General features: G+C 37.0%; 3 protein-coding genes, 1 long non-coding RNA gene, 3 other non-coding genes and 1 pseudogene across 9 annotated transcripts in view; 4 read left to right on the top strand and 4 right to left on the bottom strand.

The window, feature by feature from the left end:
• Positions 1-1,801, top strand: part of LOC114247512 (uncharacterized) — a 2,212-nt gene extending 411 nt beyond the window's left edge. Inside the window, exon 1 of the mRNA XM_028180496.2 lies at positions 1-1,801. This exon is cut by the window's left edge and continues 411 nt beyond it. Within this exon, the coding sequence (XP_028036297.1) occupies positions 1-815 (815 nt within the window). The 3' untranslated portion in view covers positions 816-1,801.
• Positions 1,802-39,929: 38,128 nt separating this feature from the next.
• On the top strand, positions 39,930-40,166 carry LOC149502057 (RNase MRP). Its single transcript, XR_016323918.1, has one exon.
• Positions 40,167-40,545: 379 nt separating this feature from the next.
• Positions 40,546-40,618, bottom strand: TRNAT-UGU (transfer RNA threonine (anticodon UGU)). The gene has a single exon. It is a non-coding gene; the product is annotated as a tRNA-Thr (tRNA).
• Positions 40,619-46,954: 6,336 nt separating this feature from the next.
• LOC149502055 (uncharacterized) lies at positions 46,955-116,978 on the top strand. 3 transcript variants are annotated; one of them, XR_016323798.1, is made up of 3 exons: positions 46,955-48,209; positions 113,582-113,705; positions 116,386-116,956. XR_016323798.1 is itself a non-coding variant. In XM_089731041.1 (2 exons), the coding sequence occupies exons 1-2, from the start codon at positions 47,916-47,918 to the stop codon at positions 113,591-113,593; spliced, it is 306 nt and encodes a 101-aa protein (XP_089587167.1). In that variant the 5' UTR covers positions 46,955-47,915; the 3' UTR covers positions 113,594-113,800. The 3 variants fall into 3 exon arrangements, 1 of the variants encoding a protein (XP_089587167.1); XR_016323799.1 differs by lacking the exon at positions 46,955-48,209 and adding an exon at positions 61,019-62,246 and having other exon boundaries at positions 116,386-116,978; XM_089731041.1 differs by lacking the exon at positions 116,386-116,956 and having other exon boundaries at positions 113,582-113,800.
• On the bottom strand, positions 90,855-96,389 carry LOC149502056 (uncharacterized; annotated as a pseudogene).
• A 4,894-nt stretch (positions 116,979-121,872) lies between the features above and the next one.
• On the bottom strand, positions 121,873-128,200 carry LOC149502054 (uncharacterized). Its single transcript, XR_016323801.1, has 3 exons — positions 127,968-128,200; positions 126,153-126,305; positions 121,873-124,032 (listed from the first exon to the last, which is right to left on the bottom strand). It is a non-coding gene; the product is annotated as an uncharacterized LOC149502054 (long non-coding RNA).
• Positions 128,201-128,683: 483 nt separating this feature from the next.
• emc (Basic helix-loop-helix domain-containing extra-macrochaetae) lies at positions 128,684-134,000 on the top strand. The gene is made up of 2 exons (XM_028180500.2): positions 128,684-129,168; positions 132,872-134,000. Exons 1-2 carry the CDS (start codon positions 128,782-128,784, stop codon positions 132,911-132,913), a joined length of 429 nt encoding a protein of 142 aa, XP_028036301.1. The 5' UTR covers positions 128,684-128,781; the 3' UTR covers positions 132,914-134,000.
• Positions 134,001-134,911: 911 nt separating this feature from the next.
• TRNAR-ACG (transfer RNA arginine (anticodon ACG)) lies at positions 134,912-134,984 on the bottom strand. The gene has a single exon. It is a non-coding gene; the product is annotated as a tRNA-Arg (tRNA).
• Between the last annotated feature and the right edge of the window lie 9,195 nt (positions 134,985-144,179).

Below are 144,179 nucleotides of genomic sequence, written 5' to 3'. Positions count from 1 at the left end.
CACTTTGCATGATCAAGAAAGCGTTGGCCTCTGGTGAACTGAAACCTAAAGAGCCAGTTGTGGAAGTGACATCGGGAAATCAAGGATGTGGACTCGCCGTCGTGTGTGCTGTATTGGGTCATCCGCTAACGCTTGCCATGTCAAAAGGAAACAGTGCTCAAAGGGCCATACATATGGAGGCTCTCGGGGCCAAATGCGTAAGAGTTCCACAAGTGGAAGGCACGTACGGAAACGTGACTTTGAACGATGTAAAAGCAGTGGAGGAAGTAGGCCTAAGAATTGTAAAGGAAACCGGCGCATATTATGTGAATCAGTTCAACAACGACGCCAACTCCGAGTCTCACTACCAAACCACAGGACCTGAGATATGGAGACAGACTGGACATCGTGTTGACGCATTTGTTGCTACTGTCGGTACCGCGGGCACTTTTACTGGAACTACAAGGTATTTAAAGGAAAAGAATCCAGATTTGAAGGCGTACGTTGTTGAACCTGAAGGCGCTCAACCAATAAGAGGACTGCCAGTCATAAAGCCCCTTCATCTCCTACAAGGGTCAGGTTACGGATGCGTTCCGAATTTATTCAAGCGTGAGTACATGGATGGCACCCTGAGCGTATCTGATGAGGAAGCGATGGAGTATAAAAAGCTGATTGGCGAGAAAGAAGGTTTATACGTGGGCTATACAAGTGCTGCTAACGTAGCAGCGGCCGTCAAGTTGCTGAAGTCTGGACAGTTGCCTGAGGATTCGTGGGTAGTCACCATGCTCAATGACACCGGCTTGAAATATACTCCAGTGCCTGAAGAGTTTACGTAAATTCTTTATAAAAATACTTATACTTCTATATGTGCTCCGTGTTTATCAGTTTGTACATTTTTAGTTAGTTTTAAACCAATAGTGATCTGGTAATTTTATACACTAATAAAATAATGCATTCATATCTGATATATAATTTGTATGAAAATGTTCCAAAGAATCGCTGTCCGAAACAACCCAGACGTTATAAAAAATGTTTACTATGAAAACAACAAAAAAAACTGTAATCTCACAATTTCATATATCATATTAATTAATTATTTAGATTAAGTAATTTAATTTAATTAATTTTATGCATATAATATTAAATTAATGTAACAATATAATAATTTACGATAAGGTTCTCTTTTTGTGACTAGATTTTTTTTGAAATTAATTAAAATACAATGCAAATTACGTTTACCTTAAATCACGATCCAAAACGATTCGTTCTATGACAATTTTTAAGTTACGAAACATCCAAGAGAATTTAAAATTAAAATCGTGACTCAAAAACGAAATGATTATAGAATTCATATCCAATTAAAATTGCCTCATCCACTAATTAACTATTTAATATAATCATATTACATTACGACAATGACAACGAATTATGGTTATTGGTCATTAGTAGGCTGACTGCGGTGCGGACGACCGTAGGTGGCGGTTCAATTAATTAAAATAATTGTTATTTTTATTACAACCTTCTTACAAGATGACGTTCAGCTATAATTAATAATACAATAATTAATACGACATTTCAATACGAGTGAAATTATGTGACCACCAACGAAATCATTTATCTCGAGCGGCAGAAAGATAAAACGATGATAATGAATCCTGTACGTTGATCAGATAGACTAATTAAATTAAATTATAAATTGGATAATATAATCAATTATGTCAGTTATGCTTTGATAAATTGTAATACGGAACTAGCTATGTTAAATCTCCAAATTGTAACTCTTTATTCTGTTTGATAAAATAAAAATTGTATTCGAAATTTCTATTACTGTTGTTGTTGAGTAAAACGAACCCACGGACCTGTAGGTGTTGTGTGGCTACGGGAAACTAAGCGCAACGTCAATAATACTACTTACTACTACTACTCTTAAAAACTATCGGCATGTCGACTGCATTAGAATTCCTGCTTTCTAACCCCTCAAATTAGATTGCATTGCATCGCAACAAAAATAGAAGGCTAGTAGTGCCGTGTAGGCTGATAACAAAGTACCATAACGAAGAGAGTAAAAAAAGGTAAAAAAATAATATGTCCACAACACTCATCTTTTTCTTTTCCTATTCTTACTAGAATAGGAAAAGAAAACTTAGAGGGGTTATTGTCGATTCACCGAGCTAGTAAGTGAGCTCACGGGGATCAAGCCGGGAGTGTTGCTAACACTGGGCCTAACAAGAACAGTGCTTCGCAGAATCTACCACTGGATCGGAAATGCGACTCACTGAGAAGATCCGGCGAGAAATTCAGTGAGCTAAACTCATCTTGCTAACGATTCGTCGGTGACAGAAAACTGTACGTTGGTTTTGATCCAACATGATATCTTTTGGATGCGAGTTGCCGGCGTTGTTGGTTATCCAAGATTCGTAGGCGATGGCTTTACTCAGTTCAACTAGGACATGCCTTAATTCTTTTGATTGTTTTTTTGCTTATCAAGCTCTAGTACGGAATAGAGAATGCACTTACTCCTTAACGGACGTAATAGAATATGTTTTATTTAACCAAAATCGGCTCTACTCAAAACCTACTTGTTTTTATTAGCATAGCTCACACATTGCTCACTGTCCCCACACTGTAAAGTGAACCACTTATCACATAAAGACATCTATGGGCTCAGATGGTTATCAAATCTAGCAAATCCCACCAACTCTGCGAATCTCTATTTCTGGTATTAATCTGTGGATAATTGCTCAACATAAGATTGTAGGATGGAGATCCCTTCCTCATACGAACTCATAAAACACGCTACCGCCATTTTACGCGAGCGATCTCGAGCGAGGCGATCTCAGTAATCTAATATACAATTTAGAGAACAGTGTTACTCATTCTTCGGTGAAACCAATATTCGCCTTTTATAAAGCCCATAGTAGGGGATGGAGTGGTGCTATTCTAGATCGCCGGTATGTTCTTGATATGACCTAACCACACCTTATTTATGGACAGCTAATAAGAACCTCTCGAAGTGGCCAGGGTCATAATATATTCAGACCAGAGACTATTATCACGTAAAATCCTCTGACCGGCCGACAGACACCTTTTATTACGTTTGTCGGCAACTAACGTTTTCAGACCTTGTAATTTGGAGTCATTGATTTCACAATGGCCCATTAAATCCGTGTCCATGCAGAATTAGCAAAAAAATGTTGTATGTTGTCTTTGCAGCTGTTTCCAATTATAAAAAAATCAATGCTCGTTAAATGGGTGTTTCGAAATTTAAAACATCATCCACCAAAAGCAGTCAGCAATATCTAAAATATATTGATTTGATCGACATAGTCTAGCCTTCTTCACCGTTGTATAGGTATGCATCGAGCCACAGACGGATTGTGGGTAATCTGTAAATATCTCGGTGTCTCTTTATCTTTTATTTATTTATTTTTTATTGCATTGATGGGTGGACGAGCTCACAGCCCGCCTGGTATTAAGTGGTTACCGGAGCCCATAGACATCTACAAATTAAATGCCGCCACCAACCTTGAGATATGAGTTCTAAGGTCTTAGTATAGTTACAACGGCCCTACCCTTCAAACCGAAACGCATTACTGCTTCACGGTAGAAATAGACAGGGTGGTTGGTGGTACCTACCCGTGCGGACTCATAAGAGGTCCTCCTACCACCAGTGAAGATTTTATTATTATCTGTTGTATTTTAGAAAATTAGAAAATATTAATAATCACTTTACTGTATCCGGATATACTGAGTTAATAATAATATATTGCTACATTGTAATGTATTTGTGTTGATCCGGTGACTAGCGAGTGATTAGCTAATAGTAGATCATGTACTTTAACTGTTATACAATTTCCTTGTGTTTTTCGTCCCATTTCAACTTTAAGTAAACCAAAGTCTGCAGTAAGCTATATAGGTACATTTAATATTATATTATCTTTGAAGGAACACAATCCTTAGTGATCAATGTTGTTTAAGCTTTTGGTAAATGGCTCCAATTTGTATTGTTTCGACACGGCGTGAACCAGCTCTAAGCTTTTGGTGAATTATTATGTCCGAATCGTAAAAATTATAAATTGTTTTTTTTTTATTTGTACGCAAGGAATCCCTTCAACATGTATTTCTATTAGTAGATATATTACTGTCCTGCTGAAGTGGAATCTTCTATTATAAAAAAAGTAGATACTTATATTTGTTTTAAATTATCAGGTTAATTATCAATTTGTTTGTGTCTTCTACATTCGATTTAAGAAATTAATAGTAATAGGAACAATATCGACCGGGTATCCGTAAACGGATTCCCCAGCGTTAAAAAAAAAAGGAAGAATATCGCTTTTAAAACTTTTATTTTTCCTTACAGAAATAATCAACGACGAAAATAATACGTTTGTTTGTTTGTTACAATAAAATCTGATAAGAAATAGTTTGAACTGTAGATAAAGTATTTTTCCGCGGATTTTATTTGCCGAGATCACTTGGCTCTCTGCAAATGTTTGCGATCGTGCCTCAAGCGATTCTCTGGAGTTTAACATCATCTTTCGCAGTGTGTATTCCCCAAACAATTACGTAGCTAATGCATCCAGAATTAAATTTCAGTTTATTGACTTAATGAATTGAATTGTGTATTTTTTTGCCAGGCAATTTTGATACTTTATGTACCTCAAGTATCACTAGGAATGATAATAAAACACTGGTTTGGTTTCGTTGATAATAACTGTCTTTTATTTTAGGAAAAAAGACAAATCCCTTAAGCACAATAATCGTAATCTGATTTTGATATCAATTTCTTGCAAAAGTAATACGAAAATCTGTAATTGATATATTGGTTTATGTTTATGAAGATGTTGGTCTTTAACAATAACGATATAACTTGCATTGGTAACATGGATTAATGTAAAAATAAATTGCTTCCATTATCGCGTTATATAGTTTGTGAATTTATAATCTTGACTCTATGGAATAAGAAAACAAATTTGAGATGTTTCTTTTATAATTCAATTGTGGGTTGCATGTTTATAATAAATAATAAGCCAATTTCCGCCAGATGACCTATTAAGCGAAGTGCTAGTGTCATACGTTCGTGTAACCACTGTAATCGATACACTTAACAAAACCACTGAAGAAAGATCTCCTACTTTCTGGAATAGGCTCGTGTCTCGACATAGAGGCCTAGATAGGCCTGGAGGGCCTGGAATAGGCTGGAGGTTTCGAACAAACTCCAAATTATAAAAAAAAACCAACAAAAATAGATATAAAAAATAAATAAAAATTGGTCAATGCTTATATTGTGCTTCCTATTTAAACAAAAATACATCTCAGTGTTGCTCAATAAAAATCGAATCGCATTGAAATTAAAACATCTCATCATCAGAATGAAAAATCTGAACCGGTAGCCTTCGTAGTGCCTTAATCGATAAATAAAAGACCTAACTTTTGAATAAAATAAACTTAAAACGGGACGGGGGACACATCAAAGGAAAAACAAAATTGTTATTTTTGTTTAATTCCAAGCATTTTCATATTTATCTACGTTTTAAACCTTCTCTGGACTTCCACAAATAATTCAAGGCCAAAATTAGTCAAATCGGTTCAGCCGTTCTCGAGTTTTAGCGAAACTAACGAACAGCAATTCATTTTTATATATATAGATTATATATGTATATACTCATAATATTACTAAACTTAAGTTGGATTTCCAATGACTGCTAATTTCTCGGTTGTCTAGAAATATGTAGGTCTTATTTTCAAAGAACATCAATGGTTGCCGACTTTACAACCATACGCCGAAATTTAGGATTTATTATCGGAACTTAATCGAGTATTTATTATGCTTTATTGCTTCGTGAAATAATAGATGGTATAAAATAATAAACGATGTTGATTGTTATTGATGAATAACTTCTAATGTCTACGCAGAAAAAGTACGGAAAAATAAACTACATTATTCCTTTGTTATAATTATAGATTAATACGCATAGGTTATTGTATTATCTTTGTTCGATTTTGGGGTTTACATTTTGAAATCTCCCGCCAACTTGCCCGGTACTCGCGCAATCAAAACTGAGCGCGACACTAGCGCTACGTGTTGCCGCAGTTTGTGCAACATTTGAAAAAGGAGTCGTGAAATCTTTGAGCAGTTGGCGGTAAGTCCGTAATTCTTTAAATCTTTAAAATATCATAAAACTGAGCTATCGTACATTTATGATCATTCGACCGGATTTTACCTGTTACGAAATCAAATACCAGTGATTCAGTATAACAAAGACATAATTATTGTAAAAACAATTCCTACAAAAACTTTTATTCGTAAGTAGGTAGTTGTGTGTTTTTGTGAAAAACATAACTTCTGTGTTTTGTGTTTTACAATAAAGAAATTTATACAGTGATTCATAATATACATCGGCGTTCAGGTATTTAGTATTATTTTCGTTACAATATTAAACTTTATTTCAAATTTGTTGCGAACTTTATACTACTTAAACATTTATCTGACGCCTTGCCGCCATTACTTGCACGAAATTAAATTTCAATAAAATAACCATAAAATATTTTTATTGATAATTCTTATTGTTTGTTAAATCTTAGAATCTTTAATTTTGTCGTATTAAATAGATGTAACTGTAGTTTTTTCTTCGAATATTAATTAATTAATTATTAATATTGTTTTGTGTTACAATTTTACTGGGTAGAACTTTCTTTTAATATTTGTTGTTTGATTATTCGTATTTTATAATATTCTACTAATTCTTAAATTGTGTTTTAAACAAATTAATTTGTAAATTCATAAGTACCTACCTAAATAAAATTGTAAGATGACGAAAGCAACATCTGGAAAAAAAGTAATAATTTCCGATGACGATGTCGATCAGTTGTTGCAACCACATCAGACAACCAAGGAGATGGCATTTATGCGTTTACAATCGTTGTACGAGATGTCACGAGTAGTTATAAGTAATACTGATATGCAGCCACAATTTCGCGCCCGTTTTAGAGATATTGTCGCTTTGAGAACTGCATATGAAAGTGCTATGAGTGAAATGATTTGTGTCCAAAAACGTTATAATGCGTCGTATGTACCGTCATACGACCAAATCAAAGCATTTGATGAGATGTATTACTCTGTTTGTGATATCGCAGATAGTCTAAATTTATCAGGTAGTGATAATACTAGATGTGATTTCGGTTCCGGTAAAACTGTAAAACCTCGATTACCGAAATTAGAAATTTTCCACTTTGACGGAAAGTTAGAAAATTGGCCCACATTTAGAGACACTTTTACTAGTTTAGTACATTCTAATACTGATATAGTTGATATTGAAAAATTTTATTACTTATTGTCGGCTGTGAGTGGCCCAGCACTCACTATCGTAAAATCAATGCCGATAACAGCAACAAATTATTCCATTATATGGAATTCTCTAGTTACACGTTTTGAAAACAAGAGGGCGCTAGCGACTTCATATTTAGATAAAGTCTTTAGTTTCAAACCATTACAATATGAGTCAGTAGACGGCCTAAATGCCTTTTTACAAGCGTGTCAAGATAGCGTCAAAGCATTAAAATCATTAGACATACCAGATTTATCAAGTTTTGTTTTGTTTTATGTATCTTTGCGTAATCTGGATTCAACTACTAGGCGCGCATTTGAAAACAAAAATGTACCGGGTGATCTTCCGACATTTGAGGGTCTTATCGCTTTCGTGGAAAACCAGGTCCGTATCCTGGAGATGTCGGAAAGTAAATCGGTCTCAAACCAAAGCATAGACAATGCAAAACCTATATACGCAAAGGGTTACCAGAATACCAGTCGTTTTGATAAAAAGCTTAATAATTCAAATGCCAAGGTAGGTGCGCCTAGAACATCTTTGGCCTCAGCCGCAACTGCGGCTACTAAGAATCTTCAGAACAAACAAAACTCGAATGAAACTTTAAATAAAATTAAAAAATGTTATTATTGCGGGAAACCTCATTCAATATATCGGTGCTTCGAATATATTGATCTCACTCCTGAACAACGGCTTCAAAAAATAAAACAGTTGAAGCTATGTGAAAATTGTTTGCGTGATGATCATATATTAAAGAATTGTCCATCTAGGGTACGTTGTACAGTTTGCAAAAATATGCACCATCACACACTTCACATTGATGCTGGCGCTGGTGCCAATTCGGTAAATAATGCCAGCTCGGTGGCTCTTACCGTTTCTACAACTTCGACAGTCTTGCTCGGAACCGCAGTTATACACGTCGCAGATTGTTGGGGCATTTATCAACCCGTACGTGCTATAATTGACAGTGGTGCCATGACGGGCTACATAACTCAAGACTGTGCATTAAGGTTAGGACTAGGGCGGAGAAAGTGTGATTTCGATTCCATTGGTCTAGGTGCCAAGCCTATTGCGGATCTGGGGCTAACTACCTGTACTGTAAAACCGCGTCAGTGCGATAGCCCCATATTAACTACCGATGTAGTCATAGTTGCAAAAATAGCCGAAAATATACCGACTATGTCTATCTCAGATGATGTGATCCGTAAATTTCAAAATCTTTCACTTGCTGATCCAACTTTTGGTACATCGGGTCCCATCGACATGTTATTGGCCGGTGATCTATTTCCTCAAATTTATGATGGAGAAAAGATCATGCCGCAAGATAAGAACATGCCGGTGGCATTGCATTCAGTTTTCGGCTACGTCATTGCAGGTCAAGTATCGATTTCGGGTCATAGAACTGTAGACACGGAAAATCATAATATCAAAAGCAATAATACAAAATCATTTGTTGCCCTTTCTATTAACGTGGAGCATGAAACGCAGTCTTTCTCGGAGACAGAAAGGATTTGCTTCAATGAACCACAACATCCAGATAATATATCAGTAGGGACATTGTCTGATCGCGATCATAGCCGTGATAAGAAAAGTAGATGTTTTGTAAACTACCCTTTGCAACCTGTTTATAAACTTTGTGTTTCATATGGAGCAGACGAACATAAATACATTAATATAGAAAAGAAGTTGGAACGCCATCCGAATTTAAAATTTATTCGTGAGTACGAAAGTCTTTGTGGATGCAAGAGCCACGTAGGCGCGGTACAAAACGTGGATTCGATATTTATCATCCCGCATCTTTGTATTTTGTGGCTTTCTAATACAACAAACAAATTTGGAGGCGTGTTTAACGCATCATGTGCAACAATACATGAGTGGCTTAACGGCCTCCATTGGCTTAATGACTTCCAGTCAGAGGGTCCAGTTAAACCTATAACTCTAAGCCTAAAACGAAAAACTCTAAGTACTGTACTTGTCTCAACAGAAGTCATAGAAGCATATTCACTGTTGGACCTCACTAACAGATACTCTAGTTTTAGTAAGCTTGTGAGTATAATCGCGCGGTCTTCCTTGTTCATCCACAGCAATAGAGTCTTTCAATCAGAGCGTAGATCGCTGTTTGTGGATGAAAGCAGAAAGGCTCACGACACTATAATTAAAATCGTACAAAGTCATTTATTCGTGGACGACATTATGGCCTTACAAAAAGGTCAGAGATGTTCTCAGAGTTTGCGGAAACTAATTACCTTCATGGATTCAAACTGTTTCCTCAGGGTGGGGGGTAAATTGTCTAATTCTAGTCTTTCACCTGATAGGAAACATTCTTTACTATTATTCAAAAATTCAATTTTTACAAACATTTTAATAGATTATTGTCATAAATTTTATTTATATGTTGGTCCTCGCACTTTGCAAGAAATTACAACAAGTCAATGTCTCATGATTATTTCAGATAATGCCAATTTTGTGTCGGCTACGAAATATTCAGCAGATGTTACGCGTTTTTTCGAGTCTTACTTAGAAAGCTTATCAAGAGAACTTGTAGCGCGTAATATTCGTCGGAGCCATAACCCTCCTAGTGGTGGTCGCTTCGGTGGTTTCTATGAGTCTGCAATAAAATCGGCTAAATTATATTTGAAACGGATTGTAGGAGACAAATCATTTCCATTCAAAGAGCTCCGAACGCCTTTTGCTTGGGTTGAAGCAGTTTTCAATTGTAGACCGCTATGTCCACTGTTTGATGATCCAGAGGAGTTCCCAGTGCTGACGCCGGCACATGTTGTGATCGGGCGGGAATTGTTCGCTGTACTGGTATTCGATATCAGTGAGCATCGTTTTTTGCCTCGCGAGCGGTGGAAAATTTTACAACTCTTTTCACAACTTTTTTGGAAATGGGGGGGCCAAGAATACCTCCACACATTTCAACAGCGACAAAAGTGGTTCAACAACTGTCGAATTTTAGTTCTCATTAAATCACACGCACCACCACCACCTTTACAGTGGGATCTAGCGCGAGTCACTGTATTTAAGCCAGGCGTGGATGGTGTCGTGCGAGTGGTTAAAATTCGTATAAAAAATAACGAAACGGCGCGTCTTTTCGTTAAGCTTTGTCCGCCCCCAATAGCGACGGACATAGAGTTAGTATTATAACATAAACATTAGCTCATAATAAGATTACATAAAGGTAGGCCTTTGTGTGATCTCTCTTTTAGTTATAAGTCAAGTTTATTGTTTAAATACTTAGATTTAATTACTTAAAATAATTTTAATAAATACAGTCCACTGTGAAACTGAATCAACAAAACATTGTTATTGATTGGTATCGTAATGGGAAATCCGGGCGGATTTCGGTGGGGGGAATGTTCGATTTTGGGGTTTACATTTTGAAATCTCCCGCCAACTTGCCCGGTACTCGCGCAATCAAAACTGAGCGCGACACTAGCGCTACGTGTTGCCGCAGTTTGTGCAACATTTGAAAAAGGAGTCGTGAAATCTTTGAGCAGTTGGCGGTAAGTCCGTAATTCTTTAAATCTTTAAAATATCATAAAACTGAGCTATCGTACAATCTTTGTAACTTAACTTAATAGTAACTACGAAACCGCATAGCGCACACCAAACTCTAAAAAAATTTTTTAAAAACTAAACTAAAAACCTAAATAAATTCATCTTTAATTAAATAGCAAGTTGCACCAAAAACAAAACAAAATTTTCAAAATTTCTGCCCGACGTATCCGTTGCCCATGGACATCAGAAATGCCAAAGATAATGCCGCTACCTTCACAGCGATCTCTTAGTTTAAAATAAATTACGGAAACCATAGAAAATATGTCTTGCGTTATTTATTACGACTAAAAATAGTAACGTAAATGTAAGCATGCGGGTATTAAAATCAAGGTAATTTATTGCACATAATGCTTTTCCGCCATGGCGAAAGCAATTAGTTAACATATTTTACATTTAATTAAATATTTTAGTAAAATAAGACTAATTTTCATTGAGGCCAGTAGTAAAAAAATATCTTTTTCTACAGATAGAGGATCAGTGAGATTTGCAATAGAATAAAAATCGTAAGTTTGCCATTGGAAAGTGGGCGGGAGTGGGCATTCATGGAATGAATTTGATCTGTGTCAATATTGATGTGATTTTTTTTTTAAGTGATTTTATGACCTGGTAACTAAGACCTTTAAGTCATGACTTATTTTAGTTTATATTCTTATTTTTATGAAAAATGATAATATGGAGTGAAATGAAATGAAAATGATTAATTTGAGACGTTAATCAACTGGGATGAAATTAAATGAAATGAGATGATATGGAATGAAATATAATCTTAGTAAAATGGTGGTCATTTACTAAGATTTTTTCAGTGGACTTTTTGGAGGATCCCGAGAAGTTGCGTCCAGCGGCTTTGTTTCATTTTCCCACATTTGTGCACTTTCACAGATATTAAACAGTTAATAAACCACCGTTATTACACATTTAAACCTGAAGAAACACTAAATAGACAAAATAAAACAAATCACACAACTTCACTCCTCGCGTTCCCGCCAAAAAAGTATATTGATGTGAAGGCGCTGTGGAACCACAGAGTATACACAGGTGGCGTTATATAAATTTATCTGCGTAATCTACGTACATACAAGATAATAAACTATGACGGAAACTCTCGCTAAGTAGTTTAATCACTTTAACAACTAATTGTTAGGCTTTCAAATAATGCTCCACTCTTTCCACTTATAAACATTATTGTTGCTTAGTTAAAAAAAAAAAAAATGCCTACAGATGCCAAAATATAGGGTCAGCAGAAATTATAAAAAAATAGATAACTACAATAGGAACAATTTAAACAAAGGTTTTTGTATCGGTAGTGATTTTGATCGTAGTTTTAAAAAGTCGAAAATTTTCTGCCCTGACCGAAGTGATGGTATTTTGGTTGGAGAATTTTCTCGTGTCGGTAGTCCGAAGTGATCTCAAGTCAAGACACGACCTACAGGAGTTCAGAAAGAACTAACTGCTCTCTATTTAATTATCCATTTGCAGTTTATGTTTTTTAAATAAGTTTTTACTTTTCAAGCAAATGCAAATAAGTTTTTTTTTTCTGATTTACCTGTACAACTAGTTTCATAATTAAGCTTATCCTGTAGGTAGGTCGAGCAAGTTTGAGTCGAGAAAATCATTTTCCTAAAAGAGGCAGGTGTCCGTTGCGGATTTTCTGCGTTAAACGCGCACACCTGCCTTATTTACAGCCGCAGTCAACGACTGATTTTAAAACCGTTTTTGCGTCATTACTACTCGCAATACTTCCTCTATTACAAAAAGCAATTAAAGGCTCAACATTAAGCCGTTCTGCTTTTATACGTGAAATGTAAAGCTATTTAAAATTTTGCGACTTTACGCACTGTAATTTTCAAACGACTACAAGAAAATATTTTCAAATATGTCCGTCCATATGTTTTTCTAATAATTGGAATTTCTTATTATATTATATTATGAATAATACTGGTTTGAAATTGGAAATCAAAAATTATGTAAATTAATAGACAATAAAAAAATAAAAATTACAAAACATACTGTTTTGTATGGAATTTTAAATTGCGATTAACACAGCGTTGACCCAGACAAATTTAACTCGGTCAAAATTATCAAACAAATTACTAACATGAACGAAACTCGCTTTAAGCTTAGTGTACGAGTTTTGAGTCCCTGTGAATAATTACCGTGTTGTGGGCAGAAAGATTTTGAATATGAATGTAGGTATTTAATCAAATCGTTGTGATTGTAGAGATGCGGCAGGTGGGTACCGAGTATTCCGGCGCGTTTCCTATTACTGTAGGGTTGGTAGCGAAAAAAATATGTTAGTTTTTATTTAGTTCTACTATTATTTTATGAATCTCGAAAAAAATGTTAAGTTAATTCGTCAATATTATTTTATTTAAACAACTATAGTAATACGTTTTGTGAAGTGTTCATGGTTGACTTGAGTATTGATGTCAATACTAAAAGCTGTGCTTAAAAGCCTAACGTCTGTTATGATAAAAATGTAATGATTATGATAAAAACGTAATTCTACCGGAGGCGTTTTACGATATTTTTAGAATAATTTGGTTAATGGAGGCGTATTTATCTCAATTAACAAATTTAAAAGTTTTCGTTAAGAAACAAGGTTAGCTGTTAACTTTTGGATTAACATTATTTAAATGATATATTGTGTTTGAAGTATTCGCATACATCGATCATACTATCTTACATTATATTTTGAAATAAAAATGTTGGTCGGAACATTGAGAGATTTGGATGACTACTATTTTTGAAATGAAACTTCTTTAGGCGCGCTGAGAGTAGAATTTAACTCGCTACAGATTCGTTACAAATAGAGAGAAAAGATACAATTTAGTAAGAGCGAAAGTGAGAAAATAGGTACAGCGTCTCGCGAAGCGCTCGACCCTGAAGAGGGAAAGGACAAAATGAGCTAGGTCGTTTCTCTTATAGACAGCGTTACCTATTAAGATAAGAGATCAAGATAAATTTGATTTAAGGATAAAAAAAGAAGTTTCACTTGTTTCACGTGCACCATGTTGAACGCGTAACATTTATTTCTTATTTTTTACTAGGTCGACTTGAAGGCCTATTATTGGAGGTTATAGACATCACGTAAATACCACCAAAGGCCTCAAGATACTTTTCTACTACCAGAAATAGGCAGGTCCGTGGCGCCTACCGTCCGAGCTTACAATACCACCAACCAATAATTACACAAATGTAAAAACTAATTCTTGTGTAGTTTAATTACATATATATATTATTTTTGAAAATCGTATTGTGCCAACCCTACCCGAGAGCCGAGTTAGATAGTTCATTCTGTAATTATTAGACGGTGGCAGGTGCAGCTCAGTACGTACTTGCTTTATCTATTTACATGTAGATAACGGATGTACTCACCAATGGAATTTGTTTTACCTCAAATAATGGAACCTGCATGTGCTTAGACCGATTAAAGCCGTCTACGGTGATTTAGATTATCGTTAGGTCGTTACTTAGTAGATCTCTAAATCAATGCTACTCAAACCTGTTGCGGGGTCAACTGTGCTTTGTTACGATATCAGTACGACGGTCACTATCCCTTAGAATGTCACATAAAGACGTTGAAATTATTACGATTGATCACTTACGAAACATGTTTCATGGATGTGTGTACTAATGAAACAGTCGTAGTTGATCTGGATTGAACTTAAGTGATCCCCGTTAATTGCTACAGCTATTTTTAAATTAACATCACAAAAATCTTACAAACTTAATCTCTCTGAAAAATTTTAAATACTTCATCGATATTTTGAGACATTTCTCCGGATCCATTAACGGTGCTTTTAGGTACCTCAAGCACCGATCACCGTCGTCGCCGAACTCGTCGCTTGCGACGAAGGGCTCGACGCGTAAATTGACCCATAGACACAGCCCACTGAGTTGATAGCCGGATCTTCGCAGTGGGTCGCTTTTCTGATCCGGTGGTAAATTCTGCGAAGCACTGCTCTTGCTAAAGCCAGTGCTAGCAACACTTCCGGTTAAACACGTTAGGGTGAAGCTGAAATAGCCTCTCAAGGTTATCAGCATAGGTAGGTAGGTAGGTTTTTCACTGGAGATAGGACCTCTTATGAGTCCCCACGGGTAGGTAACACCACCCCGCCTATTTCTGCCGTGAAGCAGTAATGCGTTTCGGCTTGAAGGGTGGGGCAGCCTTTGTAACTATACTGAGACCTTAGAACTACACACACCACACATCTAAGCAATAAAAAAAAAAAAAAAAAAGTTGGGTGGACGAGCTCACAGCCCACCTGGTGTTAAGTGGTTACTGGAGCCCATAGACATTTACAACGTAAATGCGCCACCCACCTTGAGATATAAGTTCTAAGGTCTCAGTATAGTTACAACGGCTGCCCCACCCTTCAAACCGAAACGCATTACTGCTTCACGGCAGAAATAGGCGGGGTGGTGGTACCTACTCGTGCGGACTGAGCAATAATAAATAAAAAAAGGTAGGTAGGTGACTACTAGTTCGGTGAATCTAGAATAACCCCTAGAGGTTACTAGAATAGATAGGAAAATAAAAGATACATTTAAATTTCGATACGCGTACGGGGTCATTGCTGGTGACGATTCCGATTACATCGAAACGAACCATAATCAATTACTAAAACAGTGACGTAATCATGTTTGATTATAATCCAAATTAAAATCGATTCATCAATTCTGCGAGAAGACCTTGAACCGGTCACGTAACATTCCCGTTCGTGTTTACATTCACAAAATGTTCCCATTCGTATGTATCCGTCAGATATTGATTCATTTTATGGATAACAGTCTACGCCTTATAAATCTAACACGTTCCGTATTTATCTATAATAATGCATAAATATACTGTAGATAATAATATACATAAATTAGATGCACATATAAAGTGGATATCAATCAATGTCCGCCTAAAACAGTAGCGGATGCCCTGGTACTGAATACTCTTGTAGTTGCTGTTGGGAACATGTCTGTCGTTTATTTATGCTAACTAAAGTTGACTACATAAAATTTATTTTGACAGTTGATCGTTACATAAGATAAATAAATTAATAAACGTTGAATATAAATTTAAAAAAATTAATATATTCTATTCGCTTATTTTAAATAAGTGTGTATTCGCGATTTTTTGTAACTGCAAACGCGAACTATGTATATGTAATTTGAGGAGAGTTCCACAAAGACCTATTGTTATCCAGAATTGAACGGACACATTGAACATAGTGCTTAGACCTTGGAATACAGAGACATAAATGCATACGGTTACAAAATATCAATAATGTTTTTGTTTGCATTAAAATTAACTATCACTGCTAACACTAAGCTCAGTGGATACTATAGAGCTATCGACGTGACACACCTCCAGAAATGAGATCGATGTTTTAATTACAATTGAAGACATTCTGACATTTTTACAGGTGGTAAGACCTCTTGTAAGTCCGCACGGGTAGATACCACCCTGCCTATTTCTGCCGTGAAGCAGTAATGCGTTTCGGTTTGAAGGGCAGTCGTTGTAACTATACTGAGACCCTATCAATAATGTTTTTGTTTGCATTAAAATTAACTATCACTGCTAACACTAAGCTCAGTGGATACTATAGAGCTATCGACGTGACACACCTCCAGAAATGAGATCGATGTTTTAATTACAATTGAAGACATTCTGACATTTTTACAGGTGGTAAGACCTCTTGTAAGTCCGCACGGGTAGATACCACCCTGCCTATTTCTGCCGTGAAGCAGTAATGCGTTTCGGTTTGAAGGGCAGTCGTTGTAACTATACTGAGACCCTTAGAACTTATATCTCAAGGTGGGTGGCGCATTTACGTTGTAGATGTCTATGGGCTCCAGTAACCACTTAACACCAGGTGGGCTATGAGTTCGTCCAACCATCTAACCAAAAAAAAAAAAAAAAAAAAGGAAAAATGTACGTTGAAGCAATAACGTGTAATACAAATGAAATTAATAGGTAATTATTATAAACTAGCTGACCCGGCAGACTTCGTAGTGCCTCAATCGATAAATAAAAGACACATCAAGGGGATGATACATCTAAGGAAAAACAAAATTGTTTGTTTTTATATAATTCCAAGTATTTTCATATTTTTTCACTTTTAAAACCTTCTCTGGACTTCCACGAATAATTCAAGACCAAAATTTCCTGACTGACTATCGCGAAACCATACCAGTATGGTAGTCAAATCACCGTAGTCAAGGTCAACAAACACTACCAACTAGGTGATCTTACAATCTATCAATAACCTTCAGTATTTAATAAATATGTACATTTCGCATTTACATTATTATGTTTTTATTGCAAATATCTCCTATTGAATTACATTCAACTATGAGAACAATTTTAATGTATAGAAAAAAAAAACAGACACACAAGCTGTTGTGCCGCAATCAGTCTTCAAATAAATAAAAAATTAAAAGATGTGGTGTCGTGGGACACCAGGTAAGAACGAAGTTCCTTCGGCTAATGTAGAATCGACACAATTTGCAAACAAAGAAATGGTGCTCAATTTTATGTAGGTTTTCTTGGTTTTTCTCTTAAATTTTGCTGATTAGTTTTTATTTAAGTACGGGAAAGTATTTAGGAAATTCAGTATTTTAGGAAATTGTAATAGGAAATAATAATTTACGTAAAATAAAAAAAATAGTAGTTCAAATTATCAATTAAAACAAAATATATCTCTTTAGTTTTGGTTGACAACATAAAATTACATAGAAATAGTAATAATTACTAAATAGAGAGAGAAGGGATTAGAGAACGAAAAGAAAGAAGGAGAAAGAGAAAGGTATTATACACTACTCGCTTGTGTATGCGACTGTCGCGCCTGCGCACGTCTCATTTAACGGTTTTATTCCACGCACTTTTTTCCACGGATTTGTTCTTACGGTTTTACTATCACATTTTTTTCAGTTCGGTCGCGCAGCAAAATCCCTATCCCCTCCAAGCCTGCCGTAAGGAACTTCGTTCCAAAAGTACCCTAAAATATACGCTAAAAAGGTTGATAAATAAGTTCGGATTTCCAATACGTATTTTTTTGCTTTTACATTCAAAGTAGCGTAAAAGACCTCAGCTGTCATACACTATCTCTGATAAACTAATTTAGGTTTGTTACTTTCAAACTCTTCCTTATTTCTCCATAATTAATCAGCCCACCTGTAAAATGACTTAAAATAACGGGATACACTTTACGCACCCACTTTATCACTGCAAGGGAATGTCGGTATCTTTCAAAAGATTTCCTTTCCGACAACAAAAAAAACATCGTCCGGAGCCGTTCCTTTGCCTTTGTGATCCAATATAAAACATACCACAGCCTCAACTCATCTTAAGCTTCTTAAACAATACATTAAGGATTTATATTGTAACACATTTGTAACACATACTGGCGCACAAGTTGAAGTATCTATGAGTTTTCTAGCGCGCCTACCACCTGTCCCGGTGATTTTTAATCTTGTTACCTTACCTTATATGCACACGTCTAGAATTACACCATTACACCTCGCCACAGTACACAATATAAACAGACATGACATCTAGATCCTTTCTAGAACGAAGTGGAACATAGAGCGATACAATAGATATAACTTAAATTTTATTATCATTGAAGATTAACCATTCTAAACGTTACTGAATTAAGTCACGGTTAAAGTTGATATAGACATTATTACTTTACTAACTTATAGTGACAGACCAAAAAAAATAGCAGACTTGTAACATGTTTTTTTTTCTACTTAAGCTGATGGCCTTGAGAGGACATTTCAGCGTAGCCCTAACAAGTAGGTGAGCTCGCGGGGCTCAAATCTGACGACATTGCTAACACTGACCCTAGCAAGAGCAGTGCTTCGCAGAATCTACCACAGAATCGGAAACGCGAACCACTGAGAATTAAGAGGGTTAATTTACTCGCCGAGCCCTTCGTCACAAGCGACGGGTTCGACGAGAACGATGACCGGTGTGCATCATGTAAAACTGACAACGGTTGTCAATTGTGCATTTATGAAGCGACTTAAATACTAGTACATACTACGCTAAGTATCAAAGGAGATTGTCCATTTCTGGTTTCGTGTTGTGCTACGATCAAATATATTATTATATTAAAAATTAAGTTTTTATTTTTAACAATTTCCCCAAAAATTTTAAGTTATAACTTCGCCGGATAAAGAAGATTAAAACAATTAGTAATTTAAAAACTTCTATCTAGTAGTAGTTCAATTTTCCCAATGGAAAGGCAAAGATATTAATTCATACAGCCTAATCTTTTAAAAAAATGATAATTTGGAGTGAAATGAAATGAAGTTGATTAATTTAAGACATTAATCAGTTGGCATGAAATTAAATTAGTTAATTCAATTGGCAAAATATTTATATCTTTTATATTTTTTTATAAATTTTTTTATAAAAGATTATGTATGGTATGATACCTTTGCCTTTCCAGTTGGAAAAATACAACTACTACTGCTACTGACATTTGACAAGTACCTACCTAACAATAATATTTTGATTTACTGACGCGGTATTTCATGTTTCCGATTGAGTTAAATCGTGTGTTTCGATCATATTATTCGTTACCTATTTTGTTAGGCAGAAGTTCAGGCATATTGGGGGCAGAATTAATTTATTTATCATACGTACTTATTAATCAATCGTGATGAAAACGTTGCTAATACTATTAATGCATGGTTATTACTACAGCTATCTCGTTGGCAATCGAACTGTAGGTTATTGTGTCTATGTTAGACTGGGCTGGGTTAGGTACAATGATACATCTGCATAATATGAGAAATAAATTATTTTATGTCTATTTTTGTTTTATTTTGAATTTCCGCAATAGTTCCGCAACCTTTACTTCACGAATGGACGTAGTGGCCCTAGCCACACAATACTATGCTAGCTAAATAAGTTTATACTATATACATGTTTTCATTAATAAAATACTTTATACGTATGTTTTTAAGTATTTAGGAATTCAGCATAATCAAAAAATATCCACTGCTGTCTTGTACAAAAAATAACTTAATTCTAAAAACTTCATTGGTCTTTTACTAGCAAATCCGGCGAACTAGAATTTTTTTTTTTTTCATAATTGAATAAACATATTAAACCCTACAAAATGAGGTAAGTTACATGAGAGCACAAACTGAAACAAAATTCCATACTACAATGGGCATTCTCCTTTACATTTAAACTTTTACAAGAACTGAATTTATTTTTTTACCTACGTTTGAAATCTTGTATTTCCCTGTATCTCCACAACTTCACAACACAATGCCTTCGAACGCAATTTAGTGTGAAAGCTCTGAATCCTCATCGAATAACCCAATATTATGTATGATGATTTGTATATGTGTTAAATGCAGCATAAAAACGGGTAATTTTTTATATTTTTTATTGCATAGACGGGTGGATGAGTTCACAGCCCACCTGGTGTGAAGTGGTTACCGGAGTCCATAGACATCTACAACGTAAATGCGCCACCCATCTTGAGATATAAGTTCTAAGATCTCAGTACAGTTCCAACGGCTGCCCCAGCTTTCAAGTCGAAACGCATTACTGCTTCACGGTAGAAATAGGCGGGTTGGTGGTACCTACCCGTGCGGACTCACAGGAGTTCCTACCGCCAGTAATAAAATAATAAAGAAAACTAATTTTTATCATGTCACTTCTATTTATTTAAGCATCTGCGCGCGGTCATAGTCCTGCGGTTAATAGACGTGATTTGAGCACTCTAACGCCGCGGGCACTAAGCACTGTACAAGTACATACATAGAGAACACGTTCGTCCTGTCACCTGCCCCCGCATTCCTCGTCGTGATTATACGCACCTGTGCCGGGTAGATGAACTGAAGGATGTTCTGTTTACTCTATACCCGTAAACGACATAAGGAAATGAGTTGTGAGGCTTTTGATTAAACTTAGGTGTATTGAATCACTCTTGCCTCGACCTCGGATAGTGTGGTGCTCGTTAGATTGGATCCATTTAAACGTGTTCTACTAATGACTAGCGTGTCGATCAAAATAAAAATGTACATATTATCATTTTAGATACCGTGATGCTATTTAATTTCGAACTGCTTTATTTTACAGCTGTCATTATCACTATCAAAGAGAAAAATTGTTTTTTTTATTTTTTAAAATCTTATCTCGAAGATTTTGTACTACATATTTGTTCAATGACGTCATTAGTTTCTATCGTTTCATAACTTATCTTCTACTGGATATGTCGGCGTTGTTAAGGCAAGATCTAACAGATAGCCATTCTTCACAGGCGCTAGATAGAATCTATGAAATATTTGTTCGCAACAGCTGCGTCGCGTGCTTGGCGTGGTTTCACCGTCAGCATTCATCAGCATTTTCACTTTGAGCAAACAGAAAACTACGTGTGCTACGCGAAATATACTTATCATAATTTCGTCTAAATAAATACAATAAAATGTCAGACAGAGCGTCATTTGAGAATCAATATTTAGTTTTATTGAAGACATGAGTATATCAGGAGAAGTGTGAAAGTAACCCCAGTGATTGATAAATTAAAGAGCGGGCGGTTAGCGCGGTATGTACATGTGATGCGTAGAGAGGAGATGCATATGACTAGGAGATATATGGAAATGGTAGTGCAAGGTAAAGGGGGAAGAGGTCGACTGAAGAAAACATGGATGGAGTGTGTGAATGACGATATGTGAGAAAGAGGAGTGAGCGTTGAGATGTCGGCTGATAGAGGATAATGGAATAGGAAAATTCGTTGTGCCGATCCTACTTGGTGGGATAAGGTGGAAACAAAGAAGAAGATATTTTGCGGGCCTACTGGAAGAGATTTCAGCTTGAAATAAGTAGTGCCCTTGTACTCTGTATCCTTATTGACGTGTCTTTTCTAACAGCTGTGTGTACAAAATACATTAAATAAATAAATAAATAAATATATTTTCATAGAAATAAATTAATTTTAATTTCCCATTTTTTTGTATTATAGTAAATTTTCTCTGTTTGTGTGATGTTATGTTTTTTTATGAAGGCATCGAATAGGTGAACTAGCTCAGGGTTCATTCGGTGTGAATTAGTTACTAAGGCTTATAGACATTACAGTGTGACTGCCTTGAAATAAAAGTCGGTAGACCTAATTGTAGTACTTAGCAGCTGTTCCGGAATTCAAGCCAGAACGTACGACTACTTCGGAACAGAAATAGACTGGATGTTACGGTAGCCACCAGGAATTAGTAAGGCTTATGAAACTTTTTCTGATTTTTATGATTCGCTTTAAAGATAAAAAAAGATGTGTGCTATCGTGGGACACCGGATAGGAAAGAAGTTCCTTATTATAAAAATATTAATTTTAAGTTCTATTCGAGGTATAAAGAAAATAAAACTGGAGGTTTCGTAACAACCGACGGTCATTCAGTAACGTGCGAACTTATTGTGGTACATTTCATTCACGGTTGTTTGCATAAGAGTTAGTGTATTGCGCAACTGAACGCTCTGAGATCGTGGTCAATGAATGATAAAAAAATATGTACGTTATTTTTTGTACGTTATTACAAAGTTAAGTCGTACACTGTGTGCATTACTAATATTTTGTACGTTATTACAAAGTTAAGTCGTACACTGTGTGCATTACTAATATTTTGTACGTTATTACAAAGTTAAGTCGTACACTGTGTGCATTACTAATAAAAATCTTACGTTACGGACGTTTTTTCCCGGTTAGGGTACCCCTACGCATCGTCCCATAAGGAACTTCGTTCCAAAAGAAACTGTAGTAAATATGGCGTTTTACTGTCTTTTAAAGTATAATATATTGTCTTTCTGTATTTGTTTGTTCATGTTCTGTAAGCAACTCGCGCGTCTTGTACCTATCCAGATGAGTCGAAGTTTAAACAGGTGTTGTTTCCATTTCAAAGAATATTTTATCATTGAGATCACGTGATATTCTTTTTGCATTTGTAGGTAGAGCCATACGGTCTGACATACGGTGAGTGGTCACTTATAAGCGTTAGTAATACCATAGGTATATGTAAGCGCCTGCGAAGACTCTCCTAACTTCAAATAAAGAAGGACATGTCATAGCTCAGGAAACACCATGGTAGGAACTTAATTCCAAATTCGTTCCAACAGACTTTACTGGTGGTAGGACCTCTTGTAAGTCCGTACGGGTAGGTACCACCGCCCTGCCTATTTCTGCCGTGAAGCAGTAATGCGTTTCGGTTTGAAGGGTGGGGCAGCCGTTGTAATGTACTGAGACCTTAGAAGCTATATCTCAAGGTGGGTGGCGCATTTACGTTGTAGATGTCCATGGGCTCTAGTAACCACTTAACACTAGGTGGGCTGTGAGCTCGTCCACTCAACTAAGCAATAAAAAATAAAAAAAAGATGTGTAAACACGAAACCAGGTCTCTTTCCAGTAGAATTTTTGTAACAATTTGATCGCGTCTTTTAACTTCAACTTTCATTCACGGTAAACAGCGGCTTGGTTCTGCCCCTGGCATTACTGAGGTCCATGGGCGACGGTAACCACTCACCATCAGGTGGCAATAAAAAATAAATAAATAAAGACTTGGATTAGCCGTGTTACAAATAAAAACAACTCCTTAAATTTATCTCACGTAATAGATACGAGCAGCGAACGGATATTGTTTGTTATGACAAACAATAAGTGTTCTTTATTTAATTGATTGATGTCACTTCTGTCGTAAACGTGCATGCACTGCAGATAATGTGCTATGAGCGCATTCACGTTCCAACATCCCATTGAATAACAAACTAAATATTTTTATCACAAAAGTACCACTTCGTTTGAAGAAAGTCTTTATTTGTCGACAAGAAAGAAAGCTTTCTGCGTTCTTTCATTCCTTTAGTATCATAATATGGTTTTGGGTGTAATGTGTTCATTTGGCGACAGCACAATTTTTTTTTTTTATTCTTGTTTCCCCTTCAGGCAGACGAGCATACGGCCCACCTGATGGTGAGTGGTTACCATCGCTGATGGACGTCAGCAATGCTAGGGGCAGAGCCAATCCGCTGCCTACCGTTTAATACTTTCCACAAGCCTCGTTTGAAGAAGGACATGTCATAGCGCTCGGGAAACATTAAATTGTTAAATTGTCTAATGAAAAAGTAGGTATTTTGATTATGTGCTTAAACAGAGAGTATTGGAACAGTACCCTAAAATGAAGAACACAGAGCTCTGAATACAGATTTAACAAAAAAATACAGGTTCGAAAGTTTATATTTGTTTATATTACCTTATAGCGCAATGTAACACAATTTTCACAAAAACTGAAACGTGGGGTCAACGAACTCAGTGACACGGGGATGTCAGCTGCGTTCGCATTAGCGTAGTAGCATTAGCGTTATTCGGTGTAGGCCTGGTGGTTGATCCGGTTTCACTTCACTTCCGGTATACAATGTAGAGTTAGTAAATTATACATAAAAGTGAACTATGGACGCTGCCACAGACGTAGATATTATCTATCAATGTACTATGATTAAAATTGATAACAACAACAGGAGAGCTTTTACGAAAAACATAAAACAGTTCAATGACAGAGACTAGAGTTGGAGCTATGATATTGAAAACGCTTTTCAGAAGAATTATTAAAACACGAAAGCGGTGAAAAAGCTACGGTGCACATCGGGAGTTAAAAGACCAAATATAGTACAAGATACAAGCTACAAGACATCAGAGGATTCATCAAAGTTATCCATTGTAGAGAAGATCATCAACTAAGTTTCAGATATGACGATTAGGCTTCCAGTTATTAGAGGGAGGGTGTGTGCGATATAGAAACTGCGAAGAGAAAACTGCGAACTTTACTGGTGGTAGGACCTCTTGTGAGTCTGCACGGGTAGGTACTTCAGTGACCACTTAACACCAGATGGGTTGTGAGCTCGTCCACCCATCTAAGCAATAAAATAAAAAAAACTTTGAGGTTTCAGGTTGTAACGTCTATGAGTCTCGATAGCCGCTCCACACCAGACTCTGAGATTGTTTACTCATCTAAGATAATTTTCACTAACTATGGAAAATGGTTCTGTCTTTATAAGATTAAAATCACGATTGCTTCGCGACTGAAAGGGAGTAAACACCACGATGGTACAAAATACCTATATCACAAAACATTACTACCATATAAAACGCTGTGAATTATCAGACGTCATATTACATTTTCACATAAAATATAGCCAACCAAATATTTAACAGTAATAACAACATTCCTTAAACATTCTCTATAATATCACCAGTATGGCTGATGGTAATAAATATTAATCCGCCTCCACTATGTTCTATTGAACACTGACTGTCCCAATGAAGTTATCGATTGATATGGAGTGACAGCTTCATTTGAATTCTTATCCTTTACGTCAGCTAACTGCATATGCAAAGGTTCAGAAATACTCGTGTCTGCAGACTTCGAAGGCTTTAATTAAGGCCTATGTGGAAACCAAGTCACATCATTATTCAAAACATTAACTGACTGGGCCGGTCCCACTAAAGCGCTTATTGTGCTTAATAGAGCTTAATGGTGTCCGAGATACCGCGCCGAGATAAATAAATGTACAATAATTTGGTATTTAGCTACTAAGTTACGCTTATTTGTAAATAGTTTAGTTATATTGATCGGATTAGCTTTTATGAGCACTTAAATTATTTGAGTTTTACATTTTATATACCTACCGTCAGTTGATGGTTTTTTTTTAATGCTCTTTTGACGTGATTGTATTTTTATAGAAAAGTCTTTACGCATTTGATATAATTTTTTCCAATTAAAAATAAAAAGCTTTTAAAATGTACGCATTATCGATTGAATGTTCGTTTTTTAAATTTGAATACTGCAACCTGTCCTATTAGGAAGGTTGATGACTTCAATCTAGTCTAGCTTAGATTTTTTTAAAACAGAGCAAGATAATTTAAACTATTTACTGAAATATGTATAAATAAGAATATATAGTTATGTATAAACGTTGTCCATATAATATAATAACATAGTTGCAGTGTCAAAAAGAACTGCTCAAAGTGTATTTGCCACACTCGATTTTTATATAGGTATGTAGTTGATTCTATTTGTGCATTCGCGTTTAAAGCTTACTAAAAAAAAAAAACACAACACGATATGTCTTCTTTATCTTCTGACTCTAAGTCGTGTTGACTTTATGTCACCACCGATTCGGAATACAGTTTAACTAAAAATATTCAAATCGTGGCTGGTTCTTTTCTAAATAAATGAAAATTCCTAAGAAAAAATTATAAATTGGTTGCATATATACGATGTCAATCAGATCAAATCGATGCGAAGGGCGGAGCTTGCCTGTGTTCAGCCTCGTGAAAAGTGTTCCATATATCGATGTTGCGACACCTCATTAAAGCGACGATCTCTTTAGCGATGCTGACGTGTCATTAGAACACCATTTATATGTAAATGTAGATTTTGTAATTCGTAATCAAATCAGAATTGTATATTTCGTCTTTTAATTTTGTCGTCAATTTTTTTTTTGGTGATGAATGAAAAAATTAAATTCATTGCAAAATGAAAAATTTTGCTATGCAAGAAGTTTTTTTTTATCACGAATTTTAAATTTTCCTCCGTATGATCAACATTGATTTATATACTAATTATTATTAAAATGAGTGCATAGGTAATTAAAATAATGAATAAATGACAAATCATTTTATCGCAAATACGTATAGGTTAACTCCTTTCCCAATTCAAACTACATATATGACTATTCTAGCGAAAACTATTATTCTAAACTAGTCGAAAATAATAAAACTCGAATATTTAACCGCAACATTAAACCGTAAAACTAGTAATAATAAGGATTAATTTTAGTTTAAAACGTAATAGCACGTTTAATTTGGACTAGGACTCATAAAATCCGAAGTAAATACTAGTATTACCCCTAATTAATTTTAGATTGCAAACATACTTGACTACAACCAACTATCCGATCGGCAGTCGTAAGTATTCTGAAGATTATACATGACAAACTAGTCGTTTATATACTAAAACAAACCAAATCTATATATTAATACGTGAAGCAAAAACTTTGTTCATTCCGATAGAGGCACCCGTCACGTGCGGACGTGCTCATCGACCACTCGATCGCTCGGTCTTTGTTCGCCCGGCTTTTGTTAGCCCGGCCATTGTTCGCGCGGCCTGTGTTCGTGGTACATCTGCCGACTAAGTGCTCTTCCTGGAAGTTTTTATTTGTTTTGTTTCCTTTTGTTTTTTCTGTGTTCGTGGTACATCTGCCGACAAACTGTTTTCCTGGAAGTGTTTAATTGTTCTGTTTCTTTTTGTTATTTCCGTTTTGTTGTGTTTTTTCTTTGTCCTGTAGTAATCGTGCCGCATCGCCACCTGTGTTCAATAGAACCGCTCAGGTCCGAGAAGTTGGGGCCTCGCCGCAAGGCGAGTGTTTTCAAGACCCGGGGCCGCCCCACCTGGGCACTCAGCGATCATGGACGCTGTATTCGCGGAATTTCTCCGACTTCGCCACCCACAGCTCGCCTCAGAGTTTCTGGCCTTCAAGGCCGATCACACCGCGAGCCCTCTCGTGGACTCCGCCGAGCTCGCTGCTCCTGCGTCGCCTGTACCTGCGTGCAAAGCTTCTGCATCGAGCACCGCAGCCTCCGTCGTGCCTGCCGTTCCCGCGTCGCCTATACTGGCGAGTAAAACTGCTGCGTCGTCCGCCGTGGCCACCGTTCCAGCAGCGCGATCATACGCAGCCTCCGTCGTTCCCTCCAAAACACCTGCTCGTAGGTCACCTGCGCCCGCCTCCTCGTCCTCCGACTCTGACTCGGAGATGGAGGTCGACCTCGCTCCCGCCTCATCGACGGATGGATTCACCCTGGTACAAAAGGGTAAGAAGCGTGCCGCGCAGTCTCGAGCTCCCGCGGCCGCTAAAATTAGCAAAGCCGCGAACGCGTCGCGCCCCCGCCCTCAGACTCCCGTTGCGCCTCCAGCCCGTGCCACTCCGTCGCCGCGTCCGGTGGCACAAAATAAAACCCAGACCCCTCCCCCGGTAATCCTCCAAGAGAAGGCAGCTTGGGATCGAGTTTCCCTGGCCCTTAAGGCCAAAAATATCAACTTCACGAATGCCCGTAACCTCGCGAACGGCATTCAAATTAAGGTTCGAACACCCGACGACCATAGGGCCCTCTCTTCTTACCTACGTAAGGAGCGTATAAGTTTCCACACGTATACGCTCCAGGAGGAGCGCGAACTCCGTGCCGTCATACGTGGCATCCCTAAAGAGTTGGATGCCGAGCTAGTCAAGGCCGACCTTCTCAAACAAGGCCTACCGGTTAACTCCGTACACCGCATGCACACAGGTCGCGGAAGGGAGCCATATAACATGGTTCTCGTCGCCCTCCAGCCTACCCCCGAGGGTAAGCAAATATTCAACATCCGAACGGTCTGTAGCCTTTCCGGAATCGCCGTCGAAACTCCACACAAGAAAGGCACACCTAGCCAGTGCCATAACTGCCAATTATACGGGTATTCTTCCCGTAACTGTCACGCGCGCCCCCGATGCGTCAAGTGTTTAGGAGATCACGCCACGGCCCTCTGCACTCGCGATCAAAAAACCACAACGGAACCGCCTAGCTGCGTCCTGTGTCGTACACAGGGTCACCCCGCAAATTACCGCGGATGCCCCCGAGCCCCGAAAATAAATCGCCGCGTCGCCCGCCAAAACCGCCTCCGAGCTTCCGGCCCAGACATCAAAGCCTCGGCACCCTCTGTGTCGCAGGCTAAGCCAGCATTCGTTCCGGCGCCGGTGCCCAGTGTCTCGGCTTGGGCGAAACCGCTGCCGTACACGAACACGGTTACAACTCCCTCCTCCGCGATTCGTCCCGCCCCCGCAACTCGTCCCTCTCCCGCGACTTGCCCTCCGACCGCGTCCGACAATCTCGCTTTAGCGATCGACTTCTTTCAGTCGATCAACTTTGAGCGCGTTAACGCTTTGGGCGACGCCATTCGCGCTGCCTCCACTGCACAACACTTTATCGCCGTTGTGCAAGAATACGCCGACGTATACGCGTCATTAAATACGTACGTCCTCCCCTCACTCCGCCGGTAATCAATGGCGTATATAAGTAGAATAAAGCCCCTATCCGTAACGATAGGATTTTTTAACGCTTACGGTCTCGCAAATCAACGTGATCACGTTTCTGACTTTTTGCGTGACCATCAAATTGATATCTTTTTAGTGCAGGAGACCCTACTTAAGCCCGCGCGCCGTGACCCTAAAATCGCGAACTATAACATGGTCAGGAACGACAGGCTCTCTGCTCGTGGTGGTGGTACCGTCATTTACTATAGAAGAGCCCTGCATTGCGTCCCGCTCGATCCTCCCGCGCTCGCTAATATCGAAGCATCAGTGTGCCGAATCTCACTGACGGGACACGCGCCGATCGTTATCGCGTCCGTTTATCTTCCACCGGATAAGATCGTTCTAAGCAGTGATATCGAGGCGCTGCTCGGCATGGGGAGCTCTGTCATTCTGGCGGGCGACCTAAATTGTAAACACATCAGGTGGAACTCACACACCACAACCCCGAATGGCAGGCGGCTTGACGCGTTAGTCGATGTACTCGCCTTCGATATCGTCGCTCCGCTAACACCGACTCACTACCCGCTAAATATCGCGCATCGCCCGGATATACTCGACATAGCGTTATTAAAAAACGTAACTCTAAGCTTACACTCGATCGAAGTAGTTTCAGAGTTAGATTCAGACCACCGTCCCGTCGTTATGAAGCTCGGTCGCGCTCCCGACTCCGTTTCCGTCACGAGGACTGTGGTGGATTGGCACACGCTGGGCATCAGCCTGGCTGAATCTGATCCACCATCGCTCCCGTTTAACCCGGACTCTACCCCGTCTCCTTAGGATACCGCTGAAGCCAAAGACATCTTAACGTCACACATCACCTCAACATTAGATAGATCATCGAAACAAGTTGTAGCGGAGGACTTCCTTCACCGCTTCAAATTGTCCGATGATATTAGGGAACTCCTTAGAGCTAAGAACGCCTCGATACGCGCCTACGACAGGTATCCTACCGCGGAAAATCGTATTCGAATGTGTGCCCTACAACGCGACGTAAAGTCTCGCATCGCCGAAGTCCGAGATGCCAGATGGTCTGATTTCTTAGAAGCACTCGCGCCCTCTCAAAGGTTATACTACCGCTTAGCTCGTACTCTCAAATCGGATACGGTAGTAACTATGCCCCCCCCCCCCTCGTAGGCCCCTCAGGCCGACTCGCGGCGTTCGATGATGACGAAAAAGCAGAGCTGCTGGCCGATACATTGCAAACCCAGTGCACGCCCAGCACTCAATCCGTGGACCTTGTTCATGTAGAATTAGTAGACAGTGAGGTAGAACGCAGAGCCTCCTTGCCACCCTCGGATGCGTTACCACCCGTCACCCCGATGGAAGTTAAAGACTTGATCAAAGACCTACGTCCTCGCAACGCTCCCGGTTCCGACGGTATATCCAACCGCGTTATTAAACTTCTACCCGTCCAACTCACCGTGTTGTTGGCATCTATTTTCAATGCCGCTATGGCGAACAGTATCTTTCCCGCGGTGTGGAAAGAAGCGGACGTTATCGGCATACATAAACCCGGTAAGCCATAAAATCATCCGACCGCTACCGCCCGATTAGCCTCCTCATGTCTCTAGGCAAACTGTATGAGCGTCTGCTCTACAAACGCCTCAGAGACTTCGTCTCATACAAGGGCATTCTCATCGATGAACAATTCGGATTCCGTACAAATCACTCATGCGTTCAACAGGTGCACCGCCTCACGGAGCACATTCTTGTGGGGCTTAATCGACCAAAACCGTTATACACGGGAGCTCTCTTCTTCGACGTCGCAAAAGCGTTCGACAAAGTCTGGCACAACGGTTTGATTTTCAAACTATTCAACATGGGTGTGCCGGATAGTCTCGTGCTCATCATACGGGACTTCTTGTCGAACCGCTCTTTTCGATATCGAGTCGAGGGAACCCGCTCCTCCCCACGACCTCTCACAGCTGGAGTCCCGCAAGGCTCTGTCCTTTCACCCCTCCTATTTAGCTTATTCGTTAACGATATTCCCCGGTCGCCGCCGACCCATTTAGCTTTATTCGCCGACGACACGACTGTTTACTATTCCAGTAGAAACAAGTCCCTAATCGCGAAGAAGCTTCAGAGCGCAGCCCTAGCCCTAGGACAGTGGTTCCGAAAATGGCCCATAGACATCAACCCAGCGAAAAGTACTGCGGTGCTATTTCAGAGGAGAAGCTCCACACGGATTTCCTCCCGTATTAGGAGGAGGAATCTCACACCCCCGATTACTCTCTTTAGTCAATCCATACCCTGGGCCAGGAAGGTCAAGTACCTGGGCGTTACCCTGGATGCATCGATGACATTCCGCCCGCATATAAAATCAGTCCGTGACCGTGCCGCGTTTATTCTCGGTAGACTCTACCCCATGATCTGTAAGCGGAGTAAAATGTCCCTTCGGAACAAGGTGACACTTTACAAAACTTGCATAAGGCCCGTCATGACTTACGCGAGTGTGGTGTTTGCTCACGCGGCCCGCACACACATAGACACCCTTCAATCTCTACAATCCCGCTTTTGCAGGTTAGCCGTCGGAGCTCCGTGGTTCGTGAGGAACGTTGACCTACACGACGACCTGGGCCTCGAATCTATACAGAAATACATGAAGTCAGTGTCGGAACGGTACTTCGATAAGGATATGCGTCATGATAATCGCCTTATCGTAGCCGCCGCTGACTACTCCCCGAATCCTGATCATGCAGGAGCCAGTCACCGTCGACGCCCTAGACACGTCCTTACGGATCCATCAGATCCAATAACCTTTGCACTAGACGCCTTCAGCTCTAGGAGCAGGCTTAGGGACCTCGGTAACCGTACTCGTCGAACTCGACAAAGAGTTCGCCGTGCAACCTAACCCATGAATCAGCTCGCTGAGTTTCTCGCCGGATCTTCTCAGCGGGTCGCGATTCCGATCCGGTAGTAGATTCATTCGCGAAGCAGCTACTCTTGAGTTGTTAGGTCTTCTTCGGAGGCGCTCGGGCAGCTGTTAGCAAATCCCACCCCTCCTGGCTGATCCTTTGCTCGCCCACCTGTCCTGGTGAAACTGGAAAGGCCTCCGGGCCACCAGTAATCCTTCAATCATAAAAAAAAAACTTTGTATCCCTTTTTACGAAAATTGCGCGGACGGAGGAGTATGAAATTATCCACACTTATAGAGAATATAGAGAAGAAGTGCACAATGCTAATATTATTTTTAAATAATGCATAAACGATACATTAAATCGATAAAGAAAACATTACACACACTACATACCATGTATTTGACGCACACACGCATGATGCATACTATATTTATTGTCAAGCTTTCGTTCTTGACGTCTGTTGTCAAATTGAGAATAGATTAAATATTATTTGTCTTTGTTAATATTGTTTATAGTGTAGTCTTGGCGAAATTTGTGATCATAGAAGTATAAAATACAATCTTAATAGTGTACAAACTTACAATTCCAATTAATTATAGTCGAATTTCGACTACTACGGGACCTCTAGTACGTACAAAAACCAAATACATTTTACACGAAAGACTAACAAAGCATTGTTAACATTTTATGTGGCAGTGAAAATGAAGTAACAATGTCATCTTATTTACACCGCGACCACAAACACACAACAAAGGAATCGAAATAATTTAGAATCACGATAAAATCCGTTATTAGACATTACACATCTGACTAGCTCAGACGCTTTACCTTATCTTAATTAAATTATTGTATAGGTATTTTTTTAAATATACGTTTCATTCATCGCTGGCCATTTTTGGTAGGTACGAAAACAGATTTTTTCGCTCGATTATTTAAAAAAATATAGATTATATTTTTCTGACGAAAATACCAGTGGTGGCTTGTTTTTATACAAACACTTGTTTATAAAATCAATAGTAAATCAAAGTAATCATTAAAATCATAATGATCTGAACTTTCCACACAAATTGTAGTTTCGAATCGATGTGTTTGCCAAGAACGGGGTAATCTTGTTCCTTGATAGAATATTATGACGCATATTATACCACATGACATAGAAAGTTATTGGATATTATTACATTTTTTTACGAAGAAATAAGATGGAACTCTGGTGTACTTTTTAAATAAATACTAGATGATGACCGAGCATTACTCGGTTTTTTTTTATAACGCCATCTTGTTGTGTCTTTAAAGCGGTTAGTTGCCCTCAATTAAGAAAAATAGTATTATTATTCGCCAACAGATGTCGGGAAGAGTTGATTATTGAAAACACGAATAAAACAACAATTTCTGAAAATAAATCGTAGCTAGATCGATTTATCACTCCCGAAATCCCCTGTAGGTATACTAAATTTTATGAAAACCGTTGGAGCCATTTCCGAGATTCAGATTATATAAGTATATATTAATATACAAGAATGGCTCGTTTAAAGGTATAAGGTTATTCTCGTTTCTTTTTTCATTTTGCTTTTGTGCTTAATTAAGTAATAATATTTTAAGTTTATCTAGTATCTATCCAGTATATCTATAATAATACCTAATATAATCAGTAAGAATTTCCTGAGCGAAAGCCCTTTATGATACTTAAAGGATTAGGATTTGAAATAAATAAATTTAATGAATAATTAATTGGCTCGAGGGAAGTCCTTTTACGTAATTTTCTTCAGGATATTTTTAATACCGAATCATATGTACAAAATTAACAAACATGAATCACACTTTATTTACTTGTTGACAAAAATCATAATAAAATATGACAATGTCTTTGGTAGTTACGAAAATAATATACTAACAAAGGATCACAATTAAAAGCTACAAAGGGATTAATCGTCTTTGTTATGCATGCATGTAAATATGTAATTAACTTATCACACAAGTTATTAAAGAAGAATTTTTTTACGATAACTTAACATCTTTTAATGTGTATGCAAATTGTTGATATGTCATATTCAATGTAAAAAACAATAAAAAATGTAAAATATACGATAAAGGAATAGTTATTTAAATAAAGTTTAAATAAAAATTTTACAGATACTTTATTCGACTACTTTCTAATTAGCTACAGAACGTATCGTCGTGTAATGATGAAAAAAAATTAATACGAGAGGTCAGACAAAGGGTCAACATCGTTTTGAAGCTCGCATACACTTAATTGAAGCGTATTTGTATTTTAACTTCAGACATTGACCTCCAGAAAATTGTTTTTTTTTTTTTTTTTTTTATTGCCTTTGTAGGCAGACGGGCATACGGCCCACCTGATGGTGAGTGGTTACCGTCGCCCATGGACTTCAGCAATGCCAGGGGCAGAGCCAAGCCGCTGCTTACCAAACTGTATATTAAACTGTATATTACTGTACTGTATATTAAAAACGCGTTGTAGCTTTGAAAATAGCCTAGTAATTTTTTTTTTCAATTTGGTATGTACGTATTAAGACCGTAAGAAAGTTGGAATCGAACAAGTTTTTTTTTCTTCTGAATAATGTAATGAATTAGCATTTTTTCGAGTCGTGGTTCATACGATCGTGCGGTGTAAAGTATTTAATGTATTGGAAATTAATTACATATCAATAGAGAAAACGCAATAAAACTACATATACCATTTTGCTTAGAGGATGCAAATTTATGGCGTTGGCTTATAGTTTGACCACTATTTTCCAATCATCCCCCCTAGTAACAGTAACTACACGTTATTTGACTGAGGAAGTGCTCTTAGATCGGTATAGGTGATTCACATGTTTCTGTCCCTAAATAATCTCTGATGTGTAAAAATTATTCCATACAGATGATGAATTGAACTTCAGTAGTCGTTTAAAATCTCTATAAAATAAATTAAATGCTCTGAGGAATTATCTGCGAAGCACTGCTCTTGCTATTGCCAGTGTTAGCAAAACTCCCGGTTAGAGCCCCGTGAGCTCACCTACACGTAAAGGAGAAGCTGAAATAGCCCTCAAGTCTATCAGCAAAGGAAGGAAGAATATATTCTTTGTGATCATCACGTCGTCTCGTTTTCACCATCGCACCCGCCAGCATTACTGTAGCATGGTCCATTTATACAATCTAGAACCACTGCGTTCACCCACAGTGCGTTTCCAGAGATATTTTTGCCGCGTACCATCTGGTTTTGGAATGAACTTCCCTACTCGGTTCTTCCTGAGCTCCGACATGTCTTTCTTCAAACCACTTACCATCATGTGGGCCGTTTGCTGGTGTGCCTGTAACGGCAATTAGCGACAAAAATGTCAACTGGTAGATCAAGAAATTAATTTGCATTGGTAGTTTTTGTTACAAAATACACGAAATAGGGAAATATACAAAAAACTTTTTCTAATACTATGTATAGAGATCGCTCATATTATCACATAGCCCACTGAATTTCTCGCTAGGTCCTCTCAGTGAGTCGCGTTTACGCTCCGGCGGTAGATTCTGCGAAGCATTGCTCTTGTTAGGGCCAGTGTTAGCAGCGTCCTCAGGTTAAAGTCCCGAGAGCTCACTTACTCGTCCGGTTACGCTGGCATAGCCCCCTAGGCTAGCTTAGATAGGAAAAAATATCACATAGAGGTAAGAAGCAAAGCGGAACCGTTTGCAATAACAGTAACAGAGTCTGTGAATGGTGCCATAAATATTTTCAACGAAACCGTAACTATCATCCGTATTGTATTTGGAAATTTTATCGTTATATTTCACCATATGAAAGTATTATTAATCTGACCAAGCCCGCTTGCTCGATGATACTCCTTTTGTCATGCATTACCTATAGAAATATTGACCATACATAACGCCTCCCCGGTCACCATCCTCGCCGAACCCGTCGCTTGCGACGAAGGGCTCGACGAGCGAATTAACCCATAGCCACAGCGCACTGAGTTTCGCGCCGGATCTTCTCAGTGGGTAGCGTTTCCGATTCTGATTCTGCGAAGCATTGCTCTTGCTAGGGCCAGTGTTAGCAAGCCCCGTGAGCTCACCTACACGTCATGGAGAAGCTGAAATAGCCTCTCAAGGCTATCAGCGTAGACAAGAAAAAAAAAGAGATGTATGCAACCATTTTTGCGAAATATTCTATTTTAAATTAATGTTGCGAAAATTTAAGTTACCCAACAAAATAGGAATACGCATAATATTTAAAGAACAATGGCAGCTTTCTATACAACGTTTTACCTGATATCTATTTGAGGCGTCTTGAAACAAAAAAATACTAAAACGATAGGAATAACATAGCTTAAGCTTAATCAGAAATATTTTTGGTATTAGAAAGTCACAAAAAAAAGATATCAACGTGTTTACTTTATAATTTGAGTTTATCTATCAATATATAGATGTCTCTGATTTATGTAGGCACGGACTATAACAAATTGAAAAAATAGGTAAATGATATGTTTATTTAACATTTTTAGTTTCATTATCATAGATGAACCAAGGATACACCTCTAATAGTACTCGAGTAGGTACCCTTAGCAATTGCAGAGCTACCGAGGTACATATACATATTATATAGTTTGTTCTTTCTTCTTTGTAAATGTGTAAAAATGTGTGTCAGAGATAGGTACTTTTAACATTTTGAACGAATTAGTCACATATTTGCGACAAACGAAGGCTTGCAAAGCTAATTTACTATAGTAGAATTATTTTTTCCGTGCAGTTTGGGTCATAAAAAATCGGAGCGGTGAAGCGAGTATTTCGCTCTCTCTTCCACTCACTAGCCTTATGGACGGGCATAGTCATGCGCATTATGTCAGTTGTCATACTGATAAAATCATTGTCATCTGAAGTGCTGCCATTACTATTTATTACATATTTAGTTATTTAATTAAGTACTAATTGTAACAAAGGATAATTAATGTTATTATTTTAATTTTAAATACTTTATGAATAGTATTCATTATCAAAAAATATTGCTTTTTTGTGTCAATAGTATAAATGCCATCCTTTACAAATGTATTAAACCGGAAGTACACAAAAATCGAATTAAAAGCTTATTAAATTAACATTTTTTCGTGGCTTTGCCACATAAATCTAACATCGTATAAAAAACGAGCAAATAAAATGATGAAGTTTCGTTTATGTCTTAATCTAAGACGCCTTTTAAAACATTCAGGTAAAAAATTGCCATTGTTCTTTTCGTAGTTTGTGTGATTTCAATTAAAACAATTATTTTACAAGATCTCCCTTGTAGCGAATGTTTCACTCCGCGGCATTCTCAAGGTTGGTGTGTACAAAAAATTAACTAAAACGAAGTTCGGCAATGGCAATTTTGGCAGGAACATAATAATGTCAGCTACTAATTTTTTAAAAGCTTTAAAAAAATATTTGTCTTCCAACACAAAGACTTTCAGTTGATGCCCTGAGTTCGTGATGTAGCCATGACATAGAATAAACAAAACAATAGGTTAACTCTTATTTTAAGAAATCGATTTCGTAGTCCATAGCTTGTAGTTTCTCTCTCGTTCATGCGGTTATTTGGTTTTATTTCAATAGTGCTATTCATAATATAGAATCTAATCATTATCTATATTTAAATATTTATACACCATCTATTTAAATCAATTTTAATGAAATGACAATAATAATACTTTCCAATAATTTTATTTGTTCCTTTGCGAACTAACATTGTATTACTGTTTTAGTATAATACTGTGGCGCGACCCGTAGCCCGTCGGCCAGCAATGGAATGCAGCTAGCTGCCATTAATTGTACAATGATTTATATCGACTAGTCCTTTTATTGAACTACTTACTAATAATCTAATTTAATCTAAATGTTTGTCTATAATTCAATTGCTATCATTATTTGATGACAAATTTATTTTATGTTAATTTTTTTTGGTTGAAGTTATACTTCTTTAGGCGCATTATGAAAAATTGATGAGAGTGAAATTTTACGACGCGCGCGCACCGTCACGGTGCGCGCGCATCGTAAAATTAACAGAAATGAAGTTGCCCACTAAATCGCTCATTACAATATAACCGACGTAACTTGGCAAGTCTGAATATAGCCGCAGGTGAACTTTCGCGCATGTACACTCGTAAAAAAAAGTGTTATTATTCATTCATTTTTTAGTAATATAATGACAAAATTATTATTTAATATAATTCATACTAAATATTATTAAATTATTAACGTTAAATATTTATTATTAATTATTTAATATTTAAAAAAAGAAAAGAAATAAATTTAATAAAAATAAGGTATAACTTCTTACGCGTGTACATAAGTACACGCACCCTTTTTACGGATTCACGTATTTTTATGGATAACAACGTTGGCTGATATGCCAATTTTAATTATTGACACTTAAACAGTACAGTAAAACTAAAGTTAGGTACCTACGCCTGCAATGAAAGTTATAGCAAAATCGGGTTCCGATAATATTCGATGAACAATGTTTTACAAAAATACATACCTCAGACTAACATGACGGACAATAGGTACTAAAAGTTAAAACGAATGAAAATTTTAATTAAAATGCAGACTAACTTCTAATTATTCTCGAAAGTACATGAGTTAATACAGTACATAGAAGACATTCTCCGAAGATTTCCATCATAATACCTACGAGTAAAATTATCGTAAACGTCCGACGGTCAAAGCAAGTAAATTAATAAAATGAATGCCATATCCGAGAGCGGTAGCCATGGCGACGACGAGGCGGTCGCGCACCTGCGTAAAACAACTTAACAATCACAAACTAAAACCAGCCTTATACCATTTGCACAAAGCGCATTTTGATATAACGAAGACTATTTTCTCATTAAGAATCACGGATGTAACAAACAAACTACACAAAAGAAAAGTGTGTGCGTTTAACAACAATCTTGAATTTTACGGTCAACGAATTATTGTGAAGATCTATCTGTTTGTTGAAGAGTTTCTTCTATCTACTGGAAATACATACTTCGTAAAAATTAGGGGCCCTGCACCCGATTTTTCGTTGTGTAAACGGGAACCTAAATTACAACAATTCAGTAGGTATGTTTATACGACAATTAATTGCGATATCTATAAATTGAGTCTTAGTAGCTACATATTTTATTCAATTCAATTATAAATTTATTGGAACGAAGTTCCTTATGGCAGGCTTGGAGGGGATAGGGATTTTGCTGCGCGACCGAACTGAAAAAAATGTGATAAAACCGTAAGAAAAAATCCGTGGAAAAAAGTGCGTGGAATAAAACTGTTAAATGAGACGTGCGCAGGCGCGACAGTCGCATACACAAGCGAGTAATGTATAATACCTTTCTCTTTATCCCTCTTTCTTTTCGTTCTCTCATCCCTTCTCTCTCTATTTTGTAATTATTTCTATTTCTATGTAATTTTATGTTGTCAAACAAAAATAAAGAGACATATTTTGTTATTTTAATTGATAATTTTTTGAATTACAGAAATTATTTTTATTTTACGTAATTTATTATTTCCTAAAATACTGAATTTCCTAAATACTTTCCTGTACTTAAAAAAAACTAATCAGCAAATTTTAAGAGAAAAATCAAGAAAACCTACATAAAATTGAGCACAATTTTTTTTTTGCAAATTGTGTCGATTCTACATTAGCCGAAGGAACTTCGTTCCTACCTGGTGTCCCACGACACCACATCTTCAATTTTTATTTTAGTTAATTGTGAACAAAATTATGTAACATGTTTTTAAAAGTACTTCTGACCAAGTTCTTATCCGTAAAATTCCGCTAAGGGCAAAAAATATTCAAGCGGTTATTTTATGTGCTGCAGTCATTTTAGTTCAAAAGCGTAAAGCTAGATGGCGCTAGCTCGTAGTAACTAGAGATAAAACTTCTATCGTTTTCTTCACTACTAAAAATAAAATAAAAAATAAAAAAGTATTATTATTAGTATCAATATCTAATATAATTTGTTGAAAAAGGTGTAAGAATAAATAAAGTTTTATAAAGTAATTATTTGCTAAATAGAAGCTGAATCGCACTATCGATTTTTTTCTAAATCTTAGTATATAAAAGATGTAGTCTTTCGTTTGATGGGGTTCCAACCAGTTCAACTTTCGGGGTCACAAACGAGTTCTTGTAACTCATACTCACCCTGTGGAAAGTCCCCGGAGACGAGGCGGAAAGCGCCACATCGTTATGATGGTAGCAGCGATGGTGACGCAGGGGAGGACAATTCCCGTACGTTGTCATCGCCTAGCATTGCTCAGAGCAAAGTCAATGTTGAAGGGCTTCGGTTCAAACGAAATGGGGCTTACTCGGTTTCGGAAACCTACCTTTTTAATGTAATTGAGACATTCTACCGATTGTAATTTTAAATCATTGTACTGATAATAGAAGGCTTTGTAAAGCCAATTTAGCAGGTAACGTATTCAAGATATTAAATACATGTTTATTTTTTTCTCGCTTTATTCTTCCGCAAGTACCCACTTACCATCAAATCGGCTGTGTTTGTCTGTACATGACAACAATAATAGTTATGACATAGTATCGAAACTCAATTTTACTATATTTTTTTATTTAGTTAAATCAATACGTAATTTAAAAAAAAACTTTCTTCTTAATTAGGTACCGAATTTGTGAAGGATTTTTCTTTTTAGCAGCTTAAATGAAAATGACATATTTGAAAAACAAAAAGGTACCTGTACAAATTGCCCCCAGAGAGATTTGAACTCTCGACCCCTGGTTTACAAGACCAGTGCTCTAACCCCTGAGCTATGGAGGCGTCGACAGTCAAAACGAAATTTTGTATTTGTTAGAAACATAAAGTTTTCTTCACAGAATAAACTCATAATATTTTATACAAGTACATACTCAAACTGTTTACCTGAAAAGCAATAGTTACGTGTGGTACATATCTTTTTATATCACTCGTACTATATGAACAGGAAAATGCAAGATGATTAGATATTCATTCATTTTTATTTCTTTCCAATAAGCTCCTGATTTCAACAACGGATTCTACTGTAATGCTCCCAAAGAATAAGTGACCATCGTACAGCGTTTTGCCGATCAATTACCTTTATTACAATTACCCTTTATGTAAAATCATAATAAAGTAAATCCACTTGTTAGAACTACACATCCACCATCCAGGTGCAGTGACAGAAGAGTTTCCCAAAGTGCTAACAACAACTGAACGACTCACAATCGGGTGAACAATCATTATCATTTATCATTTCCATACATGTTGATTTATTATGTGTATGTAAGTATATTATGTATGTATTGTATATACGTATGTATTGTATGTAAGTGTGTATATTGGTATATAAGTCAGTTAGTTATATATTTCATATTAATGTAAACGGTATATATCTGTTTATTATATGTATATATTTTCTATAATAATGCATTGTCTATAGTACACCGCAACATACCTGCTATATTTTTATATTTTCCAGAATTTCTGTAAATTAAACGGTTGTCTGGAAGAGGTCGCTTGTAGCGATAAGACCGCCTATTGTACAAATGTATCTGCTTTTTGACTGTTTTTTGAATGTAAATTGTGTGTTGGTGTGCAGTAAAGTGTATTCTCTCTCTCTCTCTCTCTCTCTCTCTCTAAGCCCTCAAACACAGCCCACTGAGTTTCTCGTCGTATATTCTCAGTGGGTCGCGTTTTTGGTCCGGTGGTAGATTCTACGAAGCACTGCTCTTCCTAAGGCTAGTGGCTAGACAAATTCGCCAGGCTGAGCCCCATGAACTCGCCTACACGTTAAAAGAAGTTAGCACCCCCTCGAGGTCATCATGTAGGCAAAAAAAAAAAAAAAAACACAATCGAATGAATGTCTTCGACAAACACAGGGGAGAAACATACAAAGAAACATATTTTTATTGCTTAGATGGGTGGACGAATTCACAGCCCACCTGGTGTTAAGTGATTACTGGAGCCCATGGACATCTACAACGTAAATGCCGCCACCCACCTTGAGATGTGAGGTCTAAGGTCTCAGTATAGTTACAGCGGCTGCCCCACCCTTCAAGCCGAAACGCATTACTGCTTCATGGCTGAAATAGGCGGGGTGGTGTATCCTAGCCGTGCGGACTCACAAGAGATCCTACCACCAGTATTTACAGTGATATGCAATAATCACATTAATTAATATATTTAATATTTGTACGTATATTTCAGTTATTATTATCATTCAAGTTTGCGCAATCAAGTTTCAATGAGAATAAACAGCTTAAACCCTAAAAAAGAACGTAGGTATGTCCCGAATGAGGAAAATTCAAAAGACCTGTTTTGACTTAGCGTATACATAAGCAAGCTAGGTATGTTTTGATGTTTGAAGGCGGTGAAAAACGGATACATTGTTTGTTTTAACTTTTTTCATTATAACAATATGGTTATAAATATTAAGTTTATATTCATATTAGTCAAGACGTTAAAGCGAAGCTATTGGCCGAAGTGATACGTGAAATAATAAAAAAAAAAGTGTGTGTGTCCGCTCCGACGCACGACTGGAGTTTACTGGATATAAAAAATTAAACGAAACAATACGAGAAATAGTTCTATATTACGACAACACGATACACAACAGATTATTAACAAATTAACGAGACACAAAACAAACGACTAACAAATATATGAAAATACAATAATGAGAGAAACGCGCGATCAGTACGAGGCTTTGTGGCGGACTGCCGGCGCAGCAGCCCGGCGTCACCTGCGATAACGCGGCCGCGCGTTGGCTCCTGATTGGCGCGCGCACGCATCACGCAATCAGGAGCCAATCAGGCGCATAACGCATTTCGTGTGACATGCTAGTACGATTTTGATTGGCGCGCGCACGCATCACGCAATCAGGAGCCAATCAGGCGCATAACGCATTTCGTGTGACATGCTAGTACGATTTTGATTGGCGCGCGCACGCATCACGCAATCAGGAGCCAATCAGGCGCATAACGCATTTCGTGTGACATGCTAGTACGATTTTGGTCCCCATAATTTTCATACCCCGGGCCTATATATGTAAATCGATTCTAAAGGAGTAAACTCCAAAAAAATCAGACTCATTAATGTGGCACATCCAGGCCACTGCTTACTGGAGATTATGTTGTTAATCATCAGTGTTGGTAATCAGTTTTATCTAAGGCCTTTATTGGCTAGTCATGAATAACGCCGATTCGGAATGTAATTTTACGATTAAGAATAGTCACCAATAAACAGGGCTAGCTAGATTCAAAATGTGTATGTGTGTGTATGTAACATAGAATTTTTTTTAAACGCTTTAAACCGGTACATATGATATACTATACTATTTTGTAACTAGAAAAAGTAGGTTTGATATTACAGAGCATTGACCAAAGATCTCACTCAGCTCAGTGTCGTTGTATACTATACTATATTGTAACTAGAAAAAGTAGGTTTGATATTACAGAGCATTGACCAAAGATCTCACTCAGCTCAGTGTCGTTGTATACTATACTATATTGTAACTAGAAAAAGTAGGTTTGATATTACAGAGCATTGACCAAAGATCTCACTCAGCTCAGTGTCGTTGTATACTATACTATATTGTAACTAGAAAAAGTAGGTTGATATTATAGAGCATTGACCAAAGATCTCAGCTCAGTGTCGTTGTGTGCAGCACGATTTCAAACCCACGCGGTTTTATCATTAGTAGGTACCATAGCAATGCACTTACCACAATAGTCTTGGGTCTACTAATAGAAAACAAGGCAAATGTACTTCAGTTCATCGATAAGCTGAAAAAACGATAAAATCGATAAATAATAAATAAATAAATAATAATAATAAAAATTCAAAAAATATATAATAAAATCGATCGATTAATTAAAGGATCTGCTATTCTTGCCTAATATAATGTGAGTTTGCAGTACAAAACTACTTTAGCACTCACATATATTAACTAATCAATCTAATCCATAGATAGTCTTATAAAAGATACATCGAAAATACGTTTCGCATAAATATATTATTATGTAAATCCAATACACCATAAAAAATGAAGTTCATTCATTCTGTGGCAACACTCGCATAGAAAATTATTCGTTTTCGTAACAATTTGAATGGACAGATGCCTTACTACGTTTATACAAACCGTTCACGTAAAGTCATTGAATGAGATGCGTGGGCGATGCCTACAGATGCGCACCTTGAATAGTCAAATAGCGTTTTGAAATACATCGACGTTGACATCGACGCATCGAATTTGAATATCTTTAACAATTTTATGGAACGATCTATTTTAGAATGTTTCTCTTACAGAAAACACCGTCGAAGTTAAATACTCGATTAAGAATGCTCGACCGGATATCTTGTAATGAAGAATTTAGATAGAGGCATTCTATTATGAAGAGTTCTTCGCCCACGTTCTGTTAGGTGAGATACAGGAACCATAAACACTACGACGTGCTGAGCTCGTAACCACATATACGCGGAGAGCTTACAATACCCTGTTGTTTAGGATGATGTTGTCACTGCCGCGCTTTTGTAGTGCATCCACAATGTTTGCGACGTCTCACACCGATGACTTCTTTGCAATAATGCGGAAGAGAAGTGCATCATTATTGCGTCAAGTCAGAGAGAGTGGCAACAGTCTTCTGAACATCATATCGAGCAAGATCAAGGGACTATGCTGATTAATAGCTTTTGCAGCACGCACTTGGAATGAAAAAAAAATGTAATTACCTAGTCAGGTCATAAGTATTGTCACACAGTAAAAACTTTTCTTTTAGAATGCTGGCCACAAAAAAGTTTATTGAATTCGAATTTCGAATTGTTCATGAAAATAAAAATGTATACTTTTAGAATTTTACTCATTTTTAAATATGGAGTGGACGCTTAAAGAAGACCGTGTTGCAGTTATTGCGTTGCATCGTTGCGGTTACGCGCCAATTCAAATTTTTAACATACTGAAAAATTTTAATATAACCAAAAGATTCGTTTATCGTACCATCAAACGATACAATGAAGACTCTAGTGTAGATGACAGGTCAAGAAGTGGTCGCCCTCGGTCTGTTAGGACTCCAGCAGTGATAAAAGCTGCGAAGGCGCGAATTCAAAGAAATCCCAAACGTAAGCAGAAACTGTTGGCCCTTCAGATGGGGTTAAGCAGAACCACGGTGAAAAGGGTGTTAAATGAAGACTTAGGGCTTCGGGCATATCGAAGAAAAACAGGACATCGTTTGAATGCTCGTCTAATGGACCTGAGACTGAAGAGATGCCGCGCTTTGTTGAAGCGGTACGCGTGAAAAAAATATCGGGAAATTCTTTTTTCGGATGAAAAAATTTTTAACGTAGAAGAGAGCTACAACAAACAAAATGATAAGGTGTACGCACACAGTAGTGAAGAAGCGAGCAACCGTATTCCGCGTGTCCAACGAGGTCATTTTCCATCCTCGCTCATTGTATGGTTGGGAGTTTCTTATTGGAGCTTAACAGAGGTACATTTTTGTGAGAAAGGTGTAAAAACGAATGCAGTTGTATATCAAAATACAGTCCTGACGAACCTTATGGAACCTGTTTCTCATACCATGTTCAATAACAGGCACTGGGTATTCCAACAAGATTAAGCGCCAGCTCATAGAGCGAAGAGCACACAAGACTGGCTGGCGGCGCGTGAAATCGACTTCATCCGGCACGAAGACTGGCCCTCCTCCAGTCCAGATTTGAATCCGTTAGATTACAAGATATGGCAACACTTGGAGGAAAAGGTGTGCTCAAAGCCTCATCCCAATTTGGAGTCACTCAAGACATCCTTGATTAAGGCAGCTGCCGATATTGACATGGACCTCGTTCGTGCTGCGATAGACGACTGGCCGCGCAGATTGAAGGCCTGAATTCAAAATCACGGAGGTAATTTTGAATAAACTTTAGTGTCATAAGAATCATGTTTTGTTAAGTTCATTTTGGTATATGAATGGTTACATAATGAATAAACTTGTTTCAATTATTTTACATTAAACATGTGACAGAATTTATGACCTGACTAGGTATGTCTATTGTATGTCTGATAGTTATGACACATAGCTATCAGTTACTAACATAGATTATAAGTAATGGTTTGTCCACACAATTCCACAAAATGTTATAGTTTAAAAAAAAAAAAAAAAAACTGAAACCCGATTGAAAATATGTTGAAAATATGTTAAATGGTTGTTATACACACTTATGGGCAACATCACCTAAGCTAAGAAATTCAGATAGAAAATAGAGAGGACTACGAATTAGCTAAGTATGAAAATCGATGACGACACTCCTACTCTATTTGGTTGATTTCAAACTGCCGGAGTCGCTGTCCTGTTTTTCTTATTAAAGGCTTTGTCAAACAGAACGCGTAATTAGCGCGCGTCAGAGCGCTACGCTATGACGCCGAGATGTGTTGTACTACTACGGTATCATACCGTCACACAGAGCGCCAGCGCTATAAGCGTTATAACGTTATAAGCGTACAACACATCTCGGTGTCATAGCGCGGCGTCAGTTTAGCGCTCTGACGCGCGCTAGTTACGCGTTCTGTTTGAAGAAGGCTTAAGAGCTCAACTATTTTTGTCCTTAACCGAACGTATGAAACGTCTTAAGAAGACTTAATTCCAAAGACCATCATGGTATTACGCAACTACGGTAAGACTCGCATAGTAAAATACAGTAGTGTCGTCGTCAGTACCTATATTTTTTTAATTGGAATATTTGACTCGTGCGCCGAGAATTACTTGACGCCGGGGTAAAGTAAAAGAGATGTTGTCCGCCGGATCCAAACATGGCATTTTGTTGATTTAACTGAAAGTCCTTTGGTTTTTTCCGTTTTATTTTCGTATTATACCTTATTAGGAATTAACGTAGTAATCAATAATTTTGATGAATTTGGCGTGTAAACTAATGGAAAGAGGAGCAAGCTTGAATGTTTCTAGTAGTTTTAACAATTTTAATCGTTTGAAGATACACTTACGTATAGCCATTTGTTTTTTCGTAATTTCCGAAATCTTGCAATCTCTGTTCAAATCAATGTTCAATCTAATCATGTTAAGTGGCAAGCGTATATTAGAAAAAAATATTAAATATTTTTTTCCTTATCTAATCGCTGATAGCCTAAGGGCCTGGCCACAGCTACTGGCGGTGCGTTTTGCGGTGCGTTGCGAGGCGCGGCGAGCGGCGCTATTTGCGGGGGTATGCCACAGCTAGACTAGTTGCGACGGCGGCGGCGTCAGACGTGCACGTATTTAGAAATCCCTATCAAATTTACCTTTCAAAAGTGGCACGATATTACCTTGAAATAAGTGCGTTCTTAGCTGAAGATATTATTCAATCAAGAATATGAGCGCACCCAGTTAGAAAAAGAGAGAACTTGGCGAATTTCACCCTATTTACTAGGTATTATATTAGGAATATAAGAACTATCCCGATAAATAGATTATTAATAGATTCAACCTTCACAGAGATTACCAGGTTCAAATCTCAATTTACCATACGTGTTAATTGCTGATAAAGCCTATCCTCTTAAAAATTATTTGATGCGCCCATATCCACCGGGTGGTTTAAATGCGGAACAAATAATTTTCGACAAAACATTATCCCGGGCAAGTGTCACAATTCAGTACGCGTTTGGTATTCTAACTAATAAATTTCGTATTTTTACGAAAAGTGTAAAGGCAAACAAAAAGCACGCGACATTGATTATAAAGGTTTCGTGCCTTAAAAGAAAGTGATGGAGACAGAGATGCAGATTTTCAGCAGTTTGTTTCCCAGTTTGGAGACTCCAATATTCACAATAGTGTACGCAGATCAAGACGGAATAATCGAGCAACGGTTCAAGCATCTAGAATACGAAATCAATTCAAATTTCAAATTTTATTTCAATAATCCTATCCAAGAGTATCTAGGAAACCATTAGTACCAGAAAATTGTTGTTTTATTTCGTCCAACATTTTTTTTATAACATGCCTATATTTATGATGTGGATGTTTTGACATCCATATTTCTGGTCTACTCAGTATTTCACTAATGAATTGTTCCACATCCATTATATTTTATTAGCTCAACGCGCGGTAAAAACAAAATGATTTGTTTCGGTCGCGCGTTGCCTCAATGCGTCCACCGACACCGCCGCGCGCGCCGCTCTGAACTGTGGCCGCCTCCATATTGTCTAGTACATTTGTTTCACTCGCACATGGCGCAGCTCGTCGCCGCCAGATGTCACGCGCCTCTCACCGCGCCTCGCAACGCACCGCAAAACGCACCGCCAGTAGCTGTGGCATACTTCATAGGTTGTCTACCATTTGTTTTCGCCGCTCCCGCTTGCCGCGCCTCACGACGCACCGCAATTCGCACCGCTCTCGGCTGTGGCCAAGGGGTAAGGGACTAATACAATTACTCACGGACCGAATTACTTATTACTCATAAATATCAGATATGGGAATGAACTTTTCCAATCAAACCAATTAACCAAACCAACCACCTGACAAACGCTACAATATAAAAAAAAATTGACAAAGAACCTTTCATGTCTGGCCAGATTATGTAGAATTAGTACTGACCAAATATGGCGACTTGGCGCCCTATGTAGAGCACCTCTGAAGTGCGATCATTTTGCATAGGGTCCACACCAACCACGGTCATGAAAGCTTTGGCTCTTGTATTCTTGTTATTGTGAGCTCTACACGCAGGCGTGGTTCCGTTGTATAAGCACCATAAATTCTATCATTCATATGAATCAATAATTAATTTTAATCATTTAAATTTCGTAATAAAACAAAACAATAATATTAATTTTGTGTAATTGTCCACCGAATCCTAAGGGGGGTTACCAGAATAATTGATATGATTTCTGAAAATATGATTGAAAAGGTTTTTGTTTTTGCTTATATGGGTGGAGGAACTCACAGCCCACCTGGGTGTTAAGTGGTTACTGGTGCCCATAGACATCTACAACGTAAATGCGCCACCCATTTTGAGATATAAGTTCTATGGTCTCAGTATAGTTACAACGGCTGCCCCACCCTTCACACCACATTACAAATTACGAAACACATTACTGCTTCACGGCAGAAATAGGCGGGGTGGTGTATCCCAGCCGTGCGGACTCACAAGAGGTCCTACCACCAGTAGCTAGATGCATAGATTCTTCGGGCTTCATACTGTAGTTTCAAAAATTATGTCCATCTAAATCTCTCTCTCAGTATATCTTGGTCAATTTCGTAAATAAAATTAAGCAATTTATTTCATCTTACAATTGAATAGGCTATGTCAAAAACGAACACACGAACACTGCATCAAAGCTCCAACCGCTCAGAAGCTTTCTTCATAACGATTTTACACGTTCAATAAATACTAAAGGCTTTACCGCTGATTGCACAATTATAATATAATGAAAAGAGCCATTGATATAACGCGTGTAATCGAAAATTGGCAGTAAAAACTGGACACATCGCAACTTTAATATTAATTGCGTTTCCGTCGACCACTGAGGTCAACGCTACTACAGAAGTTGTTTTCAATTCGTCACAAACTAAATTTATTCTTTCGTGTTTAATTGAAAAAAAAAAAAAAAGAACTCATTTTACATTCGTATTCGTTGTGGTTATGTTCGTATAGATCTAATAACAAGCTATGTGATTGATGGAACCAGTACATTAACGTTTAAAATGTTCTTTGATCAGCACGAAGTCGTAATAATTCGAATGTAACATACAATATTTGAATATATTTTTTTTATTTTCTTTTTATTGCTTAGATGGGTGGACGAGCTCACAGCCCACCTGGTGCTAAGTGGTTACTGGAGCTATAGGCATCTACAACGTAAATGCACCAATCACCTTGAAATATAAGTTCTAAGGTCTCAGTATAGTTACCCACCCTTCAAACCGAAACGCATTACTGCTTCACGGTAGAAATAAGCGGGGTGGTGGTACCTGCTCGTGCGGACTCACAAGAGGTCCTACCACCAGTAAACCAGTATTTTGATTGAAAAGAATATTATAATTACTATGACAAAATTTGTTGGATGATTATAAAATTGTTATTTACTTTAAGAACGCGCGAGGTTATATTGAAAACAATTGACCCTGTGGCCGATTAGAGATGGCATTTACGACCACGATAAAATATATAAACAAATGAACGAATAAAAGAAGCCATGTGTACAAAAGAAAATGAACGAACTATCTTTTCTTTAGGCGCATACTAGCACGATTGTCTTGTGAAGTCAATAGTTTAAGAAAAAGAGCTCAAATGAAGTTTAAAAAGCAACATTTAATAACATAATAAAAAAATGTACATATGTAATCTTTCCGCAGTAAAATTTCAGTAACTAAACGTAAGGCAGTCCTATTTTTAAATGAAACAAAAGTTTGAAGACGATCCTGAAATCCAGAGTTATTCTTCTCTAGCAGATAGTTTTGATGATGAGACGAGGTGTTAGTTACTAAACCACATAAGTTCTTGAACCAAGAAGACAGAAATATGTACTTGGATCAGGTTTTTCATTAATAGGCAGCTGCTATCTGTTGTGTATGAAGATTATTTTATTTTATTGCTAAAATGGGTGGACGAGCTCATGGCCTATTTGATGTTAAGTGGTCACCGGAACCCGTAGACAGCAACGTAAATGCCCACTTACTTACAACGGTTGCCTCAACTTTCAAACCGAAAGGCATTACTGCCCACGGCAAATGTAACCAAAATGGTGTTACCTACCTATGCAGGTCCACAAGAGGCCAAGCCGCCAGCAATATTCTAAATCAACTAGTAATGAATCCGTACCACAGGAAGAAGACGCTAATTTTTTTACATAAAATGTACTTCTATCCAAAAACATCACATATAGCAGTCAGGACTATTTCGCTAGTGACATAACATTTTTATACCACACTAGCTGTATCCGTCCGCTTCGCTGGGCATTTAAAATTAACATTATTATTTCTCACCCCCACAAACATTCTCATCATTAACGCCCCCGCAACTGCTGTTGGGAGTCCAACACTCATCCAAATATTAGCCTGTTCATTAAGTACATGTATTTTCTACATGGATACCAAGTCATCAAGGATGCATGGTTCAGTAGTTATAACGGAACATCCGTAAAAACCACTATAGATTTATATATTAGTACAGATTAGTACATTCAGTATATCACACTGAGTAAGTCCAACAGACGGTTACATTCACCGGCCGCCGATCAAGTTCGGAAATTGGCCATCATTACGAATCTCGTTTATGGTCACAGCGCCTGCGGCTCCTACGCTGATACCGCAAGTGCACTGCTCAATAATTTAATGGGTACCTATTCTGAAGTTCACGTTGTTTTATTATTATGTAATTTTTTATGTGTGGTCAAATTTCTTCGGTACTAGCTTCGTTGATTCGAGGATTATTCATTTTTGCATATCACCGACATTATAATATTTTTGATAAGATATATTCTAGTATTATCTGATTTTTTTCCATAGGTATATCGTATCATATTTTTCCTCGTGTGCGACGAAGAGTTCGATGTGCAATCTAGTCAATAGACATAATCCACTGAGTCTCTCGCCGGAACTTCTCAGTTGTTCGCGATTTCGATCCGGTGGTAGATTCAGTGAAACACTGATGTTGTTAGAGCTAATATTAGCAAGTCCTCTCAGGTTGAGCCTCATGAGCTCACCTATCAAGCCGTGCGCAGTTAGAATAGCCTCATAGGCTACCAGCTATAGGGTAGTGAAAAACAAAGCATATCTTTTTTGTTTAGCTACAAATAAACATTAATAAAAAGTCAGACTAGCAGATTTTTTTCACTAATAAGAGTGGTTTATTTTATTGCTTGCTGTTGGGAATCTTCATTTAAATATGATTTTGTTAAGAAACTATAAGCTTAAGGTAATGAAGCTTAAGAATATTTTCTACAAAAAATAGCCGGATTAGAGTAAGCTTAAATGAAAATATCATTAAGATTAAGCACATGTATCTCGTAAATTATTTGATAATGTATTTAAACGCCAGGTGCCAATTTAGGAGGTAAGTCGAACATATTTTTTGGGTCATTATCGAACGCTACAGAAATAGGCCCGCTTCAACCGGTAATGCGCTCTTATTTTTTTATTTCTTGCCTTCTTTACTCTGAGATAGTAATTTAATTGGTGCCAGCGTGGGTGAACCCTACCATCGTGTAACTGTATACTCGTACTAACAGATAACTTACTCGAATATGCAAATTATGCTGGTTTTCATTATAACAACAAAATCCTTGTTACTATAGAGTTTCGGAATCAGCAGAGCTTCGCAAAATAAGTGAACAACGATTCCACACTACAGCAGTGTGGTTATGCGACTATGCCCGTAGTTTCATCCAGAAAAAATCATAGCTGCATAAAGTTATTTATAATTTACTTTGAAACGACGGTGCTGAAATACGGAAATGAAATAATGAAATTAAGTCGCCAAAATGAATAAATTTACTTAGACGCGTACATGTATGGCACTGGTAAAACACACATGCATTCCGATTAACAGGTTATCGTAATTGCGAAGTAATTAGTTGATCTGGCATCTAGATCAGTGAATAACAGTTTTTTAATGACAAGACAAGTTTCAAATTACGCAAAGGCTCTGTTTTCTGCTTTACAGATACATCCACAGATTATATAACATCGATGTTAGTATAGATACGAAGACTACAATAGTAACCGATATTGTATAAAACTGCTTCTTCCGTTATCTAGCGAGACTGTTTGATTTGTCTACGGAACATCAAATTGCACTTCAAAAGCAGTGCATATCGGATTACACATCTGACGAGCGAATTTGGACTTCATATCGAATTAAATAAATTTACAAATCGCAATCATACAATTCATATTTCAAGGACGACGGCATTACGGTATCTGTAGATGCAACTTAACACCAGACAGGCCGTTAACTTGTCAACCCGTCTAAAGCGATCGGAAAAAAACCTTAAATTCACGGAACGTGTCATTCTTCAATAGGAATAAACGCGATATCCCAGACGTAGCCGAGCGACCTAGGGACATGATAATTATATGGAAACACCACAATAATAATACGGCGCTGTAATAAGACTTGTTACTGATTGACGCCTTGTCAGGCCTTCAGGCGCTACGGAACTTATAATCAATTATTGTGCTCGAAATAAAATTTGAAGCACGGAGCCTCGTTAAAAGAAACAAGCGTCTAAATTATTCCAAACGTGATACTCATTCGACGTTTCGAACATCATTACAAACTAGTATGTCTAATTCCGATGATTAATTAATATAGAAGCGGTTACCTATATATTAATACGTGAAGCAAAAACTTTGTAGTCCTTTTTACGAAAATTGCGCGGTCGGAAGAGTATGAAACTTTCCACACTTATAGAGAGTATAGAGAAGGAGTGCACAATGTTAATATTTTTTTAAATTATGCATAAAAAATACATTAATTCTATGAATAAAAACATTACACACACTACCATGTATTTGACATACACACGCATGAATACTATTTGTTTATTGTCAAACTTTTCTTATTGCTTATAGTTTGTGGTCAAATTGAGAATAGTTTTAAATATATCATTGTTTGTCTGTAATAATATTTGTCTAAGGTGTAGTCTTGGCAAAATCTATGATTATAGAAGTATAATAAATAGTCTTTGACAATAGACACATAATGGTGTACAAAATTATAATTTCAATTAATTATAGTCGAATTTCGACTACTGCGGGACCACTAGTTATTATTAATTTTGTATTGCTTTTAATTCATTAGTCAAATTTCGTGTTGGTTTATCTTAAATTCGAATTGCTAAATGTGACAACAGATATCTCGTGTACAGTAACACATTGCAAGGCGGTCACGACTAGAACGGAAATACATTGTGACCCGGCGGCTGCTATGACAAAATTGGTACTCATTAGTAGGACACTGCTTATAATACAACTGTCATGTTTTAATCAACAGAGATTGTTCAATGAGAGAAGAGTTTCGCGCACGATGTGAGATTACTATCGATCATACAATTAGATATTATGTTATGGAAATACAATTCGTAATATCAGATATTTCTGTCATCGGACGATGTGGAATACTTTTAATCTGGAAACATGTTGAATTGTAACACTGTTTCTTCGAATTCACATCAGAAACTTTTACGTACTGTATATAAAAGTATTTAGTAATGATTCCAAAATATTGTTTATATCCAACCATAGTTCACAGAAAAATTCATGAATTAGTAATGGATGTGTATTTGTTCATTATGAAAATCAGAAACGGTTGTAAAATGATTTACTACAACATCTGAACCTTAACAAAAGCTTCCTACTTCTGTAATTAAATTACATATATGATTGGTGCGGGCTCACTTGCAGCCACAGGAAATAAATCATTATTTAATAAAGAAGAAACGATTACCCATTTTAAAGCGGAGATCAGTAAATTGAAGTTGTTCCTTGAAGTGTCAAGTGGAGGATTATTATCTTTGCCCATTTTAGGCTTGTTTGATAGAAGTGTCATAGTTTTGACACTTCTAATTATGACAATCTATCTAATTTATGTAGAACATCAAATAAGTGGATTGAGATTCTTGATAAACGTATTAGATAGATATAATAGATACTCTCAAATATATTTTTTTTTATCATGTAGTATTTATAAAACACTGATGCGCTGGTCCGATCAGATTAAGACGACTTTGGAATACAGCATCAATATTGCTATCCACTGCGCGGAGGACAGGAGTGAATGGAGGAACATAGTCCTAACAAATGTGCTCAGTAAAGGTCACGACCCTCAGAACTGAGGAATACGACGCACGGAGGAGGAGGATGTATAAAACACAATAAGATAGAACTTAACAATTTAAAATTTATGTCCTGCTATGTGTCAATTTTTCCTTTTACAGTTTTAGATCTCTTTCAGTTTATATCTTTGTGTGCGTTTTATTCATAAAGTACGTTTCCTAGTTCGAAGTTTCCAATAATAGACAATATGGAATGCAAATATACGTAGACACTTTCTTAAATCATGTGTATCCAAACAAGGACTGCAGGAAACTAGTCTCACGAAATAGTTGAACTATATCTCAGCGTTTCGACAACGCGTAAGACGCCTGTAGGGCTGCTCGCAGTCACATTTTGGAGTTCATAAAAATCATGAAATTTGATTGTTTTTCATAGTATTCCAATGGCTTGGCTAGCATTACACAAATAAAAGATATGGGGATTTCGTAACGCTTAATATCGATAGAAAAATAATTTTAACATGTAAGAATGGTATTTCAAGTAAAACTTAAATTACTGTAAAGTTAATTTATCTTTACTTTTTTACTATAGAAATATACTACGAGTCATTATCAATCAAAAAGAGAGTTACACTATCTAGATAATGTCTTCTTTGATCAGTCTAATTAGTTGAAAGCGATAAAATCCGGTATAAATTTATATCTACAAATATTAAAATTTGTGAGTTCACAACTGTACTTCAGAAAAACATTCTCATCGAATTTCATATTTTTTGTTAGCCCTAACAATGAGTAACATTGTCGGCGAATATACCTTAACTGACAGTATCGATTGATCGGTAATTAATTAAGTTAGCAGTTTGTCGACTTCGAATCTCGAATCATATTTACGTGCAAGTTGAAATTCAGTACTCTAAAATAACTCAAAACCATAAAATACATCCACTTGTGTTAATAATATCTTCCAGATTAAGGGAAGAAGCAGCGTACATTGAACATCATTGTTAGTTTTTTTTTTATTGCTTAGATGGGTGGACGAGCTTACAGCCCACCTGGTGTTAAGTGGTTACTGGAGCCCACAGACATCTACGAGGTAAATGCGCCACCCACCTTGACATATCAGTTCTAAGGTCTCAGTATAGTTACAACGGCTGCCCCGCCCTTCAAACCGAAACGCCTTACTGCTTCACGACAGAAATAGGCAGGGTGGTGGTACCTACCCGCGTAGACTCACAAGAGGTCCTACCACCACCATTTTTAATTCAGTCAGAAAAATACTTACAGCAATTATGTATCGAATATATTTTAAATTTTAATTACATATAGCGTTGAAACACCGAACAATGTAATAAATAAATTTAACAAACAATTTAGAAGTTTGATTAAAGTAGCTGTTAGTAAGACTACGGTGGCAATCGTTTAGCGTCGTATTTACAGGAATTGTCACAATTCTCGTGTCGATCGATAATAATAAATGACACGGCACCGGCGGCGTACCACGTGGACTGTTGCAATATCGAGAAAGTGCTTAAATTTAAATTAAATTCTGTGGTCACTAACATTATTTAGAATAATGCTAACATTGTTAACATTATACTCATTTCAGACAATTGAAAATTTCGGCGATAGAATTGCAGCAATAAATGATGGTAAAAATAGTCAATTTTTTTTCTGTTAACAGATATTAATTGGATAAAGACGATATGAATAACATTTTCTATGGACTTCATAAAGCAGGTTTATAAAGCTCCGATAACTCATTATGAATAAGACTTTTTTTCCCAACCTATTCGCTGGTAGCCTTTTTTTTACCTATTCTAGTAACTTTGAGGGGTTATTCTTGATTCACCGAGCTTGTATGTGAGCTCACGGGGCTCAAACCGGGAGTGTTGCTAACACTGGCCCTAGCAAAAGGAGTGCTTCGCTGAATCTACCACCGGATCGGAAACGCGACTCACTGAGAAGATTCGGCGAGAAACTCAGTGGGCTGTCTATGGGTTGATTTACTCGTCGAGCCCTTTCGTCGCAAGCGACGGGTTCGGCGAGGACGGTGACCGGGTGCTAGCCTAAGAAGCTGTTTCAACTACGCGCGGACGTGTGAATAAGATAAACACTATTGTGTACACTGTCTTATCTTTAAACAAAGAAGAATGGCGATTTTATAAATACTAGCTTGACTGAAAATTAAATATTCTTCTTAACTATCGGTATCAAGTTTTAGGTAGTGAGGCGGTCAGTCCGTCTCTCCATTGGAGCAGACAGTTGAGCGCGACGTGTGCGCCATGCCGTAAGGACCACGGTTCGGTTACTTGCCGACTGACGCCGTATCGACTTACATCGGTTTACTTGTATGAAATATTGCGCACAAGATGTAAACGTAACAATACTATGCGATGCTATGTTCGTATTTGCGATGCAAAGCGTTTTTTTTTAGTTAAGGTAGGCCAGTTCGTGTTCAATTGAGGCTGTCAGCGCAAAAGTGGCCTAAGTTTACCATAGTTAGTATAGAGATAATGAGGTTCGAAGCTACCTTTACAATAGTTCGTAGGTAAACAAATACGGGCTAACGTTTACGAAGTCATCTGTTATCTATGGATGAAACTAGGAATAGGCCGTTTTGCATCAAAATTTATTATGTTTTAAATAAATTGCAATACATAAGCACGAATATGAATTGTCGGTTAGGCTACTTTTGCGCTGACGGCCTCAATTTAAGGTCGGTGTTAGTATCATTGATAGATACGCCCTGTTCGAACATCAAATAGCAGCTTTTTGCTGAATTAGTATAGAAGTATATACACATGGAAGTACTTACGACAAGTTTTTTTTGTTTTTTTTTGCACCTCCGACGTCCATTTGCTTAACTGATTCCGAAATTGCACGACCAATTTTAATAGTAATTTTACTGCTTTCACTGATGTTATAATGTGTAAGTTGGACTCCTTTTATTTTAGGAAAATGATTAGGGATCCCAGAAAAAATTATAAAGAGTACACGAATTAAGTACGGAAAAATAATCAGAAATCAGAGATCAGATCTAGCCATAAAAAAGTGCGGTGTGGCTTATTAGTAGATCTATCCAATTTTTGAGCATTATCAATTAGTGTTTTCTCTAATCAATCGTCAGCCATTATAAGTAGCGCGTATCTTGTTTAAGCATAGCTTAGTTCACGTAGAGCATTGTAGTCGTTAGCGTTCGACATCCGACGTATATCACGATCGAGCCTCGGTAATTTTACGAGACGTCGCAAAACGCTAACATGCTTCGAGGGCCTTTGTTCTGGTCCTTATCGCCGCTCACATCTCATGCGATGGGTATTTGTTTACCAAGTATGCTTATAGCAAAACCTTTTTGGTGCAAATATAAGATGCTTATTGCTGGCTGGTAGTAAATTTAATATAAAAGGCTTCGTACGGACTCGAAATACGAAGAAAAATAAAAAACTTTGGATCATTTTTGAATTAGGTACCAAGTAACAAAGGGTAACAAGCTAAATTTTTTAACCACTATCGAGAATATTATACATTGCTCGAACATGGAGCCAAATAAAACAAAATATGTACAATGATGGAAAAATATGTACAAATAAAACAAAATATGTACAATGATGTCACTTTGGAAAAAGGCTCATGTCCTACCCTTGCCTAAAATTGCAAAACCTGCTTCTTTGTCCCATTACCGTCCCATCTCTATTCTTCCGATCTTTTCCAAAGTCCTCGAGAGCATTGTTCAGAAACAACTGTCTTTTTACCTCTCTTCGAATAACCTACTGAGTCCGTATCAATCTGGATTCCGTCCAGGTCACAGCACTGTCACCGCGTTGGTGAAAATCACCGATTATATTCGCTTGGCCATGGAGCGGAAATCAATTACTATTTTGGTTTTACTGGACTTTAGCAATGCTTTTAATTCAGTTGACATTCTTCTCGGTATCCTATCCTCTCTTAATGTCTCGTCTTCGGTAATTCAGTGGTTTAATTCTTACCTCCGTGGACGCTCGCAGTCGGTTCGCTATGAAGAGTCTTTCTCTGAGTGGTGTGACCTCACTGCGGGTGTTCCACAGGGTGGCGTACTTTCTCCTCTCCTCTTCTCTGTGTTTATAAACACAATTTCTCAATCTTTATCTTCACACTTCCATCTCTATGCAGACGACTTGCAGCTATATCGTCATACGAGGGTTGCTGACGTTGGGGCTGCCATTTCGGCAATCAACGTGGATCTCTCTGCGATTTACAACTGGGCCAAGTCCTTTGGTCTTTTGGTGAATCCTTCGAAATCGCAAGCTCTCATTGTTGGTGGTAGGTATATGTGCGGCCTTCTCGATTACAGCTCGTTAGCGCCCATCCTCTACGACAACGTTCCGATAGCGTATTCGAAATGTGTCAAAAATCTAGGTTTATACATCGACAGTCACCTCTCGTGGATTAATCACGTTTTCGAAGTAAGCAGAAAAACAGTTTACTCCTTTCAGTCTCTGAAACGCCTTCAAAAATTCTTGCCTCTTCGCACTAAAATTTATCTTGCCCAAACGCTTTTAATTCCTCTTCTCGATTATGCTGATATCTGTTTTCTAGATGCTTCTGAATTGCTTTTAGATAAACTCGAACGTCTGCAGAATTTGTGCATCCGCTTCATTTTTGGTCTCCGGAAGTATGACCATGTCTCTGATTTCCGGGCTGAGCTAGGGTGGCTGCCGATTAGGCGACGTCGAGATTGCCACATTCTCTCTTTTCTCTATTCTATTCTTCACAATCCTGATGCCCCTATCTATCTCCGTGAACGCTTTGAATATCTGATTCCTGACGGCAAAGTTAGTCGACAAGCTACTTCTCTTCTTTTAAAAACTCCCATACACAGCTCTAGTCGCTATAGTGGCTCTTTCACAATACAAGCAGTGCGATTATGGAATTCTCTCCCTCAACCTATTCGTGCTAGTTCCTCTCTAGAAGTTTTTAAGAGTCAAATGAAGAAACATTTCCTGTCACTTTAATCGTATTTAAGTTATTGTTTTATGTATTTTTATTTATATGTATTTTTCATTTAATATTAGATTATTTTTTTTAATGCTTAGTTTAAAAATCATGCTTTAATAGCTCTTATATTGTACACTATTCCCCTCTTATACATCGTATTTCTCTCTGATAATGGTTTGCTGGAAGAAAACTCATGAATGAGTTAAGCTCGCCTTTGTACATGGTATTTAGACATTCTTTAAATCCGTTTTTATTGTATTTTCTTTTTGTGTACAATAAGTATAAATAAAAAATAAAATAAATAAATAAATAAATGATGTGTATAAATAAAATTGTAACATATTCGTAGAACAACCAAGCAGGTATAATACCTACCTTTTATACATATATAATTGAAGTCCGATTCTAGACGCCTTACTACTGCATGCATAATGACGTGTGTAGTTTGTAATGTCCCGAACGAGTTCACGGCCCGACTAGAGTTAAGGTGCTTATAGACATCAACAACCTAAAAGCCGCCACTTACCTTGAGACCTGAGTTCTAAGTCCCAGTTTTATATGTAGTACAACGTCTGCCCCACTATTCAAAGTGAAACGCATTACTGCTTCACGGCAGATATAGATAGAGCGGTGGTACCTACCCGTGCGGACTCACAACACGTCCAACCACCTTTTTCGTATTTGGAGAGCTATAATTTTATTTATTAACACTTGCCTTGAATAACTTATGCAAATTATTCCTCTCGTGTTCACGTGTGTGTATTGCGACACTATTTAAATTGGTTTACATTATACGCATCAGCGAGTTTCCGGTCCGGTGTTCACGCACCCCCTACGCTGATGTCGTGGGACTGATTTTATGGTAATATCCGAGCGATCAGGGTGCCCATTGATTTAAATGTTATTAATGCAATCACTGTTCACACTGTTTTGTTTTTTATTTACGTATCCGTCGAGACAAAGTTGTTTTTATTTAGATACGTACTTTAAAATAGATTTGTAATTTAAATTTGTTTAAATTTGTAATTTTTAACGGCCTTCTGGTGTAGTGGTAAGTGACATGGTCACTACACAAGGGGGTCGCGGGTTCGAATCCCGCCAAGGGAAGATATTTGTATGGTAAAATATAAATGTCTTTTCCAGGGTTATGGATGTATATTAAATATATGTATGTGTATAATAAAAAAAAATCTTACATTTATTTCCGTTACCTGGTACCTGTAACACAAGTTCTTTACGAACTTATCACGGGACCAGTTAACGTGGCGTGTTTGTTAGTAAATATTTATTTATTTATATTTATTTATTTAATTTGTTCTTTTTTCTTTGTCGTATCACTCTTGTAAGAGCAGCCGTGGTCCTCATTCGGTATCATTGTACTACATATTGTTTATTATTGATACAAATACATATTAGTATGTAAGTCCGACGATGTCACTGAAGTTGTTATTTCGGAGTCCGTGAGTTCTACTCTTTTAATTTTTATTGTCCCTCTTTTAATTCTTGGCAACAATTGGAGCAGCAAAGAGTCTTAAAAGTTCATTAACAGTTTCAATTATTAAATGCTGATAAAGTATTCAACTCAACTCATTCATCAAATATAGACTTTTTGGCGGGAACGCGAGGAGTGAAGTTGTGTGATTTGTTTTATTTTGTCTATTTAGTGTTTCTTCGGGTTTAAATGTGTAATAATGGTGGTTTATTAACAGTTTAATATCTGTAAAAGTGCACAAATGTGAGAAAATGAAACAAAGCCGCTGGACGTAACTTCTCGGGATCCTCCAAAAAGTCCACTCAAAAAATCTTAGTAAATGACCACCATTTTACTGAGATTATATTTCAACCCATTTCATTTCATTTAATTTCATCCCAGTTGATTAATGTCTCAAATTAATCATCTTCATATCATTTCACTCCATAATATCATTTTTCATAAAATATGAATATAAATTAAAATAAGACATGACTTAAAGGTCTCAGTTACCAGGTTATAAAATCCCTTAAAAAAATCAACAAATATAAATAAAGTGATTTTCATTACACTACCCATGCTGTTAACAAGCCTCGATAAATATGTTATTTGCTGCATAGCATAATAAATTATTCTGGAGACGAATTAAGTTAATATCGAGGAAAACTAGTTTGTAAGGACACGTACACACACTCATTTATTTCAGTAATTGTAATTCAGTGTAAACAACACAGAAACGGGACGGCCATCGCTGACAGCGTCGTAAGGCCTTATTAACATAGTAATGAGTTCAGCTGAGAACCGCTTTAACAAGCCAGAAGGACAACATATAGATGACAATTTATCAGAGCCCGCTATAATGAACCCGCGGTGCATTAACGGCACTTTTAATGGACAAACTGGTCCCGGCAGTCTCGCGAAGGCGTGAGAATGGCAACTCTCGAGGTATTCTCATGGTCGTGACGTCATCTTGCACCTGCACGCATGAGTCGAAAGGACAATGTCGCTCAGAGGCCTCTCATTGCAGTTTCAAGTTCGGACAGGTCGCAGTCAGTCAACGGCGTTAAAGGCTGCCGTTTAAGGTTGCATCGCGGTGACAATATTCCTTTTTAGAATGGACGTTCCTTCCTATTGTACCATAATTGTAATTGTTTCCTTGTTGAAAAACATCGAATGCAATCTTTAAAATGCTTCTTTTCAATTGATTGTGTATGATACTGAAATGCCAGGTAAGCAAGCTTTATCGCTTCGTTGTTATGAAATTAAGTGGCTTAATAACTAAAATGCGTGTATATAGTTTTATGTCCATAATGTAGTTCAACTTTATGTGTTAAGTCGCAACCACAATGGTGGCACTCTGCCCTCGGCTCGGCTTCGATCCGGTACAGGTACTCACCGAGGTAACCATGCCCAGTGAGCATCTACCTGAGCTGGAAAGTGAGGCGTACTCTGTCACGATTCACGCAATCCACAAGGGCCGGGTGATTCGCCTCGACGGTTCTACGACCAGCCGAAGGATCGGCCAGCCGCCTGGATTGTGACTCCAGCACGGCCCACCGAGATTGGGCCCTCCGGGCTCTGACCACATTGGGACTTGCCACGCCCGGGAATCACCGACTACTACGTGGTCAATGCGTTCTTTTGCCATCTAAGGAAAACTTATTTTAACGTAAAAACGACTTTATGCAAATCATCAGTTTCAATAAACCTGGTGAACGATATTCAAACTGTTATGTATGTGAAATTGGCCAGTTTGTCATTTCTGGTTACCGGAACCGTGATCTCACCGGAACCCTAGGTTCTTGCGTGTGTTTCTAAATAAATAACATTTCTAAACCGTAATCTCGTACTGAACAAGTTGTGTGATGCTATATCGATCCAGTAACGGTGCTTTTAGGTACCTCAAGCACCGGTCACCGTCCTCGCCGAACTCGTCGCTTATGACGAAGGGCTCGGCGAGTAAATTAACCCATAGACACAGCCCACTGAGTTTCTCACCGGATCTTCTCAGTGGGTCGCGTTTCCGATCCGGTGGCAGATTCTGCGAAGCACTGCTCTTGCTATGGCCAGTGTTAGCAACACACGCGGTTTAAGCCCCGAGAGCTCACCTACACGCTAGGGTAACGTTGATATCGCCTCCAACGCTATCAGCATAGGAAGAAAAAAAACTAACTAAATCACTAAAAAGCATAAGATTATAACACAATCGATCATATCAAACCAACCTTACATAACACCAAACATTCAATGAAAACGATATCCAATACCAATCGTAATTTAAATTTTTAAAGTAAACAGTCAAAGTTGCTAAACGCAAACAAACTGGACCGAAACATCTAGTTTGACCAGTTTATGTGTGTCGAATCGGTAGCTCCGGCGCCAATAACATAATTGTACCATGCAACGGTACTTTAATGGCGAACTTTTACACGGAACGGGAACACGTTGATTATGTAAAGACCCTTTTTCACCCGTCGTTTAATGAAAATAAATATTTTTGAAAAACTTAATAGCCTCAGGGAATATCGTGTTAACAGCATAAATCTTTTAAAATTAGATGCCTTTGCCTTTTACAATAAAATAAAAGAATATACCTATTGACCCACAAAATACAATTAACCTAACAATTGAAATCTCATTTAATTGAAAATAAGTTAACATTTATCGTACGTATTAGCAGCGACTTTCCGACTTTTAAACTCACGAACGTGATGACAACCTTATTAACGTAAAATAAATTTAAATCCAGGAACTAACATCTAAAAGTATTTGTAAAAATATTTGTAGGCGTGATTTAAATTATTATATTACTTACTTAAATTGCCAAAATAAATTTTAAAAAAAATACATTCTTCACTTTAAATTTATAATTGCCGACAAACGATCGTCATCACACATCAAACGGCCAAGAATTTTTAGTTACGACTATTGCCATCAAGATTATCACACCTTCAATTTAAAAATCGTACGAGGCTCACTTTTATTTGTCAAGTTTTCCTCAATATATATAAAAATGTACATACATACATATATCTCTTGCTTTTTTTCTATTGCTTCCATGGTTGGACGAGGTCAGGACCCACCTGGTGTTAAGTGGTTACCGGAGCTCATAGACATCTACCACATAAGTGCCACCACCCACCTTGAGTCTCTCAGTACTAAAAATAAAACTTCCGTTTGACATACGATAGACAGCGGAAAAGTGACTACAATAAAATATAATATACATATACATAAGTACATAGATTTCATAATTCCTCTTACAATATTTCGCGATTGTCAAAAAAGAGTGTGGTTAGGTTTTACTAATAGCGTAGTGTTGCCGTAAATTAACATTCCTCATAATCATTCTGTGGGAAGTTAGATTAATATTAATTTACATTACTAAGTACAGTATTCACAATTAAAGTTAGATTTAGGTTGGCGGTTTTTTTATATGGTTTCTCTGGGGCCATAAGACCTGGAGATAAGCGGGGTATCAATACTTGTTGATTTTCAAGGCTAGATGATTCAAAATAAATTCCCTAAATAATTTTTACTTTCTTGTACATCAACATAGAGCAAATGGAATCTTTTAAACAATAACTCAATGATAGCTTGCACATCTTGCCAAAATCGCTACAGTTGTATAAGGCGAAGATAAGTTAGCATACTTCCTCGGATCGACAATGACCTGTACGAGCTCTCATAATTACCTAGTTCGGATAGTATTGATAAGTATATTTTTCTCCGTTAAGTCAGAGTAGACGATGACCGCTGATATTTTTTTTGTTGATAAATTTTGTTTTTTAGAAATTATATTTAAATACGAATTACATATTGATAAAATGATGAAATATTCCAAGATCGTTTAAGCATTTTTAAGTGAGTTAAAAAGTGTGTTAAAAAGACACAAATAATATAAATAAACAATTCATTTTCTTGGTCTAACCTTAAACCAAACACTCATTGGCTTCGGGAGGCTTAACAACGCCTCCCGAAGCCAATGAGTTTGTGTTTTTAAAACAGTTAGTTGCTCTCAATTATGAAAAATAGTATTATTATTCGCCAATAGATATCGGTATAAGATATTAATTTACACACACTCCTAGCTATTCTCAAGATTATTATAGTCTGTTCACACTCCCGATTTAGAGAATGAAAATATCAATAAAATTGGAACTCGTTATGACACACACAAGTGCTGATGAAATCGTAATAGTTAGTGTCAATAGCTTGAGATGTGGTCGCGACGCGTGGGAACGGCAGACAGGTGTAATCGCACTCTCGTCTCTACGTCCTGCATTTAGGGTTGATGTAGCATTCCGAACGAATTGAGATTTATAGTTAAAAAAAAAACTAATAACTCTCGATATCAGGAGCACTTTTTAACGCTTTTATATCTAAATACATAATATGTAGTATGTCGTTTTATTTTTATTTTTCTCGGAGTCTTGGCGTGATTTTAAACTCAATTTATAATTGATTTTTGTAAATAATATAATCGTGTAATTCTTTTTTTTTATTGCTTACATGGGAGGACGAGCTCACAACCCACCTGGTGTTAAGTAGTTACTGGAGCACATCTACAACGTAAATGTGCCACCCACCTTGAGATATAAGTTCTAAAGTCTCAAGTATAGTTACAACGGCTGCCCCAACCTTCAAACCGAAACGCATTACTGCTTCACGGCAGAAATAGACAGGGTGGTGGTACCTACCCGTGCGGACTCACAAGAGGTCCTACCACCAGTAATAACCACTTAGCAACTGTTTGGCTGGACCACGTCTGAACATAAAAAAAACCTTAACACTGTTGCAGCCCTATGCTAAAACCGACTTGATTAACTTGACAAAATTACGCACGTTATTACTGTCCTCAATGGTGAATTTGATCATAATGGATATTGGAAAGCGCGGGCTTTATGACTTATTAATATTTTATAGGCTTCAATTCAAATCTAATTTGATATTCGATTACTTTAAATAGCATCAGTGTTATAGTCTAGTTGTAAGTTACTGAATCGATTATATAAAACGATATCGTTCAATCGTAATTCAGTTATCGATTTTACCAAATAATTTCGTTGGTAACGTGGTTGTTAATGAGCCCCCGTTGAGAAAATGGAAAACGTTTAATATCTACCACATTTTAGAATCATTAATAATTCGATTACGCCGATAGAACCTAATTAAAATATAATTTCGTAAAACTTCGAGTCGATTTGAAAACATATACTGCAAATACGATTTACTCATTAACGAGTGGATTAATTTTATGTTTGGTCTAGTTTGGATTATACAAGTAAAAACGTGATAGAACGACAAATTTAAAGCTAGTGATGAGATTAAAACATTACCACAAATTATTGCCAAGATAAAAAAATAGCGTTCGTTATAACGTATTTCCATTGCCAATACATAAACGAGTCGTCGTGAACTGTGGGAACGTATGACAGGTGCTGGCCTCAGAAAATCTTCGCTGACGTTCCGCGCTAACGCATGTTTTCCTGTGTGATATATCGATAAAGACGATAACCATGCATAATAAACTGAGAAATGCTTAACATTAAGTACAAATTAAATGAAAATACGGGGGCCGAGAAATTTTCAGAATACATTTTTTTAAATACGTAGAGGAGATTTCGTGGATTAAGAGACAGAATCTGATGTGCTCGTGTAGGTCATGCTATCAGCACGCCCGCACGAGTAAGTAGCACTAGTTATTTCTGCAGCGAAGCAGTCATGGAGCCAGATTTGAACGGTGGGATAGCTAAACAATAACCTGACCCTTAGCATCTTCAGCAATTTAAGCAACTAAAAAAACCATTGCGTTCCCTGTCCGAAATAGAGCATGAAGCTAAATGTATTTTAGGGCTTTTTTCTCTACTTAATCTTTAGTGGCCTAAAGGGCTATGTCAACTTCGCGTGAACCGTTAGGTGAGCTTACGGGCTCAACTTGAGAGAATTGCTAACATTGGCCCTAGTAAGAGCAGTGCTTTGCGGAATCTATCAGAATCGCGACCCACTGAGAATATCCGGCGAGAAACTCAGCGGGCTGTCTATGGACTAGTTGGTACTCTTAGACAACTTGTCGACGAATTCGACGAGGGTGGTGACCGGTGCTTAAAGAGCTTAAAATTACCGAGAGGGACAAAAGAAAACCATTTCGATTTCCTAATAAAAGTGTATATTGGATATCTAAAATCGACGTAAACGGTTTTTTTCAAATACTAGAGTATAGTTTACTTAATTCTAAGGTATAACATAAATTTATGTAATAAAAACAAAGAATTCCGGAAAGAAAACGGGGTATAGAGAATAAATGCCATACAAAAAAGCTATTCGAAAACAGTTGTTTCAATTAATTCTTTTTGTCGACGAGTGTTCGCAATTGTCGCCATATTTGCAATCATAATCACTCGATCAACGTCTGGATCGCTTGATCTTCTGCCAAGGTCGACTAAAAAACATATGCATTAACAAAGCAATTACATTAAAAGACAATCTTCATTAAAATCACATTAAATTAATACGCGATCATTCACTGAAACGAATTCGCAACACAAGTATCTCATCAATCTTCTTTTCAAACGACTGTTACCGAGAATTTTTGATTATTACAAGTATATTCCTTTTTGATTATAAACAGTTTTTGTTTTAGATTTGTAAAAGATGAAACGAAAGCAAATAAAATTTAAAATAAATTTAAAAAAAAGTATCAAGAAGTATGAATTTAAGTCAATTGCTTGCAATCATCGCTTGCAACATACAAGAGTTTGTTATTGTTGCAAAAAGCTTCAAAATACGTGTCTGAACTTACTTTGTTGACCTTTTATTTAACGTTATTAACTTAAAGTCTATTAATAATGTACTAAAATAATATTACAATATATATGTATAATGTTATATGTATGATGTTATGAGAGAATGTATACTCTCATCCGGCTTAAACAAAAATAACATTGTGTTAACATTCTTAATCTCAAATTAATAAAATTTACAAAAAACAATTTATAACTTCAACAGCTTACACCTGCCAGCTGTTCCCACAGAAGCTGTTTACATTTGTTCGTGGTTTTCTGAATTTCCTTATGATTAAAATATTCACTAAGTAAAAATACAGACGTATCAATAAACATTTGTCATCTCGTTCTTAAAATTTTAATTGAATGAGAACGACTTATTTGATAAAAGTCAAAAGTTTAAATGATTACGCAATTTAAGAAAAACACTGACTGATTTATTGTCTGATGTTTATCTATAGAAAGATAACTTCTTATCGAAGAACCGTAAGAGACCATAAAACTTAAAGACAAAATACTACTTTACACACATACATACTTAAGATAAAGGAGAGAGCTCAGTTAGTTAATAAATTAAGGAACAACAAATTTAAACGTTTGATGTGTTTTGATCGCCTAGAGGTCTAGAGCAACGCTGGTGGCTAGTGACACTGGTCACATGTCCAGTTTTATTAGAGCCACGGGGTTTGGGATCAATTCAGAATCAATATTAACGATATTTGATGTGCGGAGTCTAGGTGTTTGAATGTGGAGCATTAAAAAATAGAACAGTAGTGACACGAGAAAGTCCAAACTGCATAGTCATGTTTTATGATTAATTTAAAATTTTAAAATTTTCGGACCTGTACTTACAATTTTAAATATATATGTAGAATAGGGATCGCAGCGCATAAAATAAAAGTTACACTGTTCCAAAATCATTTGTTATAATAATAATTAAAAATTAATGAACACTTTTATTACGCCTTGCATTTTTTAACCGTCTTCGCCATCTTCCTTTTCTCTGTCATTCTCTTCTCCCTTTCTTTCCGTTTTCTCTCGCTCACATCTTAATGCTCCGTTCCACACTCTTTTCATACGTTCCGTTCTTACCAAACCTACATATATTTGAAAAATGAAGCCAATTAAAAAAGAAAGCCTATCAGCATTAGTCCTCTAATAAGAACGTCGAATAATCAATCTGACATATCTAAAACCGGCCGCAACGCCGATATAAACAATCAGAGACCCCGTGAGAATTGTACGATGTTATTTATTATATTCGGCCTGTGTGGTAAATCGGCAGTAAATGAAACACTATTTTTTCTACTAGTAAAACTACACAAGTAACAAACAGACCTTCGAATGTTTAAACTGTATGTTTGTTAAGAAAACACATTCCGTGTTATCTGTTTGATCGAACGTTTTAATGGAGGTGAGAAAACAATCTTTGAATGTTCAGTGCCGTTGTGGTTCGCTTTAATGTGGGGACGTGTGCCGCGAAGAAAGTAAAATAGAAATCTGCTTTAGCTTTCGTAATCGTTCACGAGACTGTGGTAAACTGAGGCTACAAGTTACCTTTGCTTCAGACGCTCTAACCTAAAATTTATTAAAAAATTTTTTACTGGTGGTACGACCTCTTGTGAGTCCGCACGGGTAGGTACCACCACCCTGCCTATTTCTGCCGTGAAGCACTAATGCGTTTCAGTTTGAAGGGTGGAGCAGCCGTTGTAATTATACTGAAACCTTAGAACTTATATCTCAAGGTGGGTGGCGCATTTACGTCGTAGATGTCTATGGGCTCCAGTAACCACTTAACACCAGGTGGGCTGTGAGCTAGTCCACCCACCTAAGCAATGAAAAAAAAATCCAAGGTTTTCACAAGCCATTCCACCACAGCGTCCACGGCAATTTACTCGTGAATCCGTCTAATTGATCTATTATTTTATCTAAATTTTTTTTAATGATTGAATGCGAACGCTAAAAGTAAAAATCGAATGTTTCAAGTAAACAAAAAATTATAAGCGCCGATGTATCAGACTAACCAAGAATTAACGAACAACAAGGCAATTATACGGTACAACGGTAACACCAATCGACCGTAGATTGGAGAAGTCAATAAAACGTGCTGGTCGAGCGACGGTCGCGGATATCCTCCGGTTTCGAGGGTGTCTAATCAGATCCGTGGGAACTTTTGATGCTCACTGCACGCCTTTGTTTATAAACCAAGGCAGGAGAGACTAAGGCAATGTGTGGCTTCAATTTAAGAAAATATTTAAGTAAGATTATTAATTTAAAATTGCAAAATTATTGAAATATAATCAAACTTTTACAATTAAAAAGGAGATTTAAGCATGCTTAAAAATTAATATGCCCTAAAAGACCCCTTGTGACCACCATCGATGAAATTCAGTGGAAACATTGAGCAGAGTTCATTTATTAATGTTTTTTAGGTTTTGAAATGCGATTAAGTCTAGATTAGGCTATTAATTGCGTACTTAACTCAATTGTCTGAGTCATAGGTAGGTGATTTCGCGCTAATTGGCAACACTACAAATGCAAATATTGATATAGATAACTTGAATTAAGTATGTTTGTCTATTTAATATTATCGATCATGGAACCATGAATTTTGACATTCAGTTGCAGGGCTACTTTGTCTACTGTCAGCTTTTATCAGGTTGACATGTATCTATGTGATATTTATGTAACGAAATATTTCAAATTATTTTTTACCTATACGATTAATTTTAAAGTATTAAATTTACACGTATCAAAAGCCAACTCAATTATTTTATTAAGGTGATCGGATATTTGAACACTTAAAAAAAAAGAAACTTGGCTTGCTATTTTTGCTTGTTTTTTATAGAAAAAGAGATGGTAGTTCGCATAATATTCAAATATTAACAAAGAACGTTTTAATCGTCCGTGATCACGAAAACTATAGAGTATTTTTTGAATACTCTATAAGTATCTCTCTGTACTTCGTTAAAAGATAATAAAAACGCGAAATTAAACTGTAGCTTTAATTATCTCGACTCGCAAAAACCGGCGAAAACAATTTAATCGTCTCTTTTAGTTTTTTAACCATGATTAAATAAGAGCTACCCAACCAGTAAGTAAAGTGAATCTCTTGGATTGGTTTATTTATTTAAAACCATTTTTATTACATATGTTTGAGAGGTAACGACAAAGAGAACATCTTCCACCGTGCGGGTGGAATTGCTCGGTAAAAAGACGGCACAAATCTATGGAACTTGTTATCTTAAAAAGCGAGATACTGGAATCTGTCAAATATCTTGTTCTAAATAATGTCTACGGCGACATATGTATGTTTCTGATGTATTCTATACTATTAATAACTTTTATCTAACAAATATCTACAATTTTTTCTTTACATCGACTAATTTTATTGCTTTTATTACAAAATTCCAATGGAAATGTATGTTGTTATTATGTAACTAAAGATTCTTGATTTCATAATATTTATCAAAAATATGTTAACCCAAATCTAACCGTAACTTACGAAGATGTACCCGCAAACTGGTAATTTGATAGTTGGGCAATTGTCAAACAACAAAAGTCGACGCACAAAATGTTTAATGACGTCATCACCTTTAAGATTCAGCATTTAGCGTGCGAGAGAGATGGTGATACCTTCTTAGTCCTTCTTACTGCACAGTCAGTTTTCCTTCAATTTATCATTATAATATTAATTACTCCCTCATTTTAATCATTTTAATGGTGATTGATTCTGCGGATGTATACTGTACAAAATGAGACTGAGGGAAAATACATTTTTAAAACTAAGTCCGAAATGAGTAGGTTAATTTTTTATTTTTTGAAATGTTTTGTTATAGCTAGGGTACACAGAAACGATATTGGCCGTTATTAGATAGGATCGCCCATTTCATTCTGTTTAATTTTTTGGGTGGCACGATAGACCGACTGTAAATTTTGTTAGTGCCATTCAGATTTCTGATTTATAAAAAAATAATACTTGCCCTGACTGAGAACGATTGATGGATACCCGAGCCAAACTACTCGACCTAAGGCCCTAGACACGTCCTTACGGATCCATCAGATCCAATAACCCTTGCATTAGACGCCTTCAGCTCTAAGAGTAGGAGTAGAGACTCCGGTAACCGTACTCGTCGAACTCGACGAAAGATTTCGACGTGCAACCTAACCCAAACATCAGCCCGTTGAGATTCTCGCCGATTCTTCCCAGCGGGTCGCGATTTCGATCCGGTAGTAGATTCATTAGCGAAGAAGCTACTCTTGAGTTGATAGGTCTCCCTTGGAGGCGCTCGGGTAGCTGTAAGCAAATCGCGCCCCTTCCGGCTTAGCCCTTGCTCGCCCACCTGTCCTTGTGAAACTGGAAAGGCCTCCGGGACATCAGTAAACCCTCAATAAAAAAAAAACTCAACCTAAGATTTGTCGCGTATCGTTTACTGATAAACATACGTACTATCATACGACAAGATCTCCTAACTTACATAAATGTCAAACAATTTTATTTTTATTTAAATTTTAGTTTATTATTCCGAGAACAAGACGTCACTGTAACGTTAAAGAGAGTTGTCAGATGAAGATTTAAAAGATACGACAGTGTATTAGGTGCGGAAGTCAATTAATTATTCAGAAGGTGAAAAACGATTCACAGATACTAAACACAAAATTCATTTGAAATGATACCAATGTATTTTCGTTGGCATATTAAAAATGAATAGGTTGAGGTATATTCACGCTTAGTGCTTCCGTTTCACTAAGTGCTTCTGTGATGTTCATCGAAGCAACAGAACTCACAAGGAGCCTCGCATAATCAGTGTGCCTAACCCCGTGACTAAGGGTGCGTTATGCTTTTTTTTTCCAGTAACCGTCTCACATCACGATAACTGGTGTGCAACAACCGTAATTCCTAAATAACGTACCTACGTTTACTTTAACGAATGATTCAAAGGATTATTTTAAATGGATCAATCTAAGAAATCAAGCTTCCATAAAACTAGCCAAATTTTATTTTTATTGTCTTCGAAGTTTTTTTTTTTTTTTTTATTGCCCTTGTAGGCAGACGAGCATACGGCCCACCTGATGGTGAGTGGTTACCGTCGCTCATGGACTTCAGCAATGCCAGGGGCAGAGCCAAGCCGCTGCCTACCGCTTAATACTCTCCACAAGCCTCGTTTGAAGAAGGACATGTCATAGCGCTCGGGAAATACCGTGGAGGGGAGCTCATTCCATAGCCGGATGGTACGTGGCAAAAAAGACCTCTGGAAACGCACTGTGGATGACCGCAGTGGCTCCAGGTAGTATGGATGAACTCTACTCCGGTGGCGGGCGGTGCGATGGTAAAAACGAGATGCCGGTATCATCTCGAACAATTCCTCAGAGCACTCCCCATGGAACAAACGGTACAAAATACAGAGGGAACCGAAGTCCCTCCGCAGACCCGCAGTCTATTTATTCAGCATTCTTCTCTGAAGTGTTATACCAAGAACTCTTCATCCGTGGGTAATGTGGCTAATATAATGATATGCGATGAACCTCGAGTTATTCCAAAATTATTAATCAAAATATATTTATAAGTTACGCATCTATTTTTATTCTTTAAGTTAAAGACATGATAGATCCGGTAGGCAGCGCCTAGGCTCTGGTCCTGGGGCTACTAACATCCAAGAACGATATGAACCACTCATTGTCAAGGGGGTCGTATGCTTCCGTGCCTACAGTGGCAATAAAAAAAGTCGAATACAATTTTCTCCGCTCTTTGTAATAGATTAAGCTTAGATTCCGATCAGTACCTATCGCTATAAGAATAAATAAATAAATGATAATCATTTTTTTGTTTCAAACTCTCAATGAAAGCAGGAAGATAAATCATTATTTAAATGAGTCTAAGCCTTGAGGTGGCGATAATTATTTTGTCGAATGTCAATATGTTGGCGAACACCAATTTATTTTAAAGAATCCAAAGTAAATTTCCAGATATGTCATTTGAAATTGACTTACAAATTTAAATTGACATTAACAGCGACGCTTATAAATAACTTAGACATAAAAATCCTTAACTTCGTTGAGTATTGAGACAGTAGTAATTTACTCAAATTGAACTTCCGGCGAGGGTGACCACACACCAGAGTTCCTGACAACGTCTTGGTATAACTGAATCATTGGCCTCTTTACTGTGATTAAAGTCAGATTTTCCTTCACCTTTAGGGTGCCTATACACCGTGATTCCTCGCCGCACCTTTTTATTCATAAATCCTTCGATTCGCTCTGATGCCTTTTGGTGAATGACCGGCGAGAGTTAAAAACTGAATCACAGGAACTATGGTCCCTAACCACGTAATGGTTCATCCAAGACCCTTGTCCGGTTTAAGCAAAAAAATGGGAATCAATGATGGCAATAGCCCATAATGATTTGAAGTGTCATTAGAACATTAGCGAATGCTCAGAAGTTATTGACGGCGGCCAATCGACGGGTTATTTCAATAAATGACATCCAATTACGGGAAGGCGTTGGGGTATGCGCCAATTAGGAGTCGTGCTGCGTGCACCTGGTTCACGATTCGTATGGTCACGCGCGAATTTCGATCGTAAATCCCGCAGAAACATGAACCACATAGTCTAAATTGTAACCCCATTATTTGTGATCGATAGAAATCAGAATAATTCGATTACGTTACAGAGCTAAGCAAATTGTAGTGTTTTACTACTGTTATCTATTATAGCCACACATCCAAACTAACATCGTAAATGGGAAGGTGTTTTTTTTGTTTGTTACACTTTTACGTTTTACTACTCAACCGGTCGCCATAAGCTTTATATCAAGAAAAAAGTAAGAAGCAAGAAATGTAAGCAAGATCGCGTGCTTTTGCATTGACACAAATTTGACATTTCTTCTTATTTTTCCTATATTTCAGTGAGGTTTTTTTGTTGTATCATAAAATTGTGAGATTTTTGATTATTTTTGTCGCAATATAAACAAAATTGATGCAATGCGATCTTATGGCCCCGTCGTCCGCGATATAACCGGAAGCGGCGATTACAACTAGTCGAGGTTAATGAGGAAGTTGCTATTGCGTCGAACTTCCTCCATTGGGACTGTTGTACCACTCTTGTTTAATTAAATCGAAAAAAGACGTATCCTATTGCCCATCATTGTAATTTTCAGTCGTTTTCAAAATTAATCCAATTTACACCTTGAGCGTATGCTAATAAATTTTGTCATCACTATATAAAAAAACGTTTTATTTCGCAATGGTGACGAAGATATGTTAAAAAAATAGATATTATTTAAACAAAACGAATAATTACGAAATTAAAATCATGAATGTTTGAAAAAGTAATAGCTACTTACCAACTAATTCTGATGTTGGTTTAAAAAAACAGCTAACATTTTTAACTGATGTTCTTCGAGTGCTAAATTATGCAACAACAGACAAACGGTCAGTTAAAAGTCCCCTTTAGATTACAAACGCTTCCCATGATTAAGATTCCCCAAGGAACAGTACTTCAGGGCAGGTGTCCTTCGATTAAGGTCAAGGTGTTCCCACTGCTATGGGTCAGTGGTTGCGTCTTGGTTCCGCACTCGTCAGACCGTGTACAAGTATGACCGTTACGACCATGCGAATTCAAAAATTACTCGTTCTCGTCTGACTTCTCCATTGAAATGTACAAATCAAACCATTCTGTTTTTTATTGTTTAATTGGGTGGACGAACTCACTGCCCACCTGGTGTCAAGTGGTTACCGGAGCCCATAGACATCTACAACTTAAATGTCGCCACCTACTTTGAGATATGAGGTCTAAGGTCTCAGTTTTTACAGTATAACGGCTGCCCTACCCTTCACACCGAAACGCAATACTACTTCACGGCAGAAATAGGTAGGGTGGTGGTACTTACCCGTGCGGACTCACAAGAGGTCCTACCATCTTTTAAAACGATTTCCGTCTCCCATCATGAAGAAATTATTTATTTAATTAATTACAATAATAAATTTTGTGTACTTACTGGTGCGGCGTGATACTAAGCATTTTTGCGGTCCGCTTTGAAGGATAAGTTGTTTATAATTTAATTAAAATCGAGGTCTCAAAGCGGGAAGAGACGTTCACGTTCGACGTCACCTTGTATTATTGTCTATGGACGCTATTAATCAATTTACAACAAAAAGTATGTGAGCTTGTGCCAGAAAATATAGCAAAAATAAAAAAAATACTTAATACATATACCATTACAACTAAATATTTACTGGCATTGCTGAAGTCCATGGGCGACGGTAACCACTAACCATCAGGTGGGCCGTATGCTCGTCTGCCTACAAGGGCAATAAAAAAAATAAAAAAAAAAAAAATCACGTTGCAGCAGATTTTTTAATAGAAACAAATTTTATTTTTTCTAATATTGTCGTGCGCAACAATGGAATCAAAGTCAGAACAGGCAACGTATTTTAGCATCTGTCGGTAGCAGCCGCCTGACATGTGTGGCTAAAACAAAATCTACCCCTCATCCACGAGGGGTGAGATTTCTACCAGGTGAGGAGAACTCCACATATTATTATGTTGCCACGTGTGGGGAAACATCTACAGGTGCGCGTCGTATGAATGGGTTCATTGTTGGCCACTCCATTCACAAATGCAGAGAGAGAGAGAGAGAGAGAGAGAGAGAGAGATATAGAGAGAGAGAGAGAGAGAGAGAGAGAGAGAGAGAGGAATTTGGAGAATGACAGTGGACTTGCGACCCCGATGTAGGTAATAAACGCAAAATTAACTATAAAAGTAGTTTTTATTTATGCTTATGACTCGCGAAAAGCAAATAAAATGGGCAACAATCTAATTGATGTCGCCAAGACAAAGTGAAACGATTCTCATTTTACAATGTAGCAATAAGTGCTTGATTCGGATTCTGGTACATAAAAATCAGGCAAGTCGTAAACCTTGCCCATTGTAAGCAACAAGATAAATATACTTGATTACAATTTATGATAGAGAGAATATGTAAATAAAATAAATATATCCGAAAAAAACAATTTAATTTAAAATTCGTTATGCACAAAATATTAAACTTTTCTTATATGCATTACTTACTTAAGATAAATTATCCAAATTCGTTTGCTGCACTTATTGCACGATCTAATTTGTTGTACTTCAAATGTTGCACGTGTTGTATTTTCAACGTCTTCATGATATAGACAACGATAATAAACAATAACACTGTCAGTGTCGCAATCACTATAATGTCTGAAAAAGTAAAATATGCTTCAAGAACTTCGTCGTGTGCGTGCCCGGCCATTGTTAATAATAATATGTTGCATTTTGCAATTCAATCAGTTAACGTTCCACTTTTATATAAGTAAGGAATTTCTGTTTATATGCTCCGGTGTAAGTGAAAGACGATATGTAGAGCTTCAAAACATGTAAACGAAGCGATTAGAAAGTTCCCTAAAACTTAAAATTACAACGACACGGATTTCAAACTGTGAAGTGTCAAATTAAGGCAGATATTTTATACAACCTTACCTACGTTACTTAAAATATAAGTTTATGTAAAAGATGAAAATTAATAATGTGAGCACGGGAAGTATAATATCGCATAGCAGAAACTTTTTACCCCCTTTTTACGAAAATTGCGCGGACGAAGGAGTATGAAATTTCCCACATTTATAGAAAATATAGAGAATGAGTGCACGATACTAATATTTTTTAAAAAGAATGCAAAAAAGATACATTAAATCAATAAAGAAAACATTACACACACTACCATGTATTTGACACACACATATACATATAATTATAGTCTTTGTTTATTGTCAATTGTCAAACTTTTGTTAATGTTTAAAGTCTGGTCAAATTCCGAATAGATTAAAAATGTTAGTCTTTAATGTTATTTATTTATAGTGTAAGTTTTGGCGAAATCTGTGATTATATTATAGAAATATAATAGTATTTGACAATAGAACCATAATAATGTTTAAACATGCAATTTCAATTAACATTATAGTCGAATTTCTACTACTGCGGGACTACTACTTATAAAAATTACGTGTCAAATTGCTCGGCGCCGGCGCATCGCAGTGCTGACGCAGGTTTAACCATAAATGTAGAACACGATGCGTTATTGCAACAATAGATTTCGCAACAATCGTTTTTGATACATGTCATCGAAATAAGAGCTGTTGACTAATTAATAAAATGATTTGAATTTGTTGCCTTCTGAAGCAAGACGAACCAATTGGAACTAATAATGTGTTTAATTAGTTACTCTTGGTACTACTAATTTTTTTTCCCCCTACCTATGCTGATATCCTTGAGAGACTATTATTAACATGTAGGTGAGCTCAGGGGGCTCAACCCGGAGAGTTACTAACTAACACTGGCCCTAGCAAGGAGCAGTGCTTCGCAGAATCTACCACCGGATCGGAAACGCGACCCACTGAGAAGATGCGACGAGAAACTCAGTGTCTCAGTCAGATTTTAGAAATCTATTTTGCATTCAGCTCAACTCACGACATGCGATGGTTATCGCTTAAGAATATCGGCTATAGCAGAGGCACTGCTGTTGAGCACTCATTGCAAAACTCATTGAAGAAGGACATTTGGTTGCGCTCAGAAAGCACCAAAGAGTAAATTCAAAATCTGGTGAGCACTTGAAGAATAATTTCTGGAAATGCACTGTGAATAAGTAAAGTATTTCGGGTAGTAAAGATGAACTTAACTCTGCTGACGGAGTGATGATAAAGAAGATGACTTGATCATCTCAAACAATTTACCAACGAAATTGAAAAAAGATATGACAAATTAACTTAAGACTCGGAAGTTTGAGCTTGTAATTTGATCACTCTATAAGAGTACAAAATATAAAACTTAAGAGTTTTATACGTTGTACTCATGTAGTATAAGTACTACCTCTCTAGTTTCTAACAGTGAAATTCAAAGTTGGTCTTATATGTGAATGTGATATTACGTTGGATGTTTATGCGGCCAGCTGCGACTGAATGAAACCGCAGCTGCGCGGGTGACCTATGATAACCCGTGAGGCGCCGGCGAGGCCGCACTGTCTGCTCCCCATTCATCTCTTATAATTGCGATGCCATCATTCTGTCCTATGTTAAAGCTATTGTTGTTACAATCGCCGTCATATCGGTAGTCTTATTTCTCTTTTTTTATGATTGAAAGATTACTGGTGGCCCGGAGGCCATTTCAGTTTCAGCTGGACAGGTGGGCGAGCAAAGGTTCAGCCAGGAGGGGTAGGATTTGCTAACAACTGCCCGAGCGCCTCCGAAGGGAGACCTAACAACTCAAGAGAAACTGCTTCGCGAATGAATCTACTACTGGATCGGAATCCAGCGACCCGCTGAGAAGATCCGGCGAGAAACTCAGCGGACTGATGCATGGGTTAGGTTGCACGTCGACCTCTTTGTCGAGTTCGACGAGTACGGTTACCAGAGTCCCTAAACCTGCTCATAGTGTTAGTGCTGAAGGCTTCTAATGCAAAGGTTATTGAATCTGATGGATCCGTAAGGACGTGATTTCTCTTCTTATTAGTAGCGAGTGGCTTGGCGCACTCAAGATCCGGTTATTTCGTGAATTCTAAATGACATATCCTATCAAATAATTATAGATCTGATTTGCTTACATGTGACCCTACCAAGAATACCAAGGTATAAGTCAAGACTTGTCTTTTACCTCAAGTGACTTATTTAGCATTTGGTCAACCTGGGAGAATGTATTTATTCACCGTCGCTCAACTTGGTCAGCGATTCCACCATAACTATTCATCCTAGCTTGAATATATAGGTATAGATAGCTTTCAGGAAACACTGTAGGAGGGTTTAATTCCAGAGTTTCATGATACAGTGATAAAAAATCGGCTAAAAACGTAAACGGTAACTAATTAAAAATTCGATCAAAATTTTTACTATAGTAATAAATACATCTAATGAACTTCTTAGATCATTCCTCTTGGAATGAATGCTAGAATACACAAAAAGGACTCAAGAGACTGAGATTATTTATGGCTCAAACAGTTTGTTGTTATATAAAATCAAATAGCTGCAGTTCATGTCAGCAGGTTCAGTTTCTTATCGAATATTAAATCAAACACGTGCATCACTAATAATAACAAACTTGTCAGAGTAAATAAATTCTAATAAATTATACATTTGTTAGAGCAAATAACATATGTTTTTTGGTAAATGAAAATCTGTTGATAACATTTTGTCGTGATACATTTATATCGCATAGCATTATGTAATAGAGACACGAGGATCCAGCTCAGTAGTGAATCGACCTAAATCAGTTATTTGTGCGACGCGATTAGTTTTAATTGGACACTATCTCGCGCTTTGATAATAGGCGATCATCACGAGGATTTTATTACCGAATTAAAATAAATTTTCACTTGAATAGAAATGTATTGTTACGTCGATGTATGATATACACGTGTTTTAGATTATCCATAGTATTGATTAATATACGTGAAACAAAAACTTTGTATCCCTTTTTACGAAAATTGCGCGGTCGGAGGAGTGTGAAATTTTCCACACTTATAGAGAATATAGAGAAAAAGTGCACAAGGCTAATATTTTTTAAAAATAATGCATAAAAGATACATTAAATCAATAAAGAAAACATTACACACACTACATAACATGTATTTGACGCACACACGCAGGCATACTATTTATTGTCAAACTTTTGTTCTTGCCGTCTGTTGTCAAATTGAGATTAAATATTGTTTGTCTTTGTTAATATTTTTTATAGTGTAGCCTTGCCGAAATTTGTGATTATAGAAGTATAAAATACAATCATAATAGTGTACAAACTTACAATTCCAATTAATTATAGTCGAATTTCGACTACCGCGGGATCTCTAGTTGATTAAATTACTTGTTCTATTCTTGTCATAAATAGTTGTAAATTGAGAGTCGTAATTAAACTGTCAACCACTCGTTACGTCATCATCGTAATGATTTGCTAATAAAATTAACTTGAATGTAATGGAACCCTAACATGGGTTTATTGGTCTAATACAAGGTCGATTAAAACTTTTTAATATTTTTAAGAAAAACTTATGCAATAGAATTATTTCCCTATTATGAAATAAAGTTTATCTAAATAATAAAGCAAACAGTATAGAATACTAAATAAAGTAACACAATTGTATGTAGGTAGGTGTCTTGAAACAAAACTTAAATTAAATCTAAAGTAGAAAATTGATAAAAGATTTTCACGAATATTTATTGTATTTCTTTAGTAGGTAGACAGGCAGACGGCCTGTCTCGTGGTGAGTGGTTAACGTAAGCAAAGCCAGGGATAAAGCCAAGTCGCTGCTTAAAAATGTAAAACCAAAGTTTCCGCCTTTGGGATAGTATGGACACGTGACGAGACGAAATGAAAATGAGGCTGGTATGAGAGTGTTAACTATGAATGTGGAAGGATATAGAGGAAGAGGTAGACCTAAGAAGAAATGAATGGATTGCGTGAAAGACGATATGGGTAAGAAAGGAGCGAGCAAAAAAATGGTATATGATAGAAGAGTATGGATGGAGGAAACATGTTGCGCCGACACCAGCTGACTGGGAGATGGCAGGAGAATGATGATGACCTAACATATTTCTGATCCAGAGGACTCAAGAGAGCTAACGGCGAAACCATCAAAGGCGAGACGAAGCATTGGTTCTGCCAATACCGTCTTTACCATAAGGGCATACGGGGCCCGTGCCCAGGGCCCCCATTCTCAGGTGGCCCCGAAGAACCGACAATTTGGTTACCAATTGTAGTCGAGAGCGGTCATTTTCGCAGCTTAAGAGAATAAAAAATGAATTGCGGACAACAATGTTACAAGAACGGCTGAGTAATTTGTCAATTATAGGCATAGAAAGTGATATCCTTAAAAAAATTGACTTTAAAGATATAATGGAATATTTTGCTCAACAGAAATCCCGAAGGAAACCATTATCGTAATCGTAACCAAAAAACCAGCAGCATTCTAATATAATTAATATTATTATATCATACTGTATTTGATTACCTATAATAAATGGTCATACTCAGTAAAAAAATGTTATTATAATTCGTTTTTTTTACTTTCAAATTCTTGTGTGCCCAAGGGCCCCAGTCTAGTCTAAGACGTCCCTGGGTTCTGCCCCTCCAAATCATGTCCTCTCGCAACTCACCTGATTGTAGTCTTGGCGACTAATCGCAGATGTTAATGAAGTTTTTTTTTAACCCTAACTAATTAAGAATTAAAGGCCCTGTTCGTTATTTCATTTCTAGACTATTTGAACTACACAGTTGGCCTTGGGGTCAGCAGCCTTGGTCTACCACACCACCGAATGAGTTTCTTGGTAACACCTAAATGTCCGCGCGAAGCTGGAATAGCTAATAGGTGGGGAATAATAGTTTCATGGTGAAAAAATAAATAAATGAGTATTCGAGATGCGGGTGTTTCTCGTTTTTCTGTCGTATTTATTTTCACTGTCCATAACACAGGAGAAAACTCTAGCTTGGGGCCTTTGAATGTGAAAGAAAAGTTAGTCGTTAAGATAACACAATGTAACAATTAGCATTATTTTGAAACCTCTTGGTCTACCGAGAGACTGGTTCTCTATCTGTTTTGTACAGTATGTTCTATGGTGAGTGTTCTACATTAAACGAGGCTTGCGGTGAGTACTAAGCGGTAAACAGCAGTTTTGCTCTGCTCCTGGTATTGCTGACGTCCATGAGTAACAGTACCCACTCACTTTCAGGTGAGCCGTATGCCCATAAAAGCAATAATGAATTCTTCTAACGTAACCATCATGCTTTTGAATGAATCATTCATAATTTCTGTGTAAGCGGCTCTGTGTAACACAGAGCGGGATCCTTAGGTTAATGATTTTTTTTTCTGTGTAAATGGGCAGATAAGCTCGTGACCCGCTCTAATTAAGAGTTTATCAGAGCCTATAAACATTACAGCGTAAACCGCTATTTACCTTAGGACATGTGCTTAATGTCTCATTTGGTATTTTAGAAAGAATTCCTCGTTTTTCATACTAAAGCGCATGACTGATGCACGGCAGTAATGGGCAGGACGGAATCTATCCGTGAAGTTTATCAGTTCACCCACGTTTGGTCCAAAGACTACTATAGACTTTGTTCGGTCTATCCATTGGAACTACTCAAAACTTTTGTGAAATATTGTTTTGAAATTTTACAATTTTAGGTCTGCCTAAAAACAAACGCACTGTTTAATCACAAAAGAAATAATCTTCAAGGATATTCGTGTTCAGGCATCGAAATAATTTGAAGAGCCAAAACAAGGAATTAATTTAATCAAAACATCGGATCGATACGGCTTGAAGAGCTAATCGGATTTCAGTAAGCTTGCGACCGCCGCCTATTATAGGATTCCGCAACACAACACTCCCCTGGATACGTGGAACCCAACAAAAGCCTTTGTTTCGTCGGTATTTGGACTCGCGTTTTCGCTTATAACATTTTTTTCTCTTGTTGCATTCTCCAAGTATTGACCCGTCGGCCGCTATGTACCTAAACTGGTTTCCAGCCTTAAAACGGACCGACTTTGTTTAAGTTTTATATGTTTTCACATTAAACTCCTTACTTTATATGAATTTAACGATAGTTTCACGTGAATCATTAATGTATTATTTACAAATAAGAATCTCAATTTTTTTTAATTTTTTTTATTGCTTAATTGGATGGACGAGCTCACAGCCCAACTGGTGTTAAGGGGTTACTGGAGCCCATAGACATCTACAACGTAAATGCGCCACCCACCTCGAGATACAAGTTCTAAGGTCTCAAGTAAAGTTACAACGGTTACCCCACCCTTCGAACCGAAACGCATTGCTGCTGCTGCATTATTCCGCACGGCGGAAATAGGCGGGGTGGTGGTACCTACCCGTGCGGACTCCCAAGAGGTCCTACCACCAGTAATAAAGATTACAACTCCCAAGATTACTTGTGTAATCACAAAGATAAATATAGACGTATTTGTATTCTTCTTTAATTAAAATCGATACGGCTTAACAATTTGAACGCTGAGATGTGCTGTCGTGCTTACAGTCTACGCGACGTTAATTGATTACCCAGGCCGACAAACACCATAATGTATTCCGCCGCCCATCCCGAAACATCAGCTCGGAGTCGTAATCTAACTACTGCAATGATGAAATAAAGGATGAAATAGGCTGATTGCGCAGCCTATGCACTAAGTCACCATGGCTTGAAGGTTAAAACGTTCGGTGTCCTGTAATAAGCGATGGAACTATGCCGATATTGAAATCCTGCCCACCTGAAATCCAACACCAATGCACATACTCACGAACTTCTTTTCAAGAAACGACTTATACTTTATAATGTTTATGGGCTCCGCTAACCACTTATCATCAGGTGTGCCACGAGCTCATTCGCCCATAATATGCAATATTAAAAAAAAAAACTCCTTAAAGAATTGTATAAAGATAATGTTTCAGCGGTCAGGTGATTAGATAAGCAACCATAGAAATATGATTGACGTCGAGGTCTTTTATCCTATTCTTTTGAAGAATAGTTAAACAGATCCATAAAAATCTTCACAAATTTAATCAATCCGCTATTTTCCTATTGCACATCTTATTTTTGTTCAGAACGAACAATATAACTAATCTAATAACCAATAATTGTGAATTTAAAATGGTCACAAATAGTTATCTTAATTATGATGAATAATATGCACCTGTTTTTGTCTTCCATCATGTCATTATGTCGATTACATAACAAACAACGGGGGTGACGATAATGAATATGAATACTAATTACTCGTCACATGCAGATTAATTGTAATTCCCGTTAACATGTTGTGATTGAAATATTAATATTATTCTAAACATAAATCAAATGATGTGTAGTATATATGTAGTATGTAAATATAATTGCACACGGTTCTAACGACTCCACTTAGGATTAAAACCGTTTCGTTGTTTACAATAAATATCTGCATTGTTGCTTTGTCGGTTTAATTTATACTAAACTACGCACTTCATGCTTCGATATCAAATATAATAAATATTCATGTTTTTCATCGACGAAGGAAAACAGCGTCAATTACTATTAAGCTTGAGTTCATTTTAGGATTAAATATTATACTAGTGAAGTTAAATCAGAGTTAAATAGTTTGGAAGATATTTTAATGAATATCGGTCAAGCTATGATTAAATGCGTGATAAACACACTTTTGTTACAATAACATGTCACATAATGTATGCATTATCCCATGCACTAAGTATGCTTTAGGACATAATAAGGAATAAACATAGACAGTTAAATCAGCTTTATTGACGAATAAAGAGTCTTATTGATTTAGCTATAGTGTTGTACATCCATAGTAGCGTTTTTTTTGTTCTACTCTATGGATGGATTAAGTGTCTACATTTTGTTCTGTAACTACCGAAGCCTATAAACATTACAAAGCAATTATCGCTATTTTAAAAAACGAGGTCTATGTCCTCTTTATTTTGACGACATTTTTTCCTTCAAACCAGAATCATTGACTGTTTCAGAGAAGAAATAAGGATCGTTGGTACCTATCCGTCCTAACCCGTGGGCTCAAAACATGCGCATTTATCAATTTAATCGGTCTATCATTTACTTTATTATTAATTTGATTTCATATCCTTATTTTTTATTGCCGTATAGGCAAAAAAAAAACATTCCGATTTTACTAGTGGTAGGACCTCTTGTGAGTCCGCGCGGGTAGGTACCCTGCCTATTTCTGCCATGAAGCAGTAATGCGTTTCGGTTTGAAGGGTGGGGCAGCCGTTGTAACTATACTGAGACCTTAGAACTTATATCTCAAGGTGGGTGGCGCATTTACGTTGTAGATGTCTATGGGCTCCAGTAACCACTTAACACCAGGTGGGATGTGAGCTCGTCCACCTATCTAAGAAATAAAAAAATAAAAGATTCAATATCATAATTGCAATTCAATATCATTCTATGTCACGTTTGAAATACACACATTTCTTGAAAAAATTCTCATGTCATCCACCGTGAGTTGATCCTAGAATAAAACTACTTATATTATGTCCTAGTATTAAAATAATGTGTCACAGTATTGAAGTTAATCTGCGAAATGTTTTACATAGATAAGCATCGACAATTTTTATTTATTTTTAATTTAGTTTTATTTGAATGGGATAATCATTAAAATCACATAGATAACTAATTGACGTTATGACACTGTCTTCTGAATGAATGAAAATGAATCTGATGAATTCTGAATGACCGTAGCGTGAATAATATAAAAGATCCAGCTTCACCTAGTGGAAAGAAATATGAAATATTTAGAAATAAAGAAAAACTGCATTTTACGATCCAGTATAATAATAAACATTGGATTAATGACCGCATCCTCGTCGCGACAGTTCCAATCGAAGCGATTTATTGTTGTTTACTTCAGCAAATGCACGTGTTTGCACTGTGGCAATAATTTTATCAATATCCTTATAAATTATGCAAAATAAATACTATACTTATCATGTCTATAAGTACCATAGTCTCATTCATGATTTTGTAATCTTTATAGATAGAGCTTTTTTTTTTAATACAGCTAGTTGCATTAGTAATAGAGCCCTCATTAGACATCGCATAAACCACATATTCCAGAGACTGAACTAAACTGAAGAATCTTGTAAAAACTCCTTTGGAATTGAACTTGGATAGTATGCAAGTTCTTTGGGCTTCCTTTTTAATTTTTTTATTCATTGCTTAGATGGGTGGATGAGCTGGTGTTAACCCCACCTGGTGTTAAATGGTTACTGGAGCCCATAGACATCTACGACGTAAATGCACCACCCACCTTGAGATATAAGTTCTAAGGTCTCAAGTATAGTTACAACGGCTGCCCCACCCTTCAAATTGAAACGCACCACTGCTTCACGGCAGAAATAGGCAGGGTGGTGGTATCTACCCGTGCGGACTCACAAGAGGTCCTACCACCAGTAAAAAACACACAAACAACATAAGAGGTCCTGCCCGGGTTTCGTTGCCATACATACGAACTGGCCTTATTATTATAGCCTTATAGATCAAAATCTTTAGTTTGACAGGCATCTTCTCGTCGCAGATGATACCACTAACTTTTCGCCACTTATCCTCGCTGCGGCTATTCTGTGTGGAATATTACATTTTAAGTTCCCAGGTCTGTTCAACACCACCCAGATACCTCATACGTATGTTCATCGCCTATGCTTACAAGTTGACCGTTGATTCGGACTGTTGTTACCTGGGTTTGGATCATTAAAAGACATTTACTGGGTCTTCGTAAACCCTCATCGTTACGAAGAGTACATTGTGTATACGTACATTCTTTTTTTATTTATTGCCCTTGTAGACAGACGAGCATACGGCTAACCTGATGGTGAGTGATTACCGTCGCCCATGGACATCAGCAATGTCAGGGGCAGAGTCAAGCCGCTGCCTACGAAGTCTACGAAGACTATTACTTCGGGTACTTTTTTTTTCTATATTTTTCTATACACATTTCCTGGGTAAACGACATAGTCTATAAGTTAAATTGTCTAATACAATATAATATATGCCCTAAGTAACAGAGCCACTTGAACCCGGAAACGTAGCACGGAATTAAATAAAATAAAAATAGATTAATATTATGTATGTATGTTATGTTCCGAACGGCCTTGTCGCGTAACAGTTTTGTAGAAATAAAAATCACATAGACAGTGATATTATGTAGATATAGTGATATTTGATAGACTACAATTCGTGCAGCTGCCTCGAGCTTTATTTAGGATCCATCTTTTTTTTAATAATAATAAATTCCTGCATATGTTTATATCTTATTAATCTTATTCATATCTTATTCAATAGCACTTAGATGTTCCTAAGTGCTATTGAATAAGATGCTGTAACTACTAATCTTTTAAATTTATTCGTATGACAAAATAGAAGTCTGAGACCTATGTTATTTTTTATTGCTTAAGTGAACGATGTCATGGCCTACGTGATTTTAGGTTAGGGAGCCTATACACAATAAATAAGATAAGACATAGGAATTATGCGGGTCACTTCGTGACACAAGGTTCATCTCAATTGTACTGTATAAGGCTCTCGCGCCCTTCAATCGGAACACATAATTGCCCCGGAGCAGAAATAAGCGTGGCACCAACCCAATTCGATTATTTACGAATTGATTATATATTAGTGGATGATACAGTGGGTTAAACTCATACACTGTAGATCGAATGACCGCTGAAGCAAACGGGTTCTTGAGTGGAGACCGCGGTCCCGGCAAACGTAATGTGGGACCCACTTCAGCTGGGCGGAGCGAAGGTTTGCGAAGGCAAGAAATGGATGAGTAGGATTGAAAAACGTGCTCAGTGGTATAAATTGGGAACCCTATATCCAACAGTGGACCACTGTGGGCTGATAATGTTGATTTTAATCATACCGATTAAATCCTGGAGGTTATGGATGCATACAGACAACACAGACACCACTTCTAACGGTGGCTACTGATAACATCAATCTACACCATCATTATACAATAATAAAGACAAATTAATATCAAACCATTAATTAACCTAATGCACAATATAAATTTCTTCAAATCTTATCAGATAATTTGATATAGCCCGATTTGTGTGAACACGTATCTCAATAAACCTGTCGATATAAATAAATATATCTCAGATTAGACAATAAATGGAGACTTCGTTACAAAAGCTTAAATTTCTGGGCAAAACCCAATAGATATAATAAAAATGTAAAGGTGTGAAATCTGGGTGTGGAGCGAAGAGCTGGATCGCATCAAATATCATCATGAATAACATAAATATTAATTAGTCGTATACATTAACATAAAACAAATTGCTTTGGCCGCTCTTAATTATCAATGGTAATGTATTTCCATACGATTAAAGTAACGTAGAACAAAGTGAGGAAGCTCTTAAAAATTGTCTGAGATAATCGCGTCACCCCTTTTTCACTATCGAATCATGCGGCACTAGAGTATGGTTCATTCTTATTACCTAAAACCACAACCTGCCTAGAACACATCAGAAACACGCTTAGTATCCGAGAAATTCTTCATTTGCTGTTCCTCGGGCACTGAGATATCTTCTTCTTCAAACTAGATTTGAAAGAAGTTTTCTGCGATAAACAGACACATGGATGGCATGGTAACTTGGTATTTATCGTGAGTTGGGTCATAGATACCCGAATTCGAATATTATAGGTACAACCGCAAGTAGAAAATAATGTTTATATTTCATTAGAGTGATGTCGGATATCTATGTACAGGACGTTTTATTTGAAAGGTCTATAATTGTTTTCCTCGAGAACATTGATGTAGGAAAAAGAAAAAATACCAATCAAAATATACAACCACGAATCAATGACATAATTCGAAGGGTAGACTATCTGTTGCTCCTGCCTGATTATAGATATTATAGTAAAAATATTATTTAAAAAAATCATCCGTCCTTACTATAAAACAACCTGCTAGTTACTAGTTATAATTATATATTACAGCTTTTAAATCAATCGGATTGCCTTAATTATCTACCTATTTAAAAATATTTCTATTCACAATAGTCAAAGTATATTCTTGTATTTCAAACTTCATGTCAACCCATTCCGGCCAAATTCCCGACACAAAGTAGAACGAAAACGACTTTACTACTAGTCGTGACAAAAACTACTTTTTACACGTAAAGTATTCACAGCGACTAACTAAACGTAAAGTAACCTAAACGTAACGTAAAGTATTTGAAACTAAGAAAGACAATAAGCGCGAGATTAAATGGTTTTAATTATGTTTAGATACGACTCGCGAAAACCGAAGAAAACACTGTACTAGTAGTGTCAAAATACCTATTGCCTATGGACGAGTTTTAACATTTGACCTGCCCGTGAAAAATAAATCGTAATTTTATTGTCTCTTGAAAAGGAACTCCGTCGATGAATAATTCAAATTATCCTAATGAGGTCGCATTTTTTTCTACCTCCTCAGAGCGGTGGCCTTGCACCTGGCAGCCGGCGCTATCTCGGTCAACAGGCCGCGTCATCCATACCCGGAACTCGCAGTTATTATGAATACCTACTTTATGTTCAATACGTAGCGTGTATATACAATTTTTTTTTATTGTTTTGATGTGTGGACGAGCTCACAGCCCATCTGGTGTTAAGTGGTTACTGGAGCCCATAGACATCTACAACGTAAATGCGCCACCCACCTTGAGATATAAGTTCTAAAGTCTTAATGTAGTTACAACGGCTGCCCCAGCCTTCAAACCGAAACGCATTACTGCTTCACGGCAGAAATAGGCAGGGTGGTGGTACCTACCCGTGCGGACTCACAAGAGGTCCGACCACCAGTAAACAAGACAATAATATTGTATTGAAACATAAATTTATAACCTAAAATAATTTTATTGAAAAACCGCGCTTAAGTACTTCCTAAAACTACCTCTTTGTCACCTTATGTGTTGACATACATAGAGTAGTAATCTTCAAATCGCAGCGCGCTTGCTGAAGTGGTGTAAGAGTTCAGTTCCCCTAAAAACTTTCTGACCTCAACGCAAATCGGGTCTATGCCGAGGACTAATAAAAACGACAAAGAACAAGGCGGCGCGACCTGTTATATCATTTCGCCAGCTAGCTCTGCAGTTATTTTCTGTAAATACGCCCAGCAATATCGGGCTTTCGGTAGACCCGCTCAAATATCCTCAAACTTGGAGAGAGCCCAAATCAACTCGTGCTTCGCCATCACTGTGATAATCCATATTTGTAGAGCGAACAACGCGTTTAACCCATACCCCATGCGAACCTACATCAAATAGTAGGTAACGCTACATATCACCCAGTCCGTTAAGCCTTGTTCGGACTAGGCGAGTATTTTAGTCGAGTACCGAGTAATTTAGTGGCTAAACTACTCGCTACTCGCCCAAAAAAATAGAACAAAATGGATTGACTTGACTAAATTATTTACTAACCTACTCGACTAAATTTTTGATGCCCAGACACATGTAGCTACTAAATTACTCGGTACTCGACTAAAATACTCGCCTAGTCCGAACAAGGCTTTAGGGCCGAATTAATCTGGTGCAGCTCTTTGATTCCTGCGAAAAAAATAGTACAAAGATAAAAGATTATCATCTTGCAGCTCACTGTTATTTTGACGACATAAAAAAAAACGTTTTTTGTTTAAAACTTTAAGTTCGCTAGGTACTATGATGAAAAACATTTGGGATCAAAAAAATCTAAATATTGTTTCAAGTGTGTTAGAGTTTTTATTTCATAAAATTCTCACGCAGTAATTACGAGGTGAATTGCACTCTTGTTCCACTCTTTTCGTTATCCTTAATCTTTTATTTAAGTGGCTTCGTCACTCATTCGAAGTGTCAACAATTTGTTTGACATTTGTCAAGGATTATGGGATCGTAAAATGGAAAATTTACGACTCCGTAGATTGAAATTTAAATGGCTTACAGTTGACGAAACTCTGCGAACGCACACAAATTTGAGAAAATCAAAATATTGAAATAATAATCGGATTTTTGTAAATGAGCATTAATCTTACCACGTTTTGAATAAGTTATCAATTTTACATAACGCCAGATTGAATTACAAAGATATTCATTATTCAAAAGAGTCGTCATAAAATATTTTGTTAGCTTAGAATAAATAATAAAGATTTATTTATTAATAATGTGAATATGCGTTGGTATGTCGTTGCAGTCGATAGGGAGAATTACTCCACTATCCTTGGCTAATGGGAATTGTACAAGTCCGAATGTAGTGAGTATTTCGGATCACATAGCCGTATGGAAGAGCAAAGAGCTACACGGTAGCGTCTACCGGGCTCTCACAGGGCCTGATGTAGACCAATTAGCTTCCGTGGCCTAGTTACGATCCAGTAACCTCTTTGGGGAAACTGAAGGTTTCGTTTTTGCAATTATGAAAGAAGTTATCATGACGAAGTCGTCGTGGCCTAACCGATAAGATGTCCGATGCATTCGTGTTGAGTGATGCATCGGTTTTCGAATCTCAGGCGGGTACCAATTTTTCTAATGAAATACGTATTCAACGAATGTTCACGATCGACTTCCACTGTGAAGGAATAACATCATGTAATAAAAATCAAACACGCAGAATTATAATTTGCGTAATTACTGGTGGTAGGGCTTCTTGTAAGTCCGCGTGGGTATGTACCACCAACCCGCCTATTTCTGCAGTGAAGCAGTAATGCGTTTCGTTTCGAAGGCTGGGGCAACCGTTGTGACCATACTGAGACCTTAGAACTTATATCTCAGGGTGGGTGGCAGCATTTACATTGTAGATGTCTATGGGCTCCAGTAACCACTTAACACCAGGTGGGCTATGAGGTCGTCCACCCATCTAAGCCAAAAAAAAATTGCTTCATGTATAAAAGCTACAGTGGGCGCTCAAGACCAGTTTCCATTAAAAAAATTAAAACTAGCTCAAATTATATAATAATTTACCATAGTACGTTAATTGCGTAAAGTATAATGAAAACTTAAAAAAACTTCATCAAATAGCGAAGCGAATCTGACAACAAAGAGTTATTCAACAACAGCCCATTAATTTTATTTTAAACAATTTTTATGTGTCCACAAACAATAGTTGTGTGTCCTAGAACACGAGTGAGAGGAAAACTCGTAATTATAACTCGGCTGTAAAATAACCATCAAACTTAACTCGAGAGGAGTGTGTCGTTGTTAATTTTGACAATAATTTAAACAGCATTCCAAAGATACACACAGTTTCTTTCTACGAAAGATTTAAAGTTCAGAGTCGTGTAAAATTTCGATATGTGTCAACGGGGGAATGCGTGTTGGCGAAAAACGAGCCGCTCCATAAATTACGTTGTATATGACAGAATGCGTTGTTGCATGTTTAAGCATTGAGACACATTGACAACAAGATTAACGAACACATCGTATTACTAATTTGCGTCGATATCCGCTATGTATCTTCTTGTCTACATCGATTTAAATTACGAAACAAATATTTTTTTATTATTGATTGTTCCTGTTTCAAATCTGAAATGTTTTTGCCTACCTTGCCTTATGATAGTGTAACTAACTAGCTTACTGATATCGACTACCTATCTGGCAGTAAATTTATTTTAGCCAATCTCAAACTTACAACCTTTCGCATAAAACACATACAGAATGGTGCACGGCCTTCTCTAGCGAGAAACGGTTGAAGTAGGTAATTTTCAAAGTAGACAATAAACAATCATTCGATACCGCACTTTGCTTTTGCGTGGGCGGTCAGTATCTATCAATAGAACTGAGTTGGCTGACATCAATCTACACTGATATTCGATTAGGTATGCAATGCTCCGTAGTATTCCTTTTAAATTCTCTGAAGCAATTATTCCGTCAATTAATTTAGTTGATTTTAAACTGTAATATTTATATCTGCAATTGATTTTATTTCAATATGTCCTTGACTAGTTGACTTTTCATTAATTTTCAAATACTACGAGAAGTGTAATGTTTTTTTATTTATTTCATTAAAAATTCAAAATGGTCCTCAATACTTTTCAATTATTCCTTTAGTCTGAAATAAATCAGGCATTAGTCAGCTGTCTCAGCTCGGGTAACATAACAGCCTACGGTCACAGAATACAGATATCGCAAGTATGTAATACCTACTAGATTGACATTTCAATAACAATAAATTCGATCAACTGGACAGCTGGCGGGCAGCTGGGCGGACACGTGCGATGGTCACGACGGCACCTCACGATCATGAGTTATCACGACTACTTGACATCATCCGATGCTAATTGTCACTTCTCAGTTGAGGATCGCCTCACGATAAAAGTATTTTTTATTTATTTATTCACAGCTCACTTAGCCTTAAGTATTTACCGGCTATTCAAAACGCATTGATACTTCATGGCAGAAAAAGCACAGCGGTGATGCTTACCTACGCCTACTCACAAAACGCCCTACCACCAGTTATTAAGCAATTATATTTTTTGTAAGTGTATTTTTTTATAATATGATAATTTTTTTATCCTGCCTATGCTGATAGCCTTGAGAGGCTATTTCAGCTTCACCCTAACATATAGGTGCCTCACGGGGCTCAAACTGGAGTGATGCTAATACTGGCCCTAGCAAGAGCAGTGCTTCGGAGAATCTACCACCAGATCGGAAACGCGACCCACTGAGAAGATCCGGCGAGAAACTCAGTGGGCTGTGTCTGTGGATTAATTCGCTCGACGAGCCCTTCGTCGCAAGCGACGGGTTCGACGAGGACGGTGAGCGGTGCTTGTGGTACCTAAAAGCACCGTTAATGGATCGGGAGGACCCGTAATGACGTGTAACATGATATTATTCCCTTATTTTTCGTGAAGGTAGTTCATTTGTGATGTACTTTACATATTTCCTTGGAAATTTTTATATAGTCTACCTGCGTATAGTTGCATTGTTTCACACGAGTACACCAGGAAGGCTGTGGCCACGAATACGTTTATTGGAATAACTATAAAATACAACATACGAATTTTACGCCTAACTCTGGCAAATTAAAAAAAAATGCAGCGGCTATTGACATAATTTTAAATCCGAGCATCAATAATCCTCATTTAATTGTAAATTAAATTATGTTATTCTATAGGAAAAACCAATAGTACACGTTAACATAACTTTAAAATCAAGATCGGAAATGTAAAGGTATGGAAAGTGGTTTTAGTATTTCGAATTAAGTACTAAAAATAAATAGTAAATTGATAATTAAAGTTTATGTTCTTGATCTATAAATTGCGTAAATCTTATCGCAAATTGGTCGTAAAATTAATGCAAACCATTAAGAAAGCGTTTTTTAATTGTCTCAATCACAAAAGTTCATTTATATTATTTTGAAATAAACTTTAGATTTATTCACTTATTTGAGATCATGATTTTATGGAACACGAATATTGGTATTTAATTCGCCGTTTAATTTAAAAAAATCATTTTATTTTAACATAAACAAGTTATTTTTGAACTATTTTAGCATGTTTATTGACGTAGGTCGAAGTTCAAGTTATATGTATTTTGTAAAGGTGACTTGAATATTCACTGTTTTTTCTATGGTAATGGTACCGCCTTGTGCTATATTATTATTATTAGATGGGCTGATGAGCTCATGACCCATCTCGTATTTAGAGGTTGCTTGGGTCTATAAATACGGCAACGTAAATGGCGCACATGAGAATCTTTTTAAAAAAAACTTTTTCTTAGCATTAGAACTTTTCTTAGCAATACGCGCCATCATTACTACTTCTGGGCGTCTTATCTTCTTACGCACATCTTATTTGGCAAATTTAAGTTGCATGTACATACCCGCAACCAAAAATAAAGAAAAATATGTTGAATATATTATATCCAACAGGTATTGTACATTTTGGACAAAAAACCTTATATTAGGCTCCGAGAAGTTTTATAGGAGAGGACCTCTCGCTGCCGAGCATCCCTTCCAGGGAAGGCGATGCTCGACTTCTGCGAGTCCACCATCTCGCAGAAGGAGGCGGAGGAACGAGAGAGTGAGAGCTCTTCCCTTTCCGCACCGATCCGTCGCCGTCGAGCCAGGGGCCGGAGGATTGATTACGCCCGCACGTCACGGCCCCTGTAGGTGGCGGCTTCCCCTCGGTGAAGACCAAAGGGCGAACTGAGGGTGTCTAGGACGCGCGGCGGGCTACCAGCACTCTAGCGCGCTGCCAAGGAGTATCGATAATAGAGCAACCGGTTGGCGGTGTACGGCGTCCCGACCCGATTCTGGTCTAGCCGGGTATTCCCGTACATCAGCGGCACCGTCTGGGCGGCCTGACGGGCTGCCGTACCGAGACAGCGGACGTTTCAGAGCCTTCGATTCGCCTCGAAGGATCCGTCGACGGGCGTCCTTGGGGTGAACTGCGCCGTCTGGTTGTAGTGTTGACCGCGGTAATCCCCTTACCTCATCCGGGTTCTGACCTCGGAGGGGATCGGACGCTTGGGCGAAGAGTGCAAGAGAGTCGTTTAGTTGGTAGGGCTCTGAAAACATCTTTGGGCTCACGGTCTCGCAGTCGCAGACCAGTTCCACATACCCCGCGCGCCCCCTAGGCGCAGGGACCTCGTAGGAGGCTCGGTACCCGGCCCTAAAAAAAAGGCTCCGAGAAATTAAAATCTCTTAAAAATCAATGCAAGCTCACTATTCTCATTTTAAATCAAACACGCCATCTCATGAAAATTTTATTACATTTTAAAGTACATGTTCCGACAAAAAATCCGAATTGAAATCCCACAGACAGGCTATTCCTCACCGATGACGCGTTGGAAATCGAATTTAATTACGAGAATTTTTTCTAGTTAATTGATACGAACACCAGATTTCACAAACCCCAAAATGAAGAAAACGCAGAGCGTTAGTTCGCAAGATCTTGGCAGCCATTCGACATCAGAATTTCGAGAGATGACTTGGTCTGGAAATCGTTGCCGCGATAAATCGATTATGACATGTCATGTCCGGTGTAGTAGGAGGCACCGTCTTGTTATGCCGTATGCTAAGGCGGTGCATGCCGTCCAGTTGAGGACACAAGAACCCCATTATCATGGTCCTTTAACAAATTCCAGGAAATTTTGCGTCTGATCACAGAATTCCCCATTACTGTATTCGGTTTTCACAATGACAACGTATTGTTCCATTGTGTGCCGCTCCATTTTTTATAATCAGTAGTTACACAGGTGACAGCTGTAAAATTTTAGAGGTGCCAATTGTACGAAATATAAATTTACACCAAATTTGAATACTGTACTCATATTAAAGCACCTGTTACTAAAAGACTAGACTGTGGCAACAGGTGTCACGTATGAAAAACATAAAACCGTATTAAGACCACGACGATAACGTTTTTGTCTAAAATAAAAGTATTTTCTTATCGTCTAATTTATGTTAAGAAAACAAAAAACACATCTCTTAACAAATTTGATTCAAAATCTGTTGGTGCTACATGAATTAGTTTAGGAGGTATTTATTCGGCAACGAATTTTGAAATTTATGTTTCGTATTTAGTCTCGGAGTTAATTGACTCCACTATCTACAGCCAGCGCGTGTTTACAAACACCACTGTGCTCTGAGTGCCATGTGCTGGTCCGTCTGCGACTCCTCAAGGCAGCACGTGGCCCTGTCAGCGCCCTTACAGTAACCAGAATTCTATTTATAATCAACACCGCGTCATATAGTGATTCTGTGCAGTGATGACACATCTATCAGTTTCGCTTATTCGTGTTTCCATGCAAACATCGAGTGAAAATAATTTATCTACTTATGTGTTACACAACATGAGCGTTTGCCTGTAAATTTGTCAGTGGTCCACTCGCGTTTCTTTTATCCGATAGAGCGTAAACGCACATACCCGAGGTTACGCGTGAGCTGTTGAACATTCGAACACATTTTTTCATACATACACATTTCATTTACAGCCATTGTATAATTATTGAGACTTCGAACTCGTGTTTCTAGGGCAGGACATTCACGTTATACATCTATATATTAATACGTGAAGCAAAAACTTTGTATCCCTTTTTACGAAAATTGCGCGGACGGAGGAGTATGAAATTTTCCACACTTATAGAGAATATAGAGAAGAAGCGCACAATGCTAATATTTTTTTAAAATAATGCATAAAAGATACATTAAATCAATAAAGAAAACATTACACACACTACATACCATGTATTTGACGCACACACGCATGCATACTATTTATTGTCAAACTTTTGTTCGTGACTTCTGTGGTCAAATTGAGAATAGATTAAATATTGTTTGTCTTTATTTATGTTTTTTTATAGTGTAGCCCGAAATTCGTGGTTATAGAAGTATAAAATACAATCATAATAGTGTACAAACTTATTATACAATTCCAATTAATTATAGTCGAATTTCGACTACTGCGGGACCTCTAGTATATTAAATTGGTCCTTGTAATCAATTGAACACGAGATAGTCGTCAACTCGTCTTGCTAAGTAAATAACATTTATACAATAAAAATATATTAAAATCTCAGGTACCTTTCTTCATTGTGCTGTGCCTATTGCCACTTCAACCACGCAATCCTTCAAACTATATCACTAACATGGTTCTCCTGTGTTTTCGTTTCAAATTCGATCTCTCAAGAAAAGGCCAACTCTCTCAATTGCTTTTCGGGTGACTGTCATCTTTCTGATAAGGCCCGTTCTAAGCGACCACATCTTGCTGCCACCTCACTGGCAACACATACTGATCGAAGATCTTCGTCTTGAGACACTGCGTATTAACAATGCTGGGGCCAAAAAGCTATCTAGTGGCGATCACGTACTGGAAGGCATGGCGTGGGTGGGTGAAAATTCCGGGAATGCTCTGCAAAATTTAGCTGTAAACCTTTATCCAGCAGTGGATAGTGATAATGACGATCCTTTGTTATTTAGGATTAATTTAATACATTTCCTTTTGTACAAATATAGTTAGTTACCTTTAATCTCCCTTCGATCCTATTCCACAACTGTCTTATCCGGTCCATCTTTTGGCTGTTTGGAACAAATCGCCGTCAGCGCTAAAACTGTCAACGATACGTCGCCCTATTTAATATTTTAGTATAGAGTATAAGAATACAGGTGGGCAATGGTATGGCTGCGTTAACGTCATTGTTAATGTTCTCGAAGGACGATGAGTCACAATCAAATGAGTTGTATACTCATCTGCCTTCCAGACCGGTAACAACAAACTAAACTTTAAAAAAAACTTTACAAACATTGTTGTAAAATTCGGTATAAATGGAGTAAAATACATATTATACCAAATGTACATTCAAGTGGGGGTACCCTATATGAATGTCAAAATGATTTCATGTAAATCGATTTAGTTCTGCCAGCATCAAGAAATATAAAATTTAAATGTATGACGAAAATTCGATAAATATTTATTAAAGTAGAAACATTTTCGACTTTTTTTTTTCCAAGATAAATTATGTAAAATAAAACTTAAAAAAGATCAAAATCATGCAAATGCATTAATGTGAGTCAATATTCCAAAAATCAAATTTCTCGGTTCTGACTTGCTAATCGAAAGCATTTGTGAATGTTGGGGCATTTCCCACTTGTTTTCCTGTGGCCTCTTGTGATGTTCTGATTTTTTTCGGGTCGATGTATAAAACATTAGTTCGACTATTTTGCAAACAAACCTTGGGCCCGGAAGCACGTGCCCTGCTTTGCATACGTCGACAACAATAGCGGATCATTGTCCAAAGAATGCGTCACACCAATGTAATATAAATGGGCGCTTTTAAAATTGCCTGTGTACTTTAAAATATCAATATGCAGCATTGACAGATTTTGAAAGTACAATGGACCCTCTTTGGTTTATTACTATAAACTTCCGTAAGTTATTTGATTAACGAGTCAGCAACGGTAATGCTGCTACATTAATGATGTACTAGTTTAGCCACTACTTCCATCGAATACCATTACAAAGCCTTTGATATTTTATATGAAATTCAAATCCTATCTCAAATTCTGGAAAGCGAAGACACTACTATTACAATATGAAATCGGTTTACTATTTTTGTACATCCATGGATCATATTTAACCCATATCTATTATATGTATTATGTAATTTTAACTTCGATCAAAATTACATACTTATGTTGAGTGGAATCGTGTTCATTACAGCGTTTATTAAATTAAACTTCAAAGTACATTGTCGGCGTACGTTCGTTTTTAATAAAAATAAATAAAACAACTTGAAAGTTTTCCTCGAAAACCCGATACTAAGTCATAACTGTCGCAATAGAAGTCGTGGCGGCGGTCAGCACAAAGAGATGTCAATCTCATACGCTTCCATTGTCTCTATTCATACCCGCGAGACAGCGCGCGCGTGCTCTATCAACGATTCGGGCCGTGGTTTTGCTGAAGTACACATTGTTGCACAGGCACCGTTCAAAAGCCCTTTCGTAACTTATTTTTAAATTGGATATTTTAAATTGCATTTCGTAACTAAAGGCACACTCCATTGACCTTATAAGTCAGGCTAGGCTGCTATTCTTAATCCTTTAATCACGAATCAAAGACAGGTTTCGAAAACTAACAAAGAACACAATTTATGATATATCTGAATCAACGTGAGATCCATATATTACGGTCGGCAAAGCTATTGTTTTTTTTTCCTATCTAAACTGGTAGCCTTGAGAGGCTATTTAAACGAAGCCTTAACTAGTAGGTGAGCTCACGGGGCTCAAACCGGAGTGTTGCTAACACTGACCCTAGCAAGAGCGGTGCTTCGCAGAATCTACCACCGGATCGGAAACGCGACCCACTGAGAAGATCCGGCGAGAAACTCAGTGGGCTGTGTCTATGGGAAGGCAAAGCTATGCGCTCCACCAAAACGGTAGTACACCTGGTATGACATGTTTTCTATGCTTACAATGTTTGGATAAAATATTATCACAGAGACAATGTGGAAAAAGTTGAGCATTCAACAATTAACCAACTGTGATCAATGGCCTTTACCAATCTTAAGTCAGCTATATTTTTTGCAGTGGAAGGATCGCAGCTGAGCAAGAAGTATTGACGTTTGATTAAGAAGGATGAGCGAAAACTCAAATTTTACCATAGATCCATAGATATTTACCATAGTTGTGCAATCTGAACTTTACGATGACAACGTGTGACAAATGATAGTAGTGCAAATTGCTGTGTTTGATAAATTATACGCAACTCATGCCAGCCAGGTGGGGTGGGATTTGATAACAACTGACCGAGCGCCTCCAAAGGAGACCTAACAACTTAAGAGCAATTGCTCCGCGAATGAATCTACGACCGGATCGGAATCGCGACCCTCTGAGAAGATCCGGCGAGAAACTCAGCGGGCTGATGCATGGGTCAGGTTGCACGTCGACCTCTTTGTCGAGTTCGACCAATACGGTTACCGATTCGACGAGTACGGTTACCGTCAACTCATGCTGTAGAAGCTTTTTTTTAAATTACAGTACCGTTTTAAGAGACCACTACACTTCATTAAAATGCTCGGTTTGTTTTTAGCTTTCCAATTTTTTCTGTAGTGTAAATATATCTCAAAAACAGAATTCGCAATCTTCTTGAACTAGTACTACAATGGCATCAGGAAAGTGAAAACGCCCAATTTCATCCCAACAGGAAAATCTGCAAAATAAATGAATACCGCCTTAATTATAAATTGCTTAGCAATTAAATTATCATAAAAATACAAGAAATCCAATGACATAGCATAACAATGAGGAAATCAACAGTTTGAACAGGCTAACTGTCAACAATCGCACGGTATTACATTTGTACAATTTATTACAAATTTATTTAAGTTTTAATAACGCACGAATACAAAAATCTAAATCACTTTTGCAATCTCAGAATGTGATTAATCAACGTAAACTTATATAATGCTCCAATCTCCAATCCATTAACTAAATTTCATAAAGTTTAAGATTTATTATTGTTTGATATTCTTGTGGACTACATCATTTTTCGCGAACATAACACATGGTGGTAACTATCTGTTGAGCACGTGGCGTGAAGGAACTGAATGCCGCCCTTGTATTAGACGAGAACACATTTGACGCCCACATGCGCCAATATTTGGCTGCACGAAGAAAACTCAGCCAGCGGATATAATATGATGATCATTAAAAGATTTTTTAATTGCTCGAGAACATTAAAACATTAATACTACTTAAGGATCCTTTTTTTTAAATATACATATGACCTTTTTATTTAGATCATAGACCACATGAGATGCAAATAATAAACATTAGTTTTTTTTAAATATCCTTTGGATTAGCTGGATGCTTTAATGGATTGGTTTTTTAAAAGGAAACAATTAAAATGCTTCTTTAAACCAACTAATACTGTTATACATACATACATTTGGTTTTCTTTTTTGAGATTTTATGGCCTAGTAACGAGATTTTTAAGCCAAGTCTTATATCTCTTCTTATATTTGTTATTATATAAAAATTCATATGAAGCGAAATGGGGTGTGGTTGATTAATTTAAGACCAATAATCAATTTGGATAAAATAATGTGAGATTATTTATTGAATTAATTTACAACGATTTAATTAATTACTGAGCGTTTTCATTGACTTTTTAAAGAACCCGAAAAGCCAGCGGCTTTGTTTCAATTTTCCAGTTAATGCACCACCGTTATTCCTCATTTAATCTCGAAGAAACACTAAATTAACAAAATAAAACAACTTAGCTCCTCGCGTTTCGACGAAAAAGTCCTATACATTAGGCTTGTACATACACAGAAACAATTCACATTAGTCGGAGTATGACTCTATGACTTCTAAACAGATAACAATCCTGTATCACATTTAGCATTTGAAGCTTAAAAGCCGCTTTGACAACTATAAAAAATATCTACAACAAATTCAAATGTAATGAAACGCTGGGTTAATTTCTACTAATTATTCCAAATAATGGTATAATCCGCAAGCCATTGTTCCTATTTTATTGTAAATCCTTACCAAAATTAGAAGTGTGCTAGTTAATGTCCTCAAAAAACAAATGATTTTAACATTGAATGTGATGACTTTCTACTGGTGGTAGGACTTCTTGTGAGTCCGCACAGGTAGGTACCACCACCCTGCCTATTTCTGCCGTGAAGCAGTGGTGCGCTTCGGCTTGAAGGGTGGGGCAGCCGTTGTAACTATACTTGAGACCTTAAAACTTATATCTCAAGGTGAATGGTGCATTTACGTCGTAGATGTCTATGGGCTCCAGTAACCACTTGACACCAGGTGGGCTGTGAGCTCGTCCACCAATCTAGCAATAAAAGAAAATTAACTTCATCCAGTTCGATGATGTTTCATTTCGCTTAAAACTACAACAAATCTTTTACCAGTTTATGAACTACTAGCGACCCGCCCTCGCTTCGCTTCGGAAACATTAAAACACAATTGAAATCAAAAAATAAAATAAAATAAAAATTAAAAAAAGTAGCCTATGTTCATCAGGGACAATGTCGGCTTCTAATGGAAAAAGAATTTTTCAAATCGGTCCAGTAGTTTCGGAGCCTATTCGAAACAAACAAACAAACAAATCTTTCCTCTTTATAATATTAGTATAGATTTAAAAAATACATTTAAATCTCATAATAAAATTCGTTTGTCAACATGCTCATATGCAAACTGAACGCGTAGTTCTCGTCAGTCATATCCAAGACGTCCGCCGGATGTCTCGTGCACAATCGATAATTATTTTTAGCAATAGGTGACGCTAAAAGTAGCTCTCCTTAACATTCAAGAGGCATTTTCTATTGTTATCGGCTCTTAATTTAAATGTGTAATTTTAAGCCTATGGTATTGATAGAATTTGACTTATCTTGTTAAGGCCCACTGAACACACACCTACTGCTAGATTCACACTTAATTTTATAATATTATCAAAACTCAATTTTTCTTTCTTTAGAACTTAATATTAAATGAAAATCAAGTTTTCTGCCTTGACTATCAATTTACTTGGGATATTTTAACGTAAACGGATTTATTAATAAAAAACCTTATATTCTATTTTTACTCTCATAAAATAAGTCAAACATTAGCGTAATTTATAAATCGAGATTTAAGTTTTTCAAACATAATTTTATTCTTCGAAAAGAGAATTTTCTCGGTGATATTTCATATGAATCTCTTCATCTAACAATATAAATAGTAAGCGTAGCGTAAAAACATAAAACTGGAGCAAACATCGCAATAACAAAACTGCTTTTCTTTTGAATATTTTTATGTTGTCAGTTAATTAGATTGATACTTCCCGCGGGAGTGTCTGTCTGTCTGTCCGATGACACCGCTAATACAGACGTATTTAGGTGAAGATAAAAAAATAAAACTGACTTATTTATGTGCTCACGACGAAGTTATGTCGGCAGTTTTTCATTTTAAACAGTGGAATTTTATGAAAATATTGGACTGTTTAAAAATTTCGGCTGAAAAATAGATAAGCATATTTTAGTATTGATAATTAGAGTCTAAACTACAAGACTGTCTACTGCTTTGTCTATACACCACTCTTCAGTTAGAATTACATAGTTTAAATTAAAACTATTTAATTACGTTCACAATGTAATAAGTTCCCGTTAGTTTCGTGTCTTACTCACTGGCTCGTCAGTGAATTCTAAAATTTAATATTGCATTTATCGACAGATGCAAGGAATAACATTGTAACTCATATATAGCCAAAACTGAGTTTATTTATTTATTGCTTAGATGGGTACACAAGTTCATGGCCCACCAGGTGTTAAGTGATAACCGGAGCTCATATTTCTTAGCCTTTGCCCTTGCAGGTAGGCGAGCATATCGCCCACCTGATGGTGAGTGGTTACCGTCGCCCATACAGCAATACCAGGTACAGAGCCAAGTCGCTACCTACCTTGAGACATGAGTTCTAAGGCCACAGATTCTTGCAACGTCTGTACCTCCCTTCAAACCGAAACGCATTATTGCCTCACGGCAGAAATAGACATGCTGGTGGTACCTACCCGTGCAGACTGACAGGCGTCCTATAACCGTTAATTACACAAATCATAATTTTGCCTATTTGATTTTTGATGACGTTATTAAGCTATTGCATAGATTTTATTGCGGGCCTTGAACGCGGCGACCGAATCATGAAATTCCGTAACGAAAAAAACCTTACATTCCTAACTCCGCCTACCATGTAGCTCGCGTTCAACACATTCACACGTTGCGCTTGTGTAGTGTTTGCGAATAAGCGCGTGGCGTGACGTCACACTGCATGCGCATCATGAAAAGTCTGCCCATCTCTCTCTCGCGCGGTCTAGCTTATGAGTGTGAAGGGGACAGTTAAGGTTTTGCTTTTATTAATGTTTAATATAGCGTGGTCTTGTTTTATTATTGTTTTAATATTAAATTATCATTGTCTAATTATAATTGCATATGTTGATAAAAAATGCTATGCAATAGCTTTACCGCGGCAATTCCCGAGTGACACACGTTTTTATTATTTTTATTTAATTTAAAACATATACGTCAATGTAATAAGATATATTTCGGTACCAAATAATAGCACAAATGTATGTACGTATCTAAAAAGCATTCTAAACCTGCTATTGAATATTTTATTTTGTATGTATATATTAAATTATCATGTTGACTACATAGCTAGTGTACATTGCCTTACCTAAATAACTGAACTCAAGCCTTCAATACATATTTTGTCACAAACCGAATATTTTCGACGTACCCTAACATGATTTTACTACTGATGTTTTTTTATATTTCATTAGGTACTACATATTGTACAATTATATGTACATTTATTTCGGTACTCTTTTCCAATTACAGATACGACTGAAACTTTTTGCACATTATTTCATTTATTATTTTCACAATATCCGACGTACCGAATCTTTACCTTACACTCTTTGTTACTGATCAACGAGGAAAATTTAGCTTTGGACAGAGCAAGTTTACCTTGAATATACAATTACTGTGGACCATCACTCAATGGTTATTGGAACACATACGACAACATAGTAGCTGCCGCTCGACTTCTGACATGGGATCAAGACCTTTATTGCATTGATATAAAGATCATGCTACCTTCGAAAATAGAATGCAATATTACATTATATACTTAATAGCCAGAATATTAATACCTCATTTGTCATGATTTGCTACTATGTAATAATATACGAAAGCTTGAGTTTTAAGTTTGCCCCTTCAAGGGCGGCAAAAGACACCATCTGCAAAGCAGATTCTCGTCCTAAGCTCGATTGCCCAAAATCCTGCAGTCCACATGGACGTGAGAACTAAATGAACATTTGTTACTTAAGAAAGCCACGTTATTTTTATGGTAAGCCTAACCGGTGAAAACACATGGGGAATGTTGTACTCCGAACTCATTGGCCATTTCCAATTGTTTTACAAATTGCTTGTTTTAAAGTCAAATCATTTTATTGCCTAGCATCTGTTCGCCAGATATGGAAAGATACATTTTTGGAAGCAAAAAAGAAAATATTAATCAGCTATTACCGTTTTCTTTTGTTAGGAGAAACATAAGATTTGTTTTTCGTCTTCTCACATAACATGATGCTGTTAATAAGGCTTAAAATTATTTCATTCCTGATTTAAGTACGTTTGCTAAATTATTCCGCGTTAAATTAACACTAACTATATTTATAATTTTATTAAGAAAACTGATGAAATACAAGGTAATAACAATACTTTAAAAATTCTGCATGAACCTTTTATAGTAACAGTATTTCACAACAAAGATTAATGTCTTCAGAGAAGCACTGCACTTGCTAGGGCCAGTGTTAGCAACATCCTCAGGTTAGAGCCCCGTAAGCTCATCTGCTTCTTCGGTAAAGCTCGCATAGCCCCCAAAGCTGCCAGCGTAGGTAGAGAAAAAAAACATGAATTTAATTTATATTTTATAGCGATTTGTCCCTTTTATATTGAAAACAATTATATAAGTAAAAAAAAGAACAAAAATAACGAAAATTTTTTTTTAAAAAATTATGTTCAGATATGTCGCCATTTAGCGAAGAGTTAAATTTATAAATAAAAAAACAAAAAAAAAAAAAACAAATGCACGCATATATGCCAATGTCCCTAAAGTGGTTAAAATCCTTTTTATTATCTAAAGTTTTGTATTCAAATAATAATAAAAACTCAGTAACTAATTTATCAGATTATAAGATTATTTATTGCTTACTACAGGTATAAAGTATGAAACTCCCAAGTACAACGCACGTGCAGCTGTGAGGGCGTGCGCACGTGGGGGACGAGACCGATAACTATCATATAATATATTCTCTTTATTCTAATAATGCCTTATTGTTAAGCAAAATAACCTGGAATCTTCGGATTTTAACTGTGACTGCGTCAGTCAACTTTTTATAAACAATGGACGTTTTAAACGATAGGCAGCCACGTAGTTATCACACAAGAAACATTTAACATGTTTTTATGAGCGTTTCTCAATTAATAATATATTTATTTGATTACGAATTTTATTTCCTAAATCTAAAAAGTGTTAGCAATTATTAAAGTAATGTAAACAAGTTAGTTTTCCCTGTGTTATGGGTACCAAAGACTGATATACATACTTAAATACTTTTTAATATGTATATACATATAGATAATAAACACCCAGATAAAGAGCAAAGAAACCTGTTCATCACACGAATGTTTCATATCCAATACAGGCAATGGGGCAAAGTAAAGCCGCCGTCGCCCAAAACATATCAGATCCCCCGGATTCACTCTCGGTGCTTTTAGGCTCTTCAAGCACCGGTCACCATCCTCATCGAACTCGTCGACCCCGACGAAGAGTTCGACGGGCAAACTAGCCCACGGACACAGCCCACTGAGTTTCTCACCGGATCTTCTCAGTGAGTGGCAATTCCGATCCGGTAGTAGATTCAGCGAAGCACTGCTCTTGCTAGGGCTAGTGTCAGCAATTCTCTCAAGTTGAGCCCTTGAGCTCACCTACCGGTCCGCGCGAAGTTGGAATAGCCCCTTAGGCTACCAACGATTTTGTAGGTTAAAAAAAAACGAATGTTTGCCCGATGTTCGAGGGTGCTAAGTACCACCAAGTCAGCCAAGTAAGCAATATGAGTTATTTTTTAAAACTGATGAACATTTATACTAATATCATAAAGAGGAAAGATTTGTTTGTTTGTATTGAACAGGCTCCGAAACTACTGAACCGATTTGAAAATTTCTTGCACTGTTTGGAAGCTACACTATTCACGAGCGACATAGGCTCTAATCTTTTTTGAAAAAAATTAGGGATCTTTACTAAAACTCCAATAATGTAACCCAAGGTGTAAAAAAATTACCTAAAATATTCTTTACATCGCGTGCCCTGCGAAAAGTATTGATGATAGAATAAAATAATGTACTACGACTTTGTAGAACACATTATTAATTACAAAAGGTGTCGCGACAGCATATGTCTAACTATTGTAGTTATGCCGCAATAAGTGTTATTTTATTTAAAAAAATAAAACAACGTCAAATATCGTTGAAATTTTAGTTAAAGTCCCGAGCGGAGCCGGAGCGGGCCACTGGTATATTACATATATAATTACGGATAAAATGGTATTAATATCGCAGCGCATAATCTAGAAGTCTCCATTATATTGCGTCAAGGCCATTCTAGGCTCTAAATAAGATATTATTATTTTTGACTACGAAGGCAGATGAACATACGGCCATCCTACTGGGGAGTGGCTTAGACTTTTAACTGTCGATCAAAAAAAAAACGTTAGGAATCTCGATTTACAATTTAAAATACAATTTTAAAATATTGAAAACATACAATACGATACTCTAATCTCGAAAAATATGATACCAACGTGTTCGCGTTACGTATAACATACGGTAAATCTTCTCATAAAACACAATACTTCATAATAGCCATGTGCAATGCTGGCAGATGTGCGATAGCGCTATCTGTGTAATGAGATTCTACGGCAACTGTTCTGATATCACGGGAACGAGTAGTGCGTTGATAAAGTACTCGAAAATTACATTAAATATTTCGGAAGCGTAACAGTAGCCGCAAACCGTGAATTCGTTTTAATTGAAAACTAAAACTCAAAGTAATATGGTTAGGCAGGTTTTTTTTTTCCTACCTATGCTGATAGCTTTGAGAGATTATATCAGCTTCTCCTTGACGTGTAGGTGAGCTCACGGAGCTCAAACCGGGTGTGCTGCTAACACTGGCCCTAGCAAGAGCAGTGCTTCGCAGAATCTACCACTAGATCGGAAACGCGACCCACTGATCGAAGATCCCGCGAGAAACTCAGTGGGCTGTGTCTATGGGTTAATTCACTCGTTGAGCCCTTCGTCGCTTGCGACGGGTTTGACGAGGACGGTGACCGGTGCTTGTGGTACTTAAGAACACCGTTAATGGATCAGGAGTTAGGCAGGAATAATGCTTCAATGTGCCGATAACTGGTGATATAGAGTATTGTAAGCGCCGTGCTGGTGCCACCAAGGTAACGCTATCTATTTCTGCCGTGGTGAGACTCATGCGCTCGGATTAGAAGAGTGAGACAGCCACTTTCAAAACAGTTTTCATTGCATAGATGGGCAGCTGAACCAAGGTTTTGTAGACACCACTAAACTCAATAAACCAAGCACCTATTTCTTCTCTTGGTTTTTTTTTTCAGATCAACCCCTTACACACGGCACTATAGGACGACTTTAAAACAACAATTTATATTTCCTTACCAAAAGAAATATCCTGAGGATTGGGAAATTACATTCACAAATCTAAAAGTCTGATTTGTATATAATTCCGAGCAAAATTCATTTCCGAATCTAAAAATAATTGATAAAATGTTATTTGAAAGTTTAATATGTTCTTATAACATCATCTATACGCTAAGGTGGATGACGCGAAGTTATTTTATTTATTCGATTTCCAAGAACCTTAAAACTTGAAGTGATTAAACACAATTAAGGACAGACGTACCGAGAACAAAAACACGATTCCGGTATCGTTAATTACTCAGCCACGTACGCTTAGGATAAGATACGGACACCTCACATATCTTCGAAATATGATTAAAACAACAATAGACTAATTCGCTTTAGGTCTGCACCTGCATGTACTGATGACGATTTTAGGTCAAATCGTCAGAGCATCAGCACTTACGTCGTTACGTTTATCAGTCACGTCGACTGATTCAAATAATAAATTATAAACGAAACAAGACTGATTGTAAAATAAAAAAAAGAACAAATTTAAAATTATCCAGTATTAAATCGGTGGTTTCACCTCAACTGCACTTAAACATCAAACCCATTATTGTGTGTATTGTGATTTGAACTACTTTTAATCTCGCTTTTTTTATTATTATCATATTATTTCCTTCTATTTAAGTCATTGTAATAAAGTATGGTAATTAAATCAAAATGATGATAAATAACCAACACCTTTGTCGTCCGTGACCAGGAAAACTGTACATTATTCGAAACGTCGTAAATAATACAATAACATTAGAAAACGCGTGATTAAACCGTATAAATAGTTTTAATTGTCAACCACTCGCGAAAACCAAAAATAGCCAAACATATTGTGTTTATGAATTTCATGGACAGTGGGCAATTCAATGGGCATATACACATAGTTGTATTTCAGTTTTATGACGCTGAAGATAAAGCTATAATTATTCAATAATATTACAGTTTTTATTAGTGAATTGTTAACAATGAATTCTTTCTTATTTCGATCTTTAATTTCAAGAAGTTTGTATTGTATTGTATTCGTCGAACGTACTTTAGAAATAGCGTTATCAATATTCCCAGTTTAGACAAGCTTTCGTTATCAGTGCTTCCCACATGCTACCGCTGATAACTGCAATGTGCAGCCCAGATTTGCGAGTCAGAGCTGCTTCCTACCCACGTGTGCCGGTGGCAGACCCGCATTTGCAGTGCACATGGCGCCGATAACGACTGTTTTATGAAATGTTTTACAACTAGCTCACGGCTTTCTAAAGAAAGGTGATCACCAAATGTGGCGGATGTTTCCGCTAGGCTCCAGCCCAAACGCTTTGCACGTTGGCTCGTAAGCCGTATTGTTTACCAGGTTTTTGTTTTTGTTTTCTAACTTCCGAAAAATAGTTCCGGACATTCGACATTTAATCGTATTAATACGTTACGCAGGATTAAAGTAATCAGTAAATTTTATTGTGTTTTCCTTATAACTATATTTTAAGATTATCTATATATTAATACATACGTGAAGCAAAAACTTTGTATCTCTTTTTACGAAAATTGCGCGGACGGAGGAGTATGAAATTTTCCACACTTATAGAGAATATAGAGAAGAAGTGCACAATGCTAATTTTTTTTAAATTATTCATTATTAATACATTAAATTAATTAAAAAACATCACATCACACACACTACCATGTATTTGACACACACGCATATACTCGTACATACACACATATTACACATACTATTTGTTTACTGTCAAACTTTTGTTATGTTATTGCTTAGAGTCTGTGGTCAAATTGAGAATAGGTTACTTAATATTGTTTATCTTTAATTTTATTTGTATACTGTAGTCTTGGCGAAATCTGTTATTATAGAAATATAATAGTCTTTGTCTCTTTGACAATAGAACCATAATAATGTTCAAACTTATAATTTCAACTAATTATAGTAGATTTTCGACTACTGCGGGACCACTAGTTCATTATTATTAATTCATTCTTCTATGTTTTCAGAATAAATCTATTATTCTACGCCAAAGATTGCATAACCGATAATAGCTGGTTGACTAAATTTTTAATAAACCATGAAAGAAAACAATTTTAATTGGCTCCTAAACACAAAGTGGGGCGAGTGTAAAATGAGCCGGTCAAAAATAACAGCCAGTTGACAGGAACAAATGACGGCTGGACGGACATACGGAGCCTTGAGGCGACACCTGGCGCGGGTGCTCGGACAGATCATCAGCAAACCAGATTAGCCACGGAACTTCATTTAAGATTGGATGTTAATCATTAAAATTCGGATTCAAAACATTTTTATTTTTTTACTGGTGATAGGACCTCGTGTGAGTCCGCGCGGGTAGGTACCACCGCCTTACCTATTGCGTTTCGGTCTGAAGGGCAGGGCAGTCGTTGTAACTATACTTGAACTTATATCTCAAGGTGGGTGGCGCATTTACGTTATAGACGTCTATGGGATCCAGTAACCACTTAACACCAGGTGGGCTGTGAGCTCGTCCACCCATATAAGCAATTAAAAAAAAACTACAAAATTTTATTAATATCGATGGTACCATTATCTTATGCCAAAGCAGTCGTGAGTCCCGGGTGCATAATGAGACCGCTGTTTTAAGTATACAATTGAGTCTTAGACCTCATGTCTCAGGGAGGGCGGCGGTATTCGAATACGCATTTACGCAAAAAAATATAAGGTGTAAATATAACATTTAAACACACAACGAAGTAACAGAACACCATTGACCTCCCCAACGTTAATTGAACGGACAAAAGCGTATTCTTACAAAGTATTAGACAAACAAATCCGGTTTGAGCGTACATCGTGCTTTATTAAATTGTGCAAGTAATAAAGTCTTATTCTATGCCCGCGGCATAGCTGCCTCGCTCGGGCACGCTACTTCTCCAAGCGTTATCTCGCATTTTTCATTGCATCAATCAGGGTGCCCGGGCGTGGACGAGTCACTGACTCATTAGGGATGGCACTGTAGTCAAATTTCATTTTTATTTTGTATCTTTTCGTCATTTAAAAAACGTACTTCAGCTTTTTATCAGTTAATAACAACAAATTTTCTGCCAAACCCTCGGACCACTGATATTAAATGTCTTAAGTACCAAGTCCCAGAATGTAGACTAATTTAACTATCTACTCGATGAATAACGAAATAAATAAAAAAAAACCAAGAATAAAAACTGAATAGCTTTATAAAACGTGCTTAAATCTCACAAAAATTCCAACAACATGATCTTATCTCAATGTCCACTTTAGAATAACAACGATTACATTTTTAGATCAACTTAAGTTTTTATAGTTTGAACATCCTTGATTGCAATCACAGGGCTGTCACATTAACTTGTAAATAGAGTGTGATCCAATGAATATTTTTATTGACGCGTCCGACGGCCTTAGTTCTACGAGAACTGCTCGTGACGCATGATGATTTTAACAAGAAAATTTGCTGAGCTAAAACTACTTCTATACCTTTAGAATACAGACTGATTTCCATATTGCCAAATAAACTTAGGGTAACCAATTTAAGTTAAATGGATAAAACTGTTCATAAAAGAACAGGATGAAATTCATCCCAGAAGAAATGTACGGCGATGTGTAGACGATAAGTTTTCTTGTTCGTTTCTTATGCAAATATTGATACAGTGTTGGTGTCATTAATCAACCGAGCACTGACAATGAGCCTCAATGGACCCAGATGTTAATTCCACGTGTGTATTTCGGACAGATATCAATCAACCGTGTTTTATAGTTCCACTTCTGATATGAATGATGGTTGTACATTAATATTCTTTCAATGTACGTACCATACATTCTGTTTGTAATTCTATGTTGTCGGTGTTTTTTCTTCTTTTAATTTTTGAATATCATAAAGGTCATCTCGAATTTAAAATCTCGGTAAAAAAAATTTTACGTCGAATTTAAGAAGTTCGTGAATTATTATATATTTAAAGTGAAAAAATAAGTACACAAGTTTAGATTTTTTTATTTTTTTATTACCTAGATGTGTAGACGAGCTCACAGCCCACCTGATGCTAAGTGGTTACTGGAGCCCATAGACATCTACAACGTAAATGCGCCACACACCTTGAGGTATAAGTTCTAAGGTCTCAGTATAGTTACAACGGCTGCCCCACCCTTCAAACCGAAACGCATTACTGCTTCACGGCAGAAATAGGCAGGGCGGTGGTACCTACCCGTGCGGACTCACAAGAGGTCCTACCACCAGTAATTACGCAAATTATAATTTTGCGGGTTTGATTTTTATTACACGATGTTATTCCTTCACCGTGGAAGTCAAGTACAATTGTTAAGTACGTATTTCATTAGAAAAATTGGTACCCGCCTGCGGGATTCGAACACCGTTGCATCGGTATATACGAATCCACCGAACGTTTTATCCTTTAGACCGCGACGACTTTAAATAGATATATATTTCTTAGATTGCTTAAAATCGGTTACGCGTGAACGGATTTCGCTATATCATTCCTTTTTTTTGCAGTTGACAGATTGACGCACTCATGGCTCAACGGCTGTCAATCCCGTCAAATCGGAACTCGGCGGCAGTACAGACAGAATTGTGATTGCACGTGTGGGATCACATGACCCCTACCACCGGTTCTTAAGTACGCCAATTTAAAATTCATAATATGTATTTATTTAAGGAATTTATGATACCTACATTGTAAGTGGACTATAAAGTACTTATGAGTAAATAAAATTCTTTAATATGCGTTCATTGTGAAGGTCGTTCGTTAACACATGCTAGATGAGTAGGACCAATTGACGTAGATATTTTTATTAACGTTGTAAGCAAGCGAGCATATGGCCTGCCTGATGATACGTAGACACTGCTGGTCATGAACATCAATTGATGGAACTATAACCTATCAGGCCGCGAACATTTCGAGATTATTAGTTACCTTTATGAAAAAAAACCGAAAACATATATTGATAGTTAATTAATTGCTTCAAACGAAACAGAATATCAGTGCATTTTAAGACTGTATCCAACAGAAACACTATTCGCAAGCCATTTTTACCATGCCTACCCATGCTACCCTGAACTTAAGTCCCTTTCACCAATCTTCATCATCAAACGAGAATTACAAAAATCATCAGCTGTTTGCCACGTCCCTGGAATTATCGACTCCAGTACGACGAGACATCAGTACGTCTACAACATTTAAACTACACATATGTACCCGCGAATCTACGATACGCGTAGGTACCTAATTGTTTACGCAGTAGCATTGGACAGCTAACTAATAAACATAGATATGGACACGTCTCTTTGCTTTATGAACTAGTTTAATGAATCTAAAGGCAAATATTAGCTTAAATACATATATGACTGAATACTTTATCCTAACTGTCGTTGTGGATATTGATGTTAACAAGCGCATAGAATTACACACGACAATGTTAGAGGCGTGTTTACTATGTGCTATGATTACAAAAAGCTGTGCCTACACAGCTAATGCCGTGCCATTTATAAATATATTCAGAACGTTTCAATAAATTTCGTTTTATCAAATATTCAGATCAGATTCACGCATCACATTAGATGTGGTTACACGTCAGAGCATAATGGAGCCGGAAAAACCCAGAAATCTTATACGTAAAGATTAAGATAACCAAAAAAAAATTTACAGAAACTTATTGACAGAAGATACAGGATTGACAGAAATATATTTGAAACAATTTGAATATTTATAATTCGACAGTTTAAATACTCAAAATGGTGGTAGCTATGATTTATTTCTTAGAACGCAAACAAACATATTGTTCTAAAATGTTAAACCACTGAGTTCCTGGCCGGGTCTTCTCTGCTGGTGGCGTTTCCGATTAGGTTGTAGATATTTTTTTTATTTTTATTGCCTTTGTAGGCAGACGGGCATACGGCCCACCTGATGGTGAGTGGTTACCGTCGCCCATGGACTTCAGCAATGCCAGGGGCAGAGCCAAGCCGCTGCCTACCGAAGCACTACATTTGTTAGGGTATATGTATGCAAATCCCTTCAAACTAAGCTCCATGAGCTCACCTATCTACCAAGGTGAAGTCAGAACAGACCCTCGAACTTACTGGCAAGTAGTTAGAAAAAAAAATTAAAATGAATCCTTTATCAAAAATTTATTGATTGTTGCTACAAAAATATTATCAATTTCGAAATTTCGCCCATCATGAAACACTTTAACTGTTTTTTTTATATACACTTTCACTCTGCTTGTTTAATATTTACACACGTATATTCTGGATACAGAAAAAAAATTGTGATCTTAAGTCTGTTTGAGTAATTCAAATAACAATTTCCGTCGCACCTTAAAGTGAATATCACTAGAGCTTGACAAGTAGATTTTAATTCAAATTGCATTGAATTGTGACTGCTAACCGATCAAACCCACGTTTTAAATAAAACTCAGTAAGATTTAAAACTGCACGAGAGACTAAAAATTAAAAAGTTATGTTAAAAGGTACTGACACGTGTTTTTGTTAATCTAATATGCTGTGATAAATCTGCTTTAATGTCCAGCATTATTTTTCTAAAAGTTAAAAAAGTGTAAAAGCTAATTCGAAACACTATGAAAACTGTTGTAGCATTAAAAGAGCACCTTTACGACGAAGCACGCGTTACTGTTCTGGGCGGCCCGCCCTCATAGAGTTAAGAAACACTACGTAGGTAGAACAGTAGCGTAACCTAAAAATACCTAACCTAAATTAATATTTTAACTTCGAATGTTTATAGCACCACGCAGTTAGATCTGAATAGTAGGGTAGTGACGTTTTCAAAGAAACTATGATTTGGACCTTACGTCTAAAGTGTAATGAGGAAATCACGTTTTGGTTACCTTTGGCTTCGGTAACTGCTAAATATTACATCGAAAATAATTAATTTATCCTGGTAAACTAATGAACAAGAATAGTATTTTAACGTCGTGTTCGTTTAAATAGAACTTTTTAACAATTATAATTATTTAAAATAGAAGAATACCTATGAGCATTGACCATTTTTTAAATGTGTTTGATTAGTTAACTTATTAGAGGAAAACAGTTGGCACTCATGATACTGTTATCACCTTCAAAAACTATTACTTTTTAGTTAATTTTTAAATAATAACAAAAAGGAATATTCATGAAAAATTTTACATATATTTTTTTTCAATTAGTCTAGTCAATAAAATAATAATATTTTGAAACCTATTTTTTTTTCAATGCCCATTATTATCAGATCAATTAACTAATTTAATTTTGATTGAATACCATCTGTCGTCGACCGTATGTCATACTGAGTGTTAACGTTACAGGGCTCCAAGCTCGCCGCACGTGGTGCGTAGACCGATATAGCCGAAACAATTGGCGTACAACAGCCGAGTACAACAACGCTTTGTCTTGCAGCCATGTGGGCAGGAGCATGTGCCAGGCAGCTGAAAACATCTCACAGTTAACGACTATATTCGATTCAGACTCACTTTATTAGTACGCACCACAAGGGACAATAAAGAAATCGACAAATGTAATTATTATTTGAGGCCGTCAGCGCAAAAGTGGCCTAAACTTACCATACCTAGTTAGTATGGAAATAATGAGGTTCGAATTTACCTTTACAATACTTCGTAGGCAACAAAATACGCGCTAAAATGATGTTTACAAATCTATGGATGAACCTAGGGATAGGCCGATTTAGCATCAAAATTTATTAAATTTTCAAATAAATTGCAATATATAGTTATAAGCACAAGTATGAAAAATTCTGGGTTAGGGCAGTTTTGTGCTGACGGCCTCAATTATGTATTTAATATTTTCAATACTCATTTCTTTTCATCTATAAGGAATCTTGTGATATGTGAGTAAACTACGATAAAAACATTTCAAATTGACTTTTTACTTCGTCTCAAAACTATAGTACGTGATTTTTTTGATTCGCTATGATACTTTGTTACTCAAAAGATACTCTCACATGTCTGCGATAAACTACTACGAAAACTACTGATGCTCCTCCTCGTTGCGCGTCTGCCGGAGCTTATCCTTTTCCCTTACATTATCCTCAAAACCTATCATTGTATTTTTTATTGCCACTAAAACAGATGAGCGCGTAAGCGCTACCTAAAGCTTATAGGAGATTGATGTTTTCAGACATGGGTTGATACTACCATCGGAAAAATTACTCCGATCGAGGCATCATTGATGAGATATCCCTTAATCTATATGCAACTGACCTCGATCTAAGCTATCATCGTGTTGTGGCATTTAAATGTCTATGGGCTCCTAAAGCATCGGTTGTATCTCGAGCACCTTCAGCTCTGAAGCATAAGAAAATGCATGACAAAATTATAAATATTGCAATTTTTTCTAACATTTCTATTTCCTCGGAATCAAGATCATCTGAATCTAGTATTAGTGACTGCGCTTTGTATATAAATACTACGACTACGCTTTTACGATTCGAGTAATAAAAAGTATTAGTTTATTAGGGCGTTTGCATACAAAATGTAAGCGTCGTGACAGCTGTACTTGCGCACTACGCAGCTGCGATTTACGCGGTGTGAAAAACGCACTACTGTGTTTCACATACACTACTCGTAGACTTTTGTAGGGGAAGCTACACCTTGCTAAACACTACACTGTTTAATCACGTTTTCTATCGCGAAAACGATTTGACATTTGTTCTTTATTTAGTTCGGAGTCGTTACGTTTTAAACTGGTCACGTCTTGTGAGTCTGCACGGATAGGTACCACCACCCTGCCTATTTCTGCCGTGAAGTAGTAATGCGTTTCGATTTGAAGGGCGGAGCAGCCGTTGTACTGATAAAAGTGACACCTAACAACTCATGTCTCGAGGTGGGTGGCGGCATTTACATTGTGGATGTCTATGGGCTCCGGCAACCACTTAACACCAGGTAAACCCTGAAATTGTCCACCCATCTAAGCAATAAAAAAATTAAAAATGGTGTACGGCGTATTGTGAACCGCAGATAGGTTATCATATTTCTGCATCAAGTAGAGTCATGCGTTTCGGCTTGACACACATTACCATCGCTAAATTATAACTGAAACTTCGTACTTAACTTAAGTGACGACGTGCACACATTAAGTTATGGGCTTATCCAAAAGGCTCATCTAATCTCTTAGCAATAGGTTTTCCTCTACCCATACAGAGCAATAGATAAAATCGAATATCATACACAAGCGAAAGCCATTCAGATGTTTCTTGATATAGCTACACAATCATTCGTAAAATTAAATAGTCTACATAATTTTAAGATCTCTAAATGTTATTACATCACAAATTGATTAAACCACATTAAGAGTAATTTTTATGAACCTATTAAACGATTATTTTTATTAACAAAAACAATAATTATTTTTTCATTAAAGCGACGTTAATAGTTTAACCATGTTCATTTATTATTTGGTAATTAACTGTAAAATATATAATGCTTATTGCAGCTTTAATTAAAAACTCATTCAAATCGGTATTATATTAGAATCAAATGTACTTACAAGTGGCTTTATAGAAGTCAGTATTTGATTCTTTCAAGATCCAAAGCATTGTTTCTTGATAAAATGCTTTCCCTCTATACAAAAATTATGGATTCAATTTCAAAGTAATATCAATTCATTAAATGAATAAAACAGTCTCATCGAACGAAAAATAATAAATAATCAAGCAATTGAAATCAGTCATTAAAGTTGTGTGGTATGATCGATTATCTTTTTTTAGTGGAGACACTTTAGTGGAGAATGACAAGAGATGCTCTGTCCTTACTTCTCAACGCAAAAACATTCTGTAACATTATTGAACATTAATGTCTTCGTCTAAATAGCTGGTTAGTAATTAAAATACGTATAACTTCCATATATCGTGGTGACCTAAAGAATAAGATGCCTAATGATAAAGCAGCACGATTGTCAGTGTTCGAATCCCGCAGACAGGAATATTTTTTTAATTACGAAATAGATACTAACTCGTGTTCACGATTGATTGATCAATGACTGAATAACGTCATCATGTGGATAAAATTAAATCCGCGAAAAATATAATGATTAGCGTAATTATTACTGATAGGGCGTGTATGTTGTGGGCCCGCGCGGGTATATAATATCTCCATCTCCATTCTGCCTACGTCTGACGCAAAGAATTCACACAAACAGATTCGAAAGGCGGGAAGGCGGTTAAACTATACAATTTAGACTTTGACTGCATATCTTAAGGAGGGAGGCGATAATCACTCTATGATGTCCATGGGCATCTAACCACTTAATACTAGTAGGCTTGTGAACGCGTTAAAAATATAATAAATAAACAGCTTTTTTTTTTAAAATAAAGTCATGAAAAATAAGTCAACAGGATTCCACATTACTGGTTTTTTTTTTTTTGTTTCTTAAAATCTTATGATATTTTCTGTGATTATCTCACATTTACTTTACCTAACACGTATGAATTATGAAGTATGAAATATGAATTTACATTTCGTGAATTATATTTCAATAGACCAACATATAATTCGAAAAGTCAACCCTAAAACGTAACGCACAACAATAACCACAAAAAAAACACAACTATTGGGACTCGAACAGTTTCTACCGGCTTCAGTCAATAAAAAAAACTAACAAGTAAACCAATAGAGGCGTCAACTTCATCACAAAAGGGATATCACATCATCTACAATTAGGGTCACGGAATAATTGGAACCAAAGGTTTAAAGGCATTAACAAAACTATACACACACGACTCTCAGGGAATCAAGATATGGAGCCCTTATACATCTGGCTTTCACCCCGTTTTTTGTTTTATAAACAGTCAATGTACTTCAATTCAATAATACTTTCAACGGTTCATATGTGCAATGTAAGGTCTCGTCTAATAAACATGGCGATTTTTTTTGCATTATTAGTGAGATGTTTGCATACTACGATAGCGATCTTTATAACAACAATACACTTATAGCAGGCACAATTGCATTTGACGAATCTAAAAACAATACCGTTTTAAAAACGATTGATCAAAATCAGAATTCAGCATAACAAACGGAAATCAGAGATGAAATTTTCAGAAATCTTTGTACAGCACTAGTGCTCGTTCATGACGTGATCAAAACTTATCTTTTCATATAATCTACCATGACCAAAGGTTTATAATAATGTGATCAAATTTTCGTTTCGGCTCCACGCGCATATCGAAATCTCTTTACGAATCATAATCCAATGTCCATTCATCAGCGACAACGAATGAGCAACGCGAATCCGGCTAATGGTGCTATATTTCCTTTATCATAGTATAGCGAAGTGCCCTCACAATACAGGCTGCTCCCACGCGATGTCACAACACCCTATATAGTCATGACCATTAAGATTAGATCCGCTGTACTGGATAGTTTTGTTTTGAAAAATACTTGTTAAGAAACATGGGTGGAGGCCTTTTGTGGCTGGTTATTTTTGCAATGTGACGTCATATGGGGTGATCCAATCCGCGTTGATCCCAGCGTTCATTACACTAACGATTGTGGGAAAAACGGCACAGTTATTGTTATAAATCAGTGCGAGTTCCGTTTTGACATCACAATACGAGGTCTTTGTCTAAACACGTAACGGCTTTTGTGCTGATTGTGTGAGAAAGTATTCAATTGTACCTATAATTTTTGCTTTGTTTCAAACGAATAGATAAATATTATATGAAGCATATACAATACGTTTGTTTTGTTTTTTTGTTTCATCTCATCAATGTTAATATTACTGAAGTTCGATTCATTGCAAATCAATTGTTTAGTTACATTAATTAAGTTTGTTAGTATGAACATAACGAGCAAGGGTTTTATGTCTTATTTATTTTCCAAATTCTTCTCTTGACGCCACAACTTCCTTTTCAGCTCTGTTGTTAAAGATTTAGTTTAATTTTAAATACCTTGTTCCTTGTTACCACTTCTATCAAATGCTGTTTTGCTGTTGATCAAGTCAATAAATAATTCGGGTATAAATGATAATGACCAAGTACCATTTCATGGAATACTTCTTAAAGTATAATGCATTAGCGTACTTTGAACCCGCGGCGGTAATCTAAAAAGTCACGTGGCGGTCACGTGCCTCCCCCATACAGCACCCCCGAGCCTTCATTACGCCGATTGCTAGGTATTTGTTCTCAACGCCCGCACGTGGTCATACGACTGAATATTAAATGCCTTTTACCCTTATTGCGAATTAAATCCCCCCATATAATAGTAACATATTAATCTTGATACTGAATATTATGGTTATATTAAATTGTAAACGCATGTAGAATTAAATTGAACAGTGTAAGAGGAGGTCCGTGGACTGAAATAAAAAAATAGAATATAGGTCCTATTGTAACGTAGGTTTTTTTTTTGGTAAAAGAAAATATCCGGACTTCCGCTCACGTGTTAGAGGCGACAGACTGGCTATGTTGGAGTTGAACCAATCTAAATCTCCTTTTTTCAACAGCCGACATCCAACGGAAGTAGGAAGCAGCGAGCTGATAATATTCTATATACCGTATGCCTTGCGACGCCAGTCCAGCGGTCGTCGACACGAGTGGTGACCCCTCCAGTCAGGTCCATACCGATAGATACCATTCTGTTACCTAGTTTTGCCGCAATGTAGTCGCACATACTAGTTGGAAGACTGATTGGGATAACTGATACACAAATACCAAGTGCATCGTGATCTTGTCCATTTAACTAGAAAACACAACATTGAATTATATATTTTTTTGCAAAAACAACTACATAACATAAATTCGTGAACACGAAATGAAATTTAGATAACGATAGGTAGTTTATTTTTAAAAGACAGGCCTCATTACTAATGCATTTATAACTCGAAGAAATTCCAAGCAGTTAAATCTAAGTCCGAAACGATTATCAGGTCATTTTCCCATGACCTCTCCGCAGGAACTCAGACTAAAGATCCCACGGGTCGCGAGTTCACACAAGAACACCTCAGTCTCACGGTCGTCGCTTGTTCCAAACTATATTAAACCGTGATTCAGTTTGGGGAACACTCCCACGATATACACGGTTGAACATTAAGCACAGGTATGATAAATACATGAAATTTACAAATTACATGCCTTCAGACAACACACACTTTGTACGTTCAAAACAGGTTAAGCACGATGTTTGTTGAATTTATTATTGAAGTAGACAGTGTAGTCATATCAGCATTCCAAATCCTAGATTGGTCACAGACTTGATTATTAATACTAAACTGCTTATTAAAGGCTTCTTCTACTGAATGTGCGGCCAATATATGCCAAATGGTAATGCTATAGACAAATAAAGCCAATGCGCACTGAAATCTTAGTATATTGAACAAAATTCAGTGAAATTTTCATTGAGTTCCAATGAAAATTAAATTATTATGTACATTCAAATGTTTGCATAACTTTAATTTATTTAATCCATTCAAACTACGTAGGTAAATACTTTCTTTCAACCTAATAAGATTGCTATATTTGTCTCGAATAAGTTAATTACAACCTGCCTGTAACAAAAATCTAAGTCATGTATTCACCACTCAAAAAAACAAACACTTCACAGGACACGCGTGCTCAGCTTCGTCGGGCGTGTATTGTAATTGTATCGACCTGTGACCCGCCGCTTCCCACGAGTTGAGCCTTCACACGAGAAACCTTCGCTTCCCATCGGAACTGATAATATTCTGATATACGTAGACGTGTCTATCAACCTTTTTAATTTTATATTAACGCCGTACAAATTATGTGTACAATTTTTTTGTATTGTATAACATGTTATTTTCGTTGTTCACAAAAAAAATACTGTGTAGTATTTTTACAGTAGATAACACTAGTAGATAAATATAATACTATTTTTGTGAATTAGTAATTGAGTATAAATCTAATTATTTTAATTATTTCATTAGTTTATTAAACAGACTCCATTTATTACTAATGAAACGTAGTCTAGATATTATCACAGTACTCTAGTGGAAGATCTGATATATACATATAAGTATACAGTATAAATATAGCCTGACGTTAATCAATATACTGCTAAGTGCGTGCAGATCATTCGATCTGAAAAGTAAACTTAATATACGAATGGTGCACGCGTCGGCACGTGCCGGAAAAGCGCGTAATGAGCTTGCACCTGCACGTCACGAATTATGGGATTTCTCGCGCCCTCCCGTGGGACCGGAGGGAACACATCAAACAGAATCGAACTGTTTACTCGGTCAATAAGTACACGCTCAGCAATAAGGGCTGGCTGATAATATTGCAAGAGCCGTCTGTGACCACAGGCGTTATTACGTTTCCACTAACTGATAAATATAATAACTCAAATTTCCATATAAGATCGGCTAGGTGGAGCCTACAGATAGTCGCTACGTAAACGCTGCCTTAATCAATACCCTAAGCATATCAAATTGAAGTTTAAATATCATTTGTACATGAGTTGTTTTTTTCATTTCAGATTTAGCAATCATTATTATAATAATATCAAAATTAGGTCATCTGTATAGGCTTGCCATATGCCCTACCGGTATCTATATAATTTTAATTTTAATTTTGAAATTAGTAACTGAATTCGTCTCTAGTAAACGAAAAGAAAAGAATAATAAAAGGTAATCACATCTGTTATTATAAAACACAACGATAATAACATTATAACCAAAAAAAAAAAAGAAATAATCTACCAGATCTGATGCTATATAGACCTTAAAACCCTGAACAATGCATAATCCGTTAAATTAAGAATTCAATTCTTTAGTTTTTTTGAACTATAGAGCCACATTTATGTTCTGAGACAACTAATACGGGAACAACTGGAACAATCAGGGTGTATCACGCGATGGGAGCGGCACGCGTCCGGCACTCCCACGGCACGCGTAGGGGTGAACGCTGCCTACGCCCTTTGTCTAATCACCAAGCATTAGGAGTTCAAAACTATATCGAACAGCAATTAACAAATGGGAACCTGAAATAGATAACAAAAAACTAATATAAAAAGTGGACATGCCTGACAAAGTAGAGATAGACATCAGCATCATCTTGTACATTACGAAACGCAAAAATCGTAATCTGTAGGCGATGAGTTTTAATCGGTACTAGCCGACCCGGCAGACTTCGTAGTGCCTCAATCGATAAATAAAAGACCTAAACTTTTGTTTGAGATAAACTTAAAACAAACAAAAGGAATCCGTCCGACGGGGGACACATCAAAGGAAAAACAAAATTGTTATTTTTATTTAATTCCGAATATTTTTATATTTATCTAACCTTTTAAACCTTCTCTGGACTTCAACAAATAATTCAAGACCAAAATTAGCCAAATCGGTCAAGCCGTTTTCATGTTATGTCGTGACAACGGAAAACGGGTTTCATTTTTATATATATAGATTAGCACAAAAATGCAATATCAAAGAAAACAGCATAAGGTTTATAATTTATACGATAACAGATTATTCACTGGGCAATTTATTTAGCGATCTGAAATGTAAATAAATATGTGTCCGTGGTTCAATAGGTGCTTGTATCTACGTGGAGTTGTGTGGTAGTTCAGTTTTTAGGGCAAATATTTGTGGACATGTGGGTGGTCGAGCTCACGCCCCACCTGGTGCTAAGTGGTTAGCGGAGCCCATAGACATTAACAACATAAATGCCACCACCCACCTTGAGACATGAGTTCTAAGTCTCAGTTTTATAATACAACAGCTGCTCCACCCTTCCAACTGAAACGCATTAGTGCTTCACGACAGAAATAGGTAGGCCGGTGGTACCTACCTAACACAATCGCATCACTCGATACAAATGTACCAGGGGTCTTGTCCTTTACACCACGACTTCTATCGCGATGTATTCTAAAACCCAGGCGTGATATCAATACAGGTGAGACTTCAATCGTATGAGAGACGTAAGCTCGTGGGTCCTTCCTTCACGGAAATAAATTAAGAAACCAGACAAATAAAACTGTAAAACTATCAATTTCTTTCTAAAGGACAAAAGTGTTTCTATTTGACTAAATTTAAAACTTTAACAGTTTGTAAGTGCAGGAAACACAGCAATAAATTTCAAACTAATTTCACACTTCAACATTACAAAGATAAAAGATTTCATTACACCTGCACGAACAAAGAATCAGCACCAAAGTTTTTGTTCCGTGACTTGTAAAAACACTTCGCCGATTGTCAATTTTCAATATAGCTCGTACGATTTTTTAGGGTTCCTTTATTATTATTTTCTAATTATTTTTTTGCATTGATGATTGAACTCGGTCACAACCCAATTATGTTAAATGATTACCGGAGCCCGTAGACATCACAACGTGAGCGCGAAATTAGCCAGAAGAACTCATAGATAGGCACATCACTACGTGGATGGAATCACACGCATCGGTACAAGAGGTCTATGTCGAATTAGACTTTTTTTTATCCTACCTAAGCTGATAGCCTTGAGAGGCTATTTTAGCGTAACCTTAACTAGTAGGTGAGCTCTCGGGGCTCAAACCTGTCGACGTTGCTAACATGAACCCTAGCAAGAGCCGTGCTTCGCAGAATCTACCACCGGATCGGAAATGCGACCCACTGAGAAGATCCGGCGAGAAACTCATTGGGCTGTGTCTGTGGGGAATTAGACTGAACGATGCAAGTCTGCGCGGAAAAAAACATTCGTGGAGTCTTCTTAGTGAGTATTTATTTTCCTTTTAGCATTGTCAACAAGCTTGCATAAAGTACTTTGAACAATGATCTGTAAAGATTCCGGCATTTCCGTTTTACCATCGCACCACTCACCACTAGACTGAACTTAGAAACTACTCCTATTATATATACCTGGTACGTTCATCCACATAAAAAAATGCTTGCTACTATACTTGGATTTAAAATGAACGGAGTTTATGAAGATTTTGAAAAGAGTTTTAAGCAGTTGAGCTATCTCATTGAAATTGCTAATATTAATCAATATTGATGACCACTAAACATAATGTGGACTGTAAACTCGGCAGTCTACAAATTCATTTAAAAAAAATGTACATTTTTCTACTGAACCAAATAAAAATAAAACCTCTTTTCATTCGTACTGTCCATAATATGTACCTACCTGTCTATTTAAAACAATATCCTGTCAATTGCACTGCAGGTGCTTTTGATGCAAACCCAGACTGGACAACAAAGATGGACGTGAGTGGACAATAGGTTGGCTGTTGATTGTAAATTTAATATCTCAGGTAGACGCGAAGACACGTTTTGACACCTAAATTTGAGTTATTACTGATGAACCATTCTTTTGTAAGGTAAATGTTCGGTACTTAGAGGTTAAGACATTATTCATCAACAACTCGGAAAGTATTTATTTTTCGACTTATTTTGTAGATATAATATACGCGCATAAACAAACATTCAAATATAACACTAAAAGAGATATCAGTGAAATTAAATCAATTTCGAAATAAAAATAAAATAAAAACGAATATACATATATTTCTTTCGCATGATAACGTACGATATTCCTTTTAAACTTACAACCAATAATTTATGACGGCTTAGTTAAGGCAAAAAAATCTGCATTCTTTAATTTTAAAATTGATAAATTTCATTCCTTTTTACTTCTACTAAAGACTACAATCTTAAAATACCTAACAATAATCTTAATTCTTCTCAGGAAATATTTTCATTCACGCTATTAGAAACTTGTTTTAACTCTAACTAGCGATGAAATGAACGAAAACTCACAACAACTTTCATTCACGAATGCGAATAGCATTGTTTAAAAATATGTATAGACAAATCAACAAAAAAGTACTTTAACTAACAACAAAATATTCCGTATATATTTTCTACAATAACGGAATTTATAATCGAATAATGACTCTCAAAACCACACATCGAATCACATCACCGTCTGTTACCATTAAATTACGTTATTTGGACCAATTTATCAGAACACATTATCCAGCATTAAGGACGTGCTCACAGAAAAAATAACACACTTTTTATAAAGCTGCGTCATACAGACGAAACGTAAAAATCGATTCAGAATTTTGTATTTGACTTTCATTACTTAAAGTATCGTAGTCGGGGTTTCAATTCTATTGTATAGCTGTCCCACCCTTTAAACCTGAGCGCATGAGTTCTTTGTGGCAGAAATAGGTAGCATATTTTTAATTGGCTTTGTGCTCCAAATGGGCATAAGGCCTTCCTGGCGGTGAGTGGTTACGTCATTCATGCACGTCAGAAACGGCAAGGACAGAGCCAAGCCGTTATCTGCCACAAATCCAATCTGACCAGTAATACCATTTTTTGTATAAAAAATATATACTATACAAATAGAATTATTTCGAAAATGTATTACATTCAAACCAGTGAAAATAGTATATTATTCAACTCTGATCGTGATACACCTATATAAGCAGTATCATGGTGTAAACACTTCTTAATCTCAAGTCGCATAAGTCAAAATGAAGCAATTCACTACCTGAGTTCTTTACTCCCGCCTCCAAGGTGACTCGGGACTTTTTCCTGGCCCCGACTTTTTATACTCACCGTTTTATTATTACGATACGAGCCTCCGTGTGGTCACCGATTTGGAACTGACTAAAAATTTTGATGACTAATACGATTTAAAGAATACCATCGCATGAGAATTTGTTTCGGGTATACCATAGATAGATTAATATGTTTATAGTTCACAACAACTTTACTAAGATGTCTCCTATACTTACCAGTGAGTTAACAGTCTGTAAAATAGATATATGTACATTGTTAATGATTAGAACATAAATAAAACAGGGCTTTGTCGTTGTCGTTTTGTATTTCATTTTAGTTACACAACATTTCATTGAAATGGATGAATAATTGCTCGTTTTTATGGCAACAGAGAGGTCGCTAATTTCACACAAATCACCGAAAAACTTACCGGAGTCAAACAATAAGGCTTTTGACGCAGGCTCCGTGTGAGCGCGACAAGTGGATGCCTTCACGTACTTCCATTGTTCGAAGACCGCTCTCCGCTCACCGCCGGCTCACCTGCGACCACCCCCGCTAACACCCTTCCGTAGACTGATATTTTGAAAAAACTTTCATTTCGGAATTCCGACAATTTCAAATATCGACCTAATTGTTGTGTATCTTTTGTACTCTCCTGTTACTTCTATGACTTTGCTACAAAAAAATAATGTTTATCATGATTTCAAATATTGTAAAACTATACATGTATATATTATTATCATGTACATACATAGTATGCTCAATAAACTAGCTCTATGTCAATGTAGTTATTAAAATGCTTTGTCATTTATTATGATTGACAATTGTTGTTACTGTATTTTCCTACATTACTCCTATAATGTAACCACAAGAGAAGTGTGCTTTTATGACATAAATAATACAATGTAATTTTACTGTAAAAATCATAAAAATATTGTATTCACTAATAAACAATAAGGTGGATGGGACAAAGTGCATGTCAGGAGCGCAACGGCCTTTGTCAGGGCCGCCCAGCGCAGGCAGACGCGGCGCCCGTAATCTGCCGCCATGGGAAAAATCAGGCTTCGGCGCCCCCGCCCCGCGCGCCCATTGGAGCAAGCGGCCCCGCCCCGCGCCCCACCAACCTACATAAATACTACAGCGGAACGAGCATCTCCTCATTCCTCGCTCAGTATTCGTGCGATTAACACGTATCGCGTTGCGACTCTATATTTTTACCCAGTGTTCGTGTTCAGTGACTCAAGATGAAAGCGATAACAGCAGTGTGCGCGACCGGCGCCTCGGTCCCCGCGATCGCGAGCGGTCGAGTGCAGCGACACCGGGATGGCGAAAACGCTGAGATACAAATGTACCTCTCGAAGCTCCAGGATCTCGTACCCTTCATGCCCAAGAATAGAAAGATCTCCAAATTAGAAGTGATTCAGCATGTTATAGACTATATCTGCGACCTTCAATCAGCGTTGGAGAATCACCCAGCTGTTGGACAATTTGACGCTGAAGGTGCCTTAGCGTCGCCACCTTGCGCAGCGTCGCCGCAGCCCCGCCCTCAGAGGAGACCGCTAGGCCCTCGCCCTACGCCCAACACCATCCTCCGCAAATCACCCTCCACACACGAACACAGAAATCAAACGGTGAGTTCTTTATAAGATATATCACTCAACAATTATTCACTCTACAAAAATTCTATTTCAAACTTCATTGAAAATGAACAAGTTTAATGTATCGTTACAATTACTTTTATTTAAAATGTAGAGCTACCGACAAATATTAATTCTCCAATCCTCAAAATGTACCCGATATAACATTAATAATAAGAATTGAGACTGTAACAGTTTCAATCATTGTAAAATCACAATCTCTAGCACAATCACAGCCAGCAAGCCGTGAGAGACAGTATTGCATAAAAAAATAAATGAAATCGGCCGTGTCTGTGTTTTGCGCACACCTGCGCGTTTCGCAAGCGCGGGAAGTAAAAGTAGAGATGAGTTTCACAACGACACAAGCCACAGACTCAAACGATTATGTATTATAATCTAATTTCAATATTAAACAGCATACATTTCTTAATAATAATGTAATTTACAACGGAGAACAACATTTCTCGTGACGTAGAAAATTATGGAAATTGGTTAAAGCCAATATAAATACTAAAAGTATGCATCGATGGAACTATAATTGTTTTGTTTGTGTCTATTTCACCAATACATGTCCATTAAGCTGTGCAATTACTACACTTGATAAGTTCGTTAAACGATGAACGTTTCGTGATTTCTGTATGACTATGATCGTTCGAGCGAAGAGGCAAATCATAGTCGGAATAGCTCTAACAACTAGTGTCAGTGTTAGTCGCTGTTCACGCATGCGTGACTGCTGTTTTGAATTTCAGCCTTGAAGCGCGGACACCTGCGCCGGCGCCGCGTAAACGACCATGTACTGACACACTATTTGAATATTCAACACATATTTATATTGACTCGTTTAGCATTCCGACTGACACCTGTGTGCGATTGTCGTTTCGCAACGTGAAGAACAACGCAAAACTCCAAGCGCATTCAACGTCATCACCGATGATTTTGATCCATTAACGGTTCTTTTAGGCACCACAAGCACCGGTCACCGTGCGAATTAACCCAAAGACACAGCCCACTGAGTTTCTCGTCGGAACTTCTCAGTGAATCGCGTTTCCGATTCGGTGGTAGATTCAGCACTGCTCTTACTAGGGTCAGTGTTAGCAATACTCCGTTTTGAGCCCCGTGAGCTCACCAACACGCGTTAGAGTGAAGCTGAAATAGCCTCAGAAAAAAACCGATGATTGTTTAGGAAAAGCGCTTTACTGTTCTGTGGAAGATCGCTCGAAATGCGTACAGCAGGTGCAACCCTCAGGATTTATTTGAAGTTGTAGAGCAATGCGCGCTCGTTAATACTTGGTCGCGCCACGTAAATTTTCATCACTGCCAGTGTGTTGGAACCGAGGAAAATGTTTAAAACCAACGTGATTTAGGTGACGCAAGCTGCTACGTTAAATTTACAGTAACAAAAGTACTGTGATATTGCGACACGTACATTTTCCTTCTTCCTCCTTAATATAAAGTTATTTTCTACTTTATTTAATGTTATGTTCAATGACTAAAATGCCATATCACAAAATTTGACGTCAGAACTATACTTTGAACAAAAGCTACGGTTAGTGTCCAAAAAAATAAAAAATAAAATAACTCAAGAATGTAACGTCTAATGCTCTCGGCTATGTGTGCAAAAGTGTTACCCATGTTCTTTGTTAACCAATAACATAATAGAAACAACAAACAACTCTTAAATTGGCCTCGGGCGCCGGCGATATCGTGAAACCCATCGATATTTACGAATTTACCTTACCGCTTACTACATTGGAATGTCGACTAATCGGGCCGCATTCCTGAATAACAAATGTTGAGTATTCGTTCACGCAAGGACATCGGACGTGGATTTCTCGATCATCGTTTTCTATCTCACGAGCGAGATTCGGCCGACCGGTTGTGACTAGGAAAAAACGAGGCTCGGAGGCGATCGTGTCGGAATTCAAATCTCCATCGTGCGCGTCGTGAGGCGGCATTTCACGAAGGTATCTGTCGGGGCATCGGGCGCCGGTCACGACCATACACCACAGCTCCTATCGCGTACGTAATTATTGCCGCAGCTGTACCGCCTCGGGCATTGTCCAATCCGTACTGTCGGTCATTACTTACTTTTCTCATTATTCTCTCTCAAATTTTGTAATATCGAACTTGATGAATAATGATAAAATCCATATATATTTTCTGCAGCAACGTTTGACTTTCTAATCTTACCGTAATAAGCTATTAAGTATGATGCTTAATGAGTGATATGCTTGTAAGCCATGACGCCCCTGTTTTATTACAAACAAAGGGCCTTCAACCCCTACCATGACCGCGATCCGTGCAATGTAATTTACATTAATCAGTATCGATGAAAGTATTGTCATTCGCTGTCGCATTCGTATATTTTTACTTATTGTCTGTCTATTGGTATGTCAATATTACTTAACGATCCAATTGCTGACCCGCATCTCTTAGATATCAATTTAGAAGCCCTTACAAAAACTGACACAAGATCCGTCAATTTCAATTACAGACCGAATCTTTACGTTTAAAAACGGAATGAAATATATTTCACAACATATGGTGAATCGGATTTGGTATATCTGATATTAGCAATCAGTGCAGGCGTACTTACGCCTACGCATCGCGTCCGTCCGCCGAGCGACACTAACGAGCAGCCAGGTGTCCGCGCCCACGCTTTCCCGCTCCTCGGAATATCTTTGTCTCCTCGACTCGCGCCTCGCACATAAATCGCGTCTGTGAAAGTTTACGAGTACCTTCATGTTTCCCCGAAGTAATAAACCGCAAAGCGAACACTGATAGCGGACAATGCAACTCCACCACACAACTCCAATGTCTCGGCGAAGCTCTGCACACGTGCAACGATTTCGCCGGCCGTTCAGATTCCATTGCGATGGATCGATCGAGGGCATTGTGCTGCTAACGGTCGCTCGCAGCTGCGTGTGAACACACGTGACGGCGCCGGTGGCCGGATAGCTAAATAAATGCGACGAACACTGAACATACCTATTCATTATTCTACAAATAATGCTCATCACATAATGGGATTTCACGTGCGGGCTCTCGCGAAGTCCCGATACGTTTGGGACATGTGTGCTCTCCCTTTGGTATGTATCCGTAAATAGGGTGTAGCCACGTGCGGCCGCTCAGCTGCGATGCGGATGTACGCGGACGGGAAGCGGTAATCCAACACTTTGCCACTCTGAAACTAACATCGAAATTGCCACTGCCAATCGTTATAACCAGACAACGAAATCGTTCACCTTTCCTATGTCGTTATTGACATGCCAGACCCTAAAATACGATCTCAATCGGGGAGGCCAAAAAGTCCTATTGTTTGGTCACTAATAAATTAAAACAATGTCGAAACACGGCGCATATGTGATGACAGATGGCCGGACGCAGGCGGGATGTGCATGTATGTGTACAATCGGTACTATTTGACGCAATCACTTAATATGAAAAACAAGGGCGAATTAACCAGAAGCAATAAATGAAAATTGCCTACCTAATACTAAACCAGCTATTCATAAATATCAGTTGCAATTCAATCACAAAATCCGTCAAATATTTTTGTACGAATCTTTCCAAAAAATGGTAGCTCTACATTCATGAGGAGTCTTAAAATTCGTATATCTTAAGATTCTTATTTACGTAAAAAAAAAACTTAACCCCTGTTTCCAACTGTCTTAATGTTATTTTTCATTTGTTACAGGCACCAGAAAAACAAAACCAACCTGACAGGCCGTCGTGTTAAATGCAACCTAGGTTAAAAGACTTATTTATGGTTAATATTAATAAATATACCTCGAAGCGGCCAGCGTTGCCATGGGAGGCTCCAGACGCTTGGGAGAACAGAAGCCTCCGAACTTCAGTTCCAGTGAAGATCATCTTTCGATGATATCCTATGTACGATCTCGTTACGATCAATATATGTACTTCTATAAATAATTATCATTTTGTGGCATTACACAGTGAAGACTTGAGCATCGCAATGCAATGACCGTCAGTCGCTGATTTCGACACGGGTTGTTTTGTTATGATTTGTGTAAAAGCTTTACTAGGTAGTTCGTAGTCTATCTATGTAAATTATCATATTATTATTGTAAATAAAGAAATAGTGATTTTGTAAAAACATAATGATTTTATTCATAACTATGTTTTAGAACAACACAATGTAAAAAAAAAACAGAACTTTTCTGATCAATTAAACTTAGGTTTTTAGTTAAAAACGGATCTTCCATTAATATCAAAGATGTGAACCGATTTTAAGTTGGTTTACGTATATTATTTTATTATTTAAAAAGATATAATTTGAGTGTGATTTTGCGTGGCAATTTGTTGCTATTAGTAAATACGATATATTATTTGTATGTAAGTGCTCAACGCGGAATTATTTTTGTTAAATTATGATTTGCGTTAGCACCACTAGTATATGTAAATATTGTAAGTGAAGACGAATACGAAGATTTAGCAAAAAAAAAGATGATTCGGAAACTATTGTGGTTTATTTGAGTCTTAAGGTGGAAATGCTTTAATTAAACCTACTGTATACTTGTGGTGTATTATAATTTAAATAGACTGTTATAATTTTAGTTGATGCGTTAATAATGTTCGGAATATGTATTGTTATATTGTGGGGTAATTAGTGGTGCACATGTACAAACGCCTCAAGCAACTAGTTTCACACACGATTTTTGTCACAAATTACATGAAACTGACGTATTGTAATTTCACTAAGTTTAATAATCCTTGTTACTAATTAGTTTTCTTTTGTCAATTATATTTTGCACTGATTTTTTAATAGGTACCGATAAAACAGAAAATAAACATGTCTAAAAATACTTTGCATATTTATTTCCGAATCCCTCATTTTAATGATAATTGCATTCGATTATACCATAATCCGTCGTTAATTACATACATATCCAACCATGATCTTAAATATATGAATGGCCTAAAGAAAAAATTATGACTTTGATTATTGAGTACAAAATATGCGTAAATTAGTATCCAGATTAAAGAGCTTTTAATTTCAGAATACCTACAATTCGCTCAGAATGAGATATGCCTAACTAATATTATATGGTCTAATAAGCTTTGATTAACTAAAAAGTTTAAAACAATAATAATAATGACTTTCATCAATAACCTAGATACATAGCGTTTGTCTCCTAAAAAATAAAGTTTATCTTGATCAAGTCACGAGCACGCCAATGGCACGTGATAACTCCACAACCAAAACTACTCTACAACGTATTCTCCATAACATACATTTGTTTCATGTATGATAAAGTGGAAGATTTTATTTAAATAATACAATTATTTCTGAGGAATGAAACAGACTTGAAAATATTTGTTCGTTTATCGTTCAACAATTGTTCTTGGTTATTTTTCATCAATCAACACGGATGCGAATGATCACGCGATTGCATCACGGCCAATTATCGCAACTACAATATTTGATCAGCTGTGTTGGCGCTGGCTTATAAACTACACACACAAAAAGAGACTATATTTTTAAAGCAGCTAGAGCGATATGGCGGTGGCAAATGTAAGTGAATCAGATCAACCTAATATAAGCCGTAAGTCAAAAGTACTAAAGTCGAAATTAATAGTTTCGTAAACAACTGGTAAACGAGGGCAAATGTTTGTTCAATAAATATTAACTGAATGCCGTCATTGCTGTACACAATACACCTAATTACAAAAGTTAAGTAAATGTGAATAAAACAAAGGGCAAAAAAAGTTTTAGCGACCCTGCCAGGATTCGAACCTGGAATCTTCTGATCCGTAGTCAGACGCGTTATCCGTTGCGCCACAGGGCCCATAACAACAGTGACTGAAATACGTTATTAGTCTGCAAAAAGAATGTTCTTTTTAAATATATTTTTAACTGAATACGTTATATTTAAAAACTCGAAATAGTCTTTAACCATATATTTTGAAATTATAAGATAGTATGTTAATCGGGTTTACAATAATCGTATTAAAGTTAATAGATGAGTAAATCAGAGATTTCCGTTTGCGCTATTTGCGTACGGAACCCATAAAAAAGCTTTTGAGAACACGTAATTGCAATCAACCCTCAGACACAGCCCACTGAGTTTCTCGCCGGATCTTCTCAGTGGGTCGCGTTTCCGATCCGGCGGTAGATTCTGCGAAGCACTGCTCTTGCTAGGGTCAGTGTTAGAAACACTCCGGTTTGAGCCCCGTGAGCTCACCTACTAGTTAAGGTTACGCTGATATAGCCTCACAAGGCTATCAGCTTAGGTAGGAAAAAAAATTGCAATCAAACGAATCTATGTACTAATTGTGTTTAGATAGAACCGATCGCTCGCATATATTCTTCATTGCCACGTACTTATTAAGCAAAAAGTTGATTCGTAAATAAATACGCTTGCACTTAATGATCGAAGGTCGTGTACCGGTGCGGGCACACCTGCATAATCGTGTTAGCCATTATCGAACACTGATAACGTTATCGCATTACCGAACGTAACCACTTACGGTATTCGATTGTTTCGTGTTTGACAATTTCGTTTTAGTGCTGCCACGCAATGACAATTCATTACGTATATCTATACTAACTAGTGGTCCCGCAGTAGTCGAAATTCTATAATTAATTGAAACTTTATTCATAAACATTATTATGCTTCTATTGTCAACGACTATTAATTATACTTCTATAATCACAGATTTCGCCAAGACTACACTTTAGACAAATATTAATAAAGACAAACAATTTTTAATCTAGTCTCAATTTGACCACAGACTATAAGCAATAAGAAAAGTTTGATACTAAGCAAATAGTATGCACGCGTGTGTGTATCAAATACATTGTAGTGGGTGTAATGTCTTTTTTATTAAGTGCGGGAAATTTCATACTCCTCCGTCAGCGCAATTTTCGTAAAAATGGGTACAAAGTTTTTGCTTCGCGTATTATTAATATAAAGACAATAATATAAAATATAGTATAGTACATATATAATATAGTAGCCTCATCTTTCAAGGTAGGTGACAGTAAGCACCTGTAACTATGTATTTATATTTAACTCCAAATAGGCCGTGTACCTACTAGTCAGATCGGCTCTGTATGTTTTAAGCTATTGTTTTAAATTTAAATTTTTCGAGTAATTTTATTTTCTGTATATTATTATAGCACTCTGCTAAACTCTATATGAGTAAGGTAGGTATTAGAAAAAGAAGGAAGAGATAGATAAAGATTTTTATTTTAGGTATATTTTTTATTAGCAATCCGAAAAAATCATTTAAGAAAACATACGAAGAAAAATTAGTGGGGTTTTGTTCCAGAATAGGTGAGATACTTATAGCGAAATTAAGTATAAAAGGTGTAGAACATTTCACGGGTAGGTACCACCACCCCACCTATTTCTACCGTGAAGCAGTAATGCGTTTCGATTTGAAGGGTGGGGCAGCCGTTGTAACTATACTGAGATCTTAGAACTTTATATCTCAAGGTGTGTGGCGCATTTACGTTGTAGATGTCTATGGGTTCCAGTAACCACTTAACACCAGGTGGGCTGTGAGCTCGTCCACATATCTAGGCAATAAAAAAAAAAAAATGATATAAATTAAAGAAAGAAAAATAAACTTATGTAATTTGCATACTATTGATAAAACAAAGTATAGAAAGTAAAAGTGTATATTATAAAACATCACTCATAATATACCTAAGAAAAGTATGTAAAAAAAGTAATGATCGATTTATTGAGCGGTCAAACTCCTTGAAACATGCACAGGAGAAGAGGCAAAACGACACTGGCTTTATCGCTAAGCAATGAAAACACAAAGCTCGCCAAAGTATATAGGTGTATTAGACTTATGAAGAACGGAGGAATGAGTGAAATAGAGGTATAAAAGAAAAAGAATAGGGCAATCTGAATGTCATCGAAATCGAACACACGGTCATAATTTTATACAATTTTATGTTGATATATATTGTTTTGTGTAATTTCCAACCTACTGTCTTCAATTCACAGATGGTCTAATTGATAGAAAAATTAAAAATAGTATTGTTCACATCGTTGATATCCCGAATCGAGAAGTAGCAAAGATCATATTTATTAATTCGAATGTCCGCGACGATGAAATGAGAGCCTTAAAATACGAATAGATGAATACGACCTTAGCTTACGTTTTAAATAAATGAGATATCAGTGAGAGATGTGATGTGTGTGTGTGAATGCGTATTTGTGTTTTTTTTTCCGTTGGAGACAGACCAGAGCCTTTGGTAAACTTGGTGGTACATAGCTATCATCACTCTGACGAAATGACGCTACAAATAATAATTTACATTGATGTGTACGTGTGTGTGTTTCTAAAATAGTGCAAACTGCAAAGACGTAAGTGCTGTGTACACTGTACTTGTGCGGTACTGTACATTATAACGGTTCTTAACCGTGTGAGCACAGGTGTGCTGTGTTATCAGACACTTGAAAACCATGAACACTGTAAAATGTACGTCAGACAGTGTACTGGTTAGGAGAATATTGTTTTTATCTGTTTCATTAATCACGTTGGATTGCAGTCGATAGAATATATTGAAATGTTTATCGGTCGTACATTTTTTTCTTTATTGGTAAATGGCAAGATCACGGTCCAACTAATATTAAATGTTTTTTTTTTTTTGGTCAAGAGGAAATCGCCGGACTTCCACCCTCCACTGGGGATGGAGGATGGGACATGTCGAAGTCGAACCGATTAAAAACCTCCTATCGCTCAACAACCCACGTCCGAACCTCGCATGAGACAGAACTCATGAAAACGCAAAGGGGGGAAAGTGATGTGCTTACTGCGGAGCACATCTCTCCCATCGTCCTCCCCCTCGGCACGCCGGACCGGCGATCGTCCGTTCGTTCGACGTTCCAGCCGAAGGATCGGCCAGCCGCCTGGACCATATCAAATAGTTGGCGTAACCCATAGGGATCAAAAATTAAATAACGCCACATACCTTGAGGATCAAATCACAGTTTTATACAACAATTGTTTCTAACAAAGCTGAACGCAATTACGAAAGAAACTTCCGGCCAAATCGATCATGAGTAACACTAATCACTAATCTCTTCCGACCTTCAATATTTGATTCTATCACCCCCGTAGATTTTTTTTTTCCTTCCTAAGCTGATAGGCTTGAGAGGCTATTTCAGCGTTACCTTAACTAGTAGGTGAGCTCACGGGGCTCAAACCGGAGTGATGCTAACACTGCGAACACTGCCATCTACCATCTACCATCAGACGAATCTACCATCGGATCGGAAACGCGACCCACTGAGAAAATCCGGCGAGAAACTCAGTGGGCTAGCCGTGGAAAGTATCAAACTTAACAATGACAGGCAATAGAAACTTCTGATCATTATCATGACTAAATCTATTTTTACGTGTGACGTAAGCTTTTAGGAGATTAGGTATTTACATTCTTGGTAAATTCCAATGGCCAATATTTACCTTGAATAGAATAAATACTTACTCAAACTATGAGAAGTTGGAAATAACCGGAAACTGTAACGAAGCGACGTTCTTATTATTAATAGCTGATATAAGCGTGACGGTATCTATTGGGTTAGATAGGAGCTCAGACAGGTGGGTCTAGCAGGTGTTTGCACTTGCCAGGAGTGAGTGCACTCGTCCTGATAACACCTCTGATAACGGCCAAACCCAAAACACCTACTGCGACGTTCACAAAGCTGATAAAATCACATTTCGCATTTAAACTATCAATGTTTGCGACCGGTACGTGTAGGTACTATATTCTTCGGTTTTCGCTAGCCGAGCATTAAGACATTCGCGAGAGACAATTAAAACTACTTTAAAGATTTGTTGAATTGATTTCTGTGCTGTGAGTTTTTTTCTTGCTTAGATGGGTGGACAAGCCCACAGCCCACCTGGTGTTAAGTGGTTACTGGAGCCCATAGACATCTACGACGTAAATGCGCCACCCACCTTGAGATATAAGTTCTAAGATCTCAGTACAGTTACAACGGCTGCCCCACCCTTCAAACCGAAACGCATTACTGCTTCACGGCAGAAGTAGGTGGAGTAGTGGAAATGGGCAGAGTGGTGGTACTTACCCGCGCGGACTCACAAAAGATCCTACCACCAGTAAAATATGATATATTCAAATTTTAAACCAGTTACCACAATGATCAAATGTCGACGAAAGATACCTCTTGGTAAAAGACAAAAAAGACAAAAAACACGCCATGAAACAGTAAAAGTACTTTTAATTATGACGAATACTACTAGTACGTAATCGCGATTTTCTTTCTATTTAAAAGAGGCATGAAGAGAACAATATTCATAAGATTCATCAATTTAACTTTACCATCACATTACCTGATGTTTTTTTTTTTTTATTGCTTAGATGGGTGGACGAGCTCACAGCCCACCTGGTGTTAAGTGGTTACTGGAGCCCATAGACATCTACAACGTAAATGCGCCACCCACCTTGAGATATAAGTTCTAAGGTCTCAGTAGTTACAACGGCTGCCCCACCCTTCAAACCGAAACGCATTACTGCTTCACAGCAGAAATAGGCAGGGCGGTGGTACCTACCCGTGCGGACTCACTATAGGTCCTACCACCAGTGATTACGCAAATTATAATTTTGCGGGTTTGATTTTTATTGCACGATGTTATTCCTTCACCGTGGAAGTCAGACGTGAACATTTGTTAAGTACGTATTTCATTCGAAAAATTGGTACCCGCCTGCGGGATTCGAACACCGGTGCATCGCAATAACGAATGCACCGGACGTCTTACCCTTTAGGCCACGACGACTTTCGCAGGCAGCTTTAGCTTGACTCTGCCCCTGCCGTTGCTGACATCCATAAGCTACGGTAAACACTCACCATCAGACGGGTCGTACGTTCGTCTGCATACAAGGGCAATAAAAAATAACATGAAAGATGTCTCGTGCTTAGCACTGTTTCCCTTCCTAAACTTTGTAGAGCAAGCAGCTAGAGACAGAATATATCAAACCCCTTTTTATGTTGAATGGTAACCATTTATTTATTAATAGAGAATCACAAAAAATAATGGTGTTAATTATATTCAATGATCATATATCTAGTTAAAAAATTAAATCTAGTTGAAATACAATAAAACAAAATGGCTTAAATAACAAGATGAATTTCCAAATTGAAATAAACATTTTTTGATCGTAGTAATCCTAGTCAAAATATTTATACAAAGTAATAATAAATATTCTGTTTGAAGTTGGTCAAAATTAGGTGTAAGCATTCCGTTAAATAGGTTAATTTAATAAAAGTGTATTAAATACGGCCTTATATTGTATTATACATGACAATGAACTATATAAAACATTTTGGATAATTTCGTTGAAAACTACTCACTTGCCGTACGATTGGTGAATTTCATATTTGGTACTGGTTTTTTTTACTCATTATCAATATATAAAAACATAAATTAAATATTTAAATGACCAAAATATTAGTGGACTGTAACTTAAGTATTTACTGCCCACGACAGCAGACGATCATTTCGCCCACCTGATAATAATAACACTATGGAGAATGAGCGTCGCCAGTGCCATTACCATTAATAATAAAACATCCCGTTAATTTTTGATAATTTATATTAAAATAAAACTTACATCTTGAAAATACGGCTAATTTAACTAGATTTATGAGACTTTTTAATTGTAGCGTTGAATAGAAGAGTATGGTTTATTAAAACTAATTTAAAGACAATACAAATCCAAAACATTAAAGGCCAAAAGTATAATGGACAAGTCCTAACACTATTTTTTTCCAGGAAAGTATCAGCTAAATAGAGAATCGTTTAAAGATATAAATTAAGTGCGGTGTACTTATCGATTGAAAAAATGATTTTTAAACATATAAGTCATATAATGATTATATTACCATTTTACACATATAAACTAAATAAAAACACAATTTAGGCATACATATCACATTTTACATAAATTTCTATTGATTGACGATTTTATTTATGTTACATTTTGGTATACATTAACATTGTTTAAAATTATAGGTATAGGTCCTTGCACCTATTTGTATCGTGTTAAGTGATGACACTATACCGATGTTGAAATCAGCTGTACCTACTGATTCTAAGGAAATACGTCACAATAGCCGTTCTACAATGGGCTTGGTACAGAGGTCTCAAGGTGAGTGGCGGAATTCATGCTGTAATGTCAACGAGCTTCAGTTCCAAATTCAACAAGATCCGTCTCCAGAGCAATAGCTAATACGTTACAGAGTTTATAAGTAACAACAGTTAAAAAGTGTAATAAAAATCAAACCCGCAAAATTATAATTTGCGTAATCACTGGTGGTAGGACCTCTTGTGAGTCCGCACGGGTAGGTACCGCCACCCTGCCTATTTCAGCCGTGAAGCAGTAATGCGTTTCGGTTTGAAGGGTAAGGCAAACATTGTAACTATACTGAGATTTTAGAACTCATATCTCAAGGTGAGTGGCGGCATTTACGTTATAGATGTCTATGGGCTCCGGTAACCACTTAACGCCAGGTCACAGCCCACCTCGTGAGCTCATCCACCCATCTATGCAATAAAAAATTTAAAAATAGAAGAACTGGTGGTAGGACCACTTGTGAGTCCGCGCGGATAGGTACCACCGCCCTGCCTATTTCAGCCGTGAAGCAGTAATGCGTTTCGGTTTGAAGGGTGGGGCAACCGTTGTAACTATACTGAGATTTTAGAACTCATATCTCAAGGTGGGTGGCGGCATTTACGTTATAGATGTCTATGGGCTCCGGTAACCACTTAACGCCAGGTCACAGCCCACCTCGTGAGCTCATCCACCCATCTATGCAATAAAAAATTTAAAAATAGAAGAACTGGTGGTAGGACCACTTGTGAGTCCGCGCGGATAGGTACCACCGCCCTGCCTATTTCAGCCGTGAAGCAGTAATGCGTTTCGGTTTGAAGGGTGGGGCAACCGTTGTAACTATACTGAGATTTTAGAACTCATATCTCAAGGTGGGTGGCGGCATTTACGTTATAGATGTCTATGGGCTCCGGTAACCACTTAACGCCAGGTCACAGCCCACCTCGTGAGCTCGTCCACCCATCTATGCAATAAAAAATTTAAAAATAGAAGTTAAATTTTCGTCCTACTAAACTACTTTCCCCGGAGTAGTCGCGCGTCCCCATCAGGGTGTACGACAACCAGACGACAACTCTTTCAAGTGTGAGTTAGAAGGATCACAAGCTTGTGAAATATTTCGCAAGTTCCCAGAGATTGCAACAACACGTGTAACTCGGCAATGCTAACCATAAGAATCAGCCGTTGTTGGTTGAAACGCAATAACACACGGTGTAGTTGTTACATACGCAATCGAAGCACAAACAATATCACGTAATTCTCTTAACACATTTTAGTACATTGTTAGTAGTACTGGCTAGTTGATTCTTGAGCGTCGGATTACTGAACTACGCTACTTATTAGTCCACAACATTTTGTACGTACGTATAAAGAAAGTATTTGTTGAAACACTGTTTAATATTTATAAGTTATCTTCTAGGGAAACTGAATGTATTAATGAATGTGTGTGATTTAATGTTTGTCTTACCTTTTCAAAATTAATATATTTGGATTGTGGAGTGAATAAAATTTTAAATCAGATGACGCACGACTCACGGTTATGTGTAGGTGACAGCCGACTGTCTTGTTTTGCATTGAAAGTTCAATAAATCCTAACGGACTAAAATGACAAGTACTTCTGAACGATTAAACTTGTTTTCATAGAATTTTTATTTTTTTTATTGCGTAGATGGGTGGAAAAGCTCACAGCCCACCTGGTGTTAAGTGGTTACGGGAGCCCATAGACATCTATAACGTAAATGCCGCCACCCACCTTGAGATATGAGTTCTAAGGTCCCTCTGCCCACTCTTCAAACCGAAACGCATTACTGCTTCAACAATGAAATAAGCAGAGTTGTGGTACCTACCCGTGCGGACTCACAAGAGGTCCTACCACCAGTAAATTTAACTCTGATCGCACATACAATACTGGTATTACGACTGAGAATTTCATATTGTACACTAAATAAATATATTAAAAATATTATAAAATACAAAATAAAATAAAATCAAGAAACCAAAATTTAAAATGGAAGTCGAGGGCAGAACTTGTTAACCTTTCACGCGACACAAAACATTCATTATTCATAAGATAATTGATATACACAGGCGAACCCTTCCTTCAAAACAAAATTAACATTTTGGGATTGTACCTAGAAAGTCAAAAACACAGGTGCAAGTTTTAGGAACGTTGACCGTGTATAAATCTAAAAATTTTGTAATAAATTTTAATCTACTTAAAGTAACATCTGGAGTCTATAAATGAATAGTAATTGGGAGTATGCCACGTGTACTCCAATCCTTCAAATCAAATCTTTACAAACCATAATTTGAATTTAATGTTTGTTTTTAAGTCTATTTACGCTACAAAACATCTCCATTTTGATCTTGTTACAATATGATATCAGAATTCTAGTGAACGAGGTAGGCAGCGGCTTGGCTCTGCACCTGGCTTTGCTGATGTCCATTAGCGACTGTAACCACTCACCATCAGGTGTGCCGTATGCTTGTCTACCTATAAAGGCAAAAAAAACATTAATTAGCCCAGCGTTACTTCTCAATATATATATTTTTAAATATATCTTTCAATTTAACAGTAGCGCAACTCTTTAAATAATATCACTTTATCTCTATAAAGTTTTATTCGCTGAAAGTAATATTTATTAGTCCATTAGTATAATATAATAATTTTCCTTGTAAATAATTTCATTATCTACAATAGACAGCGTAACTAGTGGCTTATTTAATTTATTTTGAATTAAATACATTTTAATACTATTAAAATTTAAGTACCGTATTATAAATCAATTACAAGTCGCAAACAAGTTCAATGACAATAAAAAAATCTGAAAACAGCGATCAGACAAAATACAAATGTTACAAATAAGGTTCTATTAAATAGATTTACAACTAT

The sequence above is a fragment of the Bombyx mandarina genome, chromosome 11 (genome assembly GCF_030267445.1).
Source record: "Bombyx mandarina strain Sakado chromosome 11, ASM3026744v2".
NCBI lineage: Eukaryota > Metazoa > Arthropoda > Insecta > Lepidoptera > Bombycidae > Bombyx > Bombyx mandarina.
The sequence above is the reverse complement of the archived record's forward strand: the minus strand, read 5'-3'. Positions and strand labels throughout refer to the sequence as shown.

What these genes read in the sequence shown, in the direction of transcription:
- LOC149502055 (XM_089731041.1), top strand. Translation starts at nt 47,916, where the DNA reads ATGATTTGTTTCGGTCGCGCGTTGCCTCAATGCGTCCACCGACACCGC.
- emc (XM_028180500.2), top strand. Translation starts at nt 128,782, where the DNA reads ATGAAAGCGATAACAGCAGTGTGCGCGACCGGCGCCTCGGTCCCCGCG. An exon ending in ACGAACACAGAAATCAAACG is followed by an intron (nt 129,169 to 132,871) that starts GTGAGTTCTTTA and finishes CATTTGTTACAG; the next exon opens with GCACCAGAAAAACAAAACCA.